The following is a 140246-nucleotide window of genomic DNA, read 5'->3' on the forward strand; positions in this document are numbered from 1 at the left end:
TGAAAGTAGAAAGGAAGAAAATAAGCCCATAGTTTGAAATGAAGCCTTTTACAAGCTAACTCCATTAGTCTGATTAGCCCAGGTGTCACCTCCATGTCTCCTAATTAGGGAGAACACATATTTATTGAGTAAAGGAAAAGCCAATGCCACACAAATTAAGTAAAAAAGAAATGTCAGATTACATTTGGTTGGCGAAATAAAATTTAGACAATCTTAAATTCACAAAACAGAGGAGGATAAACAGGAAGAAACAGGATGAATCACAGAACAGGTTTTCAGAGGAGCGGTCTATACTGGAGGCCCAGGCTAACACCAGTGAAAAGGAGGGTAATGGTATAGATCATTCTTTTTTTAAATCATCACCCGACTATATTTCCTCCATTGATTTCTAGAGAGAGTGGAAGGGAGGGAGGAGGGAGGGAGAGAGAACCATCTGTGTGACAGAGGCAGACTGAATGGTTGCCTCCCACACGTGCCCCTATGGGGGCTGGGGAACCTGCAACTGAGGTATGTACCCTGGACCAGGAATCAAACCCGAGACCCTTTGGTCCAAGGCCAAGGCTCCAACCACTGAGCAAACCAGCCAAGGCATCTTTATTTTTTATTTTATCTTTCTATTCTACCTGGTGCCAGAAAGAAATTACAGCCGTATAAACTGTGTCTTGTGTGGACAAATATTCCACAAGTGTTTACAGTATAGAGTAAAACAGAAAAGATGAACAGGAAGTGGAATGATATTCAAATCTGGACTAGATGGGGGAGTTAGATATCTCCTAAGGGTAGACTTATCGAGGGAAAGAGAAGACTTAAGGGTTATATCCTATGTGAGCTGGGAAGTGTTGGGGCCTCTGTGGAAGCCTGAGTGGAACTGCCTCTTGCCTGGGGGTGATGGAGGGATCCCCTTTGGCTCCTGAGAGATGGTGGTGGCTGCCAGGTTCCCAGAGGTGCCCCAATAGATGCAATGAGTGGCTGGCTCCTGGCCCGTTCTCAGCTAAAGGTCCCCTCCCAGTCTCCTTCTGGCCTTGAGGGTTAAGAATGCTAAATTTTTTAAAAATATATTTTTATTGATTTCAGAAAGGAAGGGAGAGGGAGAGAGAGAAACATCAATGATGAGAGAGAATCATTGATCGGCTGCCTCCTGCACACCCCACACTGGGGATTGAGCCTGCAACCCAGGCATGTGCCCTTGACTGGAATCAAACCTGGGAACATTCAGTCTGCAGGCTGATGCTCTATCCACTGAGCCAAGCCAGCCAGGATGAGAATGCTGAATCTTAAGGAAAACAGGGAGTGTCGGGTGGGGAAGGGTAATAGCAGAGCTCAGAGAGAGAGAGCCTCCACCACCCTCTACCAAGAGATGAGTATGGCTGGGTGTGGGGAGTCCTAAGGTCAGATCGTGGGGTCATTGATGGAGCAAAAACCCAGGGAGGACCTAAGGAACTGTTTCTGGAAAGAGAAATACTTCAAGGCAGGTTCTTGTCATGGCAGCCCAGACAGGCTTTCTACAGTGCCTGGCTTCAGCCCCTAACCCCTTCAGGGTCCCTTTATCTCTCTGAGTAGCCCATCAACTGCTAGTATAATTAGAGCCCCAATAACTCCTCCTGGGCTCCTCAACCTGTGCCATTCCCAATACAACATAGCCCAGAGTTCTGTATGGAACCCTGGAATCTGTGGTTCCTACCAGGCTTCCTGTCACTGTCAATGTCCACATGACCTCAAATGCTCTCCCCTGACCCACACAGAAGCTCTGTGCTTCTCCCCTGAGGCATCATCTCCCACTGCTGCACACTCTGTCCTCTCAGCTCTGTGGAGCACCAATTTGCGCATGACAAACTCCTTCAAGTCCTCGAGTTTGTGCATCCAATTCACTCCCCACCCCCTGCCTTAAATGCAATCATTCCCATACACCCAGCCTTGTCCTGCTCACAGAGCAGGGACATATGCACCTACAAGAGACATAGGGACCCTTGGGGCCTGAGGTCACACATGTCCTGTCCTTATTTTTTTTTAAATCACACTCCAATATGAGATCAGGAGAGGGGACAAGGCAGGTTCCTTGGAAGGTCCCTCACTTCCTCCCTGCCCCATGAATGCCTTTCACTCTGATAAAATGGCGTGGCTTTCTGATCCCCATGTTCCCTCATGTGTCCTAGCTACTAGATTGCTTTTCATCCCTCCCCAGCTATTCTCAATTCTCAGATTGGTGTAGGGTTGGCTTGGAGTCCTGGGCTGCCTGTGTCCTCTGGCATGTAGCTTCAGGGCTTAGGACAGTGGTTCTCAACCTTCCTAATGCCGCGACCCTTTAATACAGTTCCTCATGTTGTGGTGACCCCCAACCATAAAATTATTTTCGTTTCTACTTCATAACTGTAATGTTGCTACTGTTATGAATCGTAATGTAAATATCTGATATGCTATATCTGTTTTCCCGATGGTCGCAACCCACAGGTTGAGAACCGCTGGCTTAGGGGGTGAGGCTCCGTCCAGTGCTATCAGCTGAGCCTCTGGTGCTGGGCTCCTGTGAGTAACTGCTCTCTCTTTTCCTTAACTGGGATTTGGGAAGAGGCCGGTTTCAGCCCACAGGAGAGATTGCTGGTTGTGACCACGATGTCAGCTAAGAGCAGCAACAGTGATCTAAGAAATCCACCCAAAGGAAGAAGAGCTGCCCCTCCCCAAAGGGACAAGGAATGAAGTGATATCTGGAAACAGCGTAAGTGCCCATCAGTAGATGAATGGATTAGAAAACTGTGGTACATCTACACGATGGAATACTATGCTGCTGTAAAAAGGAAGGAACTCTTACCATTTGCAACGTCATGGATGGAACTGGAGAGCATGATGCTAAGTGAAATAAGCCAGTCAATAAAGGAAAAATACCACATGATCTCACTCATTCATGGACAATAGAGACCATTATAAACTTTTGAACAATAATAGATACAGAGGCAGAGCTGCCTCAAACAGACTGTCAAACTGCAGCGGGAAGGCCGGGGAGGGTTGGGGGGCAGGAGGTAGGGGGGTAAGAGATCAACTAAAGGACTTGTATGCATGCATGTAAGCATAACCAATGGACATAAGACACTGGGGAATAGGGGAGGCTAGGGGACTGTCTAGGGCGGGGGGATAAAATGGACACCTATGTAATACCCTTTGTAAGACGCCTCTGGATACATTACAGAAGAAAGCACTGAAGCATTGTCAACAAGTGGGTGCCATAGTTTGGTTCTGTGATATAAGGGACAAGTCAATTGTAGAGTCTCTATTTACCTTTGGGGAATATTTCAGCTTATTTTTTCTTCCCTTTGCCTCACCTGCAAAATGAGATTGCTAAAAACCCCACCCCTTTATAGTTTTTGACCATATTTCTTTCCTTTTCCTTTACTTCTTAAAATTATACCACAGAGACATTAAAATAGATGCTGATATATATTTATTGACATAGAAAGAAGCCCACAACAAATTGGTGAAAAAATACAGGCTATAGAACAGCACTTATATTTGACACTTTTATCTGTACATGTATCTATCTGGGTACATAGGTATAGGGAAGTATCTAGAAGGATAGTCATCAGAGGGTTGACAATGGTTATATAAGGGTGGAAGATTTGGACTAATTTGTACTTGACTTTTTGTACTTTTTTGTTGTTCGAAGATTTAGCAGTGAATTATACCACTTTCACAAAGAGAATAAAGCCATCAAGGAAATGAGCACACACAGAAAATAGATCCTTAGGCAGCAGAGGTGGGGGTGGGGAGCAAGGACAGAGGACAGGCCATCTTTCTCCACTGTGCTTGTATCCAAGACCCTTTCTCTTGCACCCTAAAAAAAGATGCTTTGTGGATTAATTCATGCAATTAGAAGCCCCCTCCCTCAGTTTTCCCATCACTAAGCTCTGAATATAGCTTAAGGGTTCATTGAAGGCTGAAGGCTAGCACCTCACTGTAGCTCAGAAGGGTCATCGGATTGGTCAGGAGCCTCTCTTGACCCCTCCTCCTCCCTATGTGTCAGCTCCTGCAGGGTCATGACCAGATTTTCAAACATCTCAGCCTTGTTACTCTTGTCACAGGTTTCCTTCGCGTGGTCCTCCTTTCCACAATATGAAGAGTGGGTTGTGTATTTTCGCTTCCTGGCTCTACAAATATCCCTAGGGCCATCATTTTTATCTCCAGAACCCCCACTGGTGGAAGGAGATTGCGCCTGGGAACTATTGGGGGAATCAATGACTACCACTTGATCCTGAGGTCTGGCTCTGCTTCTGGGGGGAGGAGACCCAGAGGATGAAAGTGGAGGGTCCTGAGACTCCACCAGGATCACATCTTCATCTGAGTCATCCAGGGTGTCATCTATCTCTATCACGTTGCAGTCAGCACTGCCGATCACTATCCGTAGGGAACCCTGAAATGCCACTGGGCTGGTTGCCCTCTCCACCATTGACTCAGATCTCCTGGCCCGCTTCCGATTAATGAAAGTGTCATCCCAATCCTCCTCCTCCCTTATCATCTTGATTAACTCCAGGAAATTGGGAAGACGCTCCTGCTCATTTGCATACATCCTGAGAAGATGCTTCAGCCTGTAGCGCAGGTCCCCATTCAGCTCAGCCCCTAAAAGGAGCTGGTGCAGGCGAGTCTGGTTTGCATCTTTCTCGGCTATGATCCCTGCCTGAATAGCGTTCTGGAGCTGCACCTCTAAACGGATCACATAAAGGGAGGCTTTCTCCCCTTGTGCCTGCAGGGTGTTAAAAAATTTACCGTGGGCAGTCACATTGTTTTCAGTCTCCCCAAACACCAATTTCATTGCGTGCAAGAAATCTGCCACACTTAGGTTGGGGTTGGCTGCCTGGAGCAAGTGCATGACCTCCCGGGCCGGGCCCCTAAGGGTTTTCATCAGGCGCTTGAGCTTTTCTTCCTCAGACATATTCCAATCTGGCAGGACCCCATTGACTTGGATTAGCCAGTTTTCAAAAGTTTCTTCCCCCTGGGCTGGCACCCCCCTCCCTGAGAACAACTTCATGTTTCTTTCCGCCATGTTGGCCATTAAAGGGCCAAGACTCCTCCCCAGGGACCTCAGCATAGAATGGGCCCAAGGCGGCAAGCGGGAGTTCTGCCGCCGGCTGTTACCCATGTGTGCAATGATGCTAGCCATGATGGATGCTGATTGGGTATCTGAATATTATCAAGATGTTTGGGCTTTTTGGAAAAGACTAATCTGCAGGCGTGCAGGGAGCCTCTGCCTTCCTCCTGTTAAAAAAAAGAAAAAGAAAAAAGAAAAAAGAACGGGAGGGGTGTGTAAGAAGAGATTAATAAGGCTGCAGCTGTTTTCTCTCCCTTCCTGAATATCTTGCAGTACATTTTATATCTGCCTGCTGTCCTAAAAATATCCTCCAGAAGACTGGCAGTTACAACTCAGGGAGCCAGCCGGTGTCTCCCTGTTAGCGGGGAGCTTTGGACAGCCACATCCATTCCTCCAGTCTTTCAAGAGCGACGGCAACTGTTGCTTCTAATTCTAAGTGTAATAGTGTATGGAGCTGATGTTGGGCTCTCAAAATAGAGCACAGTGGTCAGATCTCATTAACCTCATGGTCTCAGGTCTCAACCACATCCCCTCTCAAAGTGTCTCTCCCCCCACCCCTTATCTCCCAGATTCTTACACGAGCTCAGGAACAAGCGTGCGCCTTTATTTCACTATCAGCCTCTGCAACTGGTGGCCTCCATGAGAAAACTTGTCTCCAGGGTCCAGTCGATCTTTGTCCACCGGGGGAGTCCCTGATCCCGGACCTCAGGGTGTCAAGACTGAGCCTTCACCAGGAAGGGCAGGGAAAGGAAGGGTCAGAAACAGCCCCATCCCTCATCCCGCTCCCTCCCTCTTCATCCCACACCCCCTTGCTCCCTCCGCTGTAGCCAAGCTGAACATTCCCTTAGCGGCCTTTTGAATACAAGCCAAAGCGACCCCCGTCCCGCCCCGCCCCATTACATTTCCCCTTGGAAATCCTTGGCTTACCAGCTCTGCAATCAGCCGCACAGAATTCAAGTCCGGATTCGTCTTAGATGGCCTGCCCCTGAGAAAGAGAATAGGAGTTGGACACGCACACCCACATATCCCTCACCAGGATGAGATGAGGGGATGCAAAGGGAGGTCAAGACAGACAGCTTGCGATTCTCTTCCCTTGCCTCCCCAACCTCCCTGAAAACTCCCCTGTCTCAATCCAGGCAAACCCTACCCACTAGGCAGCATCCAATGGCACCCCATCTCCTCCCTCAGCGCAGCCAGGCCATACGAGTGCCCCTTGCCCAGCCTCCTAGTTCTGGATTTTCCGAGCGGGGAGCCGCCCAGTCCCGGTGGGGCTTTCCCTCCTCTCTCCCCGCCCGGCAATCACGCCCCCTTTATTTACCTGTGCTCCGCGGGTGGGCAACGGCAAGACAGCTCAGGATGTAGGTTTTGGCCTCTGCGGCCCTGCAGTGGGAAAGGATGGACGCCTCCTTGGCCGCTGAGCTACTCGGGGCTGCCCGAACCGAACTGCTCAGCACTGCCGCCCAGCCAGGGGGAGTAGAGTCCTGTCAGCAGGGTTCCCAAGGCAGCAGCAGCTGCTTTTATCCTCAGTCCTCTGAGACAAAAGAGCTTGACGTGCTGGCCGGCGCGGCCAATCAAAGAGGCCTGTGGGGGGGGGGGGGCGTGCGACTCCCAGCACAGCCTCCATCCTAGGCAAGTTTTAACGGAATAGGGAGTGGGGGGTGGGGGAGGGGACAGGGGACTGGGCCGCAGGTCTGCAGGCTTCAAGTGCGGCTTGGTTGCATGGACTGCAAATTGGCTACTCTTCCCTTCTCCCTCTTTCTCCCTTGACTAAATCCCGTGCCTTGAGGGCAAGTGCATTAAACATGAGGTGGAATAAAAAAACAAATAAATAATAGAAGGACTTCACCTTTATGTGGTGGGAAGGGGGGTAGGGGTAAGAACACTAGAGTTTTCTTACTGCAAACAGGCTTGCACAGACATCTTTCAGTGTGAAGGAGGTGGCAATATGTCCAGTTAACAGCGAGAGGACTTAGGCACCCAGGCTGTTAACCAATTACTAAACTATGGGTACAAGGCTGACTGCAACAGAATCATTTTGGGGAGCTTGTTAGAAATGTAGATTACTGGATCTGGCCTCTGGGGGATTCTGATTTAGGAATAGGGCTGGGGTATGATTTTAGGTTTTTAACCAGCACTGTAGTTGATTCTGAGGTGTAGAGAAGATGGTGAGTAAATGCACCTGTCTCCAATGTATCTGTTCACAGTATATCTGTGGTGACATGCATCTCCAGAACACATGTTCTTACCTGTGTCCATATCTTCCTGAAATTGTATGGGAAGAGTTTGGAATCTGTAGGAGGCTGAATAATGGCCACCCATATATATTAAGTCTTAATCCCTGGAACCTGTAAATGTAACCTTATAAAGTAAAAGAGCCTTGACAGATGTGATTGAGGATTTTGACATGGGGAGATTATCTGAATGGGCCCTAAATCCAATCACAGGTGTCATTATAAGAAGGAGGACAGGACAGATGACACACAGAAAAGGAGAGAGGGATGTGAAGACAGAGGCAGAGAATGGAGTGATGTGGCCACAAGCAAAGGAATGCTGGCTGTCAGGGCCAGCCTGACAGGTTGAGCCAGGCTGAGGTAGGGAGGTGGGAATTGAGAAAAGAAAGAAAGGAAAGCAGGATCAGGAAGACTACAGCTCTCGAGGAACTGAAGCAAGTTTATTAACTACACAATGCTATTTATACACAAGACACTGAATAGGAGGTCTGTCAAGAGGAATGTATTCTTTACATTCCTCTTAATCTCTAAGGGAGAGACAGAGCAGAGGGACAAATTCTCGGTACAGCAAATCTCAGTAAATAGTTACAAACTTCTTGGTAAGCCATGAAAGGCTGTTCTCATTCTACAAAGGTTGCTCTCATTCTACTGATAATTACCATCCAAACAAGTCTGGGAAAACTGTGTGGTTAAAGGTCCCAGCTTAGCTAGTCCCTTCAGGTGCAAGGACCTTGTCAGCTTACACCCTGTCCCCAAGAGCTGGCAACCACCAGAAACCAGAAGAGGCAAGGAGCAAAGTACAACTCTGCCCACACCTTGAATTCAGTCCAGAGGAACTTATATTGAACTTCTGGTCTCCAGAACTATGAAAAAATAAATGTCTCTTCTTTCCAGCCACCAAGTTTGTGGTAATTTGTCACGGCAGCAAAGGGAAACTAATGCAAATTGTATTTTTCTGAATCCATAGCTTTGTCAATTTTAAAATGGGTCAGTGGCTCAGTAATTGTTAAAAACCACTCCCCTGTGATATTTCTTCATTAATATCTTCCTCCTTGAATTTGTACTTGTGGAAAGAGTGTGAGAAATTAAACACAATTTTACTAGAGCTCTGAACCACAGTTTTCTGCCATAACGTAGCTCTTCCATTTCCTGGTTCAAGGATAAGTTGCTAGGTGGTTATTCTTTGAGCTCTGGAAAAGACTTTGCCTCTGCTGGACTTGGACCCAGAGAAGGAACAACTCCATGAAAACAGTATGCAGAGCTGTCTGGAGTGAATGGGCTATGAAGCCAGTGGCTCCATGTCTTAGCTTGGGCTGCCATGACAAAGTACCATAGACTGTGGGGCTTAAACAATAGGAATTACTTTTCTCACAGTTCTGGAGGCTAGAATCCAGTTAAAGTTGCCTACAGGATTGGTTTCTCCTGGGGCCTCTCTACTTGGCTTGCAGATGGCCACCCTCTTGCTGCCTCTTCACAAGGTCTTTCCTCTGTGTGCCCACTCCTGATATTTAAATTTCCTCTTCTTATAAGCACCCCAGTCAGACTGGATTAGAACCCACCCTAACCTCCTCATTTTCACTTACTCACCTTAAAAATCTGAAATTTAGGAGTTAAAGCTTTCAGTTGAAACACAAATAGCTACCTTTAGTTGCCCTCCTCCTCTGTGCCAAGAATTTTCCATCCATTATCTATTTTAGGCATCTCTGGCAACCCTGATGAGATAGACATTGTTCTCCCACTGAAGGAGCTGAGGCCATGCAGGCTCTTTACACTAGGGCTTAGGCTCATTGGAAGTCAGAGTCCAGATGGTGATACTTATGGGAGATCCTGCCCACACTAACCTCATAACCCAAGAACAGCATCTTTCTTGAAAATATTCAATAGGAGAGTGAAATAAATATAATTTTTTTTCAATTTTTAAATTAAATTTAATTTTTTCCATCACCTTTTATCCCCTCTATGCCCTCTACCACCTCCACCCATCCCCCTCTACCCCTGTAATCGCCACACTTTTTTTCTTTATTGATTAAGGTATTACACATGTGTCCTTATTCCCCCATTGTCCCCCCCCCCCCGCTTGTGCCTTCACCCCCTAATGTCTGTGTCCATTGGTTATGCTTATATTCATGCATACAAGTCCTTTGGTTGATCTCTCCCCCTCCCCCCATCCTCCCCTGCCTTCTCTCTGAGGTTTGACAGTCAGATTGATGCTTCTCTATCTCTGGATCTGATTTTGTTCATCAGTTTATGTTGTTCATTATAAATATAATTTTAGACATACAAATCTAAGAGGGTTTGTCACCAATAGACTGAACTAATGGAAATTCTAAAGGATGTGCTTCAAGAGGAAAATGGTCTTAGAAGAATGAAAACCTAGAAGGAATAAAGAACAAGGAAAGTAATAATGCATGGGCAATGTAAGTGAATGTTGACTGAAGAAGGATTCATAAAAACATCTATTATGTTTTTTTGTTTTGTTTTGTTTTTAGTAACTTTTTATTTATTATTATTATTATTTTTTAATCCTCACCAGAGGATATTTTTCCATTGATTTTTAGAGAGAGAGGGAAAGACAGAGAAATATTGATGTGAGAAAAACACAACAATTGGTTTCCTCCCACAGGAACTCCAACCAGGGCCCTGGATAAGGAGTATCCTACAACCAAGGTATGTACCCTTGACTGGAATTGAACCTGAGACTTTTTGGTCCCCAGGCCGATGCTCTATCCATTGAGCCAAACCAGCCAGAGCCTATTCTGTGTTTAAAAAATAAAATACTGTACAATAAGAAAAGATGTTAGGAAGGACGTAAATGGAGTTGAACTTTTCTAAGGGCCTTGTATCATATCAGAAGTGATTACCCTTTTATAAGGTAATTCTGTATATAGGAATTAATAGGATGTAACTATTAAAATAATAGTAACAGGGAGAACCAAGATGGTGACATAAGGTATACACTTATATGTGCTACCACGCACAACCACTTCAAAAATACAACTAAAAGACAAAACGGCTATCATCCAGAACCACGGGAAAGCTGGCTGAGTAGAAGTTCTACAACTAGAAGGAAAGAAAAAAGTGCATTGAGACTGGGTAGGAGGTGCAGAGGCGCCAAGAGCAGAGGTATGGAGGCGCGGGAAATGGGCTGGCAACTAGGTGCGCTGTTTTTTTTCAATAGGAAGGGAGATATAAGCTCCCAACTGCTCTGAACTCCAGTTTCTGGTGATGCTCTGGGGACCCAGACTCCTATGGGGAGAAACTGGACTGTCTGGCATCAGGTTGGAAAGTGAGGGTGGCTTTCTCACAGAGCTGCCCACAGGGATCATTGTTACTGTGGGGGCAAGGGACTCAGGGAGGCAGAGACGAGGAGACCCAGAGATGTGGAGACAGCTGACTGACAGCCATCGCTATTTGCTCTGCCCTGGTGACCCCCTGAGACCCCGCCCCACCCAATTTACAACCCCATCCAAGCTGTGCACATCGGCCTTTGCATATGAATTGCCTTTCCTTCACAGCCTAACCTAACAAACTGCAGCTGGGTCAGAGAGCTCCAAAACTTCCAAACCCCAAACAAAGAGGAGAAATCTGCAGATATCACTGTAGCTCCTGCTGGGTGGCCTCAGGCAGTGGCTGACTTTGCACTTCCTTGGAGATCCAAGAGCCAGTGTACCCAGTGGTCAGATACCAGATTTCAACTCCTCACATCCATAAGTGACACACTCAATAGGCAGACTCAGTGAGCACCAAAGCAAGTCCTGCCCCATAAGGGTGTCTCCAGCACAGCAGTTCTTCCACTATAGACACAGCTGATCCTTACAGTCAATTAGCCTGGAGGTCAACTCCTCCCAGGGATACCAACAGCAATCAAGGCTTATCTACAACAAGACTGTGCACAAAGCCCACAAAGGGGTGCACCAAGAGTGTCCACCTCAGGTGATTGGGGAGGCTGAGCCACTGGGCCCAATAGGACACCTACCACACAAAGCCACTCTATCAACACAGGGAAGCAGCCAAAATGAGAGACAAAGAAACATGTCACAAATGAAAGAAATGGATGAAAGCAAACTACTGGATATAGAGTTCAAAACCACAGTTATAAGGTTACTAGAGAATCTTCTAGAAACCTCCGAGAAACTTAGTGAGACCTTCAAGGATCTTAATGAGAATGCCAAAAAATGGAAAAGGACCAGTCAGAAATTAAGCATACACTGTCTGAAATAAAGAATAATATACAGAAATTCAACAGTAGACTAGAGGATCCCAAGAATAAAATCAAAGATTTGAAATACGAGGAAGCAAAAAACACCCAACTGGAAAAGCAAAAAGAAAAAAGAATCCAAAAGATGAAGATAGTGTAAGGAGCCTCTGGGACAACTTCAAACGTACCAACATCTGAATTATGGGGGTGCCAGAAGAAGAGAGAGAGCAAGATATTGAAAACCTATTAGAAGAAATAATGACAGAAAACTTCCCCTACGTGGTGAAAGAAATAGACTTACAAATCCAGGAAGACAAGAGAACCACAAATAAGAGGAATCCAAAGAGGACCACACCAAGACACATCATAATTAAAATGACAAAGGCAAAAGACAAAGAGAGAATCTTAAAAGCAGCAAGAGAAAAACAATTAGTTACCTACAAGGGAGTACCCATACGACTGTCAGCTGATTTCTCAACAGAAACTATGCAGGCCAGAAGGGAGTGGCAAGAAATATTCAAAGTGATGAATAGCAAGAACCTACTACCAAGATTACTCTACCCAGCAAAGCAATCATTTAGAATTGAAGGTCAGATAAAGAGCTTCACAGACAAGAAAAAGCTAAAGGAGTTCATCACCACCAAACCAGTATTATATGAAATGCTGAAGGGTGTTCTTTAAGAAGAGGAAGAAGAGGAAGAAGAAGAAAAAGTACAGATTAAAATTATGAACAACAAAGTGACAACAAATACATACCTATCAACAAGTGAATCTAAAAATTAAGTCAATAAAAAAATCTGTTGAACAGAATAAACTGGTGAATATAATAGAAGCAGGGGCATAGAAAAGGAGTGGACTGACAATTCTCAGGGGGAAGGGGGTGTGAGGGGTGCGGGAAGAGATTGGACAAAAATCTTACACCTATGGATGAGGACAGTGGCTGGGGGTAAAGGCATGGGCTGGGGTGGGAACCTGGTGGAGGGGAGCTATGGGGGGAAAAGAGAAACATCTGTAATAATCTGAACAATAAATATTTATTTAAAAAATAAATAAAATAAAATGATAGTAACAGGGTGTAAATTTCCAAACTAGTAGAGAGGGAAAATAATTGAAGAAAAATGTAAATTCTCAAAAAAAAATTCAAGAAGAGGTGAAAGAAACACAGGTTGGACCAATACAAGCACAAAATAAAATTATAGCTTGAGTCTCAAATATATCAATAATTTTTTTAGATGTTTATGAGGTAAATGATCAGATTAAAAAAACAAATATTATCAAGTGGGATTAATAAGTGCACCCCTATTTAAGAGAGGCAAATCCAAAATATAAGAATGCAGATAGGTTGATAAATCACACAAATAATATATGTGACAGAAAACTTGTATAACTGTATTCATATCTGACAAAATACATTTAAATGCAAAGCATTATTAGAGACATAGGTTATTTCACAATGATAAATGGTTCAATTCACCAGGAATGACCTTGTACTTAAAATATATAAAGTAAAAATTAACTTACTAAAAGGAGAAATAAATATGTAATCAGAGTATATATTTTATTATGTATAGAGAGGTCTTACCATACTTCTCCCAGTAGCTGATCAAGGAGGCAAAAAAAAATGTCTCTAAGGATATAGAATTTTTGTACAATATGATTAATAACTTGAACTAACCAACAACTATGGAATACACATACAGAATGCTTATAAAATTTGACCATGTACTAGGCCAAACAGCAAGTTTCAACACATTTTTTAAAAAATGAAATCTGGCCCGGCTAGCGTGATTCAGTAGTTGAGTGTCCACCTATGAACCAAGAGGTCACAATTTAATTCCCAGTCAGGGCATATGCCCAGGTTGCAGGCTCAGTCCCCATTGTGGAGCATGCAGGAGGCAGCTGATCAATGATTCTCATCATTGAAGGTATCTCTCTCTCCATCTCCCTTCCTCTCTGAAATCAATAAAAATGTATTTTTTAAAAAGATGGGGTAATAGTGGTGAAGTACACAAGCTCAGCAGCCCAACCAACTCAGTTTGAATTCTGCATCTGCCACTTAGTTCTTAGGTTCTTAATCCTCCTGTGCCTCAGTTTTCACATCTGTGAATGAAGTTTATAATCACATCTAGCTCAAATGTTATTGTGAAGATTAAAGGGGATAGTCCTTGTAAAGTCTTGAGAATGGTTTTTGACACATAATTGCTTAATAACTATCATCTGTTATTACCTCTTTCTACATATCTTTATAAGGTACATTAAATTAATTCTGCAAGGGGAAAAAAAGGAGACATGTAATACTCTTTGTAATACTTTAAGCAATAAAACAAAATAAAAAACAAAATAAAAAATAAAATAAAATAAAAAAATAATTCTGAGTCCCTCCTGTAGTATGTCTGCTATTGTTCTATTTTCTATTTGTGTAGAAAATATTAAAATTGCATTTTTAAACAACTACATTTTTTTACTTCTCACTCTTTCAGACTGGTTCTGCCTCTTCAATTAGCCCAAAAAGAGGTTGAAGGAATAAATATTTATTGAATGTTCCAATGTGCTAGGCATTGTGTCAGGTGCTTTACATATGCCAATTCCCTTAATTCTCAAACCTATCCTATGGATTGCTACATTTAATAGAAATTGAGACTCAGAGAGGTTAAGTAAGAAGCCTAAAGTTGCACAGCTTGGAAGAGGTGAGGTCATTTTTTGGGAAAAGGTCCATCTACTTCAAGCCCTTACACTTCCCACAGCACTGTGTTGGCATGGAGTTGACCAGAACCATTAATCTACAAGGAATTCAAATAATTTTGAAAAGAAATGCTGCTTTGTTGAGTTATTTATATGTATTAATATGGAGAAACCCTGTACAAAAGCCTGAGTGCTTTGCATTCTGGAAAAGTTCATACAGTGCAAGTGTATCATTTCAGAGCAGACCTAAATGTTGTGCTCCTCAAATAGGCGTCCCTAGAAGTTGCTTTAATTGCAACAATCTAGCAGTCTGTCTAAAACCCGGATTACAGTGGGAGGATTTCCAAGGGGAGTGTTTTAACCACAGGAGAGCACAGGTCACCAAATCTGAGGGAGCCCAGTGCCAAACTTCTGATGAGGGCCCTGGCATCTGAAACTGTTATTTGACAAGTTCTTCTCGCTCTGCCCCAGGTCTCTGAACATAGGAGAGTGCTCCCCCAGACCCCCACCATAGAGGGGCCCAGCTAAATGTTCAACCACATTTGCACAACTGCAACACCTCAGGAAATATAGAATAGCCCCTCCCTGCTAGTCTGCATCCACTGAGGTAAAGTGGGGCCTTGATTTACGAATTTAATTCCTTCCGAGACCGAGCTCATTAAGGAGCTCGTTAACTCAAATTACTCTATCAACTCAATGCAAAAAATCGGCCGGGAGACAGCTGGTATCTCAAAAAACTCGTAAGTCAAGGCCCCACTGTAATTGAGGCTCAAGTGGTCCTTTGGTATCTATTTACTGTGAAGTAACAGTGCTGAGTACTTGGAAAAATCCCTGCTGACTGACTGATGGACTGGATTGCTGCGGCATAAACCAGATCTAGAGCATGAGAGGGAGGATGGTGGAGTGCAGAGGTGGAAGGCAGGCAGGAAAACCCTGGGTGCCCAACTGGAAAAGGGAGGCTGGAGAGTAGATAAGGCTGGCGGCTATCTGTGCAATGAAGGAAGCACTAACATGCAGCCTGGAGGCCTGGGCTTAAATGTCAGCTCTGCCATTCTTGGAACAATTCATTATTCTCTGAGTATGTTAGTTTCCTCATCTATAAAATGGAGATAAATCACAATAGTATCAATCTCATTTGATTGTCATGAAGATAAAATTAAATCATGTATATGAAAGCACTGTGAAATCTCTCATAGTATATAGAAATATGAGGTTTGTATTTACTTATTTCCTTTATGTGAATACTAGGGGCCCGGTGCACGAAATTCGTGCACTGGGTATGTGTTGGGGGGAGTGTCCCTCAGCCCAGCCTGCCCCCTCTCACATACTGGGAGCCCTCAGGCGTTGACCCCCATCACTCTCCAATCGCAGGATCGGCCCCTTGCCCAGGCCTGACGCCTCTGGCCTAGGCGTCCGGCCCGGGCAGCGAGGACCCACAGCTGCAGCGGCCCCACGATCGTGGGCTTCGCTTTAGGCCCAGGCAAGGGACCCCTAGCTCCTGGGACTGCCAGCTTCGACTGTACCCAGCTCCCATCGCTGGCTCCACCCCTACTTCTTGCTATCACTGGCCAGGGCGGAAAAGGCGCCTGATTCTCCGATCATGGCTGGGGGGCAGGGCAAAGGCGGCCCCAGGGCCGCCTTTGCCCTGCCCCCCAGCTCTTAGCTCCCCCCTGGGTTTCCGATCACTGTCAGTGGCAGGGGGCTTCTTCCTGCTTTCCCTTTCACCTCCCTGCATTGTGCCTACATATGCAAATTAACCGCCATCTTGTTGGCAGTTAACTGCCAATCTTAGTTGGCAGTTAATTTGCATATAGCCCTGATTAGCCAATGAAAAGGGTAGCTCGTACGCCAATTACCATTTTTCTCTTTTATTAGTGTTGATCCCTGGCATCTAGGATAGTGTCTGGTACATAGCAAGTACTCAATTCATTCATTGAATGAATGAATGAATGAATGAATGAATGAATGAAATGTGTACTAGATTTTGAGTATTGACTTTTAGAATACTAGGTGTGTGTGTTAAGCAAAACTATGAGACAGGCAAAAGTTACTTGTACCTTTCCACCTGGAGCCCTGTCCCTTGTCCCTTGACAGAGAGGTGTCCTGTAGGTTTAAATATCCAACATCTTCATGCTATCATTTTCCCTTACCTGGCCCATTTGGCACCAACCATGACAAGAAGGATGGCTGCTGTTCATTAAGGGCTTATATTCTCAGCACTTGGCTTTACATGTACACCCTCACCTTGATCTTCAAATATTTAATGGCTTTTTTTTTTCTCTCAGAACAAAGTACACATTGATGGCTCTGAAGCTTAAGTTTTCTCATCTAGGCTATAAGGCAAATCCTGCTGCAGAAACTGGCATGGCTCCTGTTAGAATTTCTGTCCCCAGGACTCTTGTAGCCTGACACAAACCCAAGCTTGACATTTGTGGCAAAGGGCCCAACTGCCATAGCTGTGCCATTAGGCATGGTTGTGATTGATGGGAGCAGGAGCACTGGCAGAGGAGAACTTGGGGTCTGGTTCCTAAGGAAGTCCAAAACATTCTGAGAGGTCAGCTAAGGACTCCTACCGTTGATTGATTTCAAACTGCACCAAGGCACCAAGGCTCTTCTATTTGTTTCACAATTACATCGCTGGGACACAGCAGCTGTCATTCAAATCTGGGTAATCTCTTTTCAACACTCTGTGACATTTAAGGAAGCAGATGGAACAACTTGTCAACTGCTTGTCCGAAGCTGCTCACCTGGGCCCACAAATCCTTCCCCTCAGCCAACAGATTTTTCATAAAGGAGTGCTAATCTCTCTGGCTCACTGCCCTTTGCATCCTTACAACCTTAGGCTGCAGCCAATTGCTAGGTTTAGAACCTTATGGTAGGCTTTCTCATACCACCCACCCCATTCTTCCATTGTAATTCTATCAAAGGAAGAATAGAATTATTTGTGTGTAATTTGATGACATTTGGTCTTCCCTAAGTGCCCCCAATTTCCACAAAAACAGATGGCACAAAGCAGATGCTCAATCAATATTTATTGAGGAAGGAAGGAAGGAAGGAAGGAAGGAAGGAAGGAAGGAAGGAAGGAAAGAAGGAAGGAAGGAGGGAGGGAGGGAGGGAGGGAGGGAGGGAGGGAAGGAGGGAGAGAGAGAGGGAGGGAAGAAGGAAGGAAGGAAGGAAGGAAGGGAGGGAGGGAGGAAGGAAGGAAAGAGAAAAATAGAATAAAAATGTGGTAATTGTTCTCAAGCCTTTGGGGAACTGTCTTATGAAAGAGGGAGGATTTTTAAATTTAACTTTTTATTTTGAAATAATTTCAGTTACAGAATAGTTGCAAAAATACTACAAAGAAAGAAAAAAAGAGAATACTACAAAGAATTTTCATATACCATCTATCCATATCCCACCAATTTTAAATATTTTGGCATTTGTCTTATCACTCTTTCTGTCACTACTTATATATTAATGTTCTCTTTTCCCTGAATTATTTGAAAATATGTTGCATACATCATGGCACTTTTCTCCTTAATATTCACAGCATAATTTCCCAGGACAAGGACATTCTCATGGATAACCACAGTACAGTTGTAAAATTCAGTAAGTCTGACAGTGATACACTAGTGCAGCCTATAGTCCTTATTTCAATTTTGCCAATTGTGAGGGAAATTTTTTGGTTCTGTTTGGTTCCTCAGGGCAGAAGGAAGATTAACAGGTGAACATATGAGGAATGTGATTTTGGACTATGCAATCTAAAGATTGACCTGAAAATTAGAATTATCTACCAATAAATGAAATTACCTTTCTTCAAAAATAGGAAACTCCCTGTTTCTGGAGGTATTTGGGTAGAGACTAGATTACCTGTTAGGAATGAAGGAAGAGGAGGTCCCTTGTGAACATCCTATCTAATAAAAGAGAAACATGGTAATTGGCATACGACCGCTACCCTTCCCATTGGCTAATCAGTGAGATATGCAAATTAACTGCCAGCCAAGATGGTGGCCGGCAGCCAGGCAGCTTGAAACTAACATGAGGCTTGCTTGCTTCAGTGATGGAGAAAACCAATGTTCCCCGCCTGCCTTGCTGGCCTCTGAGCCTGCAGTTTAAGAAACATTGTAACAAATATAGAAGCTAAACAAAACCCCAGAAACCTGCTTTCAGCGAGCCGGGATCTCAGAGCTGGAGTTATACAGTGTTTCGATTATAGAACCCAAACAAACCAGATACCTGCTTTCAGCAGTGGAGGCCTAAGAGCTGGAGCCTCAGAGCTAAAGCTGGCCCAGAATAAAAAAAAAAAAAAAGGAGCAGTTGGGAGCTTCCGTCACCCACCAGCCTGAAAAGAGCCCTCAGCCCCTCATCCAGACTGGCCAGGCACCCCAGTGGGGACCCCCACCCTGAAGGGTGTGTGACCAGCTGCAAACAGCCATCATCCCCTCACCCAAGCTGGCCAGGCACCCCAGTGGGGACCCCCACCCTGATCCAGGACACCCTTCAGGGCAAACCAGCCAGCCCCACCCATGCACCAGGCCTCTATCCTATATAGTAAAAGGGTAATATGCCTCCCAGCACCGGGATCAGCGGAGCCAAGAGGCCTCCCAGCACCGGGATCAGCGTGACAGGGGGCAGCGCCCAAACCCCCTGATCGCCCTGTGGCTCTGTGTGTGACAGGGGACGGGGCCACAACCTCCCTATCCGTCCTGCACTGTTCCTGACAGGGGAAGGTGCCCCAACCCCCTGATCAGCCCTGCTCTGTTCCTGATAGGGGGGAGCTCCCCAAACCCCTGATCACCCTGCAGTTCTGTGTGTGACAGGGTGCAGCGCCCCAACCCTCCCACTCCACGGGCCCTGCTCTGTGTGTGATGGGGTAGAGCCATAACCTCCCCATCGGCCCTGCCCTGAGTGTGACAGTGGCGGCACCCCAACCCCTTGATCGGCCCTGCTCTGTGGGTGATAGAGGGCGGCGCCCCAACTCCCCTATCGACCTTACTCTGTGAGTGACAGGGGGGAGCTCCTCAACCCCCTGATGGGCCCTGCTCTGTGCGTGACAGGGGGTGGTGCCACAACCTCCCCATCGACTCTGCTTTGAGCGTGACAGGGGGGCGGTGCCCCAACCCCCAAATCGGCCCTACTCTGAGCATGACTGAGTGTGGCATGGCAACCTCCCAATCCGCCCTGCTCTGTGCATGACAGGAGGCGGCGCCCCAACTCCCCAATCGGCCCTGCTCTGAGCCCGACCAGGGGCTGCACCTAGGGATTGGGCCTGCCCTCTGCCACCCGGGAGCAGGCCTAAGCCAGCAGGGTGTTATCTCCTGAGGGGTCCCAGACTGCGAGAGGGCACAGGCCAGGCTGAGGGATCCCCCTCCCCCCGAATGCACTAATGTTTTTGCACCGGGCCTCTAGTGAACTATATAATAAGCTTCTCTCTTTGTGTACTTCTGCAAACCAGGTAACTCACATGCAGTGTACTGGGCTTGATTCTTTTTATCACTTACCATTTCTAGTGTAAGGGTTGGCCCGTTGTGTAGTTGGAGTAACCAGCCTTTTCCATGGCATCGAAGATGCTCCATTAGCCTGTATTTACCCTGACATGTTTTATAATCAGGTCAGCCCTGAAATAATAATACTAACATATATTATGTGCTTATTATGGATCAGGAACTGCGGAAAGGAACTGGTTTAAGTGCTTTGCAAGTGTTAACTCATTATGTCTCCAAAAACCTCAGGATATAGCTGTTATTATTAACTCTATTTTATCAATGAAGAATCTGAAGTTCAGGTAGATTTTGATATGTTGGTTTGGTTCAGGTTCAAGTTGTTAAGATATTTAAGACATTATGTTCCAGTTGAAATGAATGTATATGGAGATTTTTAAAATTGGTTCAATTCTCAGAAAGAAAAAGAAAAATGAAAAAGAAACCAAAACACAGTATTTCAAGACTTCAAGAAAACAAGTATTTCCTTATCTGTTGATTGATATCTATTCCTTTCCAAAAGGGGCAGTCTAATTTGGGATTATTTCTTTTTTGGTTTTCCATTTCTACGTGTCCTGACTTTTTGTTGTTGTTGTTATAATTATTATTTTTATTTAACACACACACTTTTCACTTTAATGGACATGCCAACTCAGGATTACGGATTCACCTGGCCCTGGCCAGATAGCTCAGTTGGTTAGAGCATTGTGCTGATACGCCAAGATTGAAAGCATAAATAAGTGAACAACAAATCGATGTTTCTCTCTCTCCCTCCTTCTAAAAAAAATCAATACATTTTTAAAAGGTTTTTTAAAAAACAAGGATTCTCCTACAGATTGTCTGTGTAAACTGTTGAATTTCTGTACTGCACTATCATCCTAAAAGACAGAGAAACCTGAAGGGTGGCTCCTTCTTTTCCTGTGGATTACATCCTTTTTTTCAGAGCAGTTCATTCCTGGCGAATTCCTACGAACCCTTCAAATCTCAACTTAAATGTCACAATCTCAGAAAAGTTTTTGCTACCCTTCAAGACTAGGTCAGATTCCCTATTAACCTATTCTCACTGTGTCATACATAACCTTTACTTCATAGCAATTATCACATTCCATATGATTGTTTTTGTCTTTACAGTTGGACTGTAACACAATTTTTGAGGGACCCCACCTGTTTTTGTTCCCCAGTGTATCCTCAGTACTTAACACACTCAAGAAATGTTTGTTGAGTGACTGAGCAAAAGTATGAAGATTCAGTACCACTCCAGAAAAGGAGGTTGACCAAGAAAACAATGAGTAAGCGGTGCCTCCAGAGGCAAAAAGTAAGATATTCTGGTTTCAAAAGTCAGAGCCAGCCAGTGAAGTCAAAACCAGGGGTTTGGTGCATCCAGCAGGGAGTTGTGCTCCAGGTCAGACCCCTGCTCTGTAGCTGAAGGGCAGTAGGAGCAGCATGAAAGATCTCAATTCAGTGTTACCATGCATAGCTGACAGGAATTTGTCTGGCGTTAAGGTTTAAATCCTTCTAGAAAGAAAGGGTACTACAGAACACGTGCCTCCACGGTTTTCTTCACTGGGGACAGAAAAATAGAGCTAGGCTAATAAGAGTTCAAGGGAAAATTATAAAAGGCTTTTCAGAGAAGGGGTTTTGCTGGCTCCAGAATAATGTCCTCTCTCAGCGGTTCTCAACCTGTGGGTCGCGAACAATGAAAATACATCCTGCATATCAGATATTTACATTACGATTCATAACAGTAGCAACATTACAGTTATGAAGTAGCAACGAAAATAATTTTATGGTTGGGGGTCACCACAACATGAGGAACTGTATTAAAGGGTCAGGCATTAGGAAGGTTGAGAACCACTGCAAGTGGATTTCACAATGCTGCCATTTCATTTTTACATGCAGCCCCTAGGTGGCAGCAGTGTGTTACTCTTGAACTGCAAGTTTCTAATAAGTGCTTTGCATTGACAAAGTCTTGCTTGCCCTCCCATGACTACCCCATAGCAGGCTTGGATTTGGGTTTCTTCACTCTGTTCTGAGAAGGCTTTGTAATGTGTCTTCTTCTGGGAGTGATCCCATATGTCTTTCTTGGTAGCTGGTTCCCATGACCCTGACTCTTGTAGTTGCTCTCCTCTCATTGGGAGTACCTCCCAACGCTGTTGGAAATCATGACCCAATAGTCCCCTCCAACAATCCATAGTCAACATGTCCAAAACAGAATTCATATTTCTCATATACCTCATCTTCACTCCCTCCCTCAATCCTTTGCTTCTCAACATCATCTTGAAGGCATCTCTAAAATATTCCAGACCTACACCCTTCTCTCCAATTTGTTTGGTACAGCAGATCCTCACCAGTTCCTGACAAAGCTCCTAACTCATCTGCTTATCTCCATCATCTTTCTCCCACAATCCACCCTGCCACCACAATCTATGCTTTTACTCAAACTCCTCCAACGATAAGAATGTCCCCTGTTGTTAATCTAGTGAGATTGTATTTAACACTTCAAGGTGCAGATTAACTAGCACCTTCAAGAAATTTTTATGGGTCTCCTCCCCGCCTTGACACCCCCATCATTCTTTCTACTGCCTGTCCACTTTATTTGGACCTCTTTTTACAAATATATTTTTTAAAATATATTTTTATTGATTTCAGAGAGGAAGAGAGAGAGTGATCAAAACATCAATGAGGGAGAATCATTAATCGGCTGCTTCCTGCATGCCCCCTACTGGGGATCGAACCCGCAACCCAGGCATGTGCCCTTGACCGGAATCAAACCCAGGACCCTTCAGTCCGCAGGCTGACGCTCTATCCACTGAGCCAAACCAGCTACAGCACAGCTCTAATTTTTCACATTCTGCCTTACAGATTATTATTTGTATGCATGAATATCTCCCTCCATTCCTTAGCCCAGGATGGCAATATGTGGAACAAATGCTTCAAGTCATCCCCCAACAAGCAACCAATAAAAGACATGACTAATAAATCTTAGCTGTCTTCCTACTGAACACAAAACTCAATCTCAAGATCATTCTCGAAACAGTACTCTAGGAAGACCTGATCCACAAGATGAAACAAATTTTTCATCCCTGCCTTTGACTATAAGAAACAATAAGATAGAAAACATGTCCTAGTCTTCTTTGAATCCATCACAGCATCTTGCACATAATCTATACTCCTTTAAAGCCTTCTTGAATGAATAAATTAAAAAGTAAAGAAGAATAAATCAGACCCTCCAGCAGGAATGCTGCTACTGGCTCCAGTATATCCACTACATCTGGTTGGTGATACTCACATGGCGTATATCAATATTTCCCAATGATATTGAAGACAGCAACTTACCGAAAGCTGCATGATTAAGTATATGCTCAGCAGGTTTAAAGAGCACATGTCTAACCACCCACCATTTTTCTCAACCTAACATTCAGTCATAAGCCTGCTTTTCCATCCTGCTTTCCAATTTTCAGTGCATTAAAAATATCATAAAGGAGTTGCACCATTTTGGTCTTAATTAACCTATGCTGAAGTGCTCTTTCAATATCACATTTCCAATGTACTAATGTTGGTCCTTATCCTGAGGTGAAATGATATAACACAAATATGCTTTGTACTGCCATTTGCAAAAACATTCCTAGGTATATCAAAAGTTGTCATTTGATTGTGTATGTGTATGTGTATGTGTATGTGTATGTGTATGTGTATGTGTATGTGTGCATGCAGTTTTTTTTCCCTTAGGAAAACTATGTGCTGGTTGTGTAACAATTTTCAAGTATCAAGGCTAAACTTGACTTTTTTCTTCTTTCACAACTGTCTTACTGTTCTTATAAAGAATTTCCAGAGTCCAATGAAATACTAAACTAATGTTTAGACACAGCAATCTAGAAAATGAAAAAAAGCTACTTTGTGGTGACAGGGCCATATTCATTACTAGAGGCCAACATAGCATGGTTTTGAGGGCCAAACAATTGTTTGCTCCCAAATCCTTACCCTTTTATATCACAAAGTATCAGTATCAAAAAACCTATCATGAGCCTCATTAGGTCCTGATTCAAAAAAGTTATACAACAAAAACATTTATGAGACAATTTTGGAAATATGAACACTGGATATTTTATAATATTAAGCAACTAGAGGCCCGGTGCACAAAAATTTGTGCACTTGGGGGGAAGGGGGGGTCCCTCAGCCTGGCCTGTGCCCTCTCACAGTCTGGGACCCCTCGGGAGATAACGCCCTGCTGGCTTAGGCCTGCTCCCGGGTGGCAGAGGGCAGGCCCAATCCCTAGGTGCAGCCCCTGGTCGGGCTCAGAGCAGGGCCGATTGGGGAGTTGGGGCGCCGCCCTCTGTCACGCACAGAGCAGGGCAGATCGGGAGGTTGCGATGCCACCCTCAGTCACGCTCAGGGTAGGGCCGATTGGGGGGTTGGGGCACCGCCCCCTGTCACACTCAAGGCAGGGTTGATGGGGAGGTTGTGGTGCCACCCCCTGTCACGCACAGAGCAGGGCCAATCAGGGGGTTGGGGAGCTCCCCCCTGTCACGCACAGAGCAGGGCCCATCAGGGGGTTGAGGAGCTCCCCCCTGTCACTCACAGAGTAGGGCCGATAGGGGAGTTGGGGCACCGCCCCCTGTCACACACAGAGCAGGGCGGATCAGGGGGTTGGGGCACTGCCACTGTCACACTCAGGGCAGGGCCGATGGGGAGGTTATGGCTCTACCCCATCACACACAGAGCAGGGCACGTGGTGGGGGGGTTGGGGCGCCGCCCTCTATCACCCACAGAGCAGGGCCAATCAGGGGGTTGGGGCGCTGCACCCTGTCACACACAGAGCCGCAGGGCAATCAGGGGGTTGGGGAGCTCCCCCCTATCAGGCACAGAGCAGGGCTGATCAGGAGGTTGGGGCGCCTTCCCCTGTCACCAACAGAGCCGGGAGGATAGGGAGGTTGTGGCCCCACCCCCTGTCACACACAGAGCCACAGGGCGATCAGGGTTTGGGCGCTGCCCCCTGTCACACTGATCCCGGTGCTGGGAGGCCTCTTGGCTCCGCTGATCCTGGTGCTGGGAGGCCTTGCAGCTCTGCTGATCCCAGTGCTGGGAGGCATCTTACCCTTTTACTATATAGGATAGAGTCCTGGTGCATGGGTGGGGCTGGCTGCCTTGCCCTGAAGGGTGTCCTGGATCAGGGTGGGGGTCCCCACTGGGGTGCCTGGCCAGTCTAGGTGAGGGGCTGAAGGCTGTTTTCAGGCTGGCTGGTGACAGAAGCTCCCAACCGCTCCTTTTTTTCTTTTTTTTTATTCTGGGCCAGCTTTAGCTCTGGCTCCAGCTCTGAGACCTCTGCTGCTGAAAGCAGGTATCTGGTTTGTTTGGGTTCTATAATCGAAACAATGTATAACTCCAGCTCTGAGATCCCGGCTCGCTGAAAGCAGGTTTCTGGGGTTTTGTTTAGCATCTATATTTGTAACTATGTTTCAAACTGCAAGCTCAGAGGCCGGCAAGGCAGGTGGGGAACGTTGGTTTCCTCCGTCACTGAAGCAAGCAAGCCTCATGTTAGTTTCAAGCTGCCTGGCCGCCGGCCGCCATCTTGGCAGGCAGTTAATTTGCATATTGCCCTCATTAGCCAATGGGAAGGGTAGCGGTCGTACGCTAATTACCATGTTTCTGTTTTATTAGATAGGATTACTGTGAATTTTTTAAAGAGTATTATGCTAAGTGAAACAAGCCAGTCAGAGAAAGGCAAGCATCACATGATCTCACTCATATGTGGAATTTATTGAACAACATAAACTGATGAACAAAATAGACCCAGAGACATAGAAGCATGGAAGACTGTCAGATTTCAGAGGGAAGGCAGGGGAGGCTGGGTGTGTGGTAAGAGATCAACCAAAGAGCCGAAACCGGTTTGGCTCAGTGGATAGAGCGTCGGCCTGTGGACTGAAAGGTCCCAGGTTCGATTCCGGTCAAGGGCATGTACCTGGGTTGCAGGCACATCCCCAGTGGGAGATGTGCAGGAGGCAGCTGATCGATGTTTCTCTCTCATCGATGTTTCTAACTCTCTATCTCTCTCCCTTCCTCTCTGTAAAAAAAATCAATAAAATATATTTAAAAAAAAAAAAAGAGAGATCAACCAAAGAACTTGTATGCATATATGTATAACCCATGGACACAGAAAATAGGGTTGTGAAGGCCTGGGGCGGGGGGGGAGGGGGGTGTGTGGAGGAAGGAGGTGGGCTAGAAGAGGACAGTGGTGGGGGGGAGGGGACATATGTAATATTTTCAACAATAAATATTAAAAATAAAATAAATAAAAAACAATAAAGATTTTTGTAATCCTCAGATGAGGATATTTTTCCATTGATTTTTAGAGAAAATGGAATGGAGGGGGACAGACAGAAAGAGAAACATTGATATGAGAGAGACACATCAATTGGTTGCCTCTCACACATGTCCCAACCAAGTGTGAGGATTGAGTCTACAACCAAGGTATGAGATATGTGCCCTTGACTGGGAATCGAACCTGGGACCCAATGGCTATCCACTGAGCCAAACTGGGTAGGGCAAGATTTTTTTTTAAGTGTGATAAGGTATTGCAATTATCCTATCTAATAATAGACAAACATGGTAATTAACCATAACTTCGCTACCCTTCCCACTGGCTAATCAGGGTGGTATGCAAATTAGCTGCCAACAAAGATGGCGGCTAATTTGCATACATAGGCACAATGATGGGAGGCAAAAGGGGAAAGACGGAAGAATGGTGGCAGGCAAGAACTGGGGGGGGCAGCAGGCCAGGCGACACCCCCAAGCTGGGGGTGCTGGTGGTCACCATGGCGATTGGAGGAAGAGAGAGCCAGGGTGCAGGACCCCCTGCGGCCCCCTGATCTGTGATGGCGAAGGGAGGGGCGGGGGGGGGACGGGGTGCAACCGTGCCTGGAGCCCCATGGTATGCGATCACGAAGGGAGGGGCTGGGTAGCAGGCATGGCAGCACCCTGGGCACCGGGTGCAGGCCCAGGGTACAGCCATGCCTGAGGCCATCTGATCTGCAATCGCGAAAGGAGGGGCTGGGCCGCAGGCATGGCGGCACCCAGGGCACCAGGTGCTGCCCCGCCCCTCCCTTCGCGATTGCAGATCCTGGGGTGCAGGCACGGTCGCACCCGGTCCCCCAGGTGCAGCCGTGCCTGTGGCCCCGCCCTTCCCTTTGCGAGGGCCGCAGGCATGGCTGCACCATGGGCACCTGGTGCAGCCCCAGGGTGCAGCCGTGCCTGCAGCCCTCTGATCTGCGATGCGAAGGGAGGGGCAGGGCCACAGGCATGGCAGCACCCCGGGCACCCCAGCACCTGACATGCAAAGGTCGGGGATGAAATGACTTTTCCCAACCACATCTGCAAATATCCTGGGGAAGGCATCACTAAAGAGTTCACAACAACTCTCTTACTTAGCAAGGAAGAAAAAAGTTGGCAAGGGAAACAATCCCTTACATTAAAGTTAAGGTCCCTCTGAGTAAAAAAGAGTATTTCCAATGTAAAGGAGGGAGCAGGCAAAAATAATAGGTTCTCATGACTTCCACTGAAGATTGAGCATATGACAGAGTCAAAACGAACATACAAATTAAAACAGACAGTTTTAATGACATTCAAATGACCTGAATCAACTGTCACTGTTTGTCCCAATAGCAGCGATGCTTATGTGAGAATATAGTTTAACAAACATACAAAACAAGTCACATGATAAGATGGGTTCGGCTTCTAAAGTAAATTGAATATGTTCTTTAAAAATTCTCATGTCCTCTCCTCTGACTATAATTCTTAATTTTCCAATCAGAAAATTACCCCAGGTGATCCAGTAACATGTAGAACTTCAGTAACCTAACTTACTTAAAAAAAAACAAATATCCCAACCATTTTTAAAATATTTAAATTGATATTTTAGGGTTAAAATTATAGAAGATATTTAGATCCAAATATATTTTCTGAATAGAAAATATTTCAGTTTTTGATTTAAAACAATAAACATAAAAAAATATATAAGTGACACATTTTCCCAAGGAGCTCTGAATTAGTACCTTTCCCTCTAACTTTCTTCAAATTAAGAGAATCTATGGAGTTCCCTATACTGCACAAGTTTTAATGAAAGAAAATAAGACTTTCTAAGAGCATCAAATACATGTTTTGTTACTTACAAACATATATACTCCTCTCTCTCTCTCTCTCTCTCTCTCTCTCTCTCTCTCAAATATATTCTTACTGATTCAGAGAGGAAGGGAGAGGGAGAGAGATAGAAACATCAATGATGAGCCCTGGCCGGTTTGGCTCAGTGGATGGAACGTCGGCCTGCGGACTGAAGGGTCCCAGGTTCGATTTCGGTCAAGGGCATGTACCTTGGTTGCAGGCACATCCCCAGTAGGAGGCGTGCAGGAGGCAGCTGATCTATGTTTCTCTCTCATCAATGTTTCTAATTCTCTGTGCCTCTCCCTTCCTCTCTGTAAAAAACAATAATATATATATATTTTAAATATATTTTATTGGTTTTTTACAGAGAGGAAGGGAGAGAGATAGAGAGTTAGAAACATCGATGAGAGAGAAACATCAATCAGCTACCTCCTGCACACCCCACTACTGGGGATGAGCCCGCAACCAAGGTACATGCCCTTGACTGGAATCGAACCTGGGACCCTTGAGTCCGCAGGCCGACGCTCTATCCACTGAGCCAAACCGGTTTCGGCTAAAATATATTTTTTTAAAAAAAGAAAGAAACATCAATGATGAGAGAGAATCATTGATCGGCTGCCTCCTACACGCCCCGTACTGGGGATCAAGCCCACAACCCGGGCATGTGGCCTGACCTGGAATCAAACTGTGACTTCTTGGTTGATAGGTCGATGCTAAACCACTGAGTCACACTGTCCAGGCTCAATTCTAATTTATAAATCCATTCCAAGGACATATACAACTTGAAAAGCTTTAGAAATAGTTTCAAGAAAACTAGCTTTTAAGTAACAAGAAAACGGTTATAGAAGAAAGTTTAAATTAAAAGAAAAAATTGTTTTTATTTATTCGAGAGTGGGAACATCCTCCATGAAAATGTGTACCTTGACGGTGGATGGCTGGGAGGCCTTATCACACCTTAGGAATTCAAATGCTTTTTACAATGAAAAGAAAGAGAGTTTCATCTCATTTCTCTCCCAGGGTAGATGTCTGTCAATAGAAGGTGGACATTAATAAAAGGAGGGGCTTGCACAATCAATCCAGAAAGTCAGCAATCTATGAATAATCCAGAACCGAGTATTTATCTCCTCTGCCACACACCCTCCCTCCCAGCCAGTGAGCAAGATAATTACTCTCAAGTCAAGCTAAGTCACAGTGGCCCAATGCTGACATGCAAAGCATACAAATAATTCTCACTCTGGTATAAAAGTGACAACTTTCTTGGAAGAAAAGCAGATACTGTAAATTTCCCAAAGTCTTCCTGAGACATTTTTTAAAGTAATTTTTACTTCTTTAGAAAAAGTGCCATGGGAAACCATCTGTAATAAAATGCCCATTCTATAAAATAATTCATCTATACTAATAAAAGGGTAATATGCTAATTAGACTGGGAGACCTTTCAGATGTTCTTCTGGACAAAGCCATGGTGGCGGGGCTGAGGTAGAGGCGGTTAGAGGCCAAGAGGGGAGGGAAGTTGTGGGTGATCAGGCTGGAGGGGGGCAGGGCCGTTGGAGGTAAGCAGACCAGCAGGGGGGCCAGTTGGGGACAAGCAGGCCATCAGTGGGGGTCAGTTGGAGGTGATCAGGACAGCAGGGGGGCAGTTTGGAGTGAGCAGGCCAGTGGGGAGGGAAGGTAGGGGCAAGCAGGCCAGCAGGGGGGAGCAGTTTGGGGTGATCAGGCTGGTGGGGGGGCATTTGGGGGCAAGCAGGCCAGCAGTGGGTGGGGGGCAGTTGGAAGCGATCAGACCAGCAGGCAGAGTGGTTAGAGGCAATCAGGCAGTCAGGCAGGCAGGCAGGTGAGTGGTTAGGAGCCAGCAGTCCTGGATTGCGAGAGGGATGTCCAACTGCCGGTTTAGGCCCGATCCCTGTAAACTGGCAGTAGGACATCCTTCGAGGGGTCCCAAATTGGAGAGGGTGCAGGCCAGGCTGAGGAACACACCCTCCCCCGTGCACAAATTTCGTGCACCGGGCCACTAGTCTATATATATAAAAGCTTAATATGCAAATTGTGCCCCTGGGAGTTCAACTGGGAGACAGGGAGTTCAATTGCTTGTTATGACATGCGCTGACCACCAGGGGGTGGTGCAGAACAAAGGAAGGCCCCAGCCAGTAGTCAGAAGGTCCTGATCAGCCCTGATCGCCAGCCAGGCCTAGGGACCCTACCCGTGCACGAACTTCACGCACCGGCCATCTAGTATCCTATCTAATAAAGTGGTAATATGCTAATTGACCCTCATGCTGTCGCAAAGATGGCAAGAGCCAATAAGGAGAGAATATGCTAATTGACTGCCCCGCCCTCAAAGATGGCGGCGCCCACAGCCACAAGATGGTAGCGCCCAGTCCCCTCAGCCCCGCCAGGTCGTCAGGCGTGCGGCAAAGCCAGGCCTGGCCACTCTGCACATCTGCCTCTAGAGCATCCCAGTTCCCTCAGCCCCCCAGCCACTCAGGGCCAGCCCGAGGCACAGACAAACCTCAGATGGTGGCTGCCTGGCTGCCCGAGGCTCAGGTAACCAGGGTCTGCTGAGGCTTCCCCTGCCGGCAGTGGCAGCAACAGAGGTGTGATGAGGTGTTGCATTCCCCTGATCACCAGGTCACCTCCTGCCCCTGAGGGCTCCCGAACTCTGAGAGGGGGCAGGCTGGGCCCCCCTCCAGTGCATGAATTTTCATGCACCGGGCCTCTAATTTTTTAATAAAAGGGGGTCCTTAGTTTTTACAAATGTTTATTGAAGTATTTACAGATAAAATGATATCTGGGATTTGCTTCAAAATCATTCATTGGGAGATAAAGAATGGGTGGAGATATAAATGAAACAAGATTGAACATACTGATAATTGTTGAAGCTGGATGATGGGTATGTGGTCAGTCATTCACTGTAACAGTCTCTCTTCTTTTATGTTTGAACTTTCCCATAATAAAAGATTTTCCAAAATCCATCATGAAATTGGTAGCATGGTTTGGGGAAGGCTCCTTATAATATGAACCTTATCCAGGAATAATAACCTACAAACATCTTAGCCTTCCTTGACCACATTAGCAAGGATAAACTGGCCAAATGTATTATAAGGAGGCAGAGGCCAAAAGGAAAAAGAGATGAGTCAGAACAAGACTAAGAGAGGAAGTTCAGAAAGTCCTGGAACATGGACTCTTGCCAGAATGGACAAGTCACTTCCAGCCACTGAAACTAGCTGCTAAAAGAATGTAGTAGATCAGGAAGGGGGAAGGCACCTTGTGTATGCATGTTTGTGGGGTTACCAGGATGCAGCTTGAATGGCAAAGCTGTAAGACATCAAGGAGAGAAGACATTTATAATTCATTCTTAGTTCAATTCTCAAATCAAACAATAATTCATAAATCATTTTCTGTTTTCCCCCCATATTTTCAAATCTACAAGTTTTGGGTGAGCAGCTCTTTTTCTATATCTGCTTCCATTGTCTTTCTAAAAACAAAAACAAAAATACTATTTGATTGTGAATGTTAGAACTGAAGGGGCCCTTGTAGAGCATGTACTCCTTTTCCACAAGCGAGAAAACTGAAACTAAGAGAAAGAAATGGACTCGCCCAGCATTGTACAGTGCAGGCCCAGGGTAGGCACTTAAGAAATACCTGTTGAATTCTGGATTGATAGATACTAGTATGACCCCCACCAAGAAATTACAGCTAGCCTTAACCGGTTTGGCTCAGTGGATAGAGCGTCAGCCTTGGACTGAAAGGTCCCAGGTTCGATTCCGGTCAAGGGCATGTACCTTGGTTGCAGGCACATCCCCAGTAGGAGGTGTGCAGGAGGCAGCTGATCGATGTTTCTCTCTCATCGATGTTTCTACCTCTCTATCCCTCTCCTTTCCTCTCTGTAAAAATCAATACAATATATTTTTTAAAGAAGAAATTACAGCTAACATCAGATCTGATTGGTTGGTGCCCATGTTGTATAGTTTTAATATCACGCCTGGTTAGAAAAAAAAAGTGAATAGTGCTCACTTTGGCAGCACACATACTGAAATATGAACAAATAGATAAATAGCCTCCTCAGTGGCCCTAGGTACTGCTCAGCCTTATTTTGGGCCACATGGCAGAATGTACATTAATCCTCATACATTAAAGGTGTGCACTGCTCTCCCATCCAGAGAAAATGGTTAGTTTGGGCTTCAAACTAGCTATCTTCCTGAAAAGAGCAGCTTTCCTGCATTATTTTTTCTAGTTTTTATCTACCCCGGCGGGGGGGGGGGGGAGTGAATCTTTTTTCCCTGAGAAATTTTTAAAAATGGAAGGGGAAAACTACTTTTAGTTTTTTTATTTTAAGTTTTTAGACGCATAAATAAAAGTTGAGATTCAAATTCTAACATTCTAATATTGCTAACTAGATTTATACAATAGAATTTTCCCCCTCAAAACAGTGCAATTGGAAAATATCATTTCATTACAAATTCAAGACAAAGAAGGTTAATAGTATAATATTGTAAAAGGTAGATATATTGCTGCCACCAAGATTGTCATTTTCACAAAAGAAAGAAGGAATCGGTGCCAGAATAACAGTGTGCAATCACAGCTACCATTTATTGAAGTTCACTTTACATGGTTTATTTCAATGATATCATGTAATAACCCTATGAGGAAGGTTCTTTTATCACCATTTTACAGATGAGAACTGAGGCTCAAATTAAGGAAAGTTAAGATTAAGATAAGGAAACCTCCCAAAAAGTAGAATCAAAAACGATTAAATGGAACATGAGAGAAAATATATGAAAATTAGAGAATCAGTCCAGGACATTCAATATCCAGCTAATAGGATTTTGAAAAATGAGAAAAAATAGAAAGGCTAATGTTATGTAAGAAATAATATACGATAATGTTTCAAAAATAAAAGATGAGTTTTTAAACTGAAAGGGCTCACATAAGCTCAGCACAGTAAATGAAAGGAGATGCACAAGAAGACATATCATTGTTAGATTTTAAAACACTATAGAACAAAAGAAAACCTTTGAAGCTTGCAGAAAGAAAGAGTTACACACAGAAAACTGGAAATCAATAGGGAATCAGCCTTCTCAAAAAGCAACATTAGAAGCAAGAACATATTGGAATAATGTTTTCAAAATTCTGAAAGGAAATTGTTTCTAATTAGGAATTCTTCACCTAGTGAAAATGTTAACCACATGTGAAAATACATGTAGTCAGAGGGTTTTATTAAAATTACTTCCCATGCAATCTTTCTAAGGAAGTTAGTTCAGGGTGTTGTCCAGCAAAACTAGAACATTAAAACAAGAAAGAGGACAACCTGAGATCTAGGAAAGAGAATCTAACACAGAAGAGAAGCAAGGGGAATTCTCAGGATGACAGCCGAATGGCAAGTCTAGAGGGCAACCATTCCAGAATGGATCAGGAGGGTGAGGTTTGCCTCCAAAATAAAGAAATGGAATTCATAGATTACCTAATACATTTGACCATGCTGAGTGGAGTTTTATGATTCTGCTGGAAAGTTTGGGGCTGAACTCATGACAAGTACATAGAAGAACAAATCAAACCAAAAAAGAGATAATTTGGGAAAAATAAAATAAATATAATTAATGGTCCTCTACATGAATCAACTGTGAGCAATAATTATATGGTATAATGCAAATATTGAATATTTTAACCAAGAGTTTTGTGTTTGTGGAAGAGAAGTGTGAGTTCATGTGGGGTGTGAGTTCATGTGGGGTGTGTGCGTGTGTGTGTGTGTGTGTGTGTGTGTGTGTGTGTGTGTGTGTGTTGGATAAGAAAGCTAGTTCCTCATCTTTCATAGAAGAAATTTATAAATAGATCATTTCTAATCTTAAATAAAAATATCATTAGGCATAAGGATGTTATTGAGAAGTAAAGAGTAATATACTAAAAGAAACAGCTAAAAGGTTAAAAAGTAGTTTAAAATAACACAAATGTATTATCTCACACTTCTGTGCTGTCAGAAGTCTAGCACAATCCAAATTACATTTCTTTCCACACTAATAAAGATGCTTTTGTAAATTATTCATTTCTCATTCTCTCACATTTCTTACCTATCAGGGATGTGGTCAAATCAAATACTATTTTCACTTTATAAAACCACACCAAATACTGCTTATTTGCTAAGATATTAAATATATATAATTGTAACCCAGCCGGTGTTGCTCAGTGGTTGAGTGTATGAACCAGGAGGTCACAGTTCAATACCTGGTCAGGGCATATGCCTGCGTTGCTGGCTTGATCCCCAGAGTTGGATGTGTAGGAGGCAGCCAATCCATGATTCTCTCTCATCATTGATGTTTCTATCTCTCTCTCCCTCTCCCTTCCTCTCTGAAATCAATAAAAGTATATTTAAATATATATACTATTGCAGTCGATGCAAAAAAACATTAAAATATTGAAGAATGTTAGTTTGTGCACATATTATATTTTACATGCTTTTTTTAAAAAAAAAATAGATTTTATCTTCCCAATCTGGCCAATAACAATTCAATTAAGAAAAAAAATCAATGACTGAATTTTCTGCTCAGGTTCTCATGTGGCCAAAACCAGGGGGTTGACAAGCCTGGGCTCCTACCTGGAGGCACTGGGACAAACTCTGCTTCCAGGCTCATTCTGGTTATTGGCAGGATCCGGTTCCTCTTAACACTTTTTTTTAGTTGTTTTTTTAAAAATTATTTATTGTTTAAAGTATTACATATGTCTCCTTTTTTTTTCTACGTGGCCTTTTCAATCCTCAAGGCAGCAACAGCACATTGAGTCCTTTCCGTACTTTAATTCCCCTCCCCCCTTTTATTGAAATTATTGGGTTGTCAGTGGTTAATGAAATTACACAGGTTTCAGGTCCACAAGTCTAAAACACATCATCTGTACTTTGTACTGTATGTTCCCCACCCCAAGGCAAAGTCTCCTCCCATCATCAATGAGTCTTTTTAGTACTTTGAATCTCTCATCCTCTTCTGCTTCCAGTCAGAGAAATTTCTCTACTTTTATGAGCTCAAGTGATTAAATCGGGCTCACCCAAATAACCGAGGATAATCTCTCCATTTTAAGGTCTGCAATCTTAATCACACCTCCAAAGTCCCATTTGTCATTAAAGTAACATTTTCACAGATCCTGGCGATTAGGGTGTGGACATCTTTTCTGGAATCAGAGATCAGGACTAAGGAGGGGTAGGGCAGGGGAATGCTGTTTTTTATTTAATTTAAGTATATTTTTATTGATTTCAGAGAAGAAAGGAGAGAGAAAGAGATAGAAACATCAATGATGACAGAGAATCACTGATCAGCTGCCTCCTGCATGCCCCACACTGGGGATTGAGCCTGCAACCTGGGCAGTGCCCTGACTGGGAATCAAACCATGACCTCCTGGTTCATAGGTTGACTCTCAACCACGGAGCTATGCTAGTCGCGCAGGACTGCTGTTTTGTTTTGGTTTTATAAACCCTGTGGTAATCTGACTTTTTAAATTATGTATGTTTTTGTTTTGATCAAATAAAAACCAGTAAATTAAATTCAATGACCAAATTTACAAGTATTGAAATCATATGGACTGTATTTTAGGTAATGTATCAAAGGTAGCCATTATACAAGCAATCTATATTATACAAAATCAATTTTTGTGTTTCTAGGTGAAATAACCTATGATCCACAAAGCTTGTTAAGAAATATTTGCTAGGCACAACCATGTCTGGGCCCTTGTGGAAATTCTGATTTGGATGGACCACAGCATTCATCCAATGTATCAATTACCTTTATCAAAGGACCTACTCTGCTTATTTTTTGCAGTTACTGCTAATAGATAGCTCTTTCATGCAGCAAGAGTAGGAGATGACTATATATATTTTTTCTTGATATGTAAAACAGAAGTCACCTTAGTTTTTGCTGGATGTCAAAATAGAGCTAACCTAGTCCAACCTCATTTTCGACAGATGCCCCCGAAAGAGGAAGGGACCTGCCCATTGTACAGCAAAGATCCTCACTTCTAAATGAGCTCCACAACTTATGGCCTCTGCATTTTATAGATGGGAAAGCAGATGCAGACAGGAAGAAATACCGTCCAAGGTCATTTGGAACTCCTAAATTCTAATCCCTGAACTAAGTAGCCCCCTCCTGACTAACCACCTGATGCTAAGCTAAATCTTATTCACTAAGTTCCTAGTACCTAGCACATTGCCTGGCTCATAGAAGAATGAATGCACAATCTTTTTTTTCTTTGTAATTTTTTTTTAATTAAGAGGGTTTTGTTTTTATTTGCATAATTTTTAAAATATATTTTTTTATTTATTTCAGAGAGGAAGGAGAGAGAGAGAGAGAAAGAGAGAGAGAGAGAGAGAGAGAGAGAGAGAGAGAGAGAGAGAGAGATCAATGATGAAAGATAGGGCTGTATTATATAAGCTCAAAATCTGGGCTGACATTTTCCAATTGTTTCAATCAGTTACTAGCTGTGTGATCTTGCACTCATACATCAATCAGTTTATGTCTGCTTCTTCATCTATAAAATGAAGATAATAATGCAATCTATCTCATGGAACTCACATGAGGGTTTAGTAAAATAATACATGTAACTTGGCACACAGCAGCCACTCAATAACTATTAATTTTCTCTTTTTATATAATGGTTTTCCTAGTGTGTAGTAAACTAGGAGTGTAATATGTTCCTATTGCTATTGCTAGTAAATGAAAAGAGTGGCCATTAGGAAAGGGGCCAAAGAACCTTTAGGAAGAAATCATTTTGGGGATTGATATAAAAAATAGCTAGCACATCCAAATGTCAGTAAAACTCCTCCCTTGAAGTGAAACCATGCCAAGATTTAGCTACAGTATTTACAAAAAAAATAGTTATTGCTGATATAATTATTAGGGTTTAAAAGGAAAGAGACTCTGGAAATCAATTTGCTTAGCTCATTCTGGCTCCTTTCCCCCTGAGATAAGGTGATTGTGTTTGTGGCTGGAGGAATTTGTTTCCATAGCTCTCATACATACACGCATCTTTAGTTCAAAGTTTTTGGTCATAGTACTCAGCGTTTTGGTATACTAAGAATTAAAAGGAGGTTTGTTGTTAAAAACAAAGCTACACCAATCTGAAGCTAGATTTCCAGAATCTTCTTGGAGCATTCTAGATAACAGAACTAACTTGACCAAGATCAGCATCCCCTACACACATCCTTGGGTTTGGATTCTATGAAAATTCAGAGTAATTAACATATGTGGTCTGGCTCAAGACCCACCCCTAGAGCTTAACACAAATGAGAAAAAAACCCTTCTGTAACATTCAAACCATTTTGCTGTATGTATAGAAAACATGAAACTACATCACCATTTCTTAAGAACACAGTTATTGAGAACTGATTTTCTTAGTCTCAAATCTAACCTGCTAATGTGATTAATTTGTAACTATGGGATCTCCCTTCATGTGTACCATGACAGCTTCCTTAAGTATACTCCATTTTAAGCTTAATATTAGAAAGGACCAGTTTTCCATTTCCTTTAATTATCACAACCACCATTTGCAAAAGCTGTACTAATATTAAACTAAGTGCATGGCCTTATCAGAAAAATAGCCATACTGAGAACAGCAGGGAAGCTTATCTTATCTAATAAAGAGGGAATATGCAAATTGATCACACAGTAATGGTCAAAATGGCTGCTCCCACAGCAGAGGTGGAGGTTTCCGTAACACAAGATGGCTGCGTCCACAGCAGAGGCCGAGTTCTCATAATGAGCCTTAATAAGCAATCAGCAGGGACCTGAGGCTGTGTGGCCCTGGGCCAGGGCAGGGGACCTGAGGCTGTGCCCCTGCGCCTGGTGGGGCTTGACAGGGAACCTCAGGCCACGCCTCCCTCCCCAGCACCAGGCCAGGGGACCTGACGCTGCACCCCACACCCGGCAGGGCTTGACAAGGGACCTCAGGCCATGCCCCCCACCCAGTGGGGCTTGACGGGGGACCTCAGGCCACACCCCCCACCCTGGTGCCAGGCTGGGGGACCTGAGGCTGCACCCCGCTCCATGTGGGGCTTAATAGGGAACCTCAGGCCATGGCCCCCGCCTGTGGGGCTTGACAGGAAACCTCAAGGCATGCCCCCTGCCCTGGCCTGGGCCAGGGAACCTCAGGCTGCGCACCCTGCCCTGGGCCAGGGGACCTCAAGGCGCATCCCCCTGCCTGGGCCAGGGAACCTCAGGCTGCGCCTCCCACCCCAGTGCAGGGCCAGGCGACCTGAAGCTGCACGCCCCCCCCCCCACACCCACCCAGTGGGGCTTGACAGGGGTGGGACTGTCCAGGTCTGGATCTAACCCAATGGGAGTGGGGCAGGCCAGGTCTGGGTCTCGCACGATTTCGAGGCACACATGGCTGGGTGGGGACTTGACTCTGGTTCCTGTGGCACACCCCAGACTCTGACAGGAGGAAGATTTTCATATACATTTTACTAATTTTCTTTCATCTCTGACACTTCTATTATAGATAAAGGGCAAATAGCAATATTAAAATATTTCCTCTAATGCCGAAACCGGTTTGGCTCAGTGGATAGAGCGTCGGCCTGCGGACTGAAAGGTCCCAGGTTCGATTCCAGTCAAGGGCATACCCCCAGTAGGAGATGTGCAGGAAGCAGCTGATCGATGTTTCTCTCTCATCGATGTTTCTAACTCTCTATCTCTCTCCCTTCCTCTCTGTAAAAAATCAATAAAATATATTAAAAAAAAAATAAAAAAAATAAATAAAATATTTCCTCTAATTAATTCCCTTTTAATGTGCACGAATTTTGTGCACCAGGTCACTAATGATAAATGATTGTAAGATAAAATAGCTGAGAAAATTTCACATTTATTCATTTAACTCCATTCTTTTCTGCCACCCACTATTCATTATACTTTCCCCAAAATAATACCAAAGGAAAACATTTGAGTGACATATAAAAAGACAATATTTATTTTATTCAAGCTTTTCTATAAGAAGTTAAACACAATGACCCCTAGTTGAAGGCATTACAAAAAATGTTAACATTGTTTCACATATCCCTTTAGTGCCCAGATGAAGAAAACACTTATCAGAATGAAAGAATAAGAATGTACATCCTTACAGTAGGTTTACTTAGGTATGCGGGGGGGAAAAATCCATATAGGTCAGACATAAAACAGTAATGAACCTACTAGTTTCCTACAGGTGATGAGAATCCCACTGGTGTACAGGATGGGGCAAAAGTACATTTACAGTTATGAGTACACAAAACACAGTTTATTTTTGTATTATTATTGTATTATTTTTCATATGAACAACTGTAAACCTACTTTTTCCCCACCCTGTATTAAAGTCTCCAAGAGCTCCCAAGTCCTGGGGATCATTCTTCAACAATTAAAAAACAGCCACAGCTAGCTAATCCCATAACTCACTGTCCCCTTTTCCCTCAACTATTTTACTACCCCCCCCCAAATACTATTTTACTGCTAAAAAAGGAGGATGAAAACAAAATACAATTTCCCCACTCCCAGGATGCATGACTATCAGCATCAGTAGCTCCTTGGGTAATAAGAATATCAAAGCACACCCTCACTGCATTGCCATCTAAATAGGGTAAGAGGAAAAATGGCTTTGGGTGAGGCATTTCAGTGTTCTGCTTCCCAGAATTATAAAAGGCCTGGCTAGGAAATAATCTCATTCCTACAAGGGAAAACCAAGTTTTGTTTGTTTGTTTTTTGTTTTTTTGTGTGTGTTTTTTGTGTTTTGTTTTGTTTTTTTTAGAAAACAGTAGAACAAAGTGGAACATCCATGCCTGTCTTCCAGGCTCAATCTGACCTCAAAAATAAAAGCACAGGGAGGCAACAGCTTGGCATCTACCCTTGCTCTGAACCCCAATTTTCTCAGAAAAGCTGGGGACACAGTGCTCCTCTTCTGCAGTGCAAGCAGGTTGCTACTTTTCCCCAAACCTGTGAGGAGCGGGGATCTCTGATCTTCCTTCCCCTAACAGCAGGAATTACAAGTAGCACCATCTGGTTAATACAAATGGTTGAACGTTTGGAGAATTGGTGATACAAATTTCTCAAGTTGCTACTAGTAATCTAAGTCTAGCTTTGTAAGGAGAGAAACACTAGGAAGGCAATATCATTTCCATACTTCTTTAAATTTGGAGGAAGTAGGGATAGGGGGAATATATGTTGTGGGGATGGGTGAGAATGGAACCCTAACATATGCAAAAAATGCATACAAACATTGGAACCTTGATGCTGGCTAGCTATACAAGACAAAACCAAATAACTATTTGTGACAGTAGGGAAAAGAGGGAAACACAACTATTCTTTTTATCAAGCAAATAGCAAAGTTCTAAGTGAAGATAATATCTCCATTCTATTTAGAAACTATGTAGAGAAATAGTAAATGCTGAAAACCTTCAAATAAATGTAGACCCACACAGAACTTACAAAATATGCAAGAACTTGTCATTGTTTCTCAGTCAACTCACACTTTACCTGAGATACAAATCACTCCCTGCTCCTCTAGGTATCTGAGCAGATTTATATTCTAATATCCATTGAAAGGGGAAATCAGGTGTGGGGACTAGGGAATTAAAAGGTCTGAAAAAGGACTGGTGGAGAAAAAGAAAGTGGTAAGAACTGAAGAGTGGCAACCAGGTTGTCAACCCTTAGATGGAGGTGCCTCACACCTGGGAGCCTAGCACAATCTGAACACATAGTAAATACTTGATTTGAGCAGTAGAGGTGAAGAAAAAACAGTATATCATTGGAGAATGCAGTGGTTCAAATACTAATACCCAGCAAGTCATTCTGCCTCTGCTGCCCTTAAAAGCCTGCAATGGCTCTGAAAGGTATTGGTAAAAGAAGCTGCCACTGTTTTTTCTGTGGTTGTCATCATCGTGGTCAACACTAATGTTTGGGCCTTTCAAAGTAGAGGAAAATGCTGCTGAAGGGAAAATGATTCCGGACCCTTACAATTTGATAGTCACAAACATTACTGAATGGGATCCCAAACAACAAATAACAGATTTTTTTTCAATTTTGTTTGCTAAATGGTCTCTGTGACTCAAGTTTGGCATTAGCATTTGCACCCCAAAATGAGTATACCCACAAATAAAATTTGTTGGTATTGTTTGACAAAACGAATACAAAGCAGGCATAGATCCTTAAGAAAGTTGTCACAACTCTTGATAAGATTAATTCTATTGGCATCATTGCTTTTTGCTTTGTCCCCTAGTTTGAAAACTTCACAAAAGATGCCTGCTTTTACAATTCAATGAGAATAACTCCCCTCTCTTCTCCAAGAAGCCCATTATTTTTAGTTTTTCGGTGAGTGACTCAACATAAAAGCCTATGGCTCTTATGAGCTGCCTGTTTTTAAATGGTCCAGTAGTTTCAGTTTCCATTTAACAAGTTCTCAGATTGAATGTTAAATGATCCCCATCACTGAGAGGTTCTCTTCAGGTTTTCTATCAGCACGACAGAATCGGTTTCTTCTTTGATTTGCTTCTCATAGATGTCATACTTCTTCCAGTGCTGGAAGAAAGGAAAAAACACAGACACGATGACTTTTCTAAATAATGTTCTTTCCCTGAGTACTCACAGCCAATGCTTATTTTTAACTTTACGTGCATAGAACCACGAATGTGTGTTTCCTGTTATGTGTTGTTGTTTTCTTTTTTGACCTAAGAATCTTCATATATTTGACCAATTAATGAAACAAAACAATCAGGAATTAACCTTAGAAAGAAAAAAAAAGCATGGGGTTGTTATGTGATATTGAATGGCCATCTTAAAAGAGAAACAAATTTAGACATATCCAAAATTGAAAACAAAGTCTTTTAAAGAAGAATAAAAGGGTGGTATACCTTTATTACTTCAAGTGTTTTAACCTTTGTTTTCTTACCACTCAAATTTGACCATTGCTCCAGAGACATATTGGGTTCAAAAAGTCAACTAGCATTTTAGTAAATGACAATATTAAATGTATCAAAAGTTTCAGTGCAGTTAAAACTTTTGAAAGACCTTGTATTAACAGTTCCACATAACACCATTTGCTAGAGCAGGGAATTATGCATAAGTTAAGCTCATCTTGAACTCAATTTAAGTGTGTCTCCTATGGTGAAAACCAATATCCTGGTCCTTGCCATCTTTACATATAAATCAAGGAAAAGGGTAAAACCTAAGCTCAGTACCCTCATCTGTAAAAGAAAGTTATTAGACTAAACCAAGGCTCAGCAAACTATGGTCTAAGAGCCAAAGCCAGTAGGCCACCTGTTTTATTAAATTTTATTGGAACATAGCCACACCTACTTTTTTCTGTATTATCTATGTCTGCTTTCATGCTACAACAGCAGAGTTGAGTTGCTGTGACAGACACAAAATGGCTTGCTAAGCCCAAAATATTTTACTCAACCCTCTTTATCCACAGGTTTCACATCCACAGATTTAACCAACACAGGATCAAAAACAGTATTTTCAACACAAGGTTGATAATCCATGCATGTGCAGGGCCAATGCAATGTTCTACGCGATCTTATATAAGGGACTTGTGCGTCCCAGAGTTTGGTATCTGTGGGAGGCCCTGGAACCAATCCTCCATGGACAACTGTACTACCTGGTCCTTTAAAGAAATAGTTTGCCACCCATCTTCCTAGATTATTTCTAGGCTCCTTTTCTGGTTTTACGTTTTATGGTTCTACAAGCCTCGGAAAGAAAATAGAAAGAAGAAAAACAGAAACAAGAGTAACAGTGGCCATTTAGCTGCCTCAGGTTGAGCAATTGGGGATGGACTGAGCAAGTAAAAACCATCCAGTCATAGAAAGCCTATGGAGGGATAAGTTGGGAAACAGTGCTTAAAACATCCAAATTAGAATGGAGAGAACCAAGATGGCGGCATAGGTTAACGCCAGAGTTTGCTGCCTTGAACAACTACTTCAAAAGTGAAACTAAAAGACTGAAGGGACATCACCCAGAACCACAGGAACGCTGGCTGAGTGGAAGTCCTACAACTAGGAGGAAAGAGAAACGCATACGGACACTCAGAGGAGGCGCAGTGCTGAAGTCAAATTCTGAGGTGCGGAGTGCGCGGAGCAGGCTGGCGGCAGAGGGCGCGGTTGGCGTTTTCAATCGGGAGGGAGTCGCAGACTCTGAGCTCCAGATACAGGCGAGTCTTTAGGGACCCAGACTCAAACGGGAGAAGCGGGACTGTCTGGCTTCGGTCAGAGCGAGTGCAGCTTTCTCTCCGAGCTTTGCAGCGGGTGCTGGGACTCAGAGAGGCAGAGCCCCTGGGGACAGGACTGAGAGCCGCCATAACTGCTCTCTCCGGCCCACCCTGTTGATCCCGTGCGACCTGCCCTGCCCAAGCCCTGCACAGAGGCATTTGCCGGATAGCCTCAGGCAAAGGCTAGATTAGCACCTCCCTAGAGGACAGAAGTTCTCTCACTGCAGACACAGCTGATTCTCATAGCCACTTGGCCTGGAGGTCAAACCCTCCCTGGTATTAGCTACAACAATCAAGGTTTAACTATAAGACTGCGAACAAAGACCACTAGGGGGTGCACCAAGGAAGCATAACAAAATGCGGAGACAAAGAAACAGGACAAAATTGTCAATGGAAGATATAGAGTTCAGAACCACACTTTTAAGGTCTCTCAAGAACTGTTTAGAATCCGCCGATAAACTTAATGAGATCTACAAGAAAACTAATGAGACCCTCAATGTTATGATGGGGAACCAACTAGAAATTAAGCATACATGGGCTGAAATAACGAATATTATACAGACTTCCGACAGCAGACCAGAGGAGCGCAAGAATCAAGTCAATGATTTGAAATGCGAGGAAGCAAAAAACACCCAACCGGAAAAGCAAAATGAAAAAAGAATCCAAAAATGCGAGGATAGTATAAGGAGCCTCTGGGACAGCTTCAAGCGTACCAACATCAGAATTATAGGGGTGCCAGAAGATGAGAGAGAGCAAGATATTGAAAACCTATTTGAAGAAATAATGACAGAAAACTTCCCCCACCTGGTGAAAGAAATGGACTTACAGGTCCAGGAAGCGCGGAGAACCCCAAACAAAAGGAATCCAAAGAGGACCACACCAAGACACATCATAATTAAAATGCCAAGAGCAAAAGATAAAGAGAGAATCTTAAAAACAGCAAGAGAAAGAAACTCAGTTACCTACAAGGGAATACCCATACGACTGTCAGCTGATTTCTCAACAGAAACTTTGCAGGCCAGAAGGGAGTGGCAAGAAATATTCAAAGTGATGAATACCAAGAACCTACAACCAAGATTACTTTATCCAGCAAAGCTATCATTCAGAATTGAAGGTCAGATAAAGAGCTTCACAGATAAGGAAAAGCTAAAGGAGTTCATCACCACCAAACCAGGATTATATGAAATGCTGAAAGGTATCCTTTAAGAAGAGGAAGAGGAAGAAAAAGCTAAAGATAGAAATTATGAACAACAAATATGCATCTATCAACAAGTGAATCTAAGAATCAAGTGAATAAATAATCTGATGAACAGAATGAACTGTTGATTATAATAGAATCAGGGACATAGAAAGGGAATGGACTGACTATTCTTGGGGGGGAAAGGGGTGTGGGAGATGCGGGAAGAGACTGGACAAAAATCGTGCACCTATGGATGAGGACAGTGGGTGGGGAGTGAGGGCAGAGGGTGGGGCGGGAACTGGGAGGAGGGGAGTTATGGGGGGGAAAAAAGAGGAACAAATGTAATAATCTGAACAATAAAGATTTAATTAAAAAAAAAACATCCAAATTAGTCTAAACAAATTATTTAACCCCGATGCTCCTGAAATAAGAAATATTGACAATTCCAAATGCTGACAAGGATCCAGGATAACTGAATGAATCTTTTATACATTGTTGGTGGAAATGTAAAATAGTACAGCCACTATGGAAAACAGTCTGAATGTTTCTTATAAAGCAAAACACATGCTTACTGCATGACTCAGAAATCCCAACCCCTAGTGTCTAACCACGAGAAATATGTCCACACAAAGACCTCTACACAAATGTTTATAGCAGCTTTATTAATAAAAGCTAAAAATGGAAGACAACCACAAATGTCCCTGAATAAATGAATGGTTAAATAAACTGTGGTACAGCCATATCATGGAATACTGCTCAATAATAGAAATAAACTATTGCTACACACAACAAGGTGGATGTCTCTTAAGTGCATTATGCTAATTAAAAAGGCAGACTCAAGAACTATGTACTGCATGATTTCATTTATATCACATTCTGAAAAGGTAACACTTTGGGGCATAAAACAGATTAGTGATTGCAAGAGTATAGGGTCAGGGACTGAGGATTGACTGTAAAGGGGCAAAAGGGAAGTTCTGGGGGGATGATGGAAATATCCTATATCTTGATTAGAGTTGTGGTTATAAAACTATATATTTCCTAAAACTCTTCCAACTATAAACTTTAAAAAGTAAGTTTTATTGTATGTAAATCAACAAACCTGATTTTTCTAAAATGAGAAATACACAGCTTTCTAATAAAAATCTGAAAAAAATATATATATAACCTTGAAATAATGGCTTATTTAATAAATGGCATGAAGACGACTGGCTAAGCATTTGAAAAATAAAGTTAAATCCTACCTCACAGCCTACATGGATAAATTCCCTATGGATCAAGATTGAAATCTAAAAATCAAGTAAGTAATAGAAAAATATATTGGACAACAATTATATAAATCTGAGTAGGAAAGGGATTTCTACACATAAAAAATAAAGGAAAATTTGATTGCATAAAAAAGAAAGAAATTTGTACATCATTAATGAGAAAAGCGGACACAGATGACAGGCCAAAGGATTAATATCCTATCTAATAAAAGAGAAACATGGTAATTGGCGTACGACCGATACCCTTCCCATTGGCTAATCAGCGAGATATGCAAATTAACTGTCAGCCAAGATGGCGGCCGGCAGCCAGGCAGCTTGAAACTAACATGAGGCTTGGTTGCCTCAGTGACGGAGGAAACCAACGTTCCCCGCCTGCCTGCCGCTGCCTCTGAGCTTGCAGTTTAAGAAACTCTGTAACAAATATGCCCAACTTCAGCCAGCAGATTCGCAACATTGTAAGCAAAGGCCAGAAACCTACTTTCAGCACCGGAGGGAGGCCGAAGAGCTGGAGCCAAGCCTCAAGCTAAAGCTGGCCCAGAATTAAAAAAAAAAAAAAAAAAAAAAAAAGGAAAAAAGGAGCGTTTGGGAGTTCAGTCACCCCCAGCCTGAAAACAGCCCTCAGCCCCTCACCCAGACTGGCCAGGCACCCCAGTGGGGACCCCCACCCTGATCCAGGACACCCTTCAGGGCAAACCAGCCAGCACCCACCCGTGCACCAGGCCTCAATCCTATATAGTAAAAGGGTAATATGCCTCCCAGCACCGGGATCAGCGTGACGGGGGCAGCACCCAAACCCCCTGATCGCCCTGCGGCTCTGTGTGTGACAGGGGGCGGGGCCCCAACCTCCCTATCCACCCTGCTCTGTGCCTGATAGGGGGGAGCTCCCCCCCCCACGGGCCCTGCTCTGTGTGTGACGGGGTAGAGCCATAACCTCCCCATCGGCCCTGCCCTGAGTGTGAGAGTGGCGGCGCCCCAACCCCCTGATCCGCCCTGCTCTGTGGGTGATAGAGGGCAGCACCCCAACCCCCTGATGGGCCCTGCTCTGTGCGTGACAGGGTACAGAGCCCCAACCCCCCTGATGGGCCCTGCTCTGTGTGTGACAGGGGGTTGCTCCACAACCTCCCCATCGACCCTGCCTTGAGTGTGACAGGGGGCGGCGCCCCAACTCCCCAATCAGCCCTGCTCTGAGCCCGACCAGGGGCTGCACCTAGGGATTGGGCCTGCCCTCTGCCACCCGGGAGCAGGCCTAAGCCAGCAGGTCGTTATCTCCTGAGGGGTCCCAGACTGCTAGAGGGCACAGGCCGGGCTGAGGGACCCCCCCTCCCCCCCCCGAGTGCACAAATTTTTGTGCACCGGGCCTCTAGTCTGATATATAAAAAAAGCTTTACAAATCATCAAAGAAAAGATGAATATTTCAGGGGAAATGTACAATGAACAAGAACTGTACAAAAGAATCAATTTAAGCTAAATAACATGAAAAAATATAAAAATTGATATGTAAAATTAAAACAAGATACCCTTTCCTCAGCTATCAAATTGGCAAGACTTTTTAAAAAATTATATTCAGGCAAAAGCATGGCAAAACAATCATTCAGACATACCACTGGTAGGTATATAAATTGGTACAACCTAGTCGTAAACTATAAATTAAGTTTATGAAAAGTTTAAATGACAGTATTCTAGTTCCCCCACTTCTTTACTATGAAGGAATCACTCCCTACATATGTAACCAGAGTGTCTAATAGGATATATTATATATTTTTATACAGCAGTAAAATAGATCCACCTCATCTTCTTTAATCTCTGGATGACAATTTGTCAATATCAATCAAAGGGTTTGAAGGCATATAATCTTCCTTGATCCAGCAATCTTACTTGTAACAATATATTCTAAGAATGTGATAGAATATATATGCTAATATTAGCTGTGGAATGATGCCTATAATAATGAAATTTAGAATTCATCTTAAAGCCCAATAATAGAGACTTGGTTAAGTACATTATAATATATTCACACAATGGAATGCTATTTAGCAATTGAAGAGTATAATATAGGACCAGGGTTGGCAAACTTTTTCTGTAAATGGCCAGATAATAAATATTTTCAGATTTGAAGGCCATAGAGTCTCTGTACCAGTAACTCAACTCTGCTGTCGTAGCATGGACACAGTCATAGATAACATATAAATGAATAGGCGTGACTGTGTTCCAACAAAACTTTATTTATAGACACTGAATTTTTCAATTTTATATCATTTTTAAGTATCATGATAGGATTCTTTTTTAGATTTTTTCTCAAATATTTAAAAGTATAAATAGCATTCTTAGTTTGCAGGCTGTACACAAATAAGTGGCAGGCAGCATTTGGCCTGTGGTGTATCATTTAGAGAGAAATCCTCGAACAAAAGTGGTGGTTGGCAGGGTGTGTGGTTTTTGTAATGTTTTTATTGATTTCAGATACAGGAAGGGAGAAGGAGAGAGAAAGATAGAAACATCAACGATGAGAGAGGATCATTGAACGGCTGCCTCCTGCACGTCCCACACTGGGGAATGTGCCCTGACTGGGAATTGAACCATGACCTCCTGGCTCATGGTTCATTGCTCAATTGCTGAGTCACTCCAGCCAGGCAGCAGGGTTTTTTAATCTCTCTAAATGCCACCATAAAAATCGCAAATAAAAAAGTTAAGTAGGAAAGCAAAACCGAAATCCATGTACATAATCTACAACAAAATCAGATGAAAATTATTCCCCCGTGAACTCCTAAATATGAGTAGATGGGGACAAATTAGAGATAGCTACAAGAGCAAAATGGTATCAGTTATGGAAGAGTTTGCAGCAAGAATCAGCAGGGCATGTGATAGACGTGAGAACTGTGAAATAACTCACTCAAACCTCAGCAAGCTAATTTATGAACAACAACTAAGACTGACAGGGATCTGCACCTTTAGATCCCTGATATTATTTTATCAGGGATCTGATAAAGAGTGACTGAGTGCAAGCAGTCCATGGTACAGCCAGGAGTTGCCTGGGCCCCATGAACTCTCAAAGCCATCTAAAACCCCCTTTCAAGGCAAAGTCCTATTCTGAGAAGAAAATGGTGGGAATAGACTTCACATGGGCCAGGAAAGGGACAAGAGAGATAAAATAGAAAATCCAGATAAAAGTAGAAGAGGCAGAAAGGAATTAGCTATAATTTTGAACAATTCTTAAAAATAACAGAAGATTGCCTGGACAGCATGGCTCAGTGGTTGAGCGTCGACCTATGAACCAAGAGGTCATGGTTTGATTCCTGGTCAGGGAATATGCCTAGATTGCAGGCTCGATCCCCAGTGTGGGGTGTGCAGGAGGCAGCTGATCAATGATTCTCTCTCATCTCTGATGTTTCTATCTCTCTCTCCCTCTCCCTTCCTCTCTGAAATCACTAAAAATATATTTTAAAATAACACAATAAAAGATGGAACTCTATAGCCATACAATTAGAAAAAAAAAAACCCACTATCCTAAATCAAGCCTCCTAAAACTTCAGGGAAATTTATTTCATGTAAAAATAAGCAACAGAATAATATCCTTACAGAATTAAAACGTGTCAGAAAGATATATCCACTAAAAATAATGAAAATTAAAATCTAATGTTTCAAAACTACATAAAACATATTAAGAAAAAGTTATATGATATGAAAGCATACATATAATATGGAAGAATATAAAAATTCAGAGTAAGAACTCAGACATGACATGATAAAATGCAGGAAAGAACAGTAAAATAATATCATTTCAGAAATGAAGACTAAGCTAGAAGAAACACAGGAGCAAATAAACACAACAGATAATATCTTAAAATAAACAGAAGATAAAAAGGTGGACTTTTAAAAATAATAATAAATAAAAAGAAATGAAGGTGCCCTAACCAGGATGGCTCAGATGGTTGGAACATTATCCCACGCACTGGAAGGTTGCACGTTCGATTCCTGGTCAGGGCACATGCCTAGGTGTGGGTTCGGTCCCGGGTTGGGACACCTAGGAAAACCTGGTCAGGGCACATATGAGAGGCAACTGATCAATGTTTCTCTCTCACATTGATGTTTCTCTCTCTCTCTCTAAAATGAAATATATCCTCAGGTAAGGATTTAAAAAAAAAGGAAGGAAGATGATAAAAATTATTCAAAGGATGTGGCAAATATCCAAGATGGGCAAAGAAAACAAGGGAACAGAATAACTAAAGTCTCTAAGTGAAGAAATTTTTACTAAAATTTTTAAAATCTGAAACTACATACTGAAAGGGCACACCATATGCCTTGAAAAATTAACCCAAAATGACCAACAACATCAAGTCATATTTTGGTAAAATTATTGGATTTTGAAGAAAAAAATCTTTTGACAACTAGACAAAAAACACCAAGTGTTTTAATACAGAAAGAAAATTATACTGTCAGCAGACTTTGGCAACATTTTATGCCAGAAGAAAACATATGACACATTTAAGATACCCAAGGCAAGAATGTGTGAGCAATAGATTTTATATCTAGCTAAAATTATTTTCAATTATTAATGCAGCAAACTCCATCAATGTGTAAATATTTTAGGGAAATGTTGGTCCTATGAATCCTTCCTGAGAAAACTTTAGAGCTTTAAACAAGCAAAACGACTGGAGAGACATAAAGACTGGTAGTGAGTATCAAATACATAACCACACAGATGAGGGCTATAAGAGCCACAATCCTATATAATAAAAGCGTAATATGCAAATCAACTGAATGGTGGAATGACCGGTCACTATGATACACACAGACCACCAGGGGGCAGACACTCAAAGGAGCTGCCCTCTGGTGGTCATTGTGCTCCCACAGGGGAAGCACCGCTCAGCCAGAAGCCAGGCTCATGGCTAGCAAGCGCAGCAGCGGTGGTGGGAGCCTCTTGTGCCTCTGTGGTTGCGCTAAGGACCCCTCAGGGGATGTCCGCCTGCCGGCTTAGGCCCACTCCCCAGGAACATCCCCCATGGGATCCCAGACTGCAAGAGGGTGGAGACCAGGCTGTCACCCCCCCCCAGTGCACGAATGTCATGCACCAGGCCTCTAGTATCTATCTCTCTATCTATCCATCTATCCTATATAATAAAAGGGTAATATGTAAATTGACCCTAACAGCAGAACAACTGGGAATGACTGGTCACTACGACACACACTGACCACCAGGGGGCAGATGCTCAATGCAGGAGCTGCCCCGTGGTGGACAGTGCACTCCCACAGGGGGAGCTCTGCTCAGCCACAAGCCAGGCTGATGGCTGCCAGTACAGCAGTGGTGGTGAGAGCCTCTCCCGCCTCCTCAGAAGCACTAAGGATGTCCGACTGCACCTGAGGCCTGCTCCCAGCTGGCAGGGGAGTGGTTAGGGGGTGATCAGGCTGGCAGGGGAGTGGTTAGGGGGTGGCTGGCAGGGGAGTGGTTAGGGGGTGATCAGGCTGGCAGGCAGAAACGGTTAGGGGCAGTCAGGCAGGCAGGCAGGTGAGTGGTTGGGAGCCAGCAGTCCTGGATTGTGAGAGGGATGTCCGACTCCTGAGGTGTCCCAGATTGGAGAGGGTGCAGGCTGGGCTGAGGGACACCCCCCCTCAGTGCATGAATTTCATGCACTAGGCTTCTAGTAGTATGTAGTGGCCTTACACATTGTAAATGTAGATACTGGACAACTTTGAAAATGGGGAGAACATGGAAAAATTGCTCTTTTCAATAATCATTAAAAATTATTGTCAAAAGTTCAGAAATTCCTTTAGCTTCACCTATTTCTTTCCCATCTGTAAATTCAAATAAAATGAAATATGAGCACTTTATTAAAACATATTATATGATTAGTTAAAAGTGTGGAGTGGAATATCAGGATGTCTGGGTTCAAATCAGATACTCATTGGTTAAATTTGGATCCTATCTCTGCTGTGTACTAGCAGTATAACCTTGAGCAAGTTACACATAATACCTCATTTTCGTGCCTCATTTTCGTCACCTGTATAACGGAGATAATAGGTATTGTAGATGAGGATAAATTAATGAGTGAAGTACCTCAAGAAGTGTCTGATACACAGTAAAAGTTCTATAAGTATGAACTATTACTATTGTTGGTATTGCCATTTCTCTATGTTGTTCACATAACATTAAATTCAGTTATGTATGGGTGGTAGGATTAAGAGTGACTTTATTTTTCTCTTTTGATAATCTATATTTCTAATTTCTCTATAATAAATATATATTGTTTTAAAAGAAATCATTTTAATTTTTTTAAATGTACCCTGAACATTATACTTTCATTGGTTTCTGGACACGAGACCCAATGCTTCGCTATATTGGACAGGAATAAAGCAATCTGTTCCAGTGAGGTGAACAATGCAGCAGAAAAGGCTTCTAAGGATCCACTCATTTTTTCAATTGCCTGTTCTCATTTCTGAAACTTGGGTACTCTAATTTTCACTGACCATTAGCATCATGGCCTTTTCCTGAGCAGCGTTTCTATGACTATGGCCATGTACAGTAAAAGGAACAAAGGGACAGGCTCTGACCTATTCTTCAATTTTGTAAATTATGTCAGTCTAATTTTAAAATTAACTGGGGAATTTACATGCATATATACATGGCCCATGGACACAGACAGTGCTATGGTGAAGGTCTGGGAAGGGCGGGTGCGGGGTGTAGGGGGGTCAATGGGGAAAAAAACAAAGTGGATATCTGTAACAATTTCAACAATAAAGGTAAATGCTAAAAATTACCTGTAGAAAAAATAAGTCCACAAAATTACCAGTTCATAATTCAATTCTCACACTGCCGATTTTTTAAAACAAGGTAATCAACAATGACCAAAGGTGGAAAACAGCATACATGAAAAAAAAAAACAGTATTTAGGAGGCTAACACAACTGACTTTTAGTTGTAAGTCATCTAATCCCAGAAAAAATAGTGTTATAGAGGCTTTTATATTTTAAAGTAATAAATACATTTCATAGGATACTGGAACATCAACTCTCAATTTAGGAGTACTTTCAAGATTTGTTTATTTCCCACAGTGAATTTTCCATAGAAATGAAGTGGGTTTCACGCACCTAAGCATCATGCCAAACACAGGTCTTTTGTATACAAGTCAAGCAATTACATGCCCCAGTCTTCTTTGGATCAACATTCACAATAGAAAGTTGTACAATATGAACTGTAGGTTCCCATGCCTTAAAACCATTGCAGCTTCAAAAAGAACTGTGGAACCATTTGAGGTGGCTAATAATCCAACCCCTCACTTTAAAAATTGATAGTTAAAAGGAAGAATTAAACATGTATCATGCCTTTCGAGCAGCAACTAAATTTCAGAACAACCAAAGAGTCCAGTTGATGACTGAAATCAGTGCTTTATAGAAATGTACCATCTTACAAATGTAGATTAAATAACTGATGAGGAAAAGCATTATTTCACAACCCTAATGAAATTAGTGATTCAAGCAAGTATATCAACTGGCATAAAAAGCATTAGCTGAAGAGTTAACGGGTGCAAGCATACCACCACACAGACTATCTTCAGGTGGCATTGGCGGGGGAGGGATAAGTGTAGATGGCAGGAGGGGACATGGTGTTGTCTTAAATGCAGTGGTCAATCTTAGCTTCACTAACAGTGGGAATATTAACTATCTGCTTCTTGACAATTGGGACAGTTGGAAATTTTTAAAATTGGACTGAATATTAGATGATATTGAGAAATAAATAATGCTTAGCCCTAGCTGGTTTGGCTCAGTGGATGGAGCATCGGCCTGCAAACTAAAGGGTCCCAGGTTCGATTCCAATCAAGTGCACATGCCTGGGTTGTGGACTCGATCCCCATTAGGGGGTGTGTAGGAGACAGCCAATCAATGATTTTCTCTCATCATTGATGTTTCTATCTCTCTCTCCCTATCCCTTCCTCTCTGAAATCAATTAAAAAATATATAATAAAAAAGAAAGAATTCTTAAAGTGTGATTATGCTATTTTTCACCATCCTATATAATAAAAGGCTAATATGCAAATTGACCAAACAGCAGAATGACCAGTTGCTATGATGCACACTGACCACCAGGGGGCAGACACTCCATGCAGGAGCTTCCCCCTGGTGGTCAGTGCGCTCCCATAGGGGGAGCGCCGCTCAGCCAGAAGTCAGACTCACAGCTGCCGAGTGTAGCAGCGGATTCCGCAGCAGTGCTAAGGATGTCTGACTGCCTGCCAGCTTAGGCCCACTTCCTACAGGAACATCCCCTGAGGGTTCCCGGACTGCGAGAAGGTGCAGGCTGGGCTGAGGGACCCCACCCACCCTGAGTGCACAAATTTTGTGCATCGGGCCTCTAGTACAGGATAATATTCTTAGTTTTTAAAGATATCTACTGAGGTTAAAAAAAATCAACAATATTTTGAAGTCAATTCCCAAGTTAAAAAGCTGCTTTCCAATTAGGAATGCAAAATTGGCACAATATTGAAAACATCATTGGTTTCCAAGAAGTAGAGGAAGAATAGATAATTTTTGTGGATGAAAAAGACGCAAAGGAGAAGCAATCAATCCCCTGTGTGTATCCCCACAATATGGCCAACAGCCCAATTAGTCACAGAGAAAAGACAAACAGCAATGAACAGGAAGAAATGCTGTTGGCCAAAATGTTACTAAGGTGATGAACAAAACATTATCAAAACACTATAAACCTTAAGGAAAATGACACAAATTTAATTTATTTGTGGCCACACCTAAATGACTTTTTAAAAAATAAACTAACATCAGCAATATTGGTTTTTTAAAAATATATTTTTATTGATTTCAGAGAGAAAGGGAGAGGGAGAGAGATATAGAAACATCAATGGCGACAGAATCATTGATCGGCTGCCTCCTGCACGCCCCCTACTGGGGATCGAGCCTACAACCCAGGCATGTGCCCTTACTGGAATCAAACCTGGGACCCTTCAGTCCGAGGCTGATGCTCTATCCACTGAGCCAAACCAGCTAGGGCCTAAATGACTTTTTAAAAGAACTACTGATGGTGTAGTGTGGAAGAAAAACATATTTAGAAAGGGCATGGAATATTTCTTTGGATTATGAGTCAGTAATTTAGGTTATAATGGCTTCTCATTCAGGCTCTGTAATTATCTATGGACTAATCCTTAGAAATTTATCTGTAGCCCCCAATGTCCCCATCTCTCAAGTGAAGGGCTAGGACTAGAATCTAGAGTTTTAAAATTTTATAATTAAAGAAATATAATTAACCATGTAAACATCCAACTCATTAGGTGACCTCTAGGGCCACATTCATTTTAGAATTTGATGATTCTGGAAATAATAAGATCAGTATTTCTGTTAGATACGCAGTTCATTTTGGGAAGATTACTGCCATGTAAAGAAAGAAAATTGTTCATTTGGTTAAAAAGGAAACATGAAAATTTGTTCTTTACCCTATCCCCAGTCTGGCATTTTTATTAGTTTTAAATATGGATTTTATTTAATGGTCTGCAACCATCACAAATAAAAAAACATCATATGCTTTAAGTAGTCCATCTTGTCTGTGCATCCATTTCACTAAATTATAGCATTATCTGACTCATTGGGACAACATATTATCCTCTAGACAGCAAATTGAAAAAAAACAATTTCCCATTTCTGAGAAAGATAATTGATCTGATTTTGTTGTCAATGTTATCATCATTCACTCTACCACCCAGGCTTGAGATCTTGAAATTATTTTTTACTCTCTCCCGTCTTTCATCACCCACACAGAGTCACCAAGTCTAATGAGTTTCCGTTAATGTCTCTTGCATCAATTTCCTCTGCTGCCACCCTGGCTCTAGTCCCTATTATCTCTCAGACCTGGATGACTACAATACTCTCTGTTGCCTTAATAACTTATACAGGGTTTCTTTTTATCATAAAAGTAATACATGTTCATTACAGACAATTTGGAAATTTCAGAAAGGTAGAGGGAATGATATCCACAGTCCCTTTGCCAGAGTTGATCATTTTGACCCATTTCCCACCACTCATCGCTCTATGTATATATTCATTCATTTTTAAAAATTAGGATTATAATACAGTACACATTTATAATATGTTTCTTACTTTTATATCATAAATATTTTACTATGACATTAAATGCTTTGAAAACCTAACTTCTAAAAAACTAATTTCACTGCTGATGTTTTATTCGTTTCTAATTTTTCATGTTAGAAACAAATGCTGCATTGACACTCCTTGGCCATTGCTGGATTATTTCCTTAAAATGGATTCTTAAAAGTATACTTACAAGATCAAAGATTCTTGTTACAATTTACCAAGTTGTTCTCCAGCAGGAATATATACTATTTTACAGGATCCCCAGCAGTGCATTAAAAGTCCATTTCCCCATCCTCTTGTTAACACTGGCTATTATCACTTTTTAGAAATTTATTAGGCTGTAAATTTATATCTCATCTATGCTTTGGTTGGCATAACTTGTGTGTATTAGTGAGTCCAAACATGTTTTCACAGATATTGGGCATTTGTGTTATGGCACTTTGACTGGTCTTCATTCTGATAACAGGGGTAGCAAACTCAAATGCATTTTAAGGATTTGGCATGTTAGGTCATCGTGTGAAACCACAGTGGGAATTAGGAATGGAGTGTGTGCCCTGCTTACGATTCCAATTTGAAAAAATTTAAATACATCACACTGGCCAAACAAAACATCTATGGGGCAAATTCAGGACTAGGTTCCCATGCTAGTGCCTCCCCTCTTTAATCCATTCTCTCCTGACTATTGTCAGAATGACATTCCTAATACCTTCCCATATAAGGCCAGCCATAATGTAACTCTACATCTTTTTCTCAGTACTCCCCTATCGCAACCTTCTACTTCTATCATAGAGAACTCTTTGAAGAGGGTGATGTTCTTGAGGACAAGCACTCTATCTTACAAGAGGCAATGCAGCACAGTGGAAAGAGAGAACTCTGGAATGAGATAGTCCTGGGTCAAATCCCACCTAACCTTTACCTACTAGCTGTGTAACCTCAGTAAAGTTACTTAACCTTGCTGAGGCTCCATTTCCTCATCTGTAAAATGGTATTAACAGCACCTACACCACAGGGTGGTTATGAGCATTCAATAAGGGAATGAAGGAAAGCACTTAGTACACTACCTGGCACATAATAAATGGCAACAGTGATTTTCAGAGTCTAGCCTAGAGACTATCTTGCCAGGATAGGAATCATCTGTGGGCTCCTATCAAATATACAAACTCCTGGGCCCCATCCCAGACCTGCTGAATCAGAATTTATAGAGCCAGGGCCCAGGATTCTATGTTGTTACTAGTTCTGGTTGATAGGGACCCAACTAAGGTTGAAGAACCACTGGTTGCCATATTCACCTCAATTACAGTGTACAATCTCCTTCTCAGGTAGCTAACTCTGGACCTACCTGCGGTGCTCTACCCTCCAGGGTCTGGCAGAGTTACCCACTATCTATGACCATGACTTGGTGGAAAAGTGATCCAAATGAATTGTCCTCGGCTAGCATGGCAGCCTTCCTGACCTTCCTTCCCTAGCCACATATCTTCACTGCCACTGTGAATCACTCATTATTACAAAAATTGTTTGGGGGCTAAAGATAAATGCAAAGTATTATGAAAATATTATCACTAGTACTTACTAAGCATCTATAATGTGTCAGGCACACTTAGTGGTCTTTATGTATTAAATTAATTTAATCCACATAACGCCATGAGGCAGGTGTTATCATTACCTCCTGTTCATAAATGGAAAAACGGAGGCACAGGGAGGTTAAGGAAGTTATCTAAGGTCAAGTAGACAGTAAATGCCACAACAGAGATTTGAATCCAGACAATCTGACTCCAGAGCCCAGGCTATTATCTACTATGCTGAACTGCTTCCCTAAATTAACTGCTTTATCCCAGATATTACTAATTTAAGATACACATGATAATATAATATTGATATTTATTTCATTTAATGTCTTCATTATTTTATTTGGGTGAATGTATTTATCAGAGAAACTTTAAACCCCTTTGATCCCATAAGGTCTTATGTTTTCTAGCCACAAATGCTAACATGAGAGTTTGCAGCAAACTAACTATAACAGTTGGGGTGGTTTGCTTTATTTCCATGCATTCAGAGGCCAGTTTTCCAGACCACAGCATGAGCAAAATCTATTTCAATTGTTTACCCTATTTTTCTATTTCCACAAATCAAGCTGTAAAAATTATCCAGGAGTCAGAGCCTTGCCTATTAGGCTAGTTTCATAACAGAGGCTCTCCCCCCACCCCCCGCAGGTTTGGATCAAATATGTCCCCTATCCCAGAGAGAGAATGAAGCCAAATGATATGAGACGGACAGAGTATTCTCGGGACTTCTTAAATGCTATGTGTGGACTGAGATACATTTTCAATAAGCTCTTCATTAATATTTTAAACAAAATGTAATTTCAAATAACCAGTTTTGAAATGTAACTCTAGTCCAGCTGGTGTGGCTCACTGGTTGAGCATTGACCCATGAACCAAGAGGTTGCTGGTTTGATTCCCGGTCAGGGCATATGCCCGGGTTTCGAACTTGGTCCCCAGTGGGGGGCGTGCAGGAGGCAGCCAATCAATGATGTTTCTTTCTAATCAATGCTTCTATCTCTCTATCCCTTTCCCTTCCTCTCTAAAAAGCAATAAAAAAATATTTTTAAAAAAGAAATGTAATTCTGAAACATGCTACAACATGGATGCACCTTGAAAACATTATGCTAAGTGGAAGAAGCTAGACATAAAAGGGCACATAATGAAGGATTCCGCTTATATGAGGTACCTAGAATAGGCAAATTCAGAAACACAGAAAGTAGAATAGAGGTTACTAGGACGGGCTGGGGGGAATGGGGAGTTATGGTTTAATGGGCACAGTTTCTGTTTGGGATGATGAAAAGTTCTGGAAATAGTGATGATGGTTGCACAACATTATAAATGTACTTAATGCCATTGAATTGTACACTTAAAAATGGTTAAAATCGTAAATTTTAATATACATATATATATTATATATATTATATATCAAAGTTAAAACAAATCCCACAGCCTCCCCCCAAAAAAACAATTTTGAATCTCATGGAGTCAGAGCTTACCAGGGTGTCATCATTTTGGTCTCCAAACATTTCTTTAAAAATCTTGCCAGGATCAGGAATTGGAGGGAATATAATGATCTTGAGCCTTTAAGAAAACAGAGACATTTTTTACCAAATCTTTCACCCCATAGGTACATCATACTTAAATACAGCATATTAAAAGGCTTGGACAGCCTGGCTAGTGTGGCTCAATGGTTGAGTGTCGACCCATGAATCAGGAGGTCATGGTTCCATCCCCATCAGGGTACATGCCCGGGTTGCATGTTCAGACCCCAGCAGGGGACGTGCAGGAGGCAGCTGATCAATGATTCTCTCTCACCATTGATGTTTCTATCCCTCTCTTCTTCTCCCTTCCTCTCTCTGAAATCAGTAAAAACATATTTTTTTAAAAAAAGAAAGAAGAAGGCTTGGACTGAAGACATGGTATGCAAATGATCTATAGTGATAGAGCAGTTGTGAAGAAATTTCTAAAACAAGCTGAGAAATCAATGTCTAAATAGGATCAAGTATGGGTGGAGAAAGGAGACTTTCAGGATAGGCAGACTTACTTATACCCTACCATTTAAAAATTTTTACAGCTTTATTGAGATATACTTGACAAATAATTGTATATATTTGAGGTGTATATACAATGCGATGCTTTGACATATGTATATATTGTGAAATGAGCACCACAATCAATCTAGCTAACATTCATCACCTCACATAATTATGATTGTGTGTGTGATGTGATACCCTATCATTTAATAATAATGCTTTAGTTTTCATATATCAGATGGAAGCTTGCTATTAATAATTTTGGAAAACATAATATTGTATTCCTAAAACAGGGTAAATTACTCCTTTTCTGTCTTTTTTTTACTTCTCTGCTCTATTTTTACATGGAGATGGTGGATTACCTTATCTCTGAGGTCTCTACACATTGGTGTGCCCCAGGGGTCAGCCTTTTGTCCTCTTTATCTCCCTCACTTTATGAGCACTTTCTTTTCTTTTCTTTTTTTGGTCATTTTTTTATTGTTTAAAGTATTACAAATAGAAGTACTTTAAACAATAAAGTACATATGTCTCCTTTTTTTCCAATTGAACTTCCCCATGCACTCACCCCTTCCCAGTGTCTTGTGTCCATTGGTTATGCTCATATGCATGAGCACTTTCTTTACATCTTAGTGCTTTAAATCCATTCACATGCCAAGGGCTCCCAAAATTCTAACTCCAGCCCAGACCTCTCTTAAACTCCAGATTCATGTATACAGCTACCTATTTAACATCTCTACTGGGATATCTAATAGGCATCTCAAACTTAAGTTCAAAACTGAAGTTCTCACCTTTACATTAAAGCCAGCTCTCCTCACAAATTTCTCTATCATGTACACAGTAAATGGATCCAGCATTCACTTAGTTGGCTGAAGCCAAAAATCTCGAGTTATGCTTGAATTTTCAATTTCCCCCACATCTCCACAGAGAAGCATTCATCAGCTAGTGCTATCAATTCTATCTTCAAAATATATCTCACATCAGACCAGTTCTTACTACTTCCATTGCCAACACCTAGCCTAGGCTACCCTCACCTTTCCCTTCAGACCCTGCAATATCTTCTAATCTGCTGCTTCTATGCTTGCCCATTCTTCACTCAGCAACTATAGTGATCTTTTGTGACAGTAAATCACACTCTCCAATGTTTCCCCCTTATGCTTAAGATAAAATCTAATTTCTTGCCATGGCCTACGTGATCTAGCCCTGCCACCTCTCCAGCCTCATCTCCTGTCACTCTCTCCCTTGCACACTTTACTCCAATAAGACACACAAAGCTCATCCCAGCCTTGGGAGCCTTTGCACTTACTGTTCCCTTGGCCTGGAATACTCTTTCTCTGAATATCTAGCCCAGGGGTCCTCAAACTTTTTAAACAGGGGGCTAGTTCACTGTCCCTCAGACCGTATGAGGGCCGCACTATAGTTTAAAAAAAAACTATGAACAAATTCCTATGCACACTGCACATATCTTATTTTGAAGTAAAAAAACAAAACGGGAACAAATACAATATTTGTATTTGCATGTGGCCCGCGGGCCGTAGTTTGAGGACCCCTGGTCTAGCCTTTCTCCACATCACCCCATAACTTTACTACTCACTATGTGAAGTCATAGTATTTGTGACTTGTTATCTATCTATCTATCTATCTATCTATATCTATATCTAATTTAATTTGTTTTATATATACAGGGTATCCCCCCAAAATGTATACATACTTTACCAGCTGATAGCTCATGTTTGAAAATGAAATGTATTTTAATAAACACTGCCTTTATAATTGTTTAAAGTGTGTGTATACATTTTTGGGACTATATATATATTCATCCCCCTAGAACAGGAGTGGGCAAACTTTTTGACTCGAGGGCCACAATGGGTTCTTAAACTGGACCGGAGGGCCGGAACAAAAGCATGGATGGAGTGTTTGTGTGAACTAATATAAATTCAAAGTAAACATCATTACATAAAAGGGTATGGTCTTTTTTTTTTTTAGTTTTATTCATTTCAAACGGGCCGGATCCGGCCCGCGGGCTGTAGTTTGCCCACGGCTGCCCTAGAATGTAGATAGGGACTTTGTCCTGTTCACTGCTGTAATGCCAGCAATGAGGACAGTGACTGGCACATAAATAGGCACTCAATAAATGTACGTTGAATAACTATTGACATAATGATAAAATATTGGTTTAGACCCAGCTTAATAACCTTATCTGAACCATAGGTATTTACTGAAAGAGCAAATGATGGCACCAGACTAGTCCCTATAGTGAAATAGAGAAGGGAAAACATTCTCAAGGAATGAATACTGCAACATGGTGAAGCTCTTTCCTACAGCATTAAGTAGCAACATGCTTTGCATTCATACCAGACAAGTCATTTAATGAACAATAGTTTCCATTTTTAAAACCTCATTCCAACAGCTACCAACTGTCAATAAATTAGACATCTGAAAGGGTAGAGTGAACATAAGTCCTAGCAACAATTCTAAACACATGCAAAGAAAGTAGTGCCTGAGCAGAGCCTGGAAAGCTCAACTAACACTTCCCTCACCATAAAATGGGCATAATGATACCTCTTTGCCATGCCATACTATCAAAAGTCAGTTATAACCCAAATGCTTTTAATACACTAGGCAAACATCAAACACCCACACAGAGTAATAACCATAGCAACCAGGCTAGCAGAAACTGTCAAGCCTGCCTGGGCAGCTGCCTTACCTTTTTAGATAAAGCAGAAGGACTATGATTGCACCTGCAACAATGATTGGAATGATGAGTAACATGATGGTATAGAGTGTTGGATTGGTCTTCTTACCTGGAAAATGGAAAGCAAACAGAAAGATATGAGAAATAAAATTCTTTTAGAAATAAACCAAGCAACAGCTCTATTAGAGTAGTGAGGTCACAGATATTTCTGCCCTCTGCCCCAAACTATTTTCCAAAACCCTTCAATTAACTTATCCTCTGTTATCTTAAGAGTGGGGGGAGGTCTTGCTCTAGTGCCCAAAATTCCATGAATGAATGAACACCTTAAAAATTATCTGAAACCAAGATATTGCAACAGGTTTCAGACACTATTAACAAAGATGTTATATCAGTTAAACACATCATCTCATTAACAGTGACTATCTTTTCTTATTGGTTACTTAATACTATTAGAACACCTAAAATAATCCTAACAACAACTAGCACTACTACTATTCTTAATTTAGCACCTACTATATGTGTGATACCATACTAGGTGCTTCTACATGTGTATATCTATGCTACAGAAATAGATAATACTGTCTCCCATTTATACAGATGAGAAGGGCAAGGCTCAGAGCAGTTTACTAGCTTGTCCCTAAGGGTTTAGTAAGTGATGGAGTCAAGCCTCAAATTCAGCACTATCCAAATTCAAAGTCTTGAATTTAATGCCTTGTTACACCTAACACGTGAACTATATGTCTATTTATTTGCTTATCTTTTCCACTAGGACATGAACATTTAGAAAGCATCATCAAGGCATAGCATCATTGTTTTAGGCAGCCTCTTAGATGGCCCCAAATGATCCCTGCCTCCTTATATTCACACCCTTATATAACCTCCTCCCCTTGAGGGTGGGCTAGACTGACTCATTTGTAAAGAACTGAACAGCAACAGTGATGGAATATCATTTCCAAGATCAGGTTATAAAAGACTGTGGTTTCCATACTGGATGTTCTTTTTTTTTCTCTCTCAATGTCTCCCCATTCACAATACAGACCAGGCAAAGAGCCTGAGCTGAGGTGTATATGGGGTAGGTTAAGTTTACTCTGCCTCCTATTTCTGTACAGTCAGTGTAAGAACACAGCCTGTGGTAAGCACCAGGAGGCCTGGATGTTCTTTTATATATATTTTCTTCCTTGGATCACTCACTAGGGGAAGCCAGCTGCTGCTGTGTCACTAGGTAGCCCTAGGGGGAGATCCATATGGCGAGGAACTGAGGGATGCCTCTGTATTAATATCCTAGAATTGCTGTAACAAATCACTACACACTGATTGGCTTAAAACAACAGAAACATATTCTCTCACAGTTCTTGAGACTAAAAGTCCAAAATGAAGGTATCAACAAGGACATGCTCCCTCTGAAGGCTCTAGAGAATAATTCCTCATTGCCTGTTCCTAGATTCTGGTGGCTCCCAGAATCCTTGGCATTTCTTGGTTTGTAGCTGCAGCACTCCAATCTCTGCCTCCATGTTCACATGGTCTTTGCTATGTGTGTATCTCTGTGTTTCTATGTATCCTCTCTTCTATTTATAAGAATGGTAGTCATTGGTTTTAGGGCTTAATCTAATCCAGTATGATCTCATTTCAATTTGAATACATCTGCAAATCTCTATTTCCCAATAAGGTCACACTCATAGGTAACAGGAGTTGAAATTGAAACACATCTTTTTTTTGGGGGGGGATATAATTTAATCTGCTATAACCCCCCCTCCAGCAGCCAGAGAGGAATTAAGGCTCTCCAATGACCACATTAGTAGTGATCTTGGAAGTGGACTCTCCAGCCCCAGTCAAGCCTTCAGATGAGGCTCTAGTCCACACTGATAGCTTGACTGTAACCTCATGAGAGAACTAGAGCCAGAGTTACCTAGCTAACCTGTGCCCAGAATCCTGACACACAGAAAGAAACTGAATTAGTAAATATGTGTTTTTTAAGCCACTACATTTTGGCATAATTTTTTACTCAACAATAGATAACTAATACAACCATGTCTGACACATAGCTTGTTCAATTTCTCAATTAATAGGAAATTGACTACCTTAACAACTTGTCTCTCTGTTAGATAGCTGTTAGAAAGTCCTGAAGTTGGTCCTCTTTTGCCCCCAAGGAGCCACAAAAAAGATAGTCTACTCCCTCTTCCACCTGAAAATACCTAAAATGTTAGAATTCATTAATCATGACTCCCCAAAGCTTACTTCATCAAGTGTTTCTCCCTAAATTTTGAGATTCTTCAACACCCTGATTACCCTCTTTCAAGAATAGGTTGCAGTCTGCTGATGCACCTCCTAGAACAGGGGTGGGCAAACTTTTTGACTCGAGGGCCACAATGGGTTCTTAAACGGGACCGGAGGGCCAGAACAAAAGCATGGATGGAGTGTTTGTGTGAACTAATATAAATTCAAAGTAAACCTCATTACATAAAAGGGTATGGTCTTTTTTTTCAATAGTTTTATTCATTTCAAACAGGCCGGATCTGGCCCGCGGGCCGTAGTTTGCCCACGGCTGTCCTAGAATGTAGTGCCCAGAATGAATACAGCACACTTGATGTGCACAGGATACTGTGCCCCACCCTCCCACGTTCCTTTGTTTTAGGTGCTGCACTGTCACTGCTGCCTATGACTGCATGTGCCTTTAGGAATACTTAAGGATCCAATGTTGAGTCACTTTGTTTACAAAGTCAAACAAAACCCTATACGCATCCTACAACATACACATTCATAAAGCACAGGTCTTTTCAATCCTATACTTGAGCCTGGCAAATAGCTTGTTCAGCCTCTCAATTAATAAATGAAACTGATCTTTTCAAACCTAGATACAGGTTTATCTCTATTAAATGCCATCTAGGGTCACTGTTCTATTCTTGATTCTATCACCAACACATAAGCTAAGTCCTCTATCATTGTATAATCTGTAGAATTAATCATGCCTACCTTCTAAAGATGGAGACAGGACAGAAGAGAATACCATTTGCATTATGGATTTTCAAAGTGCTTTGTATTGCAAATTGGGTGATTTGACAGTAATTAAACAGAAAATACATTTCAATTGTAATACTCACTGGCTGACATTAAGAATATAGAATGTCCCTTTTCCCATCCTATTTTCTGCTTCAGCTTAGTTTCCATGCATCAATGGTTTAAATTTGAATGAAATCCTGTTCCCTTACCTATACTCATCGCTGGACTCCAATTACTCCACAGTTTGTCATCTTCATAGCATAACTTATTTGTTTTTACTCGCATTCTGACTGTGTTCAAAGTATCACGAAGAACAACAGGAACCCGGAAACAAATTGTGCCCTTAAAATTAAACACACACACACAAACACACACACACACACGTAATATTAATAGTTTATTCTCTTTCTCTGCTTCTGAATCTTAAATATAATTATCGACCAAATTCTGTATATGTTTAAGACTTGAATTGTACTCCAAATTATCTGACTTTAACTCCTGGATAAAAATGAACAATAATACACAGAACAAAGCAGTTCAAATTTAGGCTATGCTCACCTGGCCCTATCCCCAACTACTCTTATGTGTTTAAGCCCAAATAGCTAAAGTTGAATTTACTGACCTCCAGGTTTTCCTCAAACTCTGAACTATCACATGTGGGCTCTTCAACCTTGAAAATATAAAATAATGAGTCAATTGAAAATATTTTTAAAAATCACATTTTACATGATTTAACCATTTCTAACAAGGTTTCCTTTATTCCATTAAAAGAGTACCAGCCCTTGGCTGGTATCGCTCAGTTGGATGGGTATCATCTCATGTACTGTAGAGTTGATGATTCTCTCTCATTATTGATATTTCTATCTCTCTCTCCCTTTCCCTTCCTCTCTGAAATCAGTAAAAACTATTTTTTTTTAAATTTTCTTAAATAGGATAAAAAATATTAACCATAAAGAAAACATTTTTTATAAAGCCATCTATATTAAAATTAAAAATATATCCTATTAAGGAAATAAAAAGGTAAGGCATAGAGTGAGAGAAGATATTTGCAATTTCTGACAAAGGACTTGCATATATGTATTATATAATATATATTTACATTTATACATAATACACACATATGCACATATATTCCACAAATTAATAAGGAAAAGACAGATAACCCAATGAAAAAACTGGCCAAAGACTTGAACACGCATTTCACAAGAGGATATTCAAATTGCCAGTAAACATGAAAAACTACTCAATTTCATTAATCATCAGGGAAATGCAAATTAAATATACAAGATAACAATACACACACCTACCAGACAATAAATACCAAGTGTTGGTGAGCAGCAGTTGCCAACCGGTGGTCTGAGGACCACTGGTTGTCAGTGAAGTCCGAAAAGTTGGTGACTGCTGTTGGTGAGGATATGAAGGCTCTAGCACTCTCAATTTCTGCTCTTAGTAGTGTAAATTAGCAAAACCACTTGGGAAAACTGATACTATTTATTATAGAGAATCAGATGTAATCCTACGACCTATATATGCCCAACCAAAATGTATGCATGTGTACACCAAGAAATATTGGCATAATGGAATGAATACAATGAGTATGAACCATCTACAACTACAGGCAAGAATATCAGTCAATCTCATAAACATAACACAATGAAAGAAGGCACACACACACAAAAGTAAATTCACTATAATTAATTTATATAAAGTTTAAAAAGAGTCAACAAAACTAATCTCTGAGATTAGAAGTCAGGATAATAGTTGCTCTTTGGGAGGGTAGTGACCAAAAGGGGTCATGATGTGGCTTCTGGGGTGCTGGTTATGTAAGTGAAAAATTATTTGCAAAATCACTTGTGAAAAATCATTGAACTGCATATAATGACTTGTGTAATTTTTCTCCTACATCAATTACAAATTAAAATAAGAAAAAGAAATCATTCTCCCTTGTGGAGAGTATAATATATGAAAAATAACTAGGTTACAGAAAATATAATGTAAAATTTTACTCCACACAATTTAAGTCACTTGCTGTCTGATGTAAAAAAAATAATCAGTTCCTAAAATGCAAATATTTCAAAACTGAGTAAAACACCACACATGAAAATCTGTCTATTTCTGGCCAACAGGTACATGAAAAAAAAATGTTCAATATCACTAATCATTGGGAAATACAAAACAAAACCACAATGAGATACCATCTCATACCTATTAGAAGGGCTATTATTAAAAAATCAACAAATAACAAGTGTTGTCAAGGATGTAGAGAAAAGGGGACCCTTGTACACTATTGGTGAGAATGTAAACTGGTGTAGCCACTATGGAATACAGTATTACATATTCATATGGGGGAGGGGGGAGAATCTTTTTTCTTTTTGAATGGAGGTTCCTCAAAAAAATTAAAAATATGAGGGAAAAATAATCTTTTTTTGTATGGAGGTTACTCAAAAAATTAAAAATAGAACTACCATATGATCCAGCAATCCTATTTCTGTGAATATATCCAAAGGAAATGAAATCAGGACCTCAAAGGAAAACAAATCAGGATCTTGAAGAGATATCTGCACTCCATGTTCAATGCAGCATTATTCACCATAGCCAAGATGTGGAAACAACCTAAGTATCATCAATGGATGGATAAAGAAGTTATTCAGACATGAGAAAGAAAAAAATCCTGCCATTTGTGATAACTTCGAGGAAACTTGAGGGCATTATGCTAAGTGGAATAAGACAGAGAAATACAAATATTATATGCTCTCACTTATATGTGGGATCTAAAAAAGTCAAATTCATAGAAGCAGAGAATAGAGTAGTAGCTGCCAGAGGCTAGGGGATATGAAAAATGGGAAGATGTTCATCAAAGGATATAAAATTTCAGTTATAAGTTCTGAAGATCTAATGGATAGCACGGTGATTATAGTTAATAATACTGTATTGTATACTTGAAATTTGCTGTGAGAGTAGATTTTGTGTTCTCACCACACCAAAAAGAAAAAAGGTAACTGTGTGAGGTGATGGATGTTAATTAGTTTGATTGTGGATATCATTTCACAAAGTGCATGTATATTAAATCATCATGTTGTACACCTTGAAAATAATCACACTCTATACCCTAAATATATATATATTTTTTACATGTTAATTATATCTCAATAAAGCTGGAAAAATGTCTTTTTTTAAAAATATATTTTTTATTTTTCAATTACAGTTGACATACAATATTATATTAGTTTCAGGTGTATAACATAGTGATTAGACATTTATATAAAAAACTAGAGGCCTGGTGCACTACATTTGTGCACAGGGGCCAGGTCCCCTCAGCCCAGCCTGCACCCTCTCCAATCCAGGACCCCTTGGGGGATGTCCGACATCCCTCTCACAATCCTGGACTGCTGGCTCCTAATCACTCACCTGCCTTCCTGCCTGGTCACCCCTAACTGGCCCCCATGCTGGCCTGATTACCCCTCACTGCCTCTGTGTGCCAGCCTGATTGCCCCTAACTGCCCCCCCTGCCGGCCTGGTTGCCCCAACTGTCCCCTGCTGCCAGCCAGGTAGCCCTCAATTGCCCCCCTCTGCTGGCCTGGTTGCCCCCAACTGCCCCCCCGCTGGCCTTGTTGCCCCTTACTGGTCCCCCTGCCAGCCTAATTCCCCCCAACTGCCCCCCGCCAGCCTGGTCATCCCCACTGCACCACCCTGCCTGCCTGATCACCCCTAACTGCCCACCTGCTAGCCTGGTTGCCCCCAACTGCCCCCACTTGCTGGCCTGGTTGCCCCATGCAGCCTGCTTGTTCAGTCATTTGGTCATCCCTCACTAACCTCCCTGTTGGCCTGGTCACCCCATGCAGCCTGCTTGTTCAGTCATTTGGTCATCCCTCACTACCCCCCCTGCCAGCCTGGTTGTAGGCAGCCATCTTGTGAGGGTGTGAGGGTCAATTTGCATATTGCCACTTTATTATATATGATAATTCAACTTTTATGCCCTCACCAGTGTGGCTCAGTTAGTTGGAGCATCATCCTGTGCACCAAAAGTTTGCAGGTTCAATTCCTGGTCAGGACACATACTCAAAGTTGCGGGTTCCATCTGAGCTGGGGTGCATATGGGAGGTAGCCAATTGATGTTTCTCTCTCTTTCCCTCTCCCTCTAAAATCAATAAAAACATATCCTCAGGTGAGGAATGAGTATACACACACACACACACACACACACACACACACACACACACATATACACACACTAGTGGCCTGGTGCACAAAAATTTGTGCACTCGGGTGGGTCCCTCAGCCCGGCCTGTGCCCTCTCGCACTCTGGGGCCCCTCGGGGGCCCCTTCCCCTGGCTGCTGGCACTAGTTTTCCTCCGGCGCCCAGAACCCAGGCCTTCGCACTTCGCCAGGAGGGGCCGGCGCAGCAGGCTTCACTCTTCACTGCTTGGGCCCAGGGGGTGGGGCCGGCATGGCGGGCTTAGCTCTTCGCTTGCCACACCAGCCTTCGCTCGCTGCTCCTCCCGGGGGCCGGCCGGCTTTGCTCCATCGCTTGGTGCCTACATATGCAAATTAGCCGCCATCTCTGTTGGCGGCTAATTTGCATATCATGCTGATTAGCCATTGGGAGGCGTAGTGAAGGTATGGTTAATTACCATGTTTGTCTATTATTAGATAGGATATATATATGTATTCAACTTCTATCAGAGATATTTAAACATGGGACAAAGAACAGAACATATATAGCTATAATTTTTGGCATTCAGTGTCATTCACTAAATGGTTCCTATCAGTATTTGTTAAGAGCTGAAAGGCCAGCTGAATGATGAAGGGTCATCCTTTCAATACCTCATATAGCTGCAGAGAAAAAGCTACTCAGGGACTACTGTACCCCACTGCTGGTCATTTGGAATTAGAGGCCTACTGGGGAATTCCAAGTGTCAACTACCACTTGAGGGATCAGGTTGCAGGCTGATGTCCTCCCTCCCTTGGACCATCTCCCAGATAGATAGATAGATAGATAGATAGATAGATAGATAGATAGATAGATAGATTCCAAAGTCAGTAAATTATTGTGTAAATTAAAGGCCTTGGGCTCTTGTTCAAATGTAAATCCTCTTGTGTTATTTATCAGCTGCTCAGATACCTCTATGAGAAAAGGAAAACAAAGGTACAGAGAACCAAGTAGACAGTTTGCAGGGATGGGGATGGCCAAAAACAAGTCATTCTTACTTTGTGATTTTGTCATGAGCTACCTCTGTCTGACCACAGCCCTCATGTGATGGCACAGTTCATGTTCCAGCCTACTTCCCTCTCTTAACTGGAACACCAGGCAAAATAATTCCTCAAAAAGTCTTGCAAAAAGAAAAAAAAAGGTTTAACCAGCAGAACTCAAGAGAGCACACAAAAGCTGATGACATTCTAGGAGAGGAAGCAGCTGCTGACCATCTGCTAGGAGAGAGTACATTACACTCAAGTGTATAAATAGAATTAACTCCACATAGGCTATAGTTCTGATTTAGATTAATAAGTTCCATATATGTGTGTTCTCTTCCATTCAGAAGTTCATAAAAAATAAAGTAATTTAATTCAACAAAAATGTGTTACGTGATGACTACACAAATGGTGTTATACCAAGTATTCTTTGTCAAGGTTTAATACGTGGAGACCAACTTTTGAAGTCATACTTATTAGCTGTATGGTCTGTAATAAGTTACTTAACCTCTCTGAGCCTTAGTTTCTCTATAAAACGTAAACTACTTCATGAATTATTATAAACCACCGTATGAGAAGTACACAGAAGAGTATATTTGTAGCATATCATAAACACTTAATAATTGATGGCTGTTAGTATTAAGACGAAGTATTGATGTGCTCCACAGTGTTTAAGAACAAAATCGTTGAACTTGGACTTTTGCTGAAATTTTGACTCTACCACTTTCTAGAACTGTGATCTTAGGAGTAACCTCTGAGACTGAGTTTTCTTATCTGTAAAATGGGGAGGGGGCCGAAACCGGTTTGGCTCAGTGGATAGAGCATCGGCCTGCGGACTGAAGGGTCCCAGGTTCGATTCCGGTCGAGGGCATGTACCTGGGTTGCGGGCACATCTCCCGTGGGAGATGTGCAGGAGGCAGCTGATCGATGTTTCTCTCTCATCGATGTTTCTAGCTCTCTATCTCTCTCCCTTCCTCTCTGTAAAAAATCAATAAAATATATATTTTTAAAAAAATGGGGAGGAGGACAGCACCTAGATCAGGGGTGGGCAAACTTTTTGACTCGAGGGCCACAATGGGTTCTTAAACGGGACCGGAGGGCCGGAACAAAAGCATGGATGGAGTGTTTGTGTGAACTAATATAAATTCAAAGTAAACATCATTACATAAAAGGGTACGGTCTTTTTTTTTTTTTAGTTTTATTCATTTCAAACGGGCCGGATCTGGCCCGCAGGCCATAGTTTGCCCACGGCTGACCTAGATCCTTGGGGTTACTGTGAGGACTTAATGAGACAATTCAGATAAAGTGCTTATTAAAATACCTAGTGCATACTAATTTCTCAATACATGTTAGCTGCTATTAATAGCAGGAACAGCACAAAGTAAACACCACCTAACTCCTCCCTACAGCAGCTTATATTTTTAGTGGAGAGAACAGGCCAAAACAGGTGATCAGAGTAACTAGCAGGACATAATTCAGTGCCAAATGAGTAATACAAGCAGCATATGTATTTGGGATTTGATACGAGAGCAATAAAGGCTGGAGAAAGCAAGTATATTTCAGTTTTCTGATAGCTCACTTAGTGGGAAATGCAAGTCGCACCCACTCCCCACTTGGAAGCCCTTTGCCTTTTCCCTTTGCAGTATTGTATGGGGACATCAGTTTCTGTTCTAGATACTGGTTCCTCTATTTCAGAAATAAATTGATCTGCAAATGCCCAGAAGAGCTCTGATCAGCTGTGGACCTGGTCACTTCCTTTGGAGTTATTAAACTGTCAACACTGGCTTATTTTAGTAAGTAGAGATGCTCCTCAACTTATGATGGCGTTACATCCCAATAAACACCTCATATGTTGAAAATATCCAAAGTCGAAAATGCATTTAATACACCTAACCTACTGAACATCATAGCTTAGCCTAGCTTATATTAAACATTCTCAGAACACTTACATGACCTACAGTGGGCCAAAATAATCTAATAAAAGGGTAATATGCAAATTGACCAAATGGCGGAATGACCAGAACGCCCACGGCGCCTCGCCCCGGCTGGCCCCACCCCTGAGCGGGCACCCCGACCCTGATCAGGGGTGGTGGGGGCAGCCAGCAAACCACCCACAGCCCCTAGCCCCGGCCGGCCCTGCTCATGGCCCCTTGCCCCAGCTGCCCACCCCCGATGGCCCCTATCAGGGCAGGCTGGCTGGACCCCACTAGTGCACAAATTCATGCACTGGGCCTCTAGCTTTATAATAAAGTGTTGAATATCGCATATAATTTATTGAATACTGTACAAAAAGTGAAAAACAATGGATAGTCATCACTAATGTACACAGTTAAAAGCACAGTGGGCCTGAAGAATGTTTGAAGCATTGCTAAAATTAATTACACATGAGAGTGTATCATACTGCATAGCACTAGTCCAGGAAAAGATCAAATTTCAAACTTCCAAGTACAGTTTCTAGCAAATGTGTATCGTTTTTTGTGCCATCGTAAGTCAAACCATGATACGTCTGTATTTTGAAACTCCCTTGAGTAGCTAAAGCAATTGAACCAAGGAATTTGCCCACGTGTGTTGGGCTCCTTTAAAAGCCAATACAAAACACTTGGTTTCGAACCTCTAAAACTCAAATGCACAGGGCTGGGGCAGGTGGCACACAACTGAGTGGCACAGTCCCTGTGGTCTTGAGGTGCCACCTTATGGAAACTACACTCTTCGGGTACCACAGTTTTAAATCTAGGCAAAAATTTCAAATTAAAAAGACAAACAAAACTCCAGTTTGTGGCCCAAACAAAAATGTCTGAGGCCCAGTTTGTGACCTCTACTCTAAAGTCTATCAATGAGACTGATGCCCTGAGGTTATGCTGCATGATGTTATGCCCAGTGTCCCACAGGGACCTCTAATTAGCATATTTTGTACTAGATTCGGAATAATAAAACTGTATATAATCCAACCAATACTAACTACTCAAATTTGAATACTTTAGTTGCCACAAACTCTAAGAAAACTAAATGGCCATACCAGAGCCTCCAAGTATCTATCTGATCTGACTCTAGAGTTCATTCTGTTTTTCACACATGCCACACTCATTCCTTCCAAGGCTTTGTACTTGCTGTCCTCTCCAACCCCAGATCTTCACATGGCTAGCTCCTGCTCATCATTCTGGTCTCATCTCTGGTCACCACTTTGGATGATTACCCTACCTACTATTTCCTCAGGCCTTCCCATCACTGTACTATATCACCCCATTTAATTTTCTTCATAGCATCCATTCCCTAAAATTAGCTTATTCATTTATATATTTATCTTCTTATTTATATTTATATAGTGCATGGCACATGGTAGCCACATAATAAAATTTTTTTGAAATATGTTTTTATTGATTTTTTAGAGAGCAAGGAAGGAAGAGGGAAAGAAAAACATTGATGTGAGAGAAATGTTGATCAGCTGCCTCCTGCACACACCCTAACAAGGGTTCAAGCCTACAACCTGGGCATGTGCCCTGGCCAGGAATGGAACCAGTGATGTTTCAATTCACAGGACAATTTTCAACCAACTGAGCCACAAGAACCAGGTCTAATAAAATTTTTTGAGCAAATGAATTAATATATGGCTTAAATCTTGCAGTCAATGCTATCATAAACCCTCAAACCTTCCACCAACCTATTTCAGACAAGGAATTATCATCATCATAATTATGTGACAAATCTAAGAGCTAAATTGCATTGATATTTCAATGTGTTATACTATAAGAAATTCAAGTGAAAGAAAAACGTCCAAATAAAAACAACAATCTAAGAAACACTTACAGATAAAATATAATGCGTCTCAGTTTGGCTGTTATTGACTTCTACTTGATAAGATAAGCAAGTGCTAATAAAATTCTGTGGATTCTTCCCTAGCACGTATAAGTCACCATGTTGAAAGAAGAGCCTTTTAATATGTGGAGGATCAGGTTGCACTGAAAGAGAAATAGAAGAATACAAATTAGCTTCCAGAGTTTATTTTGATGAGATACATATATGGGAACAGATAACAAAAGTCACAAAGTTAAATCAAAATAGGGCTGATACTTTTTAATGGCCTTCCATGATCAGGCATACAGTTCTAGATTTCTGATTAGCCATGGTTAATGAAGGAAGCTTATGTTAAATCGCCTAGTAATGGATTTAAGGAACATCTTTAGGTGTCTGGCAAATGGCATGAACTCTGATATGCATCTGGTTAGAACATGGCCAGGGTATAATCAAGACATCCAGCTGCATCATAAAGAAAAGAAGTGTCTGGTCCAGATGTGCCTCCACCTAATGGGTAACAGGGGCACCAAGTGCAAGGGGTTTCCCCAGCTGTTACCCATTTTGCCAATCAAAGGCCACAATTTAAACATTAGCCTAGTCTCTGACACATGCTACAACGATGATGAACCTCAAGGACATTATGCTAAGTGAAATAAGCCCATCACAAAAGGACAACTACTATATGATTCCATTTATGAAGTTTCCAAAGTAGTCAAAATCATAGCAACAGAAAGTAAGAAGGTGGTTACCAAGAGCAGGGGGGAGGGATGAGAGGTAATTAGTGTTTTGGGCCATCAAGTTTCAGTTTTACAAGATAAAAAGTTCTTGAGATCTGATGCACAACAATGTGAATATATTTAGCTGCTGAACAGTACATTTAGAAATGGTTAAGATGATAAATTTAATGTTATGTGATTATAACCACAATGTAAAATAAAGTAAAAAAAAATTAGTTTAGTCAATTTAGTTTTTTTGGGAGTCAGCTATGTGTAAGACCGCGCAACAGAAGAGAATGAATAATTAACAAAAAATCTGAAGATGTCACCTTCTAGCTGAGAAGTATCTCCCTTTATGTCACCACTAATCTCTAGGAAGAAAATTAGCAAAATGAGCTTCAAAAGGTCCATCGAGGACAACCTGCCAAGCAAGGAAGAGGACAAAGAAGGGCTTTGCTTCAGATTATCCCACTTGGCATGTTACCGCAACTTCACTCCCTGGACCTACAAACTAAGCTCCCTTTGGTTCACTATTAGAATTCACTTCCCTGAGTATCTGAAAGAGCAAATAGTGTTCTGCTCACAGACTTGGGAGCTTTTGTTAATTCATGGTTATTTGCCTATACATTTTCTGTATACCATTTAGCCAGTATCTGAGCTCCTTGTCGGGGTATTGCAACATATAAACAAACACAATGCTTACAGTAGTCTGCCTTAGAGATTTACAAAACACTTTTATACACCTCACATCATTTGAACCTTCTACAGTTGACCCTTGAACAACAGAGGGTTAAGGGAGTCACTGCCACCCCTAGTCAAAAATCTGCATATAACTTTTGACTCCCTAAACACTTAACAACTAATAACTTACTACTAACCAGAAGCCTTCCCGATAATACAAACAGTTGATTGATGCATATGTATTTTTATATGTATTATATACTGTATTCTTATAATAAAGTAAGCTAGAGAAAATGTTAAGAAAATCATATGAAAAATACATTTACAGCACTGTACAGATTGAAAAAAATACATGTATAAGTGGACCCACACAGTTCAAACCCATGCTGTTCAAGGGTTAAATGTACAATCCTTTGAGATCAAGAGGGACCATGCACTCCATTTTATAGATGAGGAAACAAAGAGAATGTATATAGCTTTTCCAAAGTGAAGAAGCTAGCACCTCAAGCAGATATTTTATTTTCAAGTAGGAGGCTCTTCCTAATAGGCTGTTACTCAGCTGCACTGGTTGTTCTCACTGATCAGTGCCTGGACCACTCAGAATGTTAGACAATTTGAATATCACCCCTGATCATTCTACCTCCAGGTTAAGCTTTTTAAAAATAAACTATAACATAGATTGTTCAGGAACTATATTCAATCACAGTTATTCTGCAGCACCATCCTGTCAAGTATTATAAGTAAAAGAGAATAGATCTTAAAAGTCAGAGAGCCTGGGTTCCAATCTTGGTTCTATAACTAACTGCTTGCTGTCTCAATGTACTCATAAGTGAACAAGGAGAAAACATGTGCATAGGTACTAAATAAAATAATTTCTAAACTTGCTTCTTTAAAAAAGATCAAATAAAGATATATAAACATAGTCTTGTTTCTGGTAATATCTTAAAAACAAAATCTGTTTCTATTGTATGTATTGATTTTTCAAAAGACATTAACACTTTTATCCGCGCTGTCATAGAGGACTTTGAAAACTTACCACGAGAAGTTAAAGGCACTATATGAAAGGATGGTCTAATTTTTCCTGCATTATCCTTGACCATCACTTGAACACTCTGTGGGTCGACACTGGAATTATTTACTTTAGTCAGAGTAAAAGAACAAGTAATGCGTTGACCTTCTCTAGAGATGTTTTCACACTGATGAATTTTTCCCAGACTGCTGTGCCTACAAGGTAAAATGAGACAATCTTCTGCATTATTTTTAACAAGAGACTCAAGAAACAAAGGCAGACATTGTTGGGTTGGGTTTTGTTTTATTTTGTTTTGTTTTGAATGACCTAAGATGTCCATGAAAAGCAATATTTGCAAGATAGATTTTTCTAAAACGATACTTTACATGGTTCCATTTTATACTCTAAGAGAAACAAATGTTCCTATAGCCATGGGAACTATGGGAGTACTGGTTCTTTTCCTTCTTCTGAATACGAAGTGTTATGAGGGCAGGGTGAGAAGTTTTATGCTTCTTGAAAATATCCCATCTGCTGAATTCCATGGTTCTCCTCTGGTCCCGCTTTCTGCTCCTTCCTTGTTTTCTTGTCTTGTTCCACTCCCTTCTCCTCTTCTCAGAGGGTTTCCATCCAGTCAATAGCCTTCTGCACATCTCTCTGTATTTCTTAGTCCCACATCTGTTCAGCCCCAGCCTACAATTTCCATCCTTTGATTAGAATTTCTATGCTAGGGATGCCTAGTCCTAACCTCTCACCTTGGATCCAATCCCAGATTTCCAAATGCTCCATTCTAGTGTTCCACTCTTGCCTCAAATTCAATGACCAAAACATATGTCCCCTTTCCCCTAACAAATTGCCTTTCCTTCTAATGTTCCAAATTTCCACCAGTCTGAGCTCATTTCCTCTGGGCTCCTCAATTTCAGTCTTTGAAATTCCATTTTCCCCTTCCTTTCCCTATATTCTATCACTAAATTCTGTTATTTCTTTCTTTGCAAAGCTTCTTGAATTCTCTCCTGTGATATTTCCATTGGTCTCACCCAGTTTCATGTCCTAATCACTTCGGATTTCATGTCTTCTCCAGACTGACCTCTGGGACCTTCAGTATTAGTTCCCGCCAATCACTGCCAGATCTATGTTCCAGAATACACTGGCTTTCTAAGTGTCTTACTTCACCATGTGGTTTTAACTGTCTTCCATAACCAGTACTGCTGGTGTATTACTTCCCATTTTGAAAACCTCTACATATACCTTTCCTCAATGATCATCAGCACCTAGCACAGTGCAAGCACAGAGAATGTGCTCATTACACTTTTTTGTCTATGCTATCAAAGGATTCTGTTTTGTATTAAGTGGCAGAAGAGTTGAGCTTTACATTATCCGCCACAATGGGAGCTGTGCAAAGGGAAACAGTTTAAATAATGGACTAAGAGTAAAGAGTTCAAAACCCTTGACCTGTTATCGCAGAATCATCTATAGTCATTTAAAATGTAGATTCCTCAAACCCTCTCCCAGAGGATCCTATTTAGAAGGCCTAGGGATCAGCATTTTAACAGCAATTCTCCAGCAGATTCTACTGCAAATCAGGATTTATAAAACTTAGATCTACTCCCATAAATACAGTCAACTGATCTTTAACAAAGGAGCAAAGACAATACCAAGGAGCAAAGATAGTCTTTTCAACAAATGGTGCCAGAACAGCTAGACGTCCACATGCAAAAAATAAATCTAGTCACAGACCTTACACCCTTCACAAAACTAAACTCACAATGGGTCACAGACTTAAATGTAAAATGTACAACTATAAATCTTCTATGTAATAACAAAGAATAAAACCTAGATGAACTAAGGCATGATAATGACTTTTTTAGACACAACACCAAAGGTACGATCTATAAAAGAAATAATAAGCTAGACTTCATTAAAATTAAAAACTTCTGCTCTGCAAGACAATATCAAGAAAATAAGAAAACAAGCCACAGAATGCAAGAAAATATTTGCAAAAGACACATCTGCTAAAGGGCTAATATCCAAAAAATACACAAAGAACTCTAAAAACTCAACAAGAAAACAAACAACCCAACTAAAAAATGGGCCAAAGACCCTCACAGACACCTCACCAAAGATATATAGATGGTAAGTAAGCACATGAAAAGATGCTCCACAACAGAGAAATGCAAATTAAAGCAACAATATAACACTAAACACCTATCAAAATGGCCAAAATCCAGAATGTTGATGACACCAAATGCTGGTAAGTATGTGGAACAACAGGAACTTTCATTCATTACTGGTGGGAATGCAAAATGGTCACTGTGGAAGACAATTTGGAAGTTTCTTTAAAATGTGAACATACTCTTACCATACAATCCAGCAATCATACTCTAGTACTTACTTAAAGGAGTTAAAAACTTATGTCCACATAAAATCCTGCATATACCATTCATAGCCAGAGTTGGAAAGCAACCAATATGTCCTTTAGTCCTTCAGATTGCAGGCTCAATCCCTGGTAGGGGCCTGCAGGAGGCAGCGATCGATGTTTCTCTCTCATTGATGTTTCTTTCTTTCTCTTTCTCTCTCTCTCTCTCTCTCTCTCTCTCTCTCTCTCTCTCTCTCTCTCTCTCTCTCCCCCCTCTCCCTTCATCTCTCTGAAATCAATGAAAACTTATGTCCACACAAATCCTGCATATACCATTCATTGTTAGAGTGTGAAAGCAACCAAAATGTCCTTCAGTAGGTAAATGGATAAAATAAACTGTGGTACACCCAGAAAATGGAACATTATTTAGCCCTAAAAAGAAATGAGCTATCAAGCCATGAAAAGACATGGAAGAACCTTAAATTCATATTACTAAGTAAAAGAAGCCAGTTTGAAAAGGCTAGATACTATATGATTCCAACTATATGACATTCTGGGAAAAGGCAAAACTATAGAGACCACCCTTTGTAATACTTTAAGCAATAAAAAAAAACAAAAAAATAATAATAATAAAAAAAACTATAGAGACCGTAAAAGGATCAGTGTTTGTCAGGGGTTGGGGGAAGAGATGAAAAGGCAGAGAATAAAGAATTTTAGGGCAAGGAAAATACTCTGCATGATACTATAATCATGGATACATGTTATTATACACGCATCCAAACACATAAAATATTTAACAGCAAGTGTGACCCCTAAGATAAACTATGGACTTTGGGTGATAATGATGTGTCAAAGTAGGTTCACCATTGGTAACAAATGTACCATTCTGGTGGGGGATGCTGATAATAGGGGAGTCTGTGCATGTGTGGGGATAGGGGTTATGTGGGAAATTTCTGTATCTTCCTCTCAATTTTGTTGTAAACCTAAAACTGCTCCAAGAAAATAAGGTATTAAAAAAAGAAAAGTTCAGATCTAATATATTGAATCCTTCAAAGGCTGTGCAAAAAAATTCTTCAATATAACAAAATACTCTTGTCCCTTAAGAAACAGTACATAAGGCTTTGCTCCTAATTGTAGGCCCCAGTGGTTCATGAAGGAAAACAGTCTTTTAAAAACTCACTTCCTTGGCTAGTTTTTAGAACAGACAGGCCTGGAATGTTTTCCACAGACAGCCAGAAACAGAAACCAAGATACTGATGACATTTCTGTTACATAACTACAGAAAACTACGTAGAAAGTTAAGTTTTTTTTTTGTTTCAAATAATGAAAGGAACTCTTCTAATGGGAATCGAGATTCCTTTTTCAGTTTTGTACCCTGAGTATGTCACATATTTTCATGGGCCCCAGATATAAAATTTATTTTTTGTTGTAATTTAGAAAAAATAAGAAAAAGTGAACTAATGTTTCTTAAAATGTTTTTTGTTGATTTTAGAGAGAGAGGGAGGAGGATAGATAGAAACATCAATGAGAGAGAAACATCAAGAAAAACATCGATTGGCTGCCTCCTGCACTCTTCCTACTGGGAACTGAACCCGAAACCCGGGCATGTGCCCCAACCGGGAAGTGACTCAGTGATCTCTTGATTCATGGGTCAATGCTCAACCACTGAGCCACGCTGGCTGGGAAATATTGGTTTTGAATAGACAATTTGGGGGGGCTTCCTGTGAAAGATTAGATGATAAGCTAAGACAGAAGGCATTTAGCTGCTTCGTGTTAAAAATTCACACACTGGCCCAGCCCGTGTGGCACAGTTGGTTGAACATCATCCCCTGCACCAGGAGGTTGCAGGCCAATCCTCAGTAGGGGGCATGAAGGAGGAAGTGATCAATGTATCTCTCTCACTGATGGTTCTATCTCTCTCTCCCTCTCCCTTCCTCTCTCTGAAATCAATAAAAACATATTTTTAAAAATCTTTAAAATTCACACACTGAAATCCTCCACAGACTCACACTGCAAACATACAGAGGGAATGGACAAATGAAAGACTATTTCCTCAACTCTGAAGATGATTAATGTGGTAAGAAATTCCCTAAAACTCACTGACATGGCTAGTCGGTAGCTACTAAGGTCAGGCTCCTTCAATGCCAGACTGTCCCTCCAGAGCCACAAGTCACAACCCTGGGGCTTCAAAATGACACTACATTTTTGGATTGGGGATTAGGGAAACAGTCTGAGAGCTTTACATGATTTAAACTGATACCTAAATCAATTTCAAATGCTTGGTAAGCCATATGTCTCTCCTTCTTTTGTGATTCTGATTGTAAAGAATCTCTCTAGGGGAGAGCAGAAGAGGAGGAAGTATGGGCTAGGTGCTATTCCTTCAAGATAGGAGAAGAGGCCAACAATGTGTACTGGCTATATCTGCAAGGGAGTGGGATGAATAAAATAAAACAATATAGCTATCATGTATGGAGTGCTTACTCTATACATGTTAGCGGTTAGACATGGCTCTAAACACTTTTCATACAACAGCGGCCCTCACAACAACCTGAAGTAGTACTATTATTACTATTTCCATTTTACAGTTTACAAAACTGAGGCTCAAAGAGAAGGCACTTGCCCCAAATTACACTTGCTAGTAAGAAAGAGAGCCAAGATTTGAACCTAGGGAGTGTGGCTCCAGAAAAGAATAAGTTATGGGATGGTGAGGGCAGAAAATATAGAATCTATATCAGCACAGGCCAACAAAATTTTCTGGGGTTATGGAAATATTCGATATCTGTGCTATCTAATACAGGAGCCACTAGCCACGTGTGAAATTGTCTAGTAAGACTTGAACAATGAAGTTTTAATTCGCTTTAATTTTAATTAACTTAAATTAAAATGTAAATAATCACATGTTGGCTAGTGGCTCCTGTGTTGGACAGTGCAGGTTTTTATTATAACAAGAGTCTATGCTAATGACCAACTCCAGGAATGTGTATGACAAGAAGTGCTACTCCTAATCCCTGCCCCATTGAGTGCAAGGAACCATCACTCTCTTGGGATGACTTCTTGAGCCACATCCAATGATGGTAGATTTTGGTTTGCAGGCTGAAAGGCAATCCAGGCACTCTCTGTTATCAGCTTTGGCAGGACAATGCATCAACCTGGAAGAAGACTGGTTTTTCCAGTCTTTTGTAATTTATTCACCCAGGAGGGCAATCATTTCACAACTTGCTTTAAGACTTGGTTGTGCTAGTATATTGCCCAAGACACTTCCCTATTTTTCTTGTAAGAGATCCAAGGACTACATCACCCCAATTCCTATATCTGGGTTACTTTCCTGGGTAGTCTTGCTATGGAATAACAAAGTTTTGAGGCAGCTCCGTTTCCTTTCCCTGCCCCCTCTATAGACACAGACTCTTTAAAGATCTTCCCTGTGATTATACCAATACTGATTCCAGGGAAAGCAAGAGGAGTTAATAGCGCAATAAACAAAGGATGTTACTAACTCTTAAGAGCTCTTAAAAGCCTGTAATAACAGCTCTCTCCAGACCTCACTGCAACATCAACAGAGCCAGGCTATTCCTTTTAAGACTTAGTTCTATAGCCCTTTCACTAGCAATTCTTTAGGGCAGTGATGGCGAACATATGACACGCATGTCAGAGGTGACACGCAAACTCATTTTTGTGGTTGATTTTTCTTTGTTAAATGGCATTTAAATATATAAAATAAATATCAAAAATATACATCTTTGTTTTACTATGGTTGCAAATATTAAAAAATTTCTATATGTGACACGGCACCAGAGTTAAGTTAGGGTTTTAAAAATGCTGACACGCCGAGCTCAAAAGGTTCGCCATCACTGCTTTAGGGAGTCAAATCTACTCAATCCTCCTCTTTTTATCCCTGAACCATAATGTTCCTGAGTTGTTTATCCCTCCTAAAGTCTCACCCCAGTTCTGAATGTTCTTTCGCTTTAATTCCTACCAAACATTCAAACTCATATATGGAGCCCGCACCTACCATGTGTCAGGCACAGGGGAAAACAAGACACAGTCCCTGCTCTCAAGGGAGACCGCAGTCTGGGGAGGGCTACCACAAAGTAAACAGGAAACAACAACACAATGTGCTGAGTACTATTGCATGGGAAAGTGCAAGGTTCCGTGGGATACAACTATGATGGGGCACACAAAGCTAGACTTCAGAGGTCAAGAAAGGCTTTCTGGAGAGGAAGTAATGTTTGAGTTAAGATAAGAAAAAAGAAGAGGAATCCAAGTGATCAGGCCTACCTCTCTACATTTTAAGCTGTAGGAGCAAAGAGGCATGTATCTTACCTCAGCTGCCCATTCAGTGCTTTACCCGAAATGTGTACTAATTAAAGCTTTATTGAAATGAATTGATTAACCTGGTCCTTTCTTCCTTGTCCTGTTGCTAATAATTCTAGCAGCTAGAATCTAGCCTCTAAAACAGTGGTTCTCAACCTTGGCTGCACATTAGAATCACCTGGGAATCTTTTTAAAATCCTGGGCCTCATCAAGAGTTTAAAAAGATTCCCAGGTGATTCTAATGTGCAGCCAAGGTTGAGAACCACTGCTCTAAAGGAAAGGAAATGATTAAAGATGAATTTAGAAATTTAACAGGTTTTGTAGCTGTAGTCATAAATATCAAATATGTTATTTTGTGGAGAGCTAAATTACTTTGTAAATCTGGGCATGATATAATTTTCCCTTTTAAAGGTAGACACCAAAGATTCATACATTACTGGTAGGAATGGAAAATGGTACAGCCATTCTAGAAAATAGTTTGGCAGTTTGTTATAAATCTAAATATGCAATTACCATAGGACCTAATAACTGTATTCTTGGTCATTTATTCCAGAGAATGGATATATGTTCACAAATATTCACAGCAGCTCACCCATAAGCAAAAAATTAGAAACAACCAAGATATCCTCCAATAAATAAATGCTTAAACCAACTGGTACATCCATATCATGGACTACTACTCAGCAATAAAAAGGAATAAATGAACTATTAATACACACAACACACAACAACTTGGATACTATACAGAGGTGGGGTTTTTTTAGTCAGCCTCTAACAGTTATATGTTGTATGATTCCATTCCAGTAACATTTTTAAAATGACAAAATTATAGAGATGAACAGATTAGTGGTTGTCAGAGTTTAGAAACTTAGGGGAAAGGAGTAGAGGGAGAGGAGGTGCTGAAGGGAGGTGGATATGGCTATAAAAGGGAAACTTAAGGAATCCTTGTGGTAATGGAACCATTCTATATCAATACATGTGATAAAATTGCATAGAACAGGGGTCCTCAAACTTTTTAAACAGGGGGCTAGTTCACTGTCCCTCAGACCATTGGAGGGCCGGATTATAGTTTAAAAAAAAAACTATGAACAAATTCCTATGCACACTGCACATATCTTATTTTGAAGTAAAAAAAACAAAACGTGAACAAATACAATATTTGTACTTGCATGTGGCCCGCGGGCCGTAGTTTGAGGACCCCTGGGATAGAATTACACACACACACACTCATATGAGTGCATTTAATACTGGTAAACATTGGATGAGTTGAGTGGACTGTACCAATGCCAATTTTCTGGTTTTGATTTTGTACTCTAGTTACACAGGATGTTACCATTGGGAGAAGCTGGGTGAAGGGTATGCAGGATCTCCTTGTGCATTTTTGCAACATCCTGTGGATCTATAATTATTTTTGAAAGTTTTTTCAAAGTAGCCACCAAAATCAAATGCATTTTTCACTAAAGCAAACTGCCCATCTCCTGGGGTGTTCCGAAAAGAATTAGCTGTTCTTTAAAAAAAAAAAAAATACTAAGTTAGATCCAAAGGTTCCCAACACCATCACAATCAGTCATTTCTCTCTAAGTCTCTTGTCCATACTTACCAGTAGGAGAGAGTATAGTTAGTGTCAGGACTTGTGTTCCTTCCTGGGAGCCAAGTGCACTTCATGTAGCTCAGGTTGTGCGAAACACATTGTAGCTCAGTCACAGCCGACTCAGGATCACCTAGAATACCGAGCCAAGAGTTTAGGACCTTCCTTTCCTTTTAAGGCAAACTAGCCAATCACTCTGGGGCATGGGAATGGTGGGGTGCTGCATGCTGCTTTACCCAAATCTAAAATGCTCACAACTTTCTCTCTCACCTTCCAATACTAAGAAAATACCTTTATTATCATTTTGGGGGCCCTCTTATATCCCTAACTGGAGAGTTGAAAGGTCAAATAATATTTTCGTAATAAGAAATGACTACAGAATTCCTAAATTAATGAGAAAATATAAACAACCTATCTACATTCTTTACTTTTTGAACAAAATTGCTTAATTTCATTATATAACTTATTTTATCACACTTGAATCCAAAATTAAATGTTTACTTCTTATAAACAGTTTCATTTTTTTTTAAAAAAAATGAGTTTCTCTGAAATTATTCAAAGGAATATATTATCTATTCTGAAGATAAATTCCAAAAAGGAGTATCAAAAATATATTTATCTTGGCAGCATCCATTAGAATATTTTTTATTGTCATGAATTTGTGTGTCATCCTTGTGCAGGAACCATGTTAATCTTCTCTGTATCATTCCAATTTTAGTACACGTGCTGCCAAAGCGAGCACTATCTATCTTTAAAAACAAACAAGTTTAGCTCAGCCGGCATGGTTCAGTGGTTGAACATTGACCTATGAACCAGGAGGTGATGGTTCGATTCCGGGTTGTGGGCTCAAATCAATGATTCTCTCTCATTGATGTTTCTATCTCTCTTTCACTTTCCCTTCCCCTTTGAAATCAATAAAAATATATTAAAAAAAAAAAAGTTTAGCCCTGGCTGGTGTGCCCCTGCTGGTTAGAGTGTTGGCCTATACACCAAAGGGACTCAGATTTGGTTCCTGGTCAAAGGCATACACCTGAGTTGCAGGTTTGATACCCAATCCCAGTTGGGGTGTATGTGGGAGGCAACAAACGATGTGCCTCTCTCACATCAATGTTCCTGTCTCTCTCTCTCCCCTCCCCCGTTCCCTCCCTGCCTTCCACTCTCTTTAAAAATCAATAATTGAAAAATATCCTTGGGTGGGTGAGGATTAACAAAAATAAAGTTTACTAGGTTATAATTTACCTCATCTTTTGATTAATACTGACACATCTTGTTTTAAAAACTAAACATTCTTCTTGAACAAATTCGGGGAAAGGTATGCATAACATAATTCTTAGTAGCTGCCTATTGCATGTTATGACTTTAGGAGCTTTAAAATCTTTATGATCTTAAATTTCTACTCTTAACATATTTTTTAGTTGAAGCATCAAGTCTTTATATTAAACTAGAGGCCCAGTGCATGAAATTCGTGCATGGGGGGTGGGAATCAGCCCAGCCTGCACCCTCTCTAATCTGGGACCCCTCAGGGGATGACTGACTGCCTCTCGCGATCTGGGACCGCTGGCTCCTAAATGCTTGCCTGCCTGCCTGCCTGATCGCCCCTAACCACCTTTGCCTGCCTGACTGATTGCCTCTAACTGCTCTCCTGCTGGCCTAACTGCCCCTAACTGCCCCTAACTGCCTCTGCCTCACCCCGCACCCGGGACTCAGGGCTTCCCTCCCTCCGGCCAGCCGCAGGCACCCAGGACCTGGGCCAGCTTCGCCCAGGCCGGCCACAGCCGCAGGGGACCACGGGCGGGCGGCTTTACCTGGGCCGAAGCCACAGGGGACCGTGGACGGGTGGCTTGTCCCTCTCCCGGGCCACAGCCACAGGCACAGCCACTGGCGCCCATGACCACAAAGCAGACAGCTTGTCCCTCTCCCGGGCTGCAGCCCCAGCCGCTGGAGCCCGGGACCATGGAGTGGGTGGCTTGTCCCTTTCCCGGGCCACAGGTGCAGCTACTGACACCCGGGGCCACAGGGCAGGCAGCTTGTCCCTCTCCCGGGTGGCAGCCTGGCTGGTCTCCATTCCTCTCTATCTAGTGAGCTCATTTGTGCCTGGCTGTTCCCCATTCCTCTCTCCCCAGCTCATTTGTGCCTGTCTGGTCCCCATTCCTCTTTCCACAGTGTTGTGTCTTAGCAGTTCTGGCGTGAGGGCATGATGACCATTTGCATATTAGCTCCTTATTACATAGAGTATCTCTGTTTAAAATGCGAACCTCTTATCCCTCAGATTTCTTGAAGCGGTACTGTACTAAGCCATCATCAACCATTTTACTGCCAAAATACAATTTAAGTTTTCTTCAGATTATTTATTAAACTCCTAAAGAAATGAGAATGTGGGAAGTAAGTTGTTTTAAACCATGCTCCCAGCCTCCTAGCAGTACCAAACTTTAATTTTATAAATATTGTTTCATATATTTTTTGTTAATCCTATCTCGAGGATATTTTTACATTGATTTTTAGAGTGCAAGGGAGGGGGAGAGACAGAAACATTGATGTGAGAGAGACACATCGATTGGCTGCCTCCCACATGCACCTGGATCAGGGCCAGAACCAGAGTCTACAACTGAGGTATGTGCCCTTGACCCAGAATCCAACCCTGGACCCTTCAGTCCACAGGCCAATGCTCTATGCACTGAGCCAATAGCTAGGGCTATTTCATACACTTTTGATCAGTGCAAGGCAGGTAGACAGCATGGTCTGGAGCAGTGGTCACCAACCGGTGGTCCACGGACCACTGGTAGTCCATGAGGTTTGAAAGGTTGGCGACCACTAATCTGGAGAACATGCCATGCAGTGCTAATGTTTGGAGGTAATAGTTGTGCCTTGCACAGGCAAGGGGCAACATAACATTAATAGGTAATATGTACAGAGCATTTACTCTTTGCCAGGTAGTAGTCTATGTGCCTCACATATACTGACTTAGGTAATCCTTTCAACAGTCCTGGTAAGTAGGTACTATCATCATCTCCATTTTACAGATGAGGAAACTTAATGAAGGAAGGGCTAAGTGATCTGCCTATGGTCACACAACCAGAAACGAGCAGAACTAAGTAGTAAACTTAGACATTTTGGCTCTAGCAGCTCTGCTCTTAAGCAGGATATACTAGTATGTACTCCCTGCCTGCAACATAAAGGCCAAAAGGATACTGGGTGATGGGTACGAAGGCAGGTGGGGGACAATCTGACTACTTGACAGCTTTTCCTAGGGCTAATCTTGAATTGGAGCCAGGGCAGCAGTTCGTTTGCCTTTTTAACATCTTTGCCCAAATATATCCTGTATATCAAACTAATCTCTCTATATAATGAGGAAGGTAGTACATATTTTGTGTGTTTTTAAAGCACTGGATCTGGAATCTGAAGACCTACAGCAACTCACTCAGTTCCCTCATAAAATGAAAAGGATAATAATAATAATATGTGCCTACCTTACTTCACAAGACAAGCTTATGAGGCTTGATGAAAAGTGTGTGTGTGGCCCTCACTGGTTTGGCTCAGTGGATAGTGTCGGCCTGCAGACTGAAGGGTACCAGGTTTGATTCTGGTGAGGGCACCTGCCTGGATTATGGGCTCGATCCCCAGTGTTGGGAGTGCAGGAGGCAGCCGATCAATGATTCTCTCTCATCATTGATGTTTTGCTCTCTCTCTCTCTCCCTTTCCCTTCCTCTCTGAAATCAATAAAAATATATTTTAATAAAAGAAAAGTGTGTGTGTAATTTTCCAAATTATTAAGTACTACATAACTCTTGAGCATTGTTATTCAAGGTGTTGGTGAGCACCTCAAAGGCAGGGACATCCTCATACTGATCACTGTGTTGCTAGTACCTAGTAAAAGTGCTTGGAACTTATTACATTCAGCAAATGTTTGTAACTGAATGAATTAATGGACACTGAACATAAGCATATGGATAATTTGGATTATTCTCTATATACCAAGAGAAACTGCTTTCAGTTGTTACCTTCAGGGGGTGAGGTGCACTTTTCCACCAAAATGCTAGGATTGTCACTTTCATTGGTGCTACACTGGGACCCCACTTGCAGACAAATCCTCTCATTCAGGGCCACTTCTTTTGAACGATGAGTTTCTGGAGCAATTTTCTAAGGTTAGGAAATAAAAATAGGCATTGCTACAGCAAACATACAGAAATACACTTACATAATAAAACATTAGCATGCCCAGATGTATAAAAAAATGGAAAGTTATCCAATGGTATAGATAAGTCATCTCGACTTGGGGTGATTTTCTCCAAACCCCTAACCCCGGGGGGCCTTTGGAATTGTCTAAGAACACTTTCAGTTGTCATGACTTGAAAGGACTTGCTACTGGCATTTAGTGGTTAGAGGCCAAGGATGCTGCTAAACATCCCACAATGCACTGGACAGCCTTCCCTTCCCCCTATAACAAGAATTATCCTGGGCCAAATGTTAGTGGTGTTGGCATTAAGAAACCCTGTAATAGATAAAAGACAATTTCCCATGCTTTAAATGTATAAACATTATGACATTTACCTATAAATCCTACCACACTAAAACATCAACTGTCTAAAAACAATTCTATGGAAAATGCAATAATATTATCAAAATTCCATTCCAAGCAGATGCAGTATGCCATCAAGATCAAGGGAAGGGATTACGAAAGATGGCGGTGATATAGGCAGACGCGTCCCAGGTCGTGTCCCAGAGCAAATGGAGTGAGCAGCTGAAACTAATAACACCCACCCCAAATTAGCGAAATTACTCAGCTGGTGAGACGGTTTGCAGCCGGGAAGGGCAGAACTTCCCTGGAAAGCTGATCCAAGCAACAGCAGCCTCCTGAGCACCACACCCTCTGTCTGAGGAACAGCAGCTGTATGTGAAGCCTCCCCCCACCAGCCAGAAGAGCCACCACAGCTGTGAACAGCACCCACCAGAGGAGCTGCTGCCAACTGAGGAGCAGCTGCTACCACAACCGCCCAAGGAGCAACCACAGCCCAAGGAGCCACTGCCACCCAGGGAGCAGCCACTGAACGACTCAACGTCTAGATATGTCAGTGAGATCAAACATGGGTAGACAAAGAAACCCCCAAAGGAAAGAGAAGGAGGACTCTCCAGAAAAGCAGCTAAGTAATACAGAGGCATGCAACATGACAGAAAAAGAATTCAGAATAAGGGTCCTAGAGTGCATAAACCGGATGGAGGAAAAAATCAACAACTTCTGCAAGAAGCTAGAAGAAACAGATGAAAAAGTCAACTACCTATGCAAGAAACAAGAAGAAACAGATGAAAAAATCAATAACATATGGAAGAAGCCAGAAGAAACAGATGAAAAAATCAACAACTTAAGTAAGACCCAAGAAGAAATGAAGAGTGATATAGCTGCAGTAAAAAACACCATTGAAAGTATCAACAGTAGAGTAGGAGAAGCGGAGGACCGAATTAGTGAATTAGAAGACAAGGAAGCAAAACACACCCAAAATGTACTGCAATTGGAGAAAAAAATTAAAAGACAGGAGGAGAGCCTAAGGGAGCTTTGGGACAACATGAAACGAAACAACATATGAATAATAGGGGTGCCAGAACAACAGAAAGATGAACAAGGATTAGAAAACCTATTCGAAGAAATAATATCAGAAAACTTCCCTGAGGTGGGGAAGAAAAAAGTCACACAAGCCCAGAGAGTCCCAAACAAGGTGAACCCGAAAAGACCCACACCAAGACACATCATAATTACCATGGCAAATGTTCAGGACAAAGAGAGAACCTTACAGGCTGCAAGAGAGAGACGGAAAGTTACATACAAGGGATCTCCCATTAGATTATCAAATGATTTCTCAACAGAAACACATCAGGCCAGAAAAGAATGGACGGAAATTTACAAAGTGATGCAAAGCAAAGGACTGAATCCAAGAATACTCTATCCAGCAAGGCTATCATTCAAACTTGAAGGGGAAATAAGAAGCTTCACAGACAAAAAAAGGCTAAGGGAGTTTGTCACCACCAAGCCAGCAATGCAAGGAATGCTAAAGGGACTAGTGTAAAAAGAAGAAATAAAAAGCTCAGAAAGAAAACAGCCACACAAAAAAAGAAATGGCTACAAACAAGTACCTTTCAATAATAACTTTAAACGTAAACGGACTAAATGCTCCAACCAAAAGACATCGAGTGGCTGAATGGATAAAAAAACATGACCCATACATCTGCTGTCTACAAGAGACCCACCTCATTAAAAGGGACTCACACAGACTGAAAGTGAAAGGATGGAAAAATATCTTTCAGGCAGATGGAAAGGAAAAGAAAGCTGGGGTAGCAATACTTATATTGGACAGATCAGACCTCAAAGTGAAGACCATAACAAGAGATAAGGAAGGCCACTTCATAATACTAAAGATCAAGGTAAAAAGGATTTCTTAGTCATCCTGGTCACATCTGAGGAGAGGAAGTAAAGAAAGGGGGCCTCAGGGCCAAAGAGAGATTTTTCATTAAACATCTTTCTATACTGTTTGACCATTTTTACTATCTTACATACCCATAGAAATTTTAACAGTTGATATATGCACTGAGTATACCACACTCTTATTCTAAAAAGTAGATAAGTTTTTTGAAACCACAGAAAGCCAACTTAAAGATAGCATACAGACATAAATCACAAATCTAGTTATTATGATTTAGAATAATGAGATTAAAGGGTTCCTCAGGAAAATATCTCCCAAGGTGACGGAGTTAGAATTATTAAAAATGGAGTTGCTTTGAATCAGAGCTCCAAGGAGTTTCCTGTTTTGCAATAGTTTCTGACTCAAGTTGAAGATAGCATTTCCTTGTATATACGTGCTGATGGCCACGAAGGGGAAAACTGGTCACAGCTGACTCTATTTTCCACCCTAAGGCTCTACTCTTCCATTTCACATGCCTGCTGCCAAATGAACATGAGGGCAAATATGAGATACTCCCAAAACCAGGACATAAAGGATGCCATCTGAGAGGTAGCTAGCAAATCAAGAATTCATGAATAGCAAAGACAAAAGAAAATCACTTTATAGAGACTGAACAGCTTTTACGCCCAGGCAAGACAGCCCTCTGAAAAGGGAGTTAGTTGGTCAGCCCTGGAAGAAAATAAAAATAAATGTCTGTTAGCAAAATTCTGGCTCGGAGACAAGAAAGGGTGAGTTAGCTCCATGGACATTGAGTATTTCTGTCCTACCAGCAAAGCTATGCCTACCCTCAGTGGAGCCTCCTGCTATTCTTCGTGAAGTAAATTTTCACAACTAATTCCTAGCCAAGAAGCCCACTTATCGTTTGGCTTTCCATACAGTTGCTGCCAACAGGGATGGAACACACCAGTGAGGCCAACAGAAGGCTTTCTAGAATATTTCACTTTTATAGTTTTCATGGCAAAGTAAGGAAATGGCCCTTGAGAGGTTAATGTGTGCTGAGGAAATGAAGTTTCTCAGCCTGTGAAGCAGAAAGCCAGCCCCAGAATCCTGGTAATGATGGCAGGAAAGGTCCAAATGCAAATTTCACCAAGCTCACAATTTTCATAAGCACAAGTCTTACACACTAAGTCCTCATTAATGCCATCAGTAGGTTCTGCGACTTTAAGTGAAACGACAATGATGTATAATGTAGCTAGTTTTACCACAAGCTAATTGATATAAAAGAGTTGAGTTCCTATGGCATCCTACCAATGTTATAACAAAAAGATGTTGAACGAAACAATATTATTCCAGGACCTCTTGCATAGCCCTGAAGGAGCCACCGTGACCCAAGGATCCTTGATAATTCTTATTTGGAAGCTGCATTTGCCCTTTGAAGACACCAGGGGAAAAATGTGCAGTCAAATGCCATAAATTAGAATCATCATGGGAAAATCTCGGTTCTCTTATTACATTAGATATTGTTTCAGGGAGAGGGCTGAGGAGTTTTATTACACAAATATTTTTATTATAATGAAATTTTTAATTGGAAAAATACTTTAGTACCTAAATTTAAACCTTATGTTTGGGGCATAGGAATAATAAAAGGACTTAGAAAAGAGATGGTGTGTGTGCGGGAGGATAGAATCATTTTTTAAAATATCTTTCAAAGCTCAAGGTAAATAATATTAGATTGGCATAAATAAAGTAGGAACCCACATTGTCAATGATCACCAGATCAAGCACACTTCTTGGCAAGGAACTAAAGCCCTCCCAGCAGATCTGGATGAGGTATGTGAGATGGCTCCCATGTGACTTTCAGCTATGGTGATTCATTCCACTGGTAGCTAGCTGCTGTATGACATTATGCTCCACCCTTCAAATAATCTGGCCTTCTTTGAAATTTTATCAAAAATCAAGGCAAGAGTCCTGAACTGATCCCTCCCGTTAGGACCAATGTCAAAACTTTGGCTGGGTCAAAACTTTCCCAGTTGCAGATTCCTTTCTAAGAACGAAAGGGATATCAGTTTCAGCTCTGCCTCTCTGGATGCCTGGACAGAACAACAATCTTTTAATTTATTCACCTGGTGAGACTTGTCTATCTCTTGGTGGTGAAAGATACTATCTAAAATCTGATGCCAGATCCTTCTTTCACTTGCCAGATTGGGAAACTATTAGATTGTTAAAACAGTGGTGGGGAGAGCCACTTAAGCTAATTTTTAAAAGAATCATTATAAACCCTTGATTCATCCTTTTTAAATATATATACTAGAGACCTGGTGCACAAAAATTTGTGCACTCTGGGGGGGGGTCCCCTCAGCCTGGCCTGCGCCCAGTCACAGTCCAGGACCCCTTGGGAGATGTCCACCTGTCGACTTAGGCCCACTCCCCGGGGGATCAGGCCTAACCTTGCAGTCAGACATCCTTCTGGCAGCCAGGGAGCCCTCAGGGGATGTTCAACTAAAGGCTTAGGCCCCCAAGGGATCAGGTCTAAACCATTACTTGGACATTCTTAGTGCTGCCACGGAGGTGGGAGAGGCTCCTGCCACCACCACTGCGCTGGCCAGCCATGAGCCAGCTTCTGGCTGAGTGGCACTCCCCATATGGGTCTTCTGGGTCCCGCCCTGCCTTGCCTTTTTTTTTCTTCTAAGACATTTCACTTTATTTAAAAGAAGCCAATATACAGGATATAAAGGGTATGATATTTACAACAGTACAGTAAACAGGTTGGTTTCCCGGTAGGATCAGTAGTCTTTCAGTAAGTATAAACCCCCTTTCCCCTTGATGCTCAACCCAGCTGGCAGACAAATAGCAACAGTGGGGTGGGATGGGACTGCAGGATAGAACGTCTCCCTGAAGGGATTAAAAATCAAGTAGATGCTAAAATGTCCACGAAGGGGTCTTGGGGGTGAGGGGTGCCTCTGCCTCATTTCTTTGAGGGCTAGGCAGCAGGAATGCTGAGGGATTTGCCCCAAACTAGCACACAGCCCACTCTGAGCCTGGAAATCTTCCACCCATGGAATATTCCGTTCCCGATAGAATCAGCCCTAATCCCTCAGCCAGGGCCTGGAGGAGCAGCCCAGGCCGTGGGCACAGCCAGGACTGTGGACATTTCATGGCCTTTTCACTCCCACTCCAGCTGCCTAACAACTCTGCACTGCTCCCCTCGCCCATCTCTCCCGTCACTCCATCAGGACACGGTGCATAGGAGGGTACACTGGTTTTCCCATGCCCATTGGGAATTGGCTGTTTCTGTTTTCTGGAGTAAAAAGGTTCCTGTGGGTCAGGTAAGGTCTCTGCTTGGCAAGAAGTTCTGAAACAGAGCCACTGACCACACCCACCTCCTCTGGGCATGGAGCAGCTCTGAGGGCCGGCAGAACTGAAGGCAGAGCTCATCTCTCCGGCAGAACTGAAGGGAAGACCATGCATACCCTTCCGTCCCTCACCCTTCACATGCCCAAAACCATCAGTGTCACACTTCATAATCCCTATCACTGTATTTCATTAGTTCCATGCTGTTTTACTAATCCTGAATCTAAACAGATTGGTTCAAAAGGAGATCCTCCTATTTTTAAAGTAATTAGTGATGTACCTGTGAGCTTTGCATGGATGAACTAAGCACATGACCCTTTCTTGTACATCAGAACCTGCACACACATGTAAAAACAGGACCCATTTTTGACAGATGTGAAACCACCATTTATTTGTAATAAATAATTACACAATCTAAAAAAAAAAAAAAAAAGACCCGGCTTCCCCATGTTCTGGGTCCCTCCCTGCCTCGCTGCCGGGGATGCCATCGGGTCCCGAAGCCAGGCAGGACGGCTTCTGTGTGTTCTGGGTTCCTCCCTGCCTCGTCGCCAGGGACATGATTGGGTCCCCCACAGCCAGGCAGGACGGCTTCCTCGTGTTCTGGGTCCCTCCCTGCCTTGCAGGGTCACGGATCACCACCAGGGTGGGGGGCAGGGAAGAGGCAGATGCTGGCAGCCTCTTCCCTGCCCTGCCCGATCACCAGCTGGGGGGCAGGCCTTTGCCCCGGTTCTAGGATTTAGGGTGGGGGGCAGGGCAAAGGCAGCCCTGGGGGCCGCCTTTACCCTGCCACCTGGCTCTTGCGTGCCACATGGGTTTCTGATCATGGTTTTTCCGTCCTTCCCCTTTCGCCTCCCATCATTGAGCCTACCTATGCAAATTAACCACCATCTTTGTTGGCGGTTAACCTCCATCTTTCTTGGCAGTTAATTTGCATATCGCCCTGATTAGCCAATGGGAAGCATAGCGGAGGTACAGTTAATTACCCTTTTTGTCTTTTATTAGATAGGATTTTATTGATTTTTTTACAGAGAGAAAGGGAGAGGGATAGAGAGTTACAAACATCGATGAGAGAGAAACATTGATCAGCTGCCTCCTGCACACCTCCTACTGGGGATGTGCCCACAACCAAGGTACATGCCCTTGACTGGAATCAAACCCAGGACCCTTCAGTCCATAGGTCAACACTCTATCCACCGAGCCAAACTAGTTAGGGCCCCTTCATTCATCTTAATGGTCCTCCAATCTGAAGACTGAAAATGACCTCAAGGGTTTATCTCATTTAGCAATTTGAGAACTTTGGACAGTCACATCAGCCCCTTAACATGTACAAACTATCATAATACCACTTCTTCATTATGCTTCAAAGGATGTATGTACCCTAGTTTTGTCTGATAATGTTAATGCTGGGACCAAAGGACAGAAAGAGGAAAGGAAAATTACTCCCATCATTCATTCTCAGCCTCAAGACTGTAACCTTCAAAAGATCCAGACAGGAAATCCCCTAGCACTAACTGAAGACATAATCCATTTATCACAAATTTGGGATTGATAGCCACCAACGCTGTCAAATAGCTGAAATACATTACTTTAAGCAGAGGTCACCCTTTATGGTCTCTATTTGGTCTCTTCAGGGGCAAAATGGGAGGAACAAGATCAAATAATAATATTAGGTTGCACCATAAAAGTGATAATTGCTTATGGTTCAACCTAACAATAGTAATAATGATAAAAGCTAACAATTACTGAGCACTAACTCTGTAGCGAGGTGCATTAAAAGCATCATCTTCTTTTCTTTTTTATTTATTTACTAGAGACCTGGTGCATGAATTTGTGCACGGGTGGGGTCCCTTGGCCTGGCTGGCAATTGGGGCCAATTGGGGCCATCTCGCCCAGTCCCTATCGGGGCCATCAGGGCCAGCCAGCTGGGGGAGAGACCGTGGGAGGTTGGCTGTGGAGCGCACTGACCACCAGGGGCAGGTCCTGCATTGAGCATCTGCCCCCTGGTGGTCAGTGTGTGTCATAGCCACTGGTCAACCGGTCGACTGGTCATTAACAGTCGCTTAGGCTTTTATATATATACTAGAGGCCCAATGCACGAAATTCGTGCAAGAGTAGGCCTTTCTTCCCCTGGCTGCCGGCACTGGCTTCCCTCCGGCTGCTGGCAGGCACCTGGGACCTGGGCTTCCCTCGCAGCCCCAGCTTCATCTGGAAGGTTGTCTGGAAGGACGTCCAGAAGGGTGTCTGGTCTAATTAGCATATTATGCTTTTATTATTATAGACTAGGGGCCTGATGCATGAAGACTCGTGCACTGGGGGTGGGTCCCTTAGCCCGACCTGCACCCTCTCCAATCTGGGAGCCCTCAGGGGAGCCCTCTCCAATCCGGGTGTTTCTGTCTGTCTTTGCAACCATATGAGCGAATTGTCTGAGACCCCCAACCCAGTTTGGTTTGTTGCTCACAGAATAATAGAGGCATTTTTTTTCTTTGCTTCATTGGTGGAGATTTCCTGGAAGTTTTAGGATATCTTCCCTTTAATTTTTCCTAGACACTCTGATTTTACTTATGTCTCTCACCTTTGCTTTCCCTCCATCCCCCACCGCAAGAGTAACTTGCTCCAGGCTCACTTTGCTGCAGTGGTTCTCAACCTTCTGGCCCTTTGAATACAGTTCCTCATGTTGTGACCCAACCATAAAATTATTTTCATTGCAACTTCATAACTGTAATGTTGCTACTGTTATGAATCATAATGTAAATATCTGATATGCAGGATGGTCTTAGGTGACCCCTGTGAAAGGGTCATTCGACGGCCAAAGGAGTCGTGACCCACAGGTTGAGAACCATTGGTCTAGGAGATCCGTCTACCATCAGAACTACGATTCCCAGCATTCCTGGTGCTCCCCATGCTCTGGGCTTCTGCTTCTGGTCCTGGGGCTGCTACCAGAAGTACTATTCCCAGAATTCCCGGTGCTCCCTGTGCTCTAGGTTTCCCCTTCCTGCTGTGTCTCTGTCCCATGGCCTCCCACTCTGCCACGTCCTCCCAAGCCTCCGGCTCTCCTGCTCTGCTCTCCGCCCAGCTGCTTGGGGGAGCAACCGAGGGAGCCACATCCCCCCAAGCTGCCAGCTCTCCCACTCTGCTCTCCACCTGGCGCCTGTGTATGCAAATTAACCTGCCATCTTTGTCAGGTTAATTTGCATATTCACTGATTGGCAAAGGGATGATCAATTTACATGTTTCTCTTTTATTATATAGGATAGATTGATTTGAGAGAGACAGGGAAGGGAGAGAGACATTGATCTGCTGCTCCACCCACTCATGCATTCACTGGTTGATTCCTGTATGTGACCTGACTGGGGATCAAACCCACAACCTTGGCACATCAGGACAATGCTCTAACCAACTGAGGTACCTTGCCAAGGCCCACAAATATCATCTCCTTTTAATACACATGCCCTTCATATGAAGTAGGTATAGTTGACCCTTGAACAACTTGGGGTGGTGTACCAACATCCCCTCTAGCAGTCTAAAGTCCTCATAATCCTCACATAAATTTTGGTCTACAGTGGGCCCTTTGAATACGCATATTCAACCAATCACAGGTTGAAACAGTATTTCTGATCTGAGGTTGGGAAACAGCAGCTGGGAAACAGTGGTTGGGAATGCAGAAAAACTGTTTTTGATCCACAGTTGGTTGAACTCACAGATTCAAACCAGGTACATACTAAGTGTTGACTGTATTTATTTTTTAAAAATCTACATATAAGTGAACCTGTACAGTTCAAAATCGTGTTGTTCAAGGGTCAACTGTACAATTATTAGCTCATTCCCCCACCAGCCTTTTACAAACAAGGAACTGGAGGCTCAGAGAGGTTAAGTGACTTGCCCAAGATCACACAGCTTGAAAGAGGAAAAGATAAAATTTCGAATCCAATTCTGATTCCACTGCCTCCTCAAGTTACTTTTAAGTTTAAATTCCTGTAAGTATACTAGGAATTAACCCCACCTGATCAATCTTTGAACATGGTTAACAGGCTAACGAGTAGGGAACAGTTAGAAAAAAAGTGACCTCTCAGGATTTCAATTAGATACTTAGGGGAGGCTTAGGGGTCTTTTCTGGAATTTCTCAAGATTGAACTACCAGAAATTGCTACATAGACTCCCAATGCCTAAAGCCCCTCCTTAGGAACAAGAGGAAGCCAACATTGTGAAAAGCAGAACTCTACTCAAGTTTCACTGCTAGGAATATTACAGGCTTCCGCATTTAGAGGACCTCTTAGAAAATGCAAATACATTTGACTAGCCTCAATTAACACCTAAACCTTAACACCTCAGCAAGAAAAGGTTGAAGGAGGCAGATTAGCACATTTCCCTCAAGAGAAAGAACCTGTTACTTCCTCACTTTCTTAAGCCTTCACATACAATATTTTCCTTGTCCCAGCAAAACCAGGGAAGTGAGTAGAGCCACACTTTATACACAAAGAAACTGAGGCTCAGAGAGGCCTTTTAAATTTAAGTAATTTACCCCCAGGCCACTGAGCTCCTTAAAAGTGGCACATCAGCTAGCACCTAGCCTTGTCCTGCCACCTAACTGCTTGAACTGGTGATTTCACAATTCACAGCTCCAAAGTACTGTCACTAATAACAATTTCTCATTTGGCCTCAAAATCCTGGACAAAGTCAACCCTAAACATCCCCTCACACCCCCACTGAAAGAAGGTATAAAGATATAAAACAGCTTTGAACAGATGATATGACACTTTGAAGAACCTATCCATTAGAAGGGGCTACAAACCAATAAAGCCCAAGAGAAAATTCCGCTGAATAAGATTATCATAAAGAACCAATCTTGTTAACAAAAATTCACTTGAATCAGTCAGCTACACCTGACTGGAAAGGCTGACAGTTCCCGTTTTCTTCAGACATCAGGAAACCTTCTGGTCAACCCTACCTGCCAGGAACATCTTATTTGTTTTCGCTTGCCATACAGCACTTTGCTTTGCATCACATAGTTCTTGTGTAACTATCCATGCATGTGATTAACAAGGTGGTGAATGTGAAAATTCCCTGAGAAATTGAAAGTATTATATAGATACAGACAGTCCTCAGGTTATGTCGGACTCGACGTACGTTATTTTGTGGTTACGTCGGACTCGACGTACGTTATTTTGTGGTTACGTCGCCATCTCCCATTTATTTATTAAAAAAAAAAAAGTTCCGTCATTTCGATGTATGTACATATGTGCTTTATGTTTTTTATTATTTATTTACCACAAGTAAAGGTCAGGAATTATTCTCTTTCTTTTAATTTTTTTTACTGTTTCACTTCATTACTGTTGTGTATGTGCTCCATGTGAGTGACGTAGGTGCTTATGTAGGTGGGTTCCGATTTACGGCGAAAATGAGTTACATCGTGCTGTAGGAACGGATCTCTGACGTAGTCCGAGGACCTACTGTACAAGGCTTTAGGCAGGAACCAATTTTAACGTATTTATTTAGTGAGTGCCTAATAAAGATATCTACTATTTCCTATCAGAGAATCTCAATTGTATTTATCAAATAATTAGCAAATCATTTCATACGTTCAATTTCCTCAACAGTTGTTTCTGTAATGTTATCAGTTAAAATTTAGACATAGCCCAAAATCAAATTCCCACCTTGAAGTAAGATTAGAATTGGGCTTATTCTTGGCTCCAATTCATAGTGTTCATTTTACCTCATTTAATGCCATATGTTCCAGAAAACTTACCTTATCCTGCTTGTTGCCGAAATGACTAAAATACCGCAGACTACAATTCGGGCTGGCTCCCTCCGGAGGATTCCATGTCCATTTTACTGTGCAGAGGTTTTCAATTGAAACACTCAAATTCGTCACTGGTGGCTGAGTTTCTGTTCAAATCAAGCATAATAAATAAATTTATCAGTATCAGCCACTGTTTGGGGTGATTCATTTAATTCATTCCTCCAAGTCCTAGAAGTCAAGAATAAGAAAAATGAGCAGAGCCCAGTGGTTGAGTATCAATCTATGAACCAGGAGTTCAAGGTTCAATTCCTGGTCAGGGCACATGCCCAGGTTGTGGGCTCCATCCTCAGGGTGGGGCATGCAGGAGGCAGCCAATCAATGACTTCTCCTCATCATTGATATTTCTATCTCTCTCTCTCCCTCTCTCTTTGAAATCAATAAAATTGTATTTTAAAAAGCTGAGTAGAAATATCTAACATTTATTGAGACAGGCACTGTTCTAAGTACTCTCCGCATATTCACCCATTGAATCCTCACAACAACCTTATAAGAAAGACGGGGACTAACAGCCTGTTCTTAAATATGAGGCAACTAAGGTGCAGAGAAGTTGAGTCACTTGTCTCATATCCTAAGGCTAGTGAATGACAGACAGAGCTGGGTGCAAACCCAGAAATTCATGTGGCTCCAAGGTCACGTTCTTAACTACTTGCTATACAGAGAAAAATATATTCTTAAATTTCTAAGTTTTCCTCCTGCAGGAATTTGGGGTTCCCCACACTTGGGATCCACGTCTCTCTCAATACAGTCACTTCCATCTCAGCAGTTCTGCCAGTGAGCTTAAGCGTCTAGTCTGCTTGCTAACATGATCTGGCAATTATTTATAACTCTGCCAGAGAAGTACTGAGAGAGATTTAACAGCACTTGTTCTTCCCTTGAGTTCTGACACTAAACAGCTGGAACTGTACCTTTAGCTAATCTGAAGGGGGAATAAAAGAGGAGAAACTGTGAACCAGTACAAGTATCGTAAAAATGTGTTTAATTTGGAGAAAGCCTCCACACCAAATATTTACTATTATTTTGGACGAAGCTCTATGACAGTGATGGCGAGCCTATGACACGCATGTCAGAGGTGACACGCAAACTCATTTTTTTGGTTGATTTTTCTTTGTTAAATGGCATTTAAATATATAAAATGAATATCAAAAATATAAGTCTTTGTTTTACTATGGTTGCAAATATCAAAAAATTTCTATATGTGGCACGGCACCAGAGTTAAGTTAGGGTTTTTCAAAATGCTGACACGCCGAGCTCAAAAGGTTCACCATCACTGCTCTAAGATGAGGGAAAGGAGTTTTACTACTTCTGCCAAATACAGGGAAATACATAGGGGCAGGAGTACATAATTTCAAACTTCCTTGAGAACTTTCCCTGAGGCCAGGACTACCAAAATCATCAGCCCAGATACTGGGTGAGGGGTGTACAGGAATGCTCTGTCGTACCTTCGCAACCTCTCTGTAAATCAAAAATTACTCCAAAATAAAGTTTATTAAACTCATTTTTTAAACAATCCCCCAAATTATCTATAAAGTGGCAAATAATCATTATTAATTACTTAAGAACTACAGTTATATTAATTTATCAATCTATAGAGTTATATTTTATACCCTATGCTGACACTGTGGAGTGCACTGGGCCTCTTACATAATCTGCAATACTTATAGCATTACTTTTCTCTTTAAACTGAACAAAAAAATTCCATGTGTCCCAAAAATATCAACCCGACAGGCACTACGTAGTTGGGATATCCCCCAACAGTCAGTTTTATACATCGCAGCCAAAAAGGCCCTTGACTCTCAATATTTATTCCCTCTTTCCTGACTCTACTACATTAGACTTTCAGCAAGGTAGACCAGAGGCCCAAATGTGGGAAGGAGCAGCCCACAGCAGGCTAGGCCTTGTGGAAACAGGGAATTCCTATTGCACTTCATTCTAACCCAGCTAGTGCCAGAGAGCACCAATGGCTCAAGCAACAGGGTTTTAAGTGACTACAAGAGTGTACAGCTATTCCGTTTTGGCTCTTCTAACATCACATCAATGATGTTTGTTTGTTTTTACTTTTATTTCAGAAAGGGAGAGAATCATTAATCAGCTGCCTCCTGCACGCCCCCTACTGGGGATCATGCCCACAACCTGGGCATGTGTCCTTGACCAGAATCAAACCCGGGACCCTTCAGTCTGCAGGCCAACGCTCTATCCACTGAGCCAAACCAGATAGGGCCAATGATGTTTTTGAAGACAAATCATTTGTCAGATATAGAGCCTCTAATAAAAACTTGCTCCTACTGAAGACTATAATCTACATTAGGATTATCTGTCTTATTTTCCAGGTTCCAGAACTAAACTGAAACAACCTTTCCACCTACCTCCCACTCCTACACAAAAATTGAAGCCCTGGTAATAAAAACATTAGCTATTTATGGTTCAGTTACATTGGACAGCAATTTTCAAGTAATTTAAGACCTTTTAAAGTCTTTCTTTAACCTCAGTGTTTTAACAGAATAATATCCTGCACTATTTCCAATCTCACAAATGGATTTAATTCCTCCTCCACCTCCCCCCCCCCCACACACACACACATCTGTTTTGAAGTGTCCTTTAGTCAGATCTCATTGTTTGTGCATTTTAGGCTATTTGTGAATATCTGCTATTCTTTTTTCCCACTAATGATTCCTTCCATTTTTTCTGAGATTTTTCTACTTCCTATACTTTAAAACACACACACAGAGAGAGACACACACACACACACACACACACACACACACACACACAAATATACACACACCGAAACTTTAAATACAATCTCCAAATGTTTGGATATATATGAATACATGTGTATGTGTGTATAATACATCCAGACATCTACATAAATAAGTGCAGACCGTACTTCTTGTAAAGGTCTCTAACAGCAGCTCACAGGTAATAGGACATAGAATTTCAGTGGAGTGGAGTGACTAAGAACATGGGCTCTGGAGCCAGACTGAGTTCATATGCCTGCTCTGCTACTTACCAACTGCCAAGTCACTTAACCTCTCTATGCCTCAGTTTTCTCATATATAACACGAGGATGATCATAACCTAACAATTATTAGCAGGATCAAATTACTTAATACAGATAAAATGCCCTAACAGTGCCTGGCACAAAGCAAGCGCTCAATAAATGTTAGCTAGCTGCTCTTTTTCTCCTTCAAGAGACAAAGAAGTTCTAAACAACTGTTTTGGTTTCCTCTGGAGGTGATATGTGCCCATGGTTTTTGAGACAGAAGATCTCTCTTCTGCCTAATAAGCTTTCCTTAGGCAGCTAATGCATCCATTTCTTAGAGGCTGATCACTTACTTCAGAAAGCAAAGTGTGAAGGAGAGGAGAGAGGGACTTAATGTGATCAATGCTCTTTCTAATAAGGCATGTTGCTTAGCTAATGGTTTTGCATGCGTATTTGGGGAAAAGTTAAGGAAATCACAAGAATCACATATGAGACATCTATCTCCTTCCCTTACATCTATTCACTCATCAACTCAGTCTGTCCATTTTTTTCTTGCACCAACATCTCTCTGTGTCATTTCAATCACACTGGTTTGCTCTGATGGGCCCATGGTCCTGGACAGAAGGAGTCCACAACACAACTTTCTAGTGGTCACCTACAACCCAGTTAAGTCTCCCTGCTTGCTTCTCCTCCAGTGTAATTCTCCCACTTTGCTCCCCACTTAGGGCCTTCGAGGGCAAATGAAACTCTTCTGTTTGGACTGACTTTGCTGAAGCACCCTCCTGCCAAACCGGGCTCCTCCACTGAGCACAAAAAAACACTCTCACCCTCTCACACCAGGGCATCTGCTCTTGCTATGCACCCCCCCCCACCCCCCGCAACGGGAATAATTTCTCCACTTATTCAAATTCCACCCATCCTGAAGGGCTAGGTCAAGTTTTACCTCTTCCATGAAACTACCAGCCCTCACAGTTTCCCCTCTTCTGAGTGCCTACAGTACTTATTGTTTGGAACACACAGTCTGGCAATTATAAAGCAAGTCTCCAAGCTACGAACATTCACTCTTTAACAAGTGGCCTGTATATACTTTCATGGGTCCCAACTAGACCTGCCCTGCTACTCTGGGAGGCACCCTGCTCCTCTCCCAGCCAAGGACTCCCCTCACCTCTAAACAGAGAGGCACTGATACAGTGGTTAAGGCCTCTGAAATCAGGCTGTCGGGGTTGGAAGCCTGGCTCCTCCACTACCAGCTGTTGTTCAAGCAAGGCTGGTAGGCTCACTGTGCTGCAGTTTCCTCAGATACAAAATGGGACTAATACCAGCACCTACAGTATAAGTTTTGTGTAAAGATTAAATGAAATAATACAAGCGAAAAACTTAAAACACTGCCTGGCATAGAGCAAACACTATATAAATGCTAGTTGGTGTTATTAATTCATGCCACAATGTGGGCTACAATTCTAAACAAAATAAACTAAGCTGGTGACCTAATCATTCTCTAAACTCTCAAGGTTAGAGTTAAGAGAGCCCTTAGAACTATGGAGTTCACACGGCATAAGGAAGAGGAAATGACTAGCCCAGAGTCCAACAGCTGGGAAATGTCAGACCACTAAAAGTCAAGTCCCCTGACTTTTTTTTCTTCTTCACCACTTTGTAATGCAATTCTATCAGTATTTCTAATGGGGAAAAAATCTCTGTATTCTAAGTCATCAAGTTGCCAATGAACCCCTATGACAAAACTGATTAAGTTGGGGGGGGGTATTGTCTAGAAGGCCAGCTGTTGTTTCAGGTGTGTGTGGGAGGGAGTCTGTAGGAGGGAGGGTGCTGGAGTAGCACTGTGAAAATCAGGAGACTAATGAGATGGGTGACCTTAAACAAGTCCCTTCCCTTCAATCGACATCAGTTTCCGCAAATAATTATGGAAATTGGATCTCCCCAAATGAACTAGCCGCACCTTGGGGGCAAGGCTGATGCTGTACACTCAGGTTCTAAGTGAATGTACAGCACCTGGCTGAGTACTAGAAAAGGCAGGCACTTGAATAATTACTGACTGACAAATTTCAAACCTCTCAGGTCTCTACTCAAATGCCACCTTTTCAATGAGGTCTTCTCACTCTGTCCTCTTTACAATGGCAAACGCTTTTGTTTTTCTACATAGCACTTAGCACCATCTGACATACCTTATATGCTCCCCCACCCCGACTCTTCCAATAGCAGATAAGCTCCACAGGGAGGGGACTTGCTCATTGTTGACTGAATCGATTGAGGACTTCGAAGTTTCCTAATCAGCATTTCAACTTGGGTTTCAAAGCACAACACGTAGGTGAAAATACAATAAGCAAATTGTGGTGTTTGTGTCAATGTGATAAAATCTATCAAATCTGGAGCTTCCTCCAAAATATCCAGAAGGCCACTCGTACCAGGAGCTGTCCCTGAGGAAGTCATTGGCCCCCAACTTTTCACAGTGATTCTGAGGGTTAAATAAAAGTTGCCACACAGCGTGAGGGGTATAGGCGAACTCTCTATACTTTCCCTGCAAGTTTTCCGTGAATCAAAAATTATTCCAAAACATAAAGGTTATTAAAGAGAATAAAAAAGCATCGGCCTGGATGCTGCCCCGGGTTTCCCAATGGATTTCTTAGATTCCAGAGGAGGACGTGATCCGCACATCCTTTTTCTAAGAGACTAGGACCTTCAGAGGTTCCATTCACTCCCACCCCTTCACCGGACCGGGCTCGCCCGGATCTCGGACTCTGTTCTCGGACTCCAGGCCCCTCGACCCGTTCTGGACTCCCAGGCGACATTCCGGGTCCCGAACCGCCGCCCCGAGACGCGAGAGTGTTTCGGTTCGGTGCCCAGGCGCCTGTCTCCTTTAGGCTCTTCGGCTCTTGCCGATGGCGCGAGGGAAGAGCGGCGGCGAGTCTTCGTCCTCCCGCTCCGCCGTCGCCGCCCGGGATCCGGAAAGCCCCGCCGCCCCTGGGTTCCCCACCTGGAAGCGGACGCCGGAGACCGCCGTCGCCCATCGCTGGGCGTCGAGTAACAGACCCCGGTGCCCATTCCCGTCGCGGCCCTCGGCCGCGGAGCCCTCGCCCGCCTCTCGGCCGCTCCCCCCTCCGCCCCTCGGTCGCTGTCCCCGGCCCGGGGGGCCACACTCACCCGCGGGCACCGCGTCCCCGCCGCCGCCGGCGCAAAGGAGCAGCGCCCATAGCGCGCAGAGCCGCGCCGGCAGCTCCATGCAGCCCCTCGCCTCGGAGCCCGGCGGGCGGCGGCAGCCTCGCCAGTCTCCGCCTCCTTCGCTCCGGCTCCCACTTCCCGGCTCCGCCGCCCTGGAGGCTGGGGCCGGCGCAGACGGGAAGGGCCGCCCCGCCCACCGGCCGCAGGTAACCCGAGCCGCCAGCGCGGTGGGGGCGGGGCGGGGCGCAGCGGCTACAGGGTCAGGCGCGCAACACCTGGCCCAGCCGCCCTCGGAGCCTCCTGAGTCTCATCGCGGGCCAAACAGAACCTCCTGGACCACATCGTCCCCCGCCCCTGCCAGCGCCTGTCGGTCCCCGACCCCCGGGCCCGGGTCTCCGCTGCGTGCCTACTTGCGGGGCCTTGGCCTTTCCAAGGACTGTGCCCTGCTGGGCACCAGGGCACGGCCATCTAGGGGAAAGAGCATTGGCCTGGGAGGCTAGAGACGTGGCTTCTAATCCTTGGCCTCTGAGCCATTGTTTCCTAAACTGTGAGTCCAGGGCTAGTAATCCCAGCCCCACCTCACTAGGTGGACTTGGAAGACCACAGATTGGATTAGTCATGTGAAAATGACTAAAAGTCTATTTAGAATCTAATACATAATATTGAGGGGGGCGGGGAACCACAGCTCTAAATATAAGGGTCAGTGCCATACTGTGTACTTGGATTTTTTAAAAGCACACAACTAACTTTCCATGTGTTTCTTTTCTGTGGGTATGAATTGAGAGGATGGAAAGTGAGGCAGAAGGATACATATTAAATAGAGGAAAGTGGGTGACCAAGGGCCATTGAAGTTGGGAATGAAGGAAACATGGAGCCCTTTATTTGCTTCCTATTGCTGCTGTAACGAATTACCATAAATTTGCTGACCTAAAACTACAGTTTTATTATATTAGAGTTCTGGAGGTCAGAAGTCTCACTGGGCTAAAATCAAGGTGTGGGCAGAGCTGTCTTCCTTTGGGAGGTTCTAAGGGAAAACCTATTTCCTTGCCTTTTCCAGCTTCTAGAGCAGGGGTGGGCAAACTTTTTGACTCGAGGGCCACAATGGGTTCTTAAACTGGACCGGAGGGCAGGAACAAAAGCATGTATGGAGTGTTTGTGTGAACTAATATAAATTCAAAGTAAACATTGCATAAGAGGGTACGGTCTTTTTTTTTTTTTAGTTTTATTCATTTCAAACGGGCCAGATCTGGCCCGCGGGGCTGTAGTTTGCCCACGGCTGTTATAGAGGCTGCCCACATTCCTTGGCTTGTTGCTATACCACTCAGACCTCTACATTCCTTCTTACATCATCTCTCACTCTGACCCTCCTGCCTCCCTTTTTCATTTCTAAAACCCGTTTGATTAAATTGGACCTACCAGATAATCTACGATAATCTCCCCACCTCAAAACCCCTGATTTAATCACATCTGCAACATTCCTTTTTCCTTTTGCCAGGTAAGGTAACATATTCACAGTTGTCTGGAATTAGGACATGGACATGGTGGGTGGGGAACATTTTATGTTACCATCTCCCAAAAAAGAGTCATGTCTGGATGGATGAGACCCACCAACTGAGGTGTATTTTGTTTGAATTAAGCCAATGTATATACCTGAAATCTGTTGCAAATAATATATCAATAAAAATGCTGATAATACACCTAGTTCAGAACCTCCCCAAAAGCCATGGAATGTTGAACCCATCCAAAACAAAGTCCTCACTCTTGGCCCTCAAATTCAATGAATATTTATTGTCCTTTCAGGAACTGTGGTAGACAGCCATTACAAATACTAGTAGGCCCTACCAACAAAAGCTACATCCAATGCAAGGGGCTATTATAAAGGCAAGAACAAGGAACTGTGGGGAACAAAGAAGAGGCATCTTATGGGAGGGAAAGGACAAGGAGAGCTTCCAGAAGTCAGGCCTGCATGTACTGAATTTTAAGATACGGAGTCTGGTTCAAGGTTCATAATAAATCCTTGCCTGCATATATTATTGAACAAAATAATGTTTATGAAAACATTTTATAAACTACCAAACCCTGTACAACTGCAATATTATTTTTCAGTTATTTCTTATAATGTAATTTCTAAATTAGCCTGCAAATAGGCCAGTCTCTAACCTAAGACCTCCTCTCCCATCACCACACGCATGCATACTTGTTGACATTTGCCATAAACATTATACAATAAGTTTATAATAATGTCTCCAGAATCATTATGTCATCTGCCTTTAAGAAGTCTCCAGTGAGAACAGGAGCCCCTGCGGACTGGCTGAGTGCCATTGGGTACATTGTCTGCATAGACTAAGCAAGCGAGTACTTAATGAAACAACAGTAATGGCAGGAAATGATTAGGAAAATGAGGGTCAGAGCTTGTCATTAGCCTCTAGAAAACACCCTGAGAATTTGGACAGACATTGTGAGCAAAACGACAAAGGGCAGTGGTGTGGCCTGCTGTCTGTGAGTAAGACTGTTGCAGTCATTTCCACATTCTCTGGACCCTAATTATCAAACATTAAAAAAAAAATTAAGGAGGTCGTAAGGGTTAGGAGTGCTGTTTCTTCAACATCAAACTTTGATTTGTAATCTTTATGTCCTTTAACTGAATGAGCATCTTGGATGGAATTAAGCCACTGTCCTGTCTGCAGGAAGATGAAGATAAATGGAAGGCTTTCCAGGAACTGCAATAAACAAGAGCTCTCGTTTTGCCTTGTGTAATCAAAGTCCTGATGAGTCAACATCAAGTTTAGCTGCTTTAACCCTTAATTCATCGAGCCCTGATGACTTGGGTGTGAGACTACCATTTGCCTCTACTTGCACTTTAGCCTGAGGTGGCTGGAGTTCTGGACTGACCTAGTCACCTCAGCCACTCTAGTTGGCTCTCTCCTTTTCTCTAAGGGGAGTTAGAAAAGGGCACAAACAGGAAAACATCTGGGAGGAAAAAATGATGTCCCTCTTTCCAAAGTCAGGCCTTCTTCCAGCCAGTTAGAGATACCCTCCTGAGTTCATAGCTAAGAATTGTGGTTCCTTAGGCAAAAGTCTCACAAAGGGTCTTCTACCTTTTATTAAACAAAAACCAAACAGATCCCCACCACTACTGCAAAGCAAAAAGGGAAGTAGCAAATAGGGAATTTCCCTCTGACACTAGAGCAATGGTTCCCAATGGGGGCAATTTTGCCTCCCCAGGGGACATTGGGCAATGTCTGGAGATATTTTTGGTGGTCATGACTTGGGGTTGTGGGTGTGCTACTGGCGTCTGCTGCATATAGGCCAGGGATGCTGCTAAATATCCTACTAGGCACAGGCCCATCTCCCACAACAAAGACTTATCCAGCTCAAAATGACAATACTGCCAAAGTTGAGAAATCCTGAGCTAATGTCCTCTTTGTTATCTTTTGTACTTCACCCCTACCCACCCATTCTCCTCATGCCCACCAAAAATCCCAGAGAAATTAATGCTAGAAGTAGTTACCTTTGACACCTCTTTTCTTTGTATCTAATGTTCATAGTTTCTCCACCCCATCATCTAGTCATGTAATCACTTGCATCATAAAACACCTCTCAGATCTCTTCTCTACCCTCCTCACCTCCATAGTTATACTCGGGTCCTTATGGCCTTTCCCTTATACAATCAATACAGTCTTCAAGTCCACCTTTCCTGAGATAGATCTTTCCAATGTGCAAATCTGATCCTTTCACTCCCAGCTTATGTTTCTTAAGTGACCACACCTCCCCTCAAATTCGACAAAAGGAAGTCCCAACTCCCTTATTTCTTCATGTCGCATTCCCCACTCTGCCCAGCTTCTTCTCCAGCTAGTCTCCTCAAGTCACTTGGCACTCTTATTCTCCTAGCTAGCTGGCCACCTTTGAGCAATTTTGTTTGGTCTACGTCATGTTTAAGTTTATTTAGATTTTGATGTCTAAAATGAAAAGAAAATCAGGAGATTTTGCATAACACTCCCTATTTCCAGCTTCTCTGGGGAAATCACAAGTTCTGGTAACAGTGGACCTGCAGTCCAGTGTGCCAATAGTCAGCAGGCCTAAGCAGGGGTGATCACTTTAGCAACAGGGCACATGCTCCCTGGCTGACCTTTAGCAACAGGGCACATGCTCCCCAGCTGGCCTGGCACTTATTACCTGCCTGGATCCTGTTTGTCACCTCTGATATTTTCTCACTATAACTCTTTCCTCTTGCTGTTCTCTTTGGCCAGAAAGCGTTTCCATTCCTCAAATGCCATTATTTTTTGGCTTAACCCACAAATGCAAAATTCTTTACTCCCCCCTATATGTGTGCTAATAGCACTTAACAAATTCTCAACCACAGCAAATAATACAGAGGTTTGTGTGCATGTCTATTTCTGCCACTGGACTCAAGCTCCTGAAGGCTAGAGACTCTGTCCAGGCTGACCACAGGAGTTTCACATAAGAGGGGCTTAGGAATAGTAATCTGATTGGAAGACACAACATCAGGGGGCTTGACTTGAAGCCATGTGTGTACAGGAAGGACATTGCCCTTACTTAGATTTTAAATTTATCTGGGACAGCTTGAGGGAAAACACCATCTGGCACCGCAGCGAAGATAGAGATGAAAATAACATGGTAAGTGACATCATGCACTCAATGCGCAGGTTTAATTGACTTGAAGGTTCCGGTTCTTCAGCAAGTGGTTTTCTTCTACTAGTACAAGTTCATTGTGGCTCACTCAAGGGAGTACTGTTTGCACAAGATCCTTTGAGTTTAGTCTGAGGCAGAGTAGCATGGTGCCAGGTGTCTGAGCCAATCTGCTGAGGCCCATCAAACTCTAGATCTCTAAAGTTTACAGCAGTTATTGAACTGATTCTTGGATACAACAAGGAACTCCACTACTCAAAACTCTCCAATGGTCCCCAAGGCCCCACACCATTCTACCGCCTAACTTCCTCTCTTTCTGTTCTCTCCCATGCTGACCTCATGGCCATTGCTCACACTAGCCAAGTACACTCTGCCCAGGCTATTTCCTCTGCTGTTTGTTCCCACCTCAAAGAGAGCCCCAGGTCTCATTCCCTCCCCTCAATCAGAGACCTCTCATAGAGGCCACCCTGGCTGCCACATCCAAAATTGAAAGCCCCATCCACACTCACTTGCTATCCCCCTTCCTGGGTGATTCCAGCTCTCCACACTGGAATATAAGCTTCACCCACCAGGGCAAGGAATTTCTTCTGATTTGCTCCCAGCTATATCCCTAATACTCAGAACCATCTTTGATACATCCTATCTAATAAAAGAGAAACATGGTAATTGGCGTACGACCGCTACCCTTCCCATTGGCTAATCAGCGAGATACGCAAATTAACTGCCAGCCAAGATGGCGGCCGGCAGCCAGGCAGCTTGAAGCTAACATGAGGCTTGCTTGCTTCAGTGACAGAGGACTCCAACGTTCCCTGCCTGCGCTGCCAGCCTCTGAGCCTGCAGTTTAAACATTGTAACAAATATAGAAGCTAAACAAAACTCCAGAAACCTGCTTTCAGCGAGCCTGGGATCTCAGAGCTGGAGTTGATACAGAGTTTCGATTATAGAACGCAAACAAACCAGATACCTTCTTTCAGCAGCAGAGGCCTCAGAGCTGGAGCCAGAGCTAAAGCTGGCCCAGGATAAAAAAAAAAAGAAAAGAAAAAAAGGAGCAATTGGGAGCTTCAGTCAGCCTGAAAACAGCCCTCAGCCCCTCACCCAGACTGGCCAGGCACCCCAGTGGGGACCCCCACCCTGATCCAGGACACCCTTCAGGGCAAACCAGCCGGCCCCCACACGTGCACCAGGCCTCTATCCTATATAGTAAAAGGGTAATATGCCTTCCAGCACCGGGATCAGCGTGACAGGGGGCAGCGCCCAAACCCCCTGATCGCCCTGCGGCTCTGTGTGTGACAGGGGGCAGGGCCACAACCTCCCTATCTGCCCTGCTCTGTTCGTGACAGGGGAAGGTGTCCCAACCCCCTGATCAGCCCTGCTCTGTGCCTGATAGGGGGGAGCTCCCCAACCCCCTGATCGGCCCTGCTCTGTGTGTGACAAGGTGCAGTGCCCCAACACCCCCCCCCCGACGGGCCCTGCTGTGTGTGTGATGGGGTAGAGCCATAACCTGCCCATCAGCCCTGCCCTGAGTGTGAGAGTGGCGGCACCCCAACCACTTGATCGGCCCTGGTCTGTGGGTGATAGAGGGCGGTGCCCCAACCCTCTGATCTGCCCTGCTCTGTGCATGACAGGGGGCAGCGCCCTAACCCCCTGATTGGCCCTGCTCTGTGCATGACAGGGTATGGAGCCCCAACCCCCCTGATGGGCCCTGCTCTGTGCGTGACAGGGGGTGGCGCCACAACCTCTCCATCGACCCTGCCTTGAGTGTGACAGGGGGTGGCGCCCCAACTCCCCAATCGGCCCTGCTCTGAGCCCGACCAGGGGCTGCACCTAGGGATTGGGCCTGCCCTCTGCCACCTGGGAGCAGGCCTAAGCCAGCAGGTGGTTATCTCCCAAGGGGTCCCAGACTGCGAGAGGGCACAGGCCGGGCTGAGGGGACCCCCCTACCCCCCGAGTGCACAAATTTTTGTGCACCGGGCCTCTAGTAGTACATATTCAATAAATATGTTAATGAGTGAAGAAATTACACTTTGCCTGGTGCTGTGAGGGATACCAACCAACCAACCAACCAACCAACCAACCAAGAAAAAGAAGCATTTCTTGTTGTTGTCCTTGAGAAATTTCCAGTCTGTGTTATGGAAAGTTATGTAAAGCAATTAAAGAAAATGCAAAAAAACCACACAAAAAACAAAAAAACAAACAGAAACAGTAAAAAATGCTCATTTGGGGTACAGGCTTCAGAGAAAGGTGAGACAGACCAGTGTGGTTGGAATTGCTTTTAAAGGTTTCTTGCAGTAGATTGGAGTTGAGAGAAGGGAGGGGAGGAGAGGGAAGGGGAGTGGAAGAGGGAAAAGGCAAGGGAGGAAGAGAGTGAGAAGCAGTCAGTTTATAGCTAGATCTTAAGCAATAAGGAGTCACAGCAGACTTTTATAAGCAAGATAGTTTATTTTAACAAATGTTATAACTTAATAAGCTTTCTTGTCATTCTTATGTGTCTGGTATGTTTTCCACATCTTTACTTTCCTGTCTCTACCATTCTGTTTTAGATGTGCTCTTGGAAACAACATGTAGTGCAAATTTGTTTTTTCTATCCAATGGGCAGTCATTGTCTTTTAACTTTAGAGTTTAGTTCTAATATATTTATACTTATTTCTACTATCTGATTTTGTGCCATTTGTCCCATTTTTTTTTTCTGTTTTGTTTTATCCTCTCCCCTCTTGACTTCTTTGAAATGTTGTGGGGGACTTGGATTTTGTTTTTTCATTTCAAGAGCATTTTTATCTTTTGTAAAATAGGCATCACAATAGTGTCTATCACAGTGTTTGTGGTAAGGATTAAATGAGATGAAGAAACTCATATAAAATGTGTATCCAGTGCCCAGCACATAATAAACACTAATAAATGTGAATTATTATTAGAAGTTCTAGTACTCGTTCATCTTTAGGGTTCCCTCATCTCTTGCGGTTCCCCTTCTGATGTTCTCCTTTCTGCTGACAATGTCCCATTTGTTCTCAGTCCTTTTTCTTTCATTTCTCCTTTGCTGCCATTCAATTTCCTGTTTCCTCTTAATCATTCATGCCCAGGCCAGCTACATGTACAGGCTTCCATGATGAAGGCTCTTGGGGAAGAGAGTCAGGGTGGCGAGGTTTGGTGGCACAGCAGAGCAGGAGGAGAGACAGTGGTGCCTTGTCCACTGATTCTCATTCCACAAGACGACAAACACACTGCCCATCACACAGACAGCTCTGCACATCACTCTAGGCTGGCCATGGTAAAATTGGATCAGCTGGAATCATCACTTACTCTGACATGGGTATAAAGACAAAGAACTCACCAGCTAGGATACCATTTGCTTCCTTAGCACCTTCACCTGTAAATGCTCACTGTCCACTCTCAAGAAGGAATCTTGCTGTGGGAGAGTGGGTGTCACCCCACTAGAAATTTGTATATGTACAAACCAGAGCCTGGAAAGAGGAACAAGTTGTGCTCAAACACATTGTGGTCAGAGGAAAATTTTGTCATAATTGTTGTGACATAGCTACAACTAAATTTAGCAACATGTGTATGTGTGTGTGTGTGTGTGTGTGTGTGTGTGTGTGTGTGTGTGTATGATGCTTAGAGAAAGCAACACATTATGGTTCCAAAAAGCAAAAACCCTTCAGATCAAACAAGAAGCCTCCTTCTAATTTGGTATTTGATTGCCATGGCAATTCCTTACTCCAGTTACTTCATATATTTGCTTTTACTGTGTCCTCTGTAGCATGACATTCTTTCAAGATAGATTGTGTCACTGGAGGAACAGGGTTACTTGATGGAGTTTTGGGTGTTTTTCAGTTCTCTGGTGGTTTCCACACTTGGATCATGCTAAGTGAAAAAAGTCAGTCAGAGAAAGACAAATATGTATATGTGGAATCCAAAGAGCAAAATAAACAATCAAACAAAATTGAAAGAGACGCATAGACAGAGACCAAACTGGTGTCTTGCCAGACAGGAGAGGGGTTGGTGGGCTGGGTGAAAAGATGAAGGGATTAAGAAATACAGATTGGTAGTTACAAAATAGTCATGGGGGAACGTAAAGTGCAGCATAGGGAATAAAGTCAATAATATTGTAATAACTATTTATGGTACCCATTGTGTACTGGAAATATCAGGGGAACACTGTGTAAAGTATATGATTAGCTAACCACTATGCTGTACACCTGAGACTAATACAAAATAATATTGAATTTAAACTTCAATTTAAAAATAATGATTCCATGAGAAAAAGGAGGCCTTGTCCCCCTGGATGTAACTCTGTGTGTCCTAAGTCCTTTGAATAATATTCAAATCAGTATGATCTGACTTACATTAGATTAAAGGAACTTAACCTTGAAATCCATTCTACTTTGGGATAATTGATTTTAAAAAAAAATTCTGGATTGTAAAAAAATATTCCGGAGAATGTGGATTCTTCTTTGTCTCTTTATTTTTTCTCTATAAACCGGCCAAAGTCCACAGTTTATGTTGTACACTCTATGAGACGCATGTAGTGACATGTGTCCACCATTATAGTATCGTATAGTTTCACTGCCATAAAAATCAGCTGTGTTCCATCTATTCCTCCCTCCTCCATAACCCCTGGCAAACACTGATCTTTTTACTGTTTCATCTTATCCACGATGTCATATATTTGAAATCATACAGTATGTAGCCTTTTATTATGGGCTTCTTTAAGTGCATTTAATTTCCTTCCAGTCTTTCCATGGAACACCAAGACTGTGCTCCAACAATTGACAAATCTGTCTATCTATAGTACTAATTGAACATTAATATACAAAGACAATCAGTTTCGACAGTTATTGGCAAACTTGCAGAATTTAAGGACCCAAACCAGAGACTGTATATTATTTATTTTCTTGTTAATCCAACATGTAGAGAAAAGTCTTTTTTTAAGTACACTAATTTAATTTAAAATATTAATTCATTACCTTTTTGTACTATAATATCAATATAATACAAATAAAATAAAAATTTTATTTTTCATTAAAATTATACTGGCATCATTATTTAGATAAAGTTTAATAAAATAATATTTTCACTGTCAAAAATAAATAAAAATACAATTTAAAAAAAGAAATAAAAGATGTATTGAACTTACATATTTTGAATGGGCCTCACTTGAATATGAGAGTCTAATCTTTTCTTGTTTATTGAATTTATTGGGGTGATGTTGATTAATAAAATTATGTAGGTTTTTGTTTTGTTTTTATAATATTATTATTTTAAATATGTTTTTATTGGTTTCAGAGAGGAAGGGAGAGGAGGAGAGAGAGAGAAATATCAATGATGAGAGAGAATCATTGATCGGCTGCCCTCTGCACACCCTACACTGGGGATCAAGCCCGCAACCCGGGCATGTGCCCGAACTCCTGGTTCATAGGTCGACGCTCAACCACTGAGCCACACTGGCTGGGCTATATAGGTTTTGAGTATACATTCTACAGTACATCATCTGTACACTGTATTGTGTATTTACCCCCTTGAGTCTCCTTCCATCATCATTTATCCCCCTTTATCCTCTTCTACCTCCCCCCACCCTGCTTCCCTCTGTGAATCACCATACTGGTCCATGAGTCTCTCTCTTTTTTTTTGTCTTTGGCAATTAAGCATATACTTTTATTCTTCACCATAAATTTTAAATAGATGGTGTTGTATTTTTAAATATTTTTATTACAAAAGAACAATTTCAACTTACAATAGAGATGAAATGCACTACATTTCTGACTATATACAATAACAAAATGCCTTGCCATGATTGAAAATTTCTAAAATTACGAGCTATATAATATATTGGATCTGTCTTCATCAAAAAGAATGCTGCTACCAGCATGGAAACAGGAGCAATTTAATTTCCTGCAATGCACAGAAAGTACATGGAGTAGAAGGTGAGATAAACATATGCTGCAGACAGAGGTGCAGAGTGAAACACATCTAGGAGGAGAGAGAGTTTTAGGAAAGAGTGGGAAAAGGAATGGAGAGGGAGAGAGAAAGGGAATGGGGGGAGAGAAGGGCAGAGAAATAGTGGGGGGAATGGGAGAGAGGGTCTTGTTGCAAATTTAGTAGTCAGATAAATATTTGATTTACTAGTAAAATGACTCTGAGGGTCAAAACCGGTTTGGCTCAGTGGATGGAGCGTCGGCCTGTGGACTGAAAGGTCCCAGGTTCGATTCCGGTCAGGGGCATGTACCTGGGTTGCGGGCACATCCCCCGTGGGAGATGTGCAGGAGGCAGCTGATCGATGTTTCTCTCTCATTGATGTTTCTAACTCTCTATCTCTCTCCCTTCCTCTCTGTAAAAAATCAATAAAATATATTTTTAAAAAAATGACTCTGAGGGAGTTTACCTCCCCTAGTGTTCTTTAAACTTTTTAAAATCTTAAGACCCCCTTAAATTCAACCCTACTTTCTTTCCATCTCTCCCACAGGTATTCATTCTAAGGACATGCCTGACTTAGCCTGCATTATAAACTCTGTCTCAGGGTTTACATCCTGGGGAACATAACCCGGGACAAGTGTCTAACGCGGTGCCTACCACATTTATGCTTAAAGTATTGAAGCAGTTCGTTTCCTCAGTTACAGGTAGACTTGACTTTAAACAAACTAAATGTAATAACTTCTAAATACTTGTGAGGATTATACATTTTATAAACATGTTCTTTAAATATCTTAAGGTATTTAGGAGACAATGGGATTTATTTAAAATAAGGTATAATCATTAGGGAAGTACAGATCAAAACCACAATGAGTTACCATTTCATAGCCATTAGGGTGGCTATTATTTTAAAAAAAAAACAAGACAGGAAATGACAAGTGTTAGTGAGGATGTGGAGAAGTTGAAACTCTTGCATATTGTAACATGGTGCAGCCACTGTGGAAAACAGTTTGGCAGTTCCTCAAAAACTTAGACATAGAATTATCATATTATCCAGCAAATCTACTTCTAGGGCAGTGATGGCGAACCTTTTGGGCTCAGCGTGTCAGCATTTTGAAAAACCCTAACTTAACTCTGGTGCCGTGTCACATATAGAAATTTTTTGATATTTGCAACCATAGTAAAGCAAAGACTTATAATTTTGATATTTAGTTTATATATTTAAATGCCATTTAACAAAGAAAAATCAACCAAAAAAATGAGTTCGCGTGTCACCTCTGACACGCGTGTCAGAGGTTCGCCATCACTGTTCTAGGTATATATCCAAAAGAACTGAAAGCAGTGACTTGAACAGATATTTGCAAACCCATGTTCATAGCAGCATTATTCACAACAGCTAAAACATGAAAGCAACCCAAGTGTCCATTGATGGATAAATGGATAAGCAAAATGTAGAATATACATACCATGCAATATTATTCAGTCTTAAAAAGGAAGAAAATTCTGACACATGCTACAACACTGATGAACATTGATGACATTATGCTAAGTGCAATAAGTGAGTAACCAAAGGATAAACACTGTGTTATTCCTTTTATATGAGGTGTTTAGAATAGTCAGATTCATAGAGACAGCAAGTACAATGGTGGTCGCCAGAGGCTGTGGGGAGTGGGAAATAGGGAGTTATTGCTTAATGCATAAGTGTTTCAGTTTGGGATTATGAAAAACTTCTGGAGATGAATGGTGGTGACAGTTGCACAACAATATGAACATACTTAATGCCACTGAATTGTACACCTAATGGTGAAAATGGAAATTTTTTATGTTATGTATATTTTACCACAGTAAAAAGTAAAATATTTTCAAAAGTATAAATATGACTGAAATCTTGCAGTACATTAGTAAATTGGTTGCATAGAATAGTTAATGAATTATTTCTTTTTATGGCAAAATAATAGCTCATTGTATGGCTATACTACCTTGAAAACATTATGCTAAACGAGAGAAGCCAGTCACAAGAGACCACATATTGGCTGATTCCATTTATATGTGATGTCCAGAAGGGGCAAGTCTATAGAGACAGAAACTAGTTTAATAGTTGCCTACAGCTGGGAGGAGGAGTGGGATGAAAAGAGGAATGACTGCTAACGAGGCTAAGACACACAGGGTTTGGGGACAGGAGGGATGGGGTGATGAAACTGAAAATCATTGAATTCATTTTAAATGAGTGAATTATATGTCAATAAAGCTGTTGTTAACAAATACATTCACGAAAAACAAAACAATAGAAAAGACTCCCTTGAGGAATATCTTTCTTGATTGATCTAGGAAATTAAACTCTTATGCCTCAATGTGAAAAGGTTCATGGGTGTTCTTGTATTTCCTGTCAATCATTCAGTAAGTACTTAGTGAAAACTTTCTGTGGGTAAATAACACTATTAAAGGTACAAAGCAATCTACAAAAAATATTGTCTTAAAATACATGTCTGCCTTTCAGAAGCTTGCACTCTGATTAAGGAGACAAGATATACACACATGAAATGAGATTAAGGGAATGCCATGTTGGAGTTCAATTATCAACTCATGATAATGATTCCATTTGCCACACACAACCAACCAAATTTATTATTATTATAAAATTAGTGATACTGAACATAAGATTTCATAGTGGCTAAGAGCAAGGGCTCTGAAGCCAGACTGCCTGGTTTGAATCCTGACTCTGTCACTTCCTAGCTGCGTGCAATCTTGTGCAAGTTTCTAAACTTCTCTGTGTCTCAGCTTCCTCCTTTTGAAAATGGGGATGATCATGATAATAACATACTTCAGAGGGTTGTTGTGAGGATTAGATATGTTAATTCATGTAAAGTACTTAGAACAGATCCTGGCACATAGCAAATGTTCAATAAAAGTATTAGTTACAAAAAAAGTATTAGTTACTGTTATTTCCAGAAAATAGTGAGAAATCCCTTTGATGAATATTGAATATTTAAACATACATTTTAAATATATTTCTTAACAGAGCTATGACCCTTTTACCGGAGATTTCGGCAATGCATATGCCAGGATATCATTCAGAAATGTCAGTGTTATTGGCTCAGGGTGTCTAAAATGTCTAATATCCTGGCTGGGCACAAAGTAGGGGTTCGATAAGTAATAGAATTCAATGAAAAAATGTAGTTTTTTTTGTTTTTTAATTAAATCTTTATTGTTCAGATTATTACATTTGTTCCTCTTTTTTCCCCCCATAACTCCCCTCCTCCCAGTTCCCGCCCCACCCTCCGCCCTCACTCCCCATCCACTGTCCTCATCCATAGGTGCACGATTTTTGTCCAGTCTCTTCCCGCATCTCCCACACCCCTTTCCCCCCCAAGAATAGTCAGTCCATTCCCTTTCTATGTCCCTGATTCTATTATGATCACCAGATTATTTATTCACTTGATTCTTAGATTCACTTGTTGATAGATGCATGTTTGTTGTTCATAATTTGTATCTTTACCTTTTTCTTCTTCTTCCTCTTCTTAAAGGATACCTTTCAGCATTTCATATAATCCTGGTTTGGTGGTGATGAACTCCTTTAGCTTTTCCTTATCTGTGAAGCTCTTTATCTGACCTTCAATTCTGAATGATAGCTTTGCTGGGTAAAGTAATCTTGGTTGTAGGTTCTTGGTATTCATCACTTTGAATATTTCTTGCCATTCCCTTCTGGCCTGCAAAGTTTCTGTTGAGAAATCAGCTGACAGTCGTATGGGTATTCCCTTGTAGGTAACTGAGTTTCTTTCTCTTGCTGCTTTTAAGATTCTCTCTTTGTCTTTTGCTCTTGGCATTTTAATTATGATGTGTCTTGGTGTGGTCCTCTTTGGATTCCTTTTGTTTGGGGTTCTCTACGCTTCCTGGACCTGTAAGTCTATTTCTCTCACCAGGTGGGGGAAGTTTTCTGTCATTATTTCTTCAAATAGGTTTTCAATATCTTGGTCTCTCTCATCTTCTGGCACCCCTATAATTCTGATGTTGGTACGCTTGAAGCTGTCCTAGAGGCTCCTTACACTATCTTCATATTTTCAGATTCTTTTTTCATTTTGCTTTTCCAGTTGGGTGTTTTTTGCGTCTTTGCATTTCGAATCTTTGACTTGATTCTTGCGCTCCTCTGGTCTGCTGTTGGGTGTCTGTATAATATTCTTTATTTCAGTCAGTGTATGCTTAATTTCTAGTTGGTTCTTTATCACAACATCGAGGGTCTCATTAGATTTCTTGAGGATCTCACTACATTTATCGGTGGCTTCTAGACAGTTCTTGAGAGACCTTAAAAGTGTGGTTCTGAACTCTATATCCTCCATGGACAATTTTGTCCTGTTTCTTTGTCTCCGCATTTTTTATGCTTTCTTGGTGCATCCCCTAGTGGTCTTTGTGCGAAGTCTTGTTGTAGTTAAGCCTTGATTGTTGTCGGCAATAGTGGGGGTGATTTGACCTCCGGGCTAACTGGCTATGAGAGTCCCCTGTGTCTGCAGTGGGAGAGCTTCTGTGCTGAATCTCTAGGGCGGTGCTAATCTAGCATTTGCCTGAGGCTATTCGCAAACGGCTCTGCGCAGGGCTTGGGCAGGGTGGGTCCCTGGGGATCTACAGGGCAGGAGGAGCAAGCAGTTATGGCTGCTCTCAGTTCCGTCCCCAGGGGCTCTGCCTCACAGAGTCCCAGCAACCCTGCAAACCTTGGAGAGAAAGCTGCCCTCGAGTTCTGACCGAAGCCAGACAGTCCCGCTTCTCCCGTTTGAGTCTGGGTCCCTAGAGACTCGCCCGGATCTGGATCTCAGAGTCTGAAACTCCCTCCCGATTGAAAACCACAACCGCGCCCTCCGCCACCAGCCCACTCCGCGCACTCCGCACCTGAGTATTTCACTTCAGCACTGCGCCTCCTCTGAGTCTGGGTATGATATTCTCTTTCCTCCTAGTTGTAGAATTTCCACTCAGCCAGCTTTCCTGTGGTTCTGGATGATGTCCGTTCTGTCTTTAGTTGTTTTTTGAAGTGGTTGTTCGAGGCAGCAATCTCCGGCCTTAACCTATGTCGCCATCTTGGTTTTTTTTTTTTTTTTGAAAAAATGTAGTTTAAAATGTTAAAAATTTTGGTTGATAAGATTATGCCATTTTTTTTGCTCCTTTCCTTTTTCCCAAAATGATTGGATTACTTTTATTTGGTTTTATATTTTTACTAGAGTCCCGATGCATAACATTTGTGCAAGAGTAGGCCTTCCTTCCCCCAGCTGCTGGAACCGGATTCCCTCTGGCACCAGGGACCCAGGCTTCCCTCTGGCTGCTGGCAGGCACCCGGGACCTGGCTTCCCTCGTAGCCCCAGCTTCTTCTGGAAGGTCGTCTGGAAGGATGTCTGGTCTAATTAGCATATTACACTTTTATTATTATAGATTGTTAATATATCAAACCTACAGAAATGTATAGGGACCAACATGATGGACACAGATATACCCATTAAATTCAGTTATAACTTTAATAAGGTTAGCTTTATTAAACTGTGATCCTATACCATATTTGCCTGTGTTTGCTTTCTCTCTTTTTAAGAATTAAGACATTATAGATAGAATTGACACCCATATACACTCTTCCCAGAGTGTCTCCTAAAACCATCTCTCCTTACAAGTCTCATTATATTGAATATTTTTATACTACTACTACTACAATGAGTATATTCATAAATAATGTGGGAATATTTTGCATATTTTAAAACTATGTAAAATGGTAATCTATATACATGTCATTGTAAAACTTGCCTCCTTCATTCAGCATTTTGTTTGTGAGATTCAATGTTAACACATGTAGCTATAGTTCAATTCATTTTCCTTGTAGAATGTTCCAGAGTATGTATGTTTACTTATCCATTCTGATGGAGGACAATTGTATTGTTTCCATTTTTTCACTATTACAAAGAGGACTGCTATGAACATTTTTGGCATCCATGCAAGTTTCTCTAGGTGTCCATCTAGAAATGATATTTGCATCTTCTACTTTACTCCATATTGCCAAATGGCCCTGTAAAGTCGTTATACTCTTACCAGCAGTGCCCGCAAATTTCCATTGCTTCCCCCTTTTGCCAAAATGTATTTGTTGTGCTTTTAAAAGTTTTGCCAATCTGATGGGTGTAAAATGGTCTCTTTGTAAAACATTTGGAATGATGCCTGGTAGATAGTGGGGTCTCAAGAGGGTGAGTTATTATTTTAATTAACATTTCCATAATCAATATGGATGTTGGGTGCCTTTTCCTTTGTTTACTGGTCATTAAAGTTTCTGCTTTTGTGAACTACTAGTACCTTTTCATGTCCTTTCCCCATTGTTTTTTACTAGGTTATTTGTCTTTTTCTTATTGATTTATTGGGTTATATTTTTCTTGCACTAATCCTTTGTTGCTTACGTAGTCTGTCGCATGTTTTTTACTTCATTTATGGCAGGGATGGGCAAACTTTTTTTTAAAATATTTTTTATTTTTTTTATTTTTTATTGCTTAAAGTAATACAAAGGGTATTACATATGTGTCCATTTTTCCCCCCCGCCCTAGACAGTCCCCTAGCCTCCCCTATCCCCCAGTGTCTTATGTCCATTGGTTATGCTTATATGCATGCATACAAGTCCTTGGTTGATCTCTTACCCCCCTACCTCCTGTCCTCCAACCCTCCCCGGCCTTCCCGCTGCAGTTTGACAATCTGTTTGAGGCAGCTCTGCCTCTGTATCTATTATTGTTCAGAAGTTTATAATGGTCTCTATTATCCATGAATGAGTGAGATCATGTGGTATTTTTCCTTCACTGACTGGCTCATTTCACTTAGCATAATGCTCTCCAGTTCCATCCATGACGTTGCAAATGGTAAGAGTTCCTTCCTTTTTAGAGCAGCATAGTATTCCATCGTGTAGATGTACCACAGTTTTCTAATCCATTCATCTACTGATGGGCACTTAGGCTGTTTCCAGATCTTAGCTATGGTGAATTGTGCTGCTATGAACATAGGGGTATATATCCTTTCTGACTGGTGTTTATGGTTTCTTGGGATATATTCCTAGGAGTGGGATCACAGGGTCAAATGGGAGTTCCATTTGTAGTTTTTTGAGGAAACTCCATACTGTCTTCCATAGTGGCTGCACCAGTCTGCATTCGGGTGGGCAAACTTTTTGACTCGAGGGCCACTATGGGTTCTTAAACTGGACTGGAGGGCCGGAACAAAAGCATGGATGGAGTGTTTGTGTGAACTAATATAAATTCAAAGTAAACATCATTACATAAAAGGGTACGGTCTTTTTTTTCAATAGTTTTATTCATTTGAAACGGGCCAGATCCGGCCCGCGGGCCGTAGTTTGCCCACGGCTGATTTATGGTGTCCTTTGTAATTTAGAATTACATTTTTTATTTCAGTGTATTCAGATTTATCATTTCCCCCTTTGGGTTCTGCTTTTTATACTTTGTTTATAAAATCCTTCCTTATTAGTGGTTATGATTTGTCAAAGAGCTCTGTTTTTCTGTCCAGAACACTCGGTAACCAATCTTTCATTTAGTCTCCCCTGCCAATGGACAGGCTTTTTTATAATTTGCCATTTCACTGATGGAATAACTAATTGAGGGTCCAGGACTTATATGACACTCTTGGTTTCAAGACCTTAGCTCCTCTCTATGCATTGTGCTGAAAGCTGAGAGAAACAGAATTTAAAAATAGTAGTGGCATAAACAAGAGAATAATTTGTCTCACATAACAGTCCAGACTGGTATGGAATGTTTGTCCATACCGTGCTCTCAGGGACCCAGGCTCTTTATATTTTGTTCTTCCAATCTATGTAGCCTGTTTTACAGATGCCCTCATGGTCCAAGATGGCTGCTCCTTAAGCAGCCTTCATTTTTACATTGCAGCCATCAGGAAAGAGTAAGAGGTCAAGAAGACAGGACATGACAGCTGTCATTCAAGGAAGATTCTTTGTAGCTTCTATATGACATTTGCTTTTGTATCTCATTGGTAAGAACGTAGTCACAGTAGTCTTTATTCTGGGTGGTCATTTGTCCAACTAAAAACTAGGAATTCTGTTACTATGGATATGGAGGAGAATGGATATCAGGGGATAACAAAAGGTCTTGGCCATAGTGGTCAAATCCCAAGTTACTAGATCATATGTTGCCTGTATACCACTCTAGTTTTTAGTTCTCTTCTCTTTTCTGGCACCTTATTTTCTCGCAATCTCAATTGTGCCTTTCAGCCATTCATTCAATAAATATTTATTGAGCATGTACTATGGGCTAGGAACTGTTTTCAGAGCTGGAGTTACAGCTATAACGAGACAAAGACCCTGCCCTCATGAAGCTTACATTCTAGATGAAAGAGACCATAACAAACAAGAAAATGCAATACTATAATGTCAGAGGGTGTGAATTGGTATGGAGAAAAATATAGCAGCTTATAAGGGGATGGTGCTGGGAGTGGAGTGAACAGTTATTATTCAGGGAAGGACTCTGTGTTAAGGTGACATTTGAATAGAAACCGGAATGAAATGAGGAAGAAAGCTATGACGTTATTTTGGGCAAGAGCATTTCAGACAGAGGTAAGAGCAAGTGTAAATGCCCTGAGATGGAAGTGGACATAATGTGTTCAAGAAACACCTAGGAGGCCTGTGTGACTGCAGCAGAGCGGGGAAGTGGAGAGGGATGGCAGCAGTGCTCCAGAGGTACCAAAGTGCCAGATCAACCAGGGCTTTTGCTTTTATTGGAGAAGAGAAGCCATTGGGAGATTTGAACAGAGGCATGCCATGATCTGCCTTATGTTTTAAAAGAATCACTTCAGCTGCTGAGTTGAGAATGGACTTGAAGGTAGTAAATGTGGGGAAGATGGGGGTCCTAATATATGGCAACAGGAGAAGATTTGGCTTTGGGTGGTGGGCACACAGCTCAATGTACAGATCTTATAACATAGAAACTCATACATGAAACCTATATGTTCATGTTGACCAATGTCACCCCAATCAATTTAATTTTTTAAAAAGGTAGTAAATAGTGGTTTCAAGGAGGTAAGTTAGAAGGCTATTGTTGTTGGCCAGGCAGGAAATGAAAGTTATTTGGACTAGGATTGTAGTGATGAAGATGGTGAGAAAAGGTAAGATTAGAGATATATTTTGAATGTACACCCAAGAATATTTGCTGAAGGATTAGATGCCAGGGGTGAGAGAAAGAGAGATGATGGATTGGCCCCTTAGGTATCTGGCCTGAGCAACTGATTATGTGGTGACACCGTTTACTGAGATGGGGAACTCTGGGAAAAGAGCAAGTTTTGGGGGTGGAAACCAAGAGTCCTGTTTAACCAGGTTAAATTTGAGCTGTACAAGGGGAGAGGTCATTATAGAATTGGGTATAGGATTTTTGAATTTAGAGAAATTTGAGTTGGAGATACAAATTTGGGCACCATCAGCATATCCATGGCCATGAGATTAGATAAAATCACCAGGAAAGGCAGCAGAGAGGCTGGTAGATTTGGCAACCAGGAGGGTGAGGACATTCTCTTCTTATTTCTCCTGATTTTTTCCTTATTGAAATCAGAAGAAAGATAATTTGCTGAAAGTGAGATTGCAGAGAGGAAACAAGGTTAGAGGAGAGGGCAGATGGTATGAAATAACTGTTTGTGAGATTATATTTTATAAAACATTTCTAGGTGTTTGTTGTGATTTTTGCGTTATTCAATGATTAGTTTGCTGTCACAGCTAATTTTTATGAGGATAAAAGGTCATTTTAAACTAAAATACATGTAGATACTTAACAACCATCCTGTCCAAAATAATCCAAAAGATGCTTTATTCAGAAACAGACTCATTAGACAACATAAAAAAGAAACAATAAAAAATGTTTCTTAAATTACATCAAATGAATAAAAGAAAATAGGAACTGGATCGCCTTTCCTCTTTATTTACACAAGAGGGCTGACACCAGAGTGATTTACCTTGTTCCCAGCAACATTTGGTGAAATCCCATGATAGTTTGCCACTAGTCATGTTTCCAGAGAAGAATGCTACCCCTGCCCAATGCCACATTGAGAGTATAGACAGGGCAGAGGACTAAACATTGAGAAGCAAATGCCTCAGATGTCCTTGTCAGATTAGCTGGGTCCTAGCTACATGCAGATGGTGTGGCTCCAAGCTAAAACAGGTCTGAATGTCCAGTCTGGAGAGCATTGGAGGAAAGGGACCAGACCCAGTCCAGTCAGCCTCTGAGGTTAGACAGAGCCAGCATGTGCTCAAGTTGTCTCTCCATTCTTTGCTTTGGAGTCCCTTTCACTGGGACTAGATTACAGAGAACCATTAACTCTCCTTCCAGGCCACCTCAGAAAACAGTGGCACACAACAAACATACTGTTTCTCCAGTGCCAGTTGAAGGAAGAGGCAAACTCATCTGTAGCTTCTACTTCACACTACCAGGAATTTTAAAAACATGAGAAGCATGTGTACTTCTGCATGTCTTGGTTGTAGAAGATCTTTCCCTGTAGTCTTCACTTTTGCTTAACCGTCCATGTCAGAAAACAATATGGACAAGCACCTGAAGTAAAATAGTGTAAGTATGGATGAAGAAGGGGGACAGATTCAAGAACTGTTTAGGAAGTGAGCTCTGTAGGGCTTGTCTGATTAGATGTGGGAAGGAAGGAGAGTGAGGATTCCAGAGCAGTTAGATCCAGCCCGCCTTTCTCTATAGGATGAACCCGGGACCCAAGAATGGATTTTCCATTTTTAAATAGTTGGAGAAAAATCAAATGTCTCTCTATTCTTTGCTTTGGAGTTATTTGTAATCTGGGACTAGATTCAGTGGTTGAGTGTTGACCCATAAACCATGAAGTAGAAGTTTGATTCCCCATCAGAGTTGTGGGCTTGATCCCCAATGGGGGCATAAAGGAAACAGCTGATTGATGATTCTCTCTCATCATTGATGTTTCTATCCCTCTCTCCCTCTTTCTTCCTCTCTGAAATTAATAAAACCATATTTAAAAAACCAAAACAAGAATATTTCATAAGATATGAAAATGTTACGAAATTAACATTTCGGTGCACATAAGCTTTATTGGAACACAGCCCCATCCATTTGCTACATATTGTCTATGGCTGCTTTCTTCCTGTAACAGCAGAGTTGATTAGTTGTGACAGAGACTGTATGGCCTGCAAACCTTCAAATATTTCATATTTGGCCCTTGATGGAAAAAGACCATTACTCTAGATGACTTGTAGGTTTCTGGCCTGGGAAACTGGATGGCAGGTGGTGTCATCACTGAGATGCAGAATACACAGGAAGAGGAGCAGGTTCCCAGGGAAGAGGTGGAACCATGGTGATTGTGAGGTGCCTGTGGGTCCCCAAGGGGAGAAGCCCAGCAAGCAGTGGGGTATAAGGCTCTAGAACTCAGGAGAGAGGCCAGGCTAGAGAATGTGGATGTGAATGTTGGCACTCTTTTCCTCCAGAAGTGAATTTCCACATTTCTATAGTCTCTTCCCACTGTTTTGATAGGGGGTTTGGAGCTCCAATTTTATCTTCAATTTTAGTGTTTGTTTTAAACATAAACTTTTAATTTTTGTATAGAATCCTAAAGGTGTGGTACAACATGGGTGAAGACTGCAGAGTGGGTTCCTAAGAATATATTTGAGAAACTAGAGTTACCTTCAGTTTAGTTTCCAGTCTTCCTAGGATGTAAGGCCTTTTCTTGTTTAAATTATAGCTAAATGGTGGGGGAAATGGCATAAGTGGATCTTTTGGGTTTTTTTTTCTAAGTTGTGCTTAGAGAAAAACAAAACCTAAAAGGCAGCATTTTGTATTCCTGAATGCACATGGATTCCTTCTGAAAACAATGTGTTGACACTCAACCACTGAGCCATGCTGGCCGGGCTGAAAACAATGTTTTTCACAATATAAAGATAGCATTGATTTTTCTAGACACCGTTTATTTCATTCGTTTAAGCCTTTTTGCCAAAAAAGAAAAAAAAAAAGACAATAGCCGAAACCGGTTTGGCTCAGTGGATAGAGTGTCGGCCTGCGGACTGAAAGGTCCCAGGTTCGATTCCGGTCAAGGGCATGTACCTGGGTTGCGGGCACATCCCCAGTGGGGAGTGTGCGGGAGGCAGCTGATTGATTTTCTCTCTCATTGATGTTTCTAACTCTCTATCTCTCTCCCTTCCTCTCTGTGAAAAATCAGTAAAATATATATATTTTTAAAAACACAATAAACCCTTTTGCCAAAATCAAATGACCTTAGGAAGCTTTGATAACAGAAACAGAAGTGGGGGTTGCAAGGGCCTGGGTGTGGCTGGAGGAGGCTGGGTACCATCTAGCAACTGCGGTCTGGTGTCAATGAACTAAATTTTTTCTTCCTTCCTTCCTTCCTCCTCTTTTTATTTTCCTGGATCTCTCTTCTTTTCCTCTTGATTCCATTTAGTGTGGAGGCTAAGAGCATGAATTTTTACATCAGATTCTCTGGGTTCAATCAAGCTCTGCCATTTATTGTGTGAACTCAAACACGTTATCTAGCTTCACCATGCCTCAGTTTCACCATTCATAAAATGGTGGGTAGTATTAGTAATTACCTCACAAAGTTGTAGTGAGCATTAAATGAGTTAATTTGTGCAAAGCATTTATAACAGTCCCAGGCACACATTTAACTACTATATGAGTTATTATTAATATCATCATTCCCTTCCCTAACCTTTGTTCTTCTTTCCCTTGTTATTTGCTGCTCTGCAATTACCCTACAGATATCACTGCCTAAGCATGAGTCTTGTTTTACTAATGTTGAGGTGGTTGTGTTTTGCTTAGATGTGGTTTTGTCTTTGGTAGTTGCTTTTTTCAGCCAACCAGAGCAAAGTGGAACCTCTATGACTCAAGGGTGAGTCCTCACCTGAACAAGTCCAGTCCAGGTGTCAGTCACCTTGGTAAAAGGCCTATGTTCGGGAAAGTCTTCATTGTCATGTCTAATGAAACTGACTTTCCATTTTCACCAAGATGTCAAAATGTCTGGGAGGGGCCTCCTAGGGTGAGAATTTTGCGGGGGTGAGAAGCAGGAAGAAAAAGCAAGGAACTTACATGTCTCTGAAGTGTAGCCAGCCTTTTTTTAAGGCTAGATATCTCAGATGTTCATTTCCCTTTTGTTCCTTTTTAGAGTTCCATAAAGACATCTCCTCCTCCTCCTTTGACTATTATTGTTTTTTAAGTTCCCTTTGATTTATTAAATAAAACATAAAATTAATAATATTTCAGGTGTTTACATTTTGATATGAAAATGTCAAAGTGTAATTTTCCAGTTGATAAATTGAAACCTTGCTATATAATAGTATCCATAAGACAAAACTTTTTATAATAAGGATATAACTAGGAACTCTTCCCAGTAGGATTATATACATAACGTGAGCTAATGCCACACACAGAGCCCTAATCAATTTTCCAAGTGGGTATAGAAAGATGCTTCATATATCTCCACTAAGAAATGGCAGATATTATAGGTGGATAAAAAATGATGGCAGTTAAATGTGACTGCATCCTAAAAAATATTATAATGATTATGTGTTTACTTGTATGCTTCCCAAATCTCTGTTAACCAGAATCATTTGTTTTTATTAGTTGCTATTGTACATAAAACAATTATAGCATTATTAAGGTATTAGACATAATAAGGATGTTTTGCTAATGCTTACCCTATCTACTTCTTATAATGAAGAAATTATAAAGACAGGAGAAAGTTCTCTTTAAACTATTAAAATACAAAAAATGTTAGCAGTCATTTAAAGTTAATTACCAATAAGTACTTAAGTATACAGGAATCTAGTATGAAATTCAATGTATCTCTATTAGATATTCTTAACTCCAAGACGAATTGCTTATATTTCCAACACTGAAGATCAGAAGCAGATTTTCTCCACATAATGTAATAAGGCAAAGACAGAAAAGTTTTTCACCTTTTCACCCTCTGTAGCAATCTGGATAACATTTGGGATGAGTCGAGCAGTTTTCTCCTTGGTCATGAAGGTTATATTCTTTAAAGCAATAGAAATTGCCGTTTTCCATCTGAAGACGTAGCTATGGAAACATAGCCAGTTTTCTGAAAGGTATAGTTGTCCCTGAAGCAAAATGTCTCACAGAAGAGCACAAGCATAATCTGCTATCAGTTTCTCTGTAACAGGTAGATATGTGAACTCTCGTCTGTATTCCTCATTGACTATTATGTATGTATTTATTTTTAATCCTCATCCAAGGATATTTTTCCATTGATTTTTAGAGAGTGGAAGAGAAAGGGAAAGACAGAGAGAAATATTGATGTGAGAGAAACACATCGATTGGTTGCCTCCTGCATGAGCCCCAACCAGGGCCCAGGCCGGGGAGGAGCCTGCAACCAAGTACTTGTCCTTGTCTGGAAACGAACCCAGGGCCCTTTGGTCTGCAGGACAATGCTCTTATCCACTGAGCCAAACTGGCTAGGGCGATTATTATTGTTTTAATTTGCATTTCTTTAATAAGGAAGTTGAACATTTGTTCATGTTTATCAACCATTTATATTTTCATTTCTGCAAATTGCCTATTCATGTCCTTTACCCATTTCCTACTTGGAAATGAATCTTATTGATTTTTCAGTGCTCTTTTTATACTAAGGATACTTATCCTTAATCTATCATATGTACTACAAAGATTGCATTTCAAGAAATAAATCAATAAATGGTGTTGGAATTATTCAATAAATAGTGTTATAATAATTGGCCAAGTATTTGCATGAAATGTAAGGTATCTCTACCTTACTATTTACACAAAAATAAATTTCAAGTTGATCAGAGATTTAAATGTAAAAAACAAAACCCTTAAAGAACCAAATTGAACATGTATAACTATGTGTACAAACTTGAGGTTGGAAGGTCTAAGAAAGACTCAGAATCCAGAAGTCAAAAAAGAAAAGCAATTAATACATTTGATGACATAAAATTTAAATTAAAAACATAAGCAGTCAAAAGAAAAATAAATAAAATACAGGGGTTGGCAAAAGTATGTTTACAGTTGTGAGTATGCAAAACAGAGTTAATAAAGCTATTGTAATCATAATAACCTGCATGTCTTTTTTCATACAAACAACTGTAAATCTATTTTGCCCACCCTGTATTTGTAGTACATGAAGATTTTTATGTACAGCTGGATCTGTTATATTACATTCTTCTGCCTATGTTTCCATATTAACAAATTCCCAATTAAAAAAATTAAGACTTTTTTAAGAGCAGTTTAAGGTTCACAGCAAAATTGAGGGGAAGATACAAAGACTTCCCATACAGCCCTGCCTCCACACATGCACAGCCTCTGCCATTGTCAACATTCTCCACCAGAGTGGTATATCTGTTAAAATTTTATGAACCTACATTGACACATCATAATCACCAAAGTCCAAAGTTTATATTATGGTTTACTCTGGTATTGTACAGTCTATTGGCTTGGATGAATCTATGACGACATGTATCCTTCATTATGGTATCATAATGACTATTTTCACTGCCCTAAAAGTCTTCTGTGCTCCACCTCATCATCCCTTCCCACCCAACAATCCTTGGAAATCACTGTTTTTACTGTCTCCATAGTTTTAGTTTTGCCTTTTCCAGAATCATACAGTATGTGGCCTTTTCAGATTGGCTTTTTCACTCAATAATATGCATCTGAGGCTCTTCCATGTCTGTTCATGACTTGACAGCTCATTTCTTTTTAGCACTGAATAGTACTCCACTATCTGGATGTACCACAGTTTATCTATCCATTCATCCACTAAAGGACATCTTGATTGCTGTCAAGTTTTGGCAATGATGAATAAAACTTGTAAACATCCATGTGCAGGTTTTTGTGTGGACATAAGTTTTCAGTTCCTTTGAGTAAATACCAAGAGCACAATTGCTGGATCACATGGGAAAAGTAGGCCTCATTTGTGAAACTGCCAAACAGTCTTCCAAAATGATTGTATCATTTTGCATTCCCACCAGCAATGAATGTGAGCTTCTGTTGCTTGACATCCCTGCCAGTATTCGGTGTTGTGTTTTCCAGACTTTGTCCATTCTAACAGGTGTGTGGTGGTTTCTCATTGTTTTATGTTTATTTAAATTTCTTCCTTGTTGAAAGTTATTACAGATATCCCCTCTCCCCCACTGATGTCCTCTATCCCATTGCCAAATGTCCCGGGGTAGCAAAATCACTCCTGATTAAGAACCATTGCTCTGAGATCTAAGGGACGATGAAGCAAACAAATAACCAAAGTGAGCATGTGAGGTCAGCTTGCGGGTGCCAGTGGTGAAGGTTGTGGTCTAGGCAATTCAAAGTCTTAGTCAGTTGGTCTCCTGGAAAGGGGAAGTACAAGATAACCCAGCCCAACCCTGCCACATCCTGGTAGAGGAGGTGGGATGGTGGGGTAGCTGGCTTCTTAGGATTGTCCCAGCATCAGCTCAGGCGGTGAAAAAACAGACCAGGGGCAGAGACCCATTTGCTCATGGCCATCTGAATGAGGGAGACTGAGGGCAGAGAGGTATTTAGCTCTGAGAAAAATTCCAGATTTGGGGTGGAGAGAGGAAAATTACAGTTAATTTCACTTCAAGATGTTTACTTAGTGCAGGCTTGTAAGATGCTAACTAAATGTCAGTTTCCCTGAATCTGCAACAGCTGTGGAGGCCTGCTAAAATGCCCTTAGGTGAGATGGGCTGGAGTTATGGGTCATGGTTGTGGAAATTGATTTATCCAGACAGTGGGCATTGTGAACCTGGTGAGAGTGCCCAGCACAGGAGTATGCAGGTGCTCCTGGAACTGAAAGGACTGAGTGGGTTAGTGCACTGGGAGGTAGGGGTGAGCATTTTACTAGAATGCAAGGAGACAGTAGACCTCAACTCCAATCCCCATCACCTAAAGCAGTGGTTCTCAACCTTCTGGCCCTTTAAATACAGTTCCTCGTGTTGTGACCCAACCATAAAATTATTTTCGTTACTACTTCATAACTGTAATGTTGCTACTGTTATGAATCGTAATGTAAATATCTGATATTCAGGATGGTCTTAGGCGACCCCTGTGAAAGGGTCGTTAGACCGCCAAAGGGGTCTCGACCCACAGGTTGAGAACCGCTGACCTAAAGAGAATGAAATGTCTATAAATAGGTTTAGTTGGGCAATATTTCCCCTAAAGGGTTTCTATAGCTACAGAGAAATGGACAGGAGATGGGGCAGGGGAACTCTGAAAAACTTTCTGATCTATTTTAAGAGAGCTGTAAAATAATTATCTGTGAGCGTTGACAGTTGAAATCCAAATGAAAGGTATAAATTAAACTCAATTGAAGGAGGCTGTGTCTTAGATTCTATAAAGGGAATACTGAGGGAGCAAGTCCCATCAGTTCAATCTTAAATAAAAAACCACTCTGGGTAATTCAGATAGTAAGAGGAAGCCAGAGGAGGTGCCAGTAAGCAGAGAAACCTTACAGATGGGGAGCATAAGGGGCCCCTTCTCAATGTTCAGATGTGTATGGAATCTATAAACAACTGGTTTCTGTTCAGGAAGACAGGCACAGGGACCAGACTAATTTTTAGCCAGGATGCACCAGTATGGCAGCACTGGTTGTTAACAGCTAGTATCTCTGTATGTTGGCTGGCACCCATACTGCACAGGAAATACTGTCCCTCCATGGGGGGGGGGGGAGCAAAGATCTCCATCATATAGTGAATCTAGTGAGGCCAGAGGTGATCTGTGGAGTATCAAATGGTAACAAGGCCTGTCCTCTACCTGTCCATTTTCCCTCCTCCCCTTCCACCTGGAATGGAGGAATGGTTCCCATAGATGTGGTGGCTAGCAAAATTCTGCTATGCTTTGGGGTAACAAGTATGCAGATGTTACCAATTATATGTAAGTGCCAGGTAGTGTTCTCTATGCGTTACATACTTGAATTTTTCACAATGTTAATAGGTACAAGTTTGCAGATTCGAAAATGAAGGCACAGAGGTTAAGTAATATGCCCAAGGTCCCACAGCTTGGTAAATGACAGAGCTGGGATTCTCACCCAGCCAGCGGAGCTTCAGAGTCTGTGCGCTTAATGACTAGGTGCTATATAGAAGTAATGCCAAAACTCTCAAAAAGAGAGTCAGCATTAGAGGGCAGCCAAAGTCCCCAGATGAGATATGGGGCCCAACTAGCCTATCCCCAACAAAGAGTCTCATCTAGAAGCACAGAGTTATGAAATCCCTGAGGCCATCACAGTGGTGGCAATTCAAGAGAAATGAAAAAAAAAATCACAAAATGTTTAAACCAATGGGGACAGCTCTGTAATTTTCCTGGCTGAAGATTCTCTTTCCATGGCTAAACTTTGAGTTTTGTTTCCATAACAAAGGAAGTGGTGGTGGTGGGTTACTTTGTTTTCAAAAACAAATATTCTTTGTATATATCCAAAATTATTTCCATGAAAATAATTTCTTTTACATGTGACCTGAAATGTATTCAGATAACCCTGTAACTACTTGGGGTAGTGGTAGAACAGTTTCCTCCTAGAAGTCTCTCATTTTCATTGTACTTATTCTATTAGGGGTAACTTTGTCAACATAGCCCCCCTTTCCTCTCATCCCTTTAGTTTGTGTGCTTACCTTTAGTCTGGGATTAGGAGGGCACAGTACTTTTATCATACTGATACAGTGGCTCTGGAGGCCTCTCAAATCCTGGCTATGCCATGGAAAAATTCTGAAATAATTCACTGCATGAGTACTATAGGAACTGGTAAGCTCTGCATTGAACATAACTTCACATCTACAATGGCTCTGCTTTTACTTCTAAATATTAAATGTTCAGGTATATCAGGGCTAAGCACTATTATTTATATCTTTCAAAGAGACAGAAGATGTTTCTCTTCAAGGATATAGCATTCGGAAGACTCAGTGACTGAAAAAGACTACCCTTGAATTACCTATGAGATTATTAACAGTTTATCTGCATATCTGCCTATTGAATACTGACTGCCTTGATCATTCATATATGCATGGCTCACAGTAACCAATAAATGTGTGATGAATGGTCTGCAATTGCCAGATTGCAGCCATGACCTGCTCACATGATAGCTTCCATTTGTCTTCTATCAAAGGAACATGCGGGCAGCATGCAGGATAAGGAGTCCAGAGCCTTTAAGATTCTCAACTCTATGAGATCTACTGAAGCAGTTATTACAAAATACTATAATACAGAAAGAACAAGACTTATAGCTCAGAAATTGAGGTTGCCTGGGAAATTTTCTACCAGGAAAACAAAGCAAATTGAGTATAGTTTTTCCGGACAAAAAGAAAAGGCTGATTTACTCAGTTTGAGTCTAAGACCAAAGGATAAGAGAGTCTGAAAAAAACAAGACAGAGAATGTTACCTGATTTTATATGCATTCTATTATTATTTTTGCTTTGCATGTCCCGTGCAGTAGTGGTCAGTTCATATAACAAAATGAAGAAGTTAATTTTTAATTTCCTGTTAAAAACTCTGCCTAAGGTGCTTCCTCAACACACACACACACACACACACACACACACACACACACACACACACACGCTAGTTCCTACACATCCTTCAAGGCTCTGTCCATGATTGTCTCCTCTGTGAGCATATTTTTGTTCTACATCTAGAAGGGTTCTGGCTACTTACACACTTGTCATTAATACTGATTTACTATTAGTAGACCTCTTTGTATTCTCTTTTTTGTTAATCCTCACGCAAGGGTATTTTTTCCATTGATTTTAGAGAGAGTGGAATGGAGAGGGGAGAGACAGTAAGAGAAGCATCTATGTGAGAGAGACACATCAATTGGTTACCTCCCACACACACCCTGACCTGGGCCGGGGATCCAGCCTGCAACTGAGGTATGTGCCCTTGATCAGAGTCAAACCCAGGACCTTTCAGTCCACTTAACAAAACTGGCTAGGGCTGTATTCCCTGCCCCTCCCCTCTTCCTCTCTCTTTGTGCTGTTAATCCTCGCTCTAGGATATTTTTCCATTGATTTTTTTTTTAGATAATGGAAGTGAGAGGGAGAGACACAGAGAGAAAAGCATAGATGTGAGAGAAACACACCCACTTGTTGCCTCATGCACGTGGGATCCAGCCTTCAACCCAGATACGTGCTGACACGCTATCCAATGAGCCAAACTGGCTAGGGCCATATTCTCTTTTTATATGACTATATTTTACCTTACACTTTCTTTGAGCACTGTAATACTGTTCACATTACCTTGTACAAAGTGAAGGCTCCAGAAGTATCTGCTTGTCTAAACTGGCTTTATTTCCTTGAGACTGCTTAAGCACTTATTCTGTGCCAAGCACTTTTAGGTTTTGGAGAAAAAGAGGTGAAAATCACAGACTCTACCCTTATGAATCTTACCTTTTTAGTAAAAACATAGAAGAATTGAACCTTTTTTGGTCTCCCTAGAAATTGCAGCAAACCACAGGATAACATATAAAACTAGAGGCCCAGTGCACAAAATGCGTGTGTGTGTGTGTGTGTGTGGGGGGGGGACCCTCAGCCTGGCCTGCGCACTCTTGTAATCCCTAGAATTGGGCCTAAACCGGCAGTCTGACATCCCTCTCACAATTAGGGACTGCTGGCTCCTAACTGCTTGCCTGCCTGCCTGAGTGACCCTAACCACTCACCTGCCTGCCTGCTCAGTATGCGTCATAGCAACCGGTCATTCCACTGTTCGGTCAATCTGCCTATTACCCTTTTATTATATAGGATAGCTGAAAACACTATGGACTGTGAGTCAGAATACTTTGGTCTCATTTCTAATTTGATGTGAATATTGAATACATTTCTTAACCATTGCCATCTATTTCCCTATATGCCATATAGGAATAATATGGTTACTATGAGAGCCGAATCAGAAAACAGATGCCAATCATATTGGAGGGGAACTGTCTCAATCTGATAAAAGGCACCTATGAAAACCCCACCCCTAACAACATACTTAAAGGTGGAAAGACTGAAAGCTTTCTCCCAAAGATCAGTAACAAGACAAGGATGTCTGCTCTCACTACTGCAAGGTTCAAAGTAAGAAAATGAAAGGAAAAGAATGAAGATCGGAAATTAATAAGTAGAAGTCTCTGTATTTTCAGATGACATGATCTTATATAGAAAATGCTCATGAATCCACACAAAAATAACCTTAAAGCTAATAAATGAATTTAGCAAGGTTTCAGGATACAAGGTCAATATACTAAAATCAGCTATATTTCCATAAAATAGCAATGAACAATCCGAAAATGAAATAAAAAACTCCATTTATAAAAGCATTAAAAAGAATAAAATACTAAGGAATAAATTTAACAAAGTACATGACTTGTACACTGAAAACTACAAAACACTGCTGAAAGAAATGAAAGACCTAAATAAATTTTTAAATCCTGCATTCATGGATTGGAAAACTTAATTTGTTAAAAAGGCAATACTCCTCAAATTGAATTATTCACAGCAAAGCCTACCAAAATCCCAGCTACCTTTTTTTTCTGCAAAAATTGACAAGCTGAGTTTAAAATTCATGCAAGGGAAATATGAGGAATCCAGAATATCCAAAACAATTTTGAAAAAAAAAAGAACAAAGTTAGAGGACTCACAATTCCCAATTTAATAACTTACTACAAAGCTACAGTAATCAAGATTATGTTGTACTGGCATAAGGACAGACATATACTAGTAGATCAATGGGAATAGACTGAGAGCCTAAAACAAACCTTTATACTCATGGTCAAGATATTAAGGAATTACAAACTGTCACTGAAATATCTGAGTCCCCTATTAAAATACAAAATTAGCCTTCAATAAATAATTTCATGTGCCCCTGAAAACTTAAAAACGACATGTAAAGAAAAATGGCCAAGGGATTACTGGTTTCTGGTCAAGATGTCAGCGTAGGTAACTGTTGTATTCATATTCTTCCACAAATATATCAAAATTACAGCTAAACGACAAAACCACCATTGTTCAGAACTGCCTGAAATTTAGCTGAACAGATGTCCTACAACTATGGATAGAAAGCAGCAGTCACACTGAGACTGGTAGGAGGGACAGAGATGCAGAATGGGCTGGTCCCACACCCACAGGCAGATAAAAATCAGGAGGTATATCTCAGCTGCAGACATCACCACTGAGAAGTGAGGGGTCCCAGCCTGATACCAGGCCCCCAGACCAGTGTTCCAGTGCTAGGAAGAGAAGTCCCCATAACTTCTGACTGTAGATACCTATGGGGATTGTGGCTGAGTGAGACTAAGCCTGCTGGAGTCCCAGTTGTTCCTCTTAAAGGAACCACAGACAGACTTACTTGGACTCACTCCCTTTGAGCTCCAGCATGGGGGCAGAGCTAGAAAGGCACCAGGAACATATGGGGAATTATCTCTCTTCCTCTCACTCTAAAAAAGCAATAAAAACATATCATCAGGTGAAGATTTAAAAAAACAACAACACACCACTGGTTATAAGGATGCTCAATGAACAAAGAGATAGGAAACACAAAATGGAACTAGAAAACATAGCAAGGAACCAGTCAGAAATGAAGAATATATGAACTGAAATGGAAAGTACATTACAGGGAATCAACAGTGGAATATATGAAGCAGAGAATCAAATCTAAGATTTGGAAGATAAGGAAATGGAAAACACCCAATCAGAATAGCAAAAAGCAAAAAAGAATTAAAATAATGAGGATAGTATAAAGGAGCCTGGAGACAACTTCAAGTATACCAACATTTGCATCATGGGGCTGCCAGAATATTTGAAAACTCTATACAAAGATATAATGATGGAGCCCTACCTGGTTTGGCTCAGTGGATAGAACGTCGGTCTGTGGACCAAAGGGTCCTGGGTTCGATTCCGGTCAAGGGCATGTACCTTGGTTGCAGGCCCTGGTTGGGGTGTGTGCAGGAGGCAACCAATCAATGTGTTTCTCTCACATTGATGTTTCTCTCTGTCTTTCCCTCTCTCTTCCATTCTCTCTGAAAGATCAATGGTAAAATATCCTTGGGTGAAGATTAACAACAACAATATATATATAAAACTTCCTAACCTGGTGAAGGAAATAGTCTAGGAAGCACAGAGAGTCCAAAACAAGATGAACCCAAAATGGTTCACATTGGGACACATTATAATTACAATGCCAAAGATGAAACAAAAAGAGAGAATCTTAAAAGCAACAAGAGGAAAGCAGTCAGTTACCTACAAGGTAGCTCCCATAAAACTGCCAGCTGATTTCTCAAGAGAGACTTTGTAGGCCAGAAGAGATTGGCACAAAATATTCAAAGTGATGAACAGCAATGATCTACAACCAAGATTACTCTACCCAGCAAACCTATCATTTAGAATGGAAGGACAGGTAAAGAACTTCCCAGACAAGGAAAAGCTAAAGGAATTCATCATCACTAAACCAGTATGATATGAAATATTAAAGGGTTTTCTTTAAGAAAAAAAAAGATCAAACATATGAATAATAAAATGGCAATACATATTTATCAACTGAATCTAAAAAAGCCAAATAATCAAACAAACTGAACAGAAACAGACTCATAAATACAGAGAACT

General features: G+C 41.8%; 2 protein-coding genes and 2 non-coding genes across 5 annotated transcripts; all 4 read right to left on the minus strand.

Moving 5' to 3' along the window:
• Positions 1 to 3412: 3412 nt before the first annotated feature.
• Positions 3413 to 6616, minus strand: ZCCHC12 (zinc finger CCHC-type containing 12). Of its 2 annotated transcripts, none has more exons than XM_059679093.1 (4): positions 6390 to 6616; positions 5999 to 6050; positions 5649 to 5775; positions 3413 to 5238 (listed from the first exon to the last, which is right to left on the minus strand). In XM_059679093.1, exon 4 carries the CDS (start codon positions 5141 to 5143, stop codon positions 3938 to 3940), a length of 1206 nt encoding a protein of 401 aa, XP_059535076.1. In that variant the 5' UTR covers positions 5144 to 5238; positions 5649 to 5775; positions 5999 to 6050; positions 6390 to 6616; the 3' UTR covers positions 3413 to 3937. The 2 variants fall into 2 exon arrangements, with proteins under 2 accessions (XP_059535076.1, XP_059535075.1); XM_059679092.1 differs by having other exon boundaries at positions 5649 to 5796.
• Positions 6617 to 38710: 32094 nt separating this feature from the next.
• IL13RA1 (interleukin 13 receptor subunit alpha 1) lies at positions 38711 to 106283 on the minus strand. Its single transcript, XM_059679484.1, has 11 exons — positions 106103 to 106283; positions 99913 to 100052; positions 88428 to 88566; positions 84442 to 84562; positions 76205 to 76392; positions 73784 to 73935; positions 65412 to 65459; positions 64999 to 65131; positions 61805 to 61901; positions 58564 to 58648; positions 38711 to 41309 (listed from the first exon to the last, which is right to left on the minus strand). The coding sequence occupies exons 1-11, from the start codon at positions 106179 to 106181 to the stop codon at positions 41217 to 41219; spliced, it is 1275 nt and encodes a 424-aa protein (XP_059535467.1). The 5' UTR covers positions 106182 to 106283; the 3' UTR covers positions 38711 to 41216.
• On the minus strand, positions 62805 to 62941 carry LOC132225416 (small nucleolar RNA SNORA51). The gene has a single exon (XR_009450925.1). It is a non-coding gene; the product is annotated as a small nucleolar RNA SNORA51 (small nucleolar RNA).
• Positions 85065 to 85171, minus strand: LOC132225337 (U6 spliceosomal RNA). Its single transcript, XR_009450860.1, has one exon. It is a non-coding gene; the product is annotated as a U6 spliceosomal RNA (small nuclear RNA).
• Positions 106284 to 140246: the final 33963 nt, after the last annotated feature.

This window comes from Myotis daubentonii, chromosome X, assembly GCF_963259705.1.
Source record: "Myotis daubentonii chromosome X, mMyoDau2.1, whole genome shotgun sequence".
Classification (NCBI taxonomy): Eukaryota; Metazoa; Chordata; class Mammalia; order Chiroptera; family Vespertilionidae; genus Myotis; species Myotis daubentonii.

Coding starts and splice junctions, on each gene's coding strand:
- IL13RA1 (XM_059679484.1), bottom strand. CDS start 106,181: ATGGAGCTGCCGGCGCGGCTCTGCGCGCTATGGGCGCTGCTCCTTTGC. Junction 88,567..99,912: donor TCGGCAACAAGCAGGATAAG/GTAAGTTTTCTG, acceptor TCCTAACCTTAG/AAAATTGCTCCAGAAACTCA. Junction 84,563..88,427: donor GTGCACCTCACCCCCTGAAG/GTAACAACTGAA, acceptor TCGGTATTCTAG/GTGATCCTGAGTCGGCTGTG.
- ZCCHC12 (XM_059679093.1), bottom strand. CDS start 5,143: ATGGCTAGCATCATTGCACACATGGGTAACAGCCGGCGGCAGAACTCC.